Below are 111,390 nucleotides of genomic sequence, written 5' to 3' on the forward strand. Positions count from 1 at the left end.
AGCGCCAGGACAAGCACAGTGAGCCTGACTCTCTCCCCATATCAGGTTCTGACTGTGGTTCGGTTCTGTACAAAGTGAACACCAATGACAGAAGTACCAGGCCAGCCCTCACCAGCCTCGGTAGAAGGATGTGCTCTAAGAAATATGTTGGTGATCGATAGATTGCCGTGACTTCCCTGTGTCAGTAAACATTACTGAAGTTCTACCTGACACGGGCCCTGCAGCACGTGGAGAGATTGACACTTGGTCCCAAAACGGAGTGGGGAGCTAGTTAAACCCAGAGTTGGAAAGAAGGCAGAAGATGCGCCTCCTGTGGTCCCTGGCAGAGAAAGGCATCCTCCTTTTAGACTCTGGAGCGGCGTCACTTCAGACAAGAGGGCTGGGGGCGGTGGCATAAACCGTGTCACTGCCTCCTATTCTGTGAGCAGATATTATCTGACAGCCTGGAGAAAAGGTACTTAAGAAGGGGAAGGGGGAAGGCACACATGGAGCTGCTGCTGTACCCAGAAGCAGGAAAGCCATCCTGCATCCTGGTCTCAAGCTTGAGTGAGCATGAGAATCACCTGGAACAGACAGGCACATCCCTTCGTTAAGTCCGGGGTGGAGACTAACAATCCCCAGACGACGCTGACGCAGATGCTGCCCATCTCGCAGCCAGATATTATGAACCAGCGCCCTGGATAAACTATCTCACCTGTTTTCTCAGGTCATCTGAGCAGACGGGTCATGAGAAGAAACACACACAAGTCTACAGGGAAAGGTCCAGCGCCACACAAGCTGGCTAGGGAGAAACAGGGGGAGAGATTCCACTGAAAAACACAAGTAGTGGAATAATAACAGCAGCTAACATGGATTTATTGTGCCCTTAGCATGTGGGGAGGACACTCTAAGTGCTCTATGATTTATCTCATTTAAACCATAGGACAAGCCTATAACGGTGGTGCTGTTCGTATCCCCGTATCCCCTGTTTACTTGGAAAGGGAAACCCAAGAACAAGGGTGATAAGCAGCTGGCCGGTGCCAAGATTCAGGTCCAGGTCAAGTGGACCCACATCCTTAACCATTGTGCCCTGCTGTTGGCAGAGGAAACACAAATGGCACTGGAAACAGAGATGCTAGAATCTTCTTTCCCTCATGAATCCTCCTGCTAGGCCTTTAGGAAGGCACCTCAACTTTGCAAGCTAGTCTCTTTTAGGAGAGAAGGAGGTGGAAAGGGAAGTGTATTCATTTGGTAGGGCTGCCCAGCCAAAGTACCATAAACTGAGTGCCTTAAACAACAGAAACGTACTGTTTCCCAGTTCTGGAGGCTGACAGTCCAAGAGAAAGGTGCCGGCAGGTTTCCATCCTTCTGCCGGCTGCAAGGGAGAATCTGGTCCACACCTCTTGCTTAGTTTCTGGTGGTTTGCCGGCCATCTTTGGCATTCCTCGGTGGATGAACATATCACCCCATCTTTGCCTTCATGTTCTCACGATGTGTGTGTCTGTCTCCAAATTTCCCCTTTTTGTAAGGACACATTCATACAGGATTAGGGGCCTCCCCACATAACTAATTACACCTGCAATGACCTAAATTCCAAATAAGGCCATATTCTGAGGTGCTAAGGGTTAGGACTTCAACATTTAATTTGAGGGGGACATAATTCAACCCATAACAGGAAGCAAAAATCTTCCTGGTATGAACTCCAAATGCCTAGATCCTAAAGATATCAAAAATACTTTGGGAATTCCCTGGCAGTCCAGTGGTTAGGACTCTGTGCTTTCACTGCCGAGGGCCCAGGTTCAATCCCTGGTCGGGGAACTAAGATCCCACAAGCCACAGAGCACGGCCAAAACAAAAATAATTCCCTGGGCAGGGCCAACCCACCACATGTATACACTAAATAAGAGCCCCACTTTTATCCAAGACTTTAGAAATCATCGCCTACGATGTAGAACCAAGTAGGAAAAAAAGAGGAGTACATTAAGGGAATTTTATAATGAGAATTCTTTTTTTCCTAACACTTTTCTTCAACTTTAATGCTTCTCTTTCAGCTATATCTACCATCCAATTATAAAGTAGGAATGCAGCAAGTCAGGTGAAAGTGGTCTTTTGGTACCTGCCACTAACCACTGTGGGAACCTCTCCTCTTTGAACAGCATTTGAATAAAAGCTGTGCTCATTTGAGGAGAGCAAGGTTGAATCAGAGAAGATGGATGTGAAGATTTCTCGGAACAAAGGTCTAAGAAGTAAAGCAAAGAGAACTGATGTTCTGTATCAAACCGCCTGGGAAAGACAGCAGTCTAGTGATTTCATTATTTGACATTTTCCCACTCCCTTCCACCACTCAGGGTGGGGTGTGCCAAAGGCAGAAAAACGCAGTGTCTGAATCTCACAAGAAGTTCCTGTGACTAGGGATGGGCAGAACAACTTTTCTTTGGGGACAGAATACAGCATCCTAATTAATTGGAGAGAGAACAGCAAGGGCATTCTTGAGAATGCCAATTTACATCCAACACAGAATTCAATTTGCCTTCATGTATATCATGATTGTTTAGAGAGGGGATGATGAAGAGACTTGGGGTCCAGCCTTTGCTATAAATACCTCATTCACTCTCTCCTTTATTCACTGTTTGTTGGACTCCGATGATGTGCCAGGTGTTGTGAAAACAATGAGTTAGTTAGAAAGTGAGATTGAACCAGCCCTTCCTCTCGTGGGGCTCTTCGACCTTCAACAGTACTTTTCTTCATGTGTTAGTTCCTCAATCCGAAATCTGAAAATTGAATTTCCCTAAAGAATTCAACTCAATTCAACAAACGTCTACCCAGCCCTTAACTTAGTGCCAGATAGTGTATTCAGGGCCAGAAGTCTAGAGAGCAAGGAAAGGGGATGGGATCTAGGGTGAGTTAGATGGGACCCGCCTTAAAGAAATGGAAATAAGGCAGGGAAGGCAGACCCGGAAAGGACAGATCAGGGCTCAACTGTGGCACAGGCACCAGGCAAAGGAGGGCTAACTCTGAATGCTGAGGGAGAGCAGGAGAAGGCCCCAGTGGGGCGACGTGTGTCCTTTACGCTGGGCCTTGAAGGAGGAGATGCCTTCTCTGGTAAAGAACTGGGAGAGAGCAGCCCAGGCTGAAGGTACAGCATGAGCGAAAGTCCTGGCATGAAAACGCGACGCTGGTGAGAAAGGCACTTAACACACGCAGCGCTCCTCGGTCATGTGGCTCCTGTCTGCCGTCCTTTCCTCTCGTTCCCGGGAATTCACAAATGCAGTTCAGAAGGGGAGTCAGGAAACAGCTGGGCTCCAAGAACCATCAGAGCAATTCAGGTAAGTCAGTACTGGAATCCGAAATACTGACTTACGGCAGGGTGGTGACAGAGAGCTTGTCATCTAAAGGAGACAGCCACTGCTCAGCTCGTCCCAGGAGGAAAGTTAGAGCAGTCAGATTTGCGGACTTTTCAGGACAGCTAGACATATATATATATAGACACATCTCTATGAAAAATATAAAGTATATGTATAAAATGTGTGTATACACTCACATATATACATGTATGTATACACATACACACACATATGTACATACATTCTACATATTTATATTTACATTTTTCCCCTTAATGTTAAATATCCTTAACAAATGCAGGGCAAATAAAACACATGAGCATCTGTGGGCCAAATTCGGACCCACGGTCCACCTTGCTGTAAGTAGAGAGGAAACTGAAGTCCTGAGAGGATAAGAAACTTGCAGGGGCCAAGACTAGTAGGTGCAGCGACTGGGGTTCATATCTTGGGCTGTTGGACCCCAAAGCTGAGCTTGCGGGAGCCCTGGGCGAGGACCAGGCAATCACTCCCATTATGGAGCTGGATGTTCTGGAAGGAAGAAGAAAGGAAGCTGTGAAGGCACGCACCGGGAACAGGGCTGGTGATCTAGGAATGCGACAATCTAGCAGAAGAAGTTTGTTTTGTTTTGTTTTTTTGTATTTTCGGAGGGACGTTATCTTTACTACTTTATTATTATTTTTTGTCATTTTCTTTATTGGAGTATAGTTGCTTTACAATATTGTGTTAGTTTATACTGTACAGCAAAGTGAATCAGCTATACGTATACATATACCCTCTCTTTTATGGATTTCCTTCTCATTTAGGTCAGCGCAGAGCTTTGATGGAGTTCCCTGTGCTATACAGTAGGTACTCATGAGTTATCTATTTTATACATAGTATCAATAGTATATATAGGTCAATCCCAATCCCTCAATTCATCTCACACACCACCTTTCCCCCTTGGTATCCATACGTTTGTTCTCTACGTCTGTGTCTCTATTAAGCAGAAGAAGTATGTTTTAGATGATTAGGAAAATCAAAACTCACATGCACTCACACGTGAAGAGTAGTGAGAGGAACTGGCCAGACTGAAAAAGCTTTGGTACCAAAAGAGAGAGACCAAGGACCAGCAAAAGGAGAAAATACTGGGAGTCATCACAACTGCCGATATTAGACTCTAATGAGTTAGTACTCAACAGTGGCTTCAAACACTACAATGAAAATGTATTACCAATTAAAGGAAAACACCAACCTGTCCAAAATCAACCCAAAAAGAGAAACGGAATCCTGCACCCTCCATCCCCAGCCCTTCCTTCAAGCCTCAATCTCGTTTGATCAATAATTGTAATAGCATCCTCCAGGCCTATTAAAGACCACAGAAGTGAGCTCTGCCCTACAGGGTGCCACAGGTGAACATTTGCATATGTCAGCGTAAAGAGCATTTCCACCAGCCTTCCCTGTTCTCCAGAGACAACCCTGGGGCCTCGCAGTATTGGCAGAATTTTAGCAGACGGTGAAATGACACACACATGTACACTCCCACTGCATGTGTGTGTGTGGTGGATGTGTGTGTGTGTGTGTACATGTGAACACAGATATCTATGATCTGTTGGGTTGATGATGCTGGCAGTGAAGCAAGGTGGGGAGGAGAGAAAAAAAAAAGTGTTGAGAGAGAGGAAAATGGAGAGATATTTAATCTAAATGTACCCTTTCAATGACATTTCTTTCTGCAGTAACCATCCAGCTAGTGAATGATGCAGCTATTCCTGGGTTAACACCTTAAGAGAACTTTTTGATTGAAAATGTGGATTCTTTTCAAGAAAATAGGGAAAGCTACATATTTAGATGCATGGTATCAAGCCATTCAGGCCGAAGGCACAGCAGGATAGGCATTATTGGGTATGAATGTGCCAATGACAGCCTTGTCCTGTCAAGCCTTTGCTGTAATTAATTATACACGCCCTTCGAGATTTCAACAGAAATGAAGCTCTGAGGGGGTTCTTGGGGAAGATCCACAAAAGCCACAAAGCAGATCTCTTTGACACAGACTGAAAACGTCAGGTAGCAAGGGGTTCCCTCGGCTTGATTCACGGGAAATAAAAGGAAAAATAACTTAATTTTGGTGTTTGTGACAGGCAAGGCCTAAAAATCTGCAAAGGCTCCACAGGCGACAATCTGGTTTCCTCCTTTTCCATGAATGATGCCCTGGGAAGGCCGAGCCGGACGAAATAAAAAAGCAACAGCCCTTCATTCAAAGTAGTTCCTTGGAGGAGCAAGGTCAGAGGGGTGAGAAGGGTGGGACCATGTGACCCAGAGGACACACAAAAGCCAGGGTGGGGGCAGGGTGGGAGGGCGGTCACTGCCCCCCCCCCAGCTCTCCCCACCAAAGCCAGGGTCACAGTGTCAAGTTCTCCCCTAAGATCTCCTTTTGCTCTCAGGAAAAAATTTTTTTTTCTGCTTGACATCTATTTTTAAAGCTTTTTTCCCCCTATAGTGTACACGCTCAGGTCAAAAAGTTCACTCAGGGACTTCCCTGGCGGTCCAGTGGTTGAGATTTCACCTTCCAATGCAGGGGGTGCAGCTTCAATCCACTGTCAGGGAGCTAAGATCCCACATGGCTCGGGGCCAAAAATCCAAAACATAAAACAGAAGCAATATTGTAACAAATTCAATGAAGACTTTAAAAATGGTCCACATCAAAAAGAAAAAAAGTCTTAAAAAAATAAAAGTTCACTCAGTCCACTTTCAAAATGCCTCTGTGGCGCCCCTGTCTGAGCAGCTGACACAGGCGCTGAGGGCTGCAAACCTGCCCAAACTTACTTTGCAATAGTACAGAGTAAGAAAGGGCCAAGCGAGGCATGGGGCTGGGGAGGGAAAAGCACTGAGTCCCCGGGCAGAGAGAGGCGGGAGTGTCCGAGGCCAGCTGCTACCTCAAGCATTTCAGCAGCAAAAGCTGATCCAGCTGGAGTCACGGGAGCTCCATGCAACTAACTTGCGTTTTCTCTTTTCTTCCTGGCTAATGGCGTGTGTGTGTGTGTTTGTGTGTGTGTGTGTGTGTGTGTGTGTGTGTGTGTGTGTGAGAGAGAGAGAGAGAGAGAGAGAGAGAGAAGATCCACTCAAAGTCCTGTCAAGAAACAACCGAGGGACTTCCCTAGCGGTCCAGTGGTTAGAACTCCGTGCTTCCACTACAGGGGGCACAGACAGGTTAACTGAGGGGTGAAACAAGACGTTTTCTAGCCAAGAGGAGAATACACATAGATGTGTGTGTGTGTGTGTGTTTGTGTGTGTGTGTGTGTGTGTGTGTGTGTGTATGAAATGGGTATTTGTATCCCTCAAACATATATTTCTCAATTATTTTGTGAAGAAATTGAGAGCAGGAGATAAAACAGAGCGTTAATATTCACGTCTCGTTTTCAGCCCGAGGAGCTCATTGGGCCTGAGCAGGCCTGAGTCTATTACTTAGATTGGGCTTGTTATTCGTTTCTCCATTTATATCTCTGGGTTTTATGGCATGTATATTTATTTTCTTTTTGAAAATCGTCATTTCTATGTACAGCAGAATATCCATGTTTAGTTCTCCCTCAGCTCTCCTCATTCTTTTTTCTGAATATTGAAAAATCTCCTTTTCAGAAAAAAGTTGATTAGACTTGTTTACTGGGTGAAAAAAATCCATTCTCCAAGTGTAAAATGAATTAGTAGGAAAGGAGCTTTTTGGAAAAAATAGAATTATTGAATCTAGATTGGCATAACATATATTATACTGCAGTTTACTCTGAAGAGAGAGATGAGATATGGATGACATCATTCTAACAGAGAATCTCTCTGGAAAAATACTTTCTTGCTTTGAAAGAATTTTAACAAACAGTATTTTAGATGTAAGATTGAATCACCTTGTAGGTCAAAAACAAACATCCACAATTTCAATGACTGATTCAAATACAAGAGGACTGAGGAAAGTGTCATTATTTTTTTACTTAAATATAATAAAAGTTCTGCTTGAAGTGTACATTTAAAATGGGTGAATCTTATGGCATATAAATTATATCTCAATGTTGTAAATTAAATGTTTGTGTATCCCCCAAAACTCATGTCGAAACCCTACGCTTCAGTGTGGCCTTTGGGAGATAATTAGGATTAGACGAGGCCATGAGGATGAAATCTTCACGAGTGGGATTAGTGCCCTAATAAGAGTGGGGAGAGAGCTTGCTTCCTTCTGTGCTCCCTGCCATGTGAAAATACAAGAAGGTAACCATCACAACCCGGAAGAATTCAACCATGCTGGCACCCTGATCTCGGACTTCCAACCTGGGAGAAATAAATTTCTATGGTTCACAGGCCATCCAGTTTATGGTACTTTGTTATAGCAGCCCAAATGGACTAAGACATGCAATAAAGCTGTTACAAATACTATTGAGTTATTTATTCATAACTATTTGCAAAGCACTAACTCATTATTTATAGGTAGGAGATCTACTGAGGGTCCATGAAGCTCTATGAGTTATCTAACTTATCCAGAGAAGCAGAGAAAAACAAGCCACAATGAAAAGCCCAGACCTTGCTCCTCTTGGCTCAGTCCCCTACCTCACAAGACTTGGGTGTAAAAGGGCCCAATCTATTGCCAGCATTTGCAGTTCTCCAGGACAGGAGGATAATTAAACCAAGGCCACAGAAGTTTGTAGAAAAAGAGCCAGAAACTAAAGTCCACGGTCTCAACTGCTTCTTTCTCCATGGTAAGTTAACCATTAACTTGAGACCAAACAAGGACTTCGTCTTTTTCTCTGAGGCTTCCCTCTTCTACTGTGACACACCTGCTTCTCCCCACCCCACCTCCCAGCCCACCCTGGAAAGTGTTATCAGACAACAGCCTCCCTGTGGAAGTTCACCTCAACCCAAAGGGTCCATGCTGGGACATAGGAAAAAAAACAGAATTGGCAGTAACACTCTGAAAGTCTCTTGGGTGCTGTTCAGCATGCCACCACGCTAGCATGCTTTCCTGGTAGCAGATGGATCCACTAAACCTATAGGAAGCCCTCTGAGAGGTGCTTCTCAAACTTGAATCCCCAGTGGATCTAAAATGCAGATTCTGATTCTTTAGGTCTGGGCTGAGCTCTGAGAGTCTGTATTTCTCACAAGATCTCGGGAAACGCTGATGCTGCTTGAGCAGGGGCCACACTATGCAGTGAGTTTTTGAACAGCACTGTTCAAAAGAAATGTAAGGCAAGGCGAAAACGTGAGCCCCGCCCATAATTTTAAATTTTCTGGTAGCTACATTAAAAAAGTAAAAAGAGGGACTTCCCTGGCCGTCCAGTGGTTAAGACTGCATGCTTCCACTGCAGGGGGCCCGGGTTCGATCCCTGGTTGGGGAACTAAGATCCCACATGCCAGCGCGGCACGACCAAAAGAAAAAAAAAGTAAGAAGAAGCAGATGAAGTTAATTTTAATACTACATTTTTAATACATTTAATACATATGAACTTATTTTCAAAAGAGAAACAGACTCACAGACTTAGAGAACGAACTTATGGTTACCGGGGGAAGGGTGGGGGGGATAGTTAGGGAGTGTGGGGTCGACATGTACACACTGCTATATTTAAAATGGATAACCAACAAGGACCTACTGCATAGCACAGGGATCTCTGCTCAATGAAACGACCTAAATGGGAAACATTTAAGTTTCCCACTGAAACTACCTAAGTGGGAAACAATCTAAATGGGAAAAGAATTTGAAAAAGAATAGATACATGAATATGTATAACTGAATCACTTTGCTGTACACCTGAAACTAACACAACATTGTTAATCAACTGTACTCCAATATAAAATAAAAAGTTAAAAAAAATTTTAATACTACATTTTAATTTAACCCAATAGTTCAGAATGTCATCATAACTAATGTAAGAATTTATTTTTGAGGTGTTTTACCTTCTTCTTTTCATATTAAGTATTTGAAATCTGGTATGTATTTTACACTTACAGCACATCTCAATTCCAACAAGCTGTTTTAAGGGCTCGGTAGCCACATATGACCAGTGGCCACTGTTACAGGACAGCTCTAGGGACCTCCTCACGTGGCCCTGTAATGCCCAGCCAGGCACCCCACAAGCAGCAAATGCTAAGGGGAATTATTCCCATTCTACTCTATTCTTTCCTGGTGAGAGGTCTGCTAAGAGTTCCTGGAGACTCAGAAAAGGAGGCAAGAAATGTCTTGTCTTTTAGGGGGGGGCATGATTCCAAGAGAGGAAGGAGAGCATTTGCATTTGGGAGCCTAGCAAGGACGATAGGAAGTTCAGGGTGGCCAAGTGTGGTGGGTGAGAGGCAAGGAAGAGGCCCCAGAGCTCCTGAGCTGCTTGCCGGTCCCTGAATCTTCGCCACCCATCACTGACCTGGTGCTGCTTGGGTCCCTGCCCCAGACTCTGAGGTCACGGCCAAACTCACCAACCCTATGACTTGAATTTAGTGCCAAAATCAAAGAGGGCAAGAAAGAAATTAAAGAAGTATAAAATAAAGAGAAAAAGGAAAGTGAGACAAGTGGGAGATAAAAGAATCCCAAGGAAAATAAAAACTCCTCTAAACACTTAACCTCTATTTACTTTCTCACTTCCTCACTCTTAGTTCCCAGGCTATACACAAGAAGATAAATTTTGGAGACTTTTTTTCCTGCCTTAGCCTAGAAACAGGAGGAGGCTTGAAGCTACAGCATTCAGCTTTTACAAAACCAGCATGAGAGTATCCCTCGTGACTCTTCTACAGAATTGGCTTCTGGAAGTAGCCAATTTCCGGAGGACCATCGACTTCAAACTCCCTTCAAGGCAGGAATTCTTTCAGAAACAAGGACCGCCAGCCAGCCCTTCCATGAGAACTTCCAGAAAGAGTTCACTACCTCCATAAGACATCCTTTTCCATTTTTAAGAAATGTTACAAAATTGTTTCTATCAAGTGGAAACTTACCTCCATTTAATGTTCATCCACTCATCCAAGTCCTATTTTCTGGAACTACGCAAAATATATGTCATCCTCATCCTTTAAATAATTGAAGACAGATGTTCTGGCGTGCTTGTCCTAGATCTCTTCCTGTTCAAGTCTGCCAACACTTTTATATCAATCTGAGACCAATATATATAATATTATAATTGTCCAGAAAGAGGATTAGTTAAGTAAATTGTAGTACTTCCATACAATGGATTATTATGCAGCCATTTAAAAATGATGATGGAGATGTAGATTTATTGACATTGAAAGATTTTTACCATATGTTAAATGATTAAGAGGCAGGCTAGAAAACCATATGTATAGTAGGATCCCATTTTTAAAATACATATATAAATATAGATAAACAGAGAGAAAAGTCTAGGAGAGTACACACTAAAATATCACAGAGGTTATTTATGGATGAAGGCATTATAGATATTTTCATCTTTTTGCTTAACAGCATTTTCTAATTCTTTTACAGGAACATGTGGTGCTTGTATAGTACAGTTAAATAATGTTTTCTGTAAATAAATTGTAACCAGTCTTCATAGCAGATAAGGATCAATGACAAATCATTCATCATTCATTTATTCATTCAATGAATGAATGTCTACTATATGTCAGACACTGTTCTAGGTGCTGGGAGACAACAGTGAACAAGACAGTCAGAAATCCCTGCACTTCTGGAACCTACATTCTAATGAAGAAGACAGATATCAAAAAAGAAATAAGAAAAATATATAGCATATTAGTAGTGACAAGTGGTCTGGAGAAAAAATAAAGCAGGCAAAGGGTAACAAGTGATGGGGAAGTTGAAATTTGAGATAAGATTGTCAGGGAAAGCCTCACAGAGAAGGCGCTAATTGAGTTGAAGACCAGAAGTAGGTACAAGGATGTGCCACGTTCAGGTGTGTGTGGAAAGAGAGTCAAGGGAGATTAAGTACAAAGACCCTGAGGCAGGAGCATGGCCCACATTCAGAAACTATCAAAGAGCCCAGCAGGGCTGGAGTGGAGGGAGCTGGGGAGAAGGAGACAAGGTCAGAGAGGAAACAAAGGCCAGATCAGTAGGGCTTCGCATCACTCTGAGATGGGCAGCCCATGGAGGTTTCTGAGCAGAGGCCTCACGTGATCTGACTTATGTTTCAACAGAATCACTCTGGCTGCTGCTGTTGAGAATAGACTGAAGCGGGCAAGACCAAAAGCAGGGTGACCAGGTGGCCACTGGAACCATCCAAGCAAGAGATGACAGTGGCTTTGGACCACCATGGTAACTGGGTGGTTAATCAGATTAACCAATTGTTAGTGACCAGAGTATATTTTGAGAGTAGAATCCTCAAGATTTGCTGATGGGCTAGACGTGGGGTATAAAAGAAAGAAAGGAGCGAAGAATGACGCGGAGGTTTGGAGCAGGAACGATTGCAGTGATTGTATTCGAGATGGGGAAGACTGGGGAAGGGGCAGACAGGGTTAGAAGTCAGGAGCTCAGCTTTGAACATTCAATTTGAAAACCTCTTGGACAACCAAGTGGAGGTATCAAGAAGATAAATGTTTCTGGAGACAAAAGGAAAGACACTGGATAGAGATATGTTAACAAAACAAAATTCAACTGAGGCCATTTTAAAGATCTTACTGGCTTTAGGCACTGATTCATGAATCAGGCAGTATCTAGTCTAGCAGACAGAAAGGAACCCCAAGGAGCTGTACAAAATGAAAAACTTTTATAGGCAGAAGGGTGCAAGAACAAGAAAGTTATCATAGGCAAAAACCGGATCGATTATCACAAGGTCACTTTCCCTATTGGCAGGGGCCTATCAGGTAGATTATCTAACTGGTGTTGATCAGGGGATTCCCGATTGACTGGTTCCAGGTTCCATTTCTGGGACAATGAAAACCTTAATTAAGCTAAATCTCGGGTTTGGTGACATGGGGCTTCGCATAAGCGACTCCCTTTGGGGTCTGTTGTTCTTAATAGACGTAAATCAGGAGCTGTCAAGAGATGGAACTTAAAGGTATGAGACTGCAGGAGATGACAAGACTGTGAGTGTAGGGAGAAGAGCTGCAAGGTCTGAGCCCTGGTGCACCCAACGTTATAAGGTCAGGGAGAAGAGGAAGATCCAGAGAGAGACTGAGAAGCAGTTGAGTGGAGAAGGAAAAAAGACGGAGAAACTCTAGCATCCTAAAAGATAACTGAAAAAAGAGATTTAAGATGGAGGGAGTGGTCAACTGTGTCAAGGGCTGCTGCTAGGATAAGTGAAGTGAGGAGCAAGGGTGACCTTGGGATTCAGCAACACAGAGGTGTAAGTGACCTTGGCCAGAGCAGTTCTGGTGGAGCAGCCGGGGCTGGAAGCAGTGGTGAAAATCTCATAGGATCAAGAGAGACTGGGGAGAGGGCAGACAACAGAAGCAAGAAAAACTACAATCCTGCAGCCTGTGGACCAAAAACCATAGTTACAGAAAGATAGAGAAGATGAAAAGGCAGAGGGCTATGTACCAGATGAAGGAACAAGAAAAAAACCCAGAAAAACAACTAAATGAAGTGGAGATAGGCAACCTTCCAGAAAAAGAATTCAGAATAATGATAGTGAAGATGATCCAGGACCTTGGAATAAGAATGGAGGCAAAGATTGAGAAGATGCAAGAAATGATTAACAAAGACCTAGAAGAATTAAAGAACAAACAAACAGAGATGACCAATACAATAACTGAAATGAAAACTACACTAGAAGGAATCAATAGCAGAAAAACTGAGGCAGAAGAACGGATAAGTGACCTGGAAGACAGAATGGTGGAATTCACTGCTGCGGAACAGACTAAAGAAAAAAGAATGAAAAGAAATGAAGACAGCTTAAGAGACCTCTGGGACAACATTAAACGCAACAACATTCGCATTATAGGGGTCCCAGAAGGAGGAGAGAGAGAGAAAGGACCAGAGAAAATATTTGAAGAGATTATAGTCGAAAACTTCCCTAACATGGGAAAGGAAATAGCCACCCAAGTCCAGGAAGCGCAGAGAGTCCCATACAGAATAAACCCAAGGAGAAACACACCGAGACACATAGTAATCAAAGTGGCAAAAATTAAAGACAAAGAAAAATTATTGAAAGCAGCAAGGGAAAAACGACAAATAACATACAAGGGAACTCCCATAAGGTTAACAGCTGATTTCTCAGCAGAAACTCTGCAAGCCAGAAGGGAGTGGCATGATATATTTAAAGTGATGAAAGGGAAGAACCTACAACCAAGATTACTCTACCCGGCAAGGATCTCATTTAGATTTGATGGAGAAATCAAAAGCTTTAGAGACAAGCAAAAGCTAAGAGAATTCAGCACCACCAAACCAGCTCTACAACAAATGCTAAAGGAACTTCTCTAAGTGGGAAACACAAGAGAAGAAAAGGACCTACAAAAACAAACCCAAAACAATTAAGAAAATGGTCATAGGAACATCCATATCAATAATTACCTTAAACGTGAATGGATTAAATGCCCCAACCAAAAGACATAGACTGGCTGAATGGATACAAAAACAAGACCCATATATATGCTGTCTACAAGAGACCCACTTTAGACCTAGGGACACATACAGACTGAAAGTGAGGGGATGGAAAAAGATATTCCATGCAAATGGAAATCAAAAGAAAGCTGGAGTAGCTATACTCATATCAGATAAAATAGACTTTAAAATAAAGAATGTTAAAAGAGACAAGGAAGGACACTACATAATGATCGAGGGATCAATCCATGAAGAAGATATAACAATTATAAATATATATGCACCCAACATAGGAGCACCTCAATACATAAGGCAACTGCTAACAGCTATAAAAGAGGAAATCGACAGTAACACAATAATAGTGGGGGACTTTAACACTTCACTTACACCAATGGACAGATCATCCAAAATGAAAATAAATAAGGAAACAGAAGCTTTAAATGACACAATAGACCAGATAGATTTAATTGATATATATAGGACATTCCATCCAAAAACAGCAGATTACACGTTCTTCCCAAGTGCGCACGGAACATTCTCTAGGATAGATCACATCTTGGGTCACAAATCAAGCCTCAGTAAATTTAAGAAAATTGAAATCATATCAAGCATCTTTTCTGACCACAACGCTATGAGATTAGAAATGAATTACAGGGAAAAAAACGTAAAAAAGACAAACACATGGAGGCTAAACAATACGTTACTAAATAACCAAGAGATCACTGAAGAAATCAAAGAGGAAATAAAAAAATACCTAGAGACAAATGACAATGAAAACACGACAACCCAAAACCTATGGGATGCAGCAAAAGCGGTTCTAAGAGGGAAGTTTATAGCTATACAAGCCTACCTAAAGAAACAAGAAAAATCTCAAGTAAACAATCTAACCTTACACCTAAAGAAACTAGAGAAAGAAGAACAAACAAAACCCAAAGTTAGCAGAAGGAAAGAAATCATAAAGATCAGAGCAGAAATAAATGAAATAGAAACAAAGAAAACAATAGCAAAGATCAATAAAACTAAAAGTTGGTTCTTTGATAAGATAAACAAAATTGATAAGCCATTAGCCAGACTCATCAAGAAAAAGAGGGAGAGGACTCAAATCAATAAAATCAGAAATGAAAAAGGAGAAGTTACAACAGACACCACAGAAATACAAAGCATCCTAAGAGACTACTACAAGCAACTTTATGCCAATAAAATGGACAACCTGGAAGAAATGGACAAATTCTTAGAAAGGTATAACCTTCCAAGACTGAATCAGGAAGAAACAGAAAATATGAACAGACCAATCGCAAGTAATGAAATTGAAACTGTGATTAAAAATCTTGCAAGAAACAAAAGTCCAGGACCAGATGGCTTCACAGGTGAATTCTATCAAACATTTAGAGAAGAGCTAACACCCATCCTTCTCAAACTCTTCCAAAAAATTGCAGAGGAAGGAACACTCCCAAACTCGTTCTATGAGGCCACCATCACCCTGATACCAAAACCAGACAAAGACACTACAAAAAAAGAAAATTACAGACCAATATCACTGATGAATATAGATGCAAAAATCCTCAACAAAATACTAGCAAACAGAATCCAACAACACATTAAAAGGATCATACACCACGATCAAGTGGGATTTATCCCAGGGATGCAAGGATTCTTCAAAAAAAAAAAATAATAAAGAAAAAAAAAAAAAAAAAAGAGAGACTGGGAGGAGAGAAACTGGAAACAGCTTTCTGGGAGCTTTGCTCTAACGTGAAGAAAAATAGAATCATAACTAGAGATGAGGAATCAAGAGTGGGTTTTTTGTTTTGTTTTTTCTGAGATGTGAAACGTAACAGCACGTTTGTCTGTAAGTGGAAATGATCCAGTAGAAACAATAGGGAAGAGAAGGGAAAATTACCGGCGCAGTGTTTTGGGTAGATGAATAGGTATGGGATCCAAGCACCAGTGGAAAGCGAAGCCCTTGCTAGAGGCAAAGGCTCATCTTCCACGGTACCAAGACAAAAGGAGGAAATGGGAACAGATGCATCTACCAATAAGTAGATATTTTGTAGGAGCGTGTAGGGCTGGTCTCTGATTGCTTTAATTTTCTTAGTGAAACAGGAGGCAAGGATATCTGCTCAAGGTGAGGATGAGGTGTGAGGTGAGGTTGGAGGAAAGAGGAGAAAGTGTGAACCTATCATCTAGGAGAGGGAGAAGAGTAAAGGGATTATGGTACTTGTTTGCTAAGCAGCGTTAAAGGTAGGCACACTTGAATTCAGTGACCATAACATCATGTTTGAGGCCTCCGATTTATAATTCCTTTTTAAAGAATAACTAGGAATCAATCAATGGAAATATTGATTTCACTACTAAAATCACAGAACCCTAGACTTTTTGAATTGGAGGATACTGTAAATACTATCATTCAACTTCTTTCTTTCATTGACAAAAACATAGGAGACCAGGGAAGTTAAGATGTTTACTAAACGAGGTCCCTAAACAAGTTAGTGGCAGAACTCAGATCTTTGTGGAGGGGAAGAGAATAAATACTTGAGTGGTGTGTCCCCCAAATACAGACTACACATTAATAGCTGGAATGTATATAACACTTTCTTGCTAGAGATGTACAATAACGGCATGGGCTACCTGAGAGGGAGTGAAGGTTAAAAGACATCTTTTAAGTCTTTTAAAGGATGGTTCATGCATTACAGAGTTAGTCTAAATTACCCTTCCAATTCCAATGTTCTACCCTTCAGATGAAGTGTTCAAGAGTACTGTGCACGAAAAAAAGCATACCAGGGGCAGCGTTAGGACTACTAGGATAACTAAGGCCCACAGCTCACTTAAAAAGCCTCTAAAGTCTTCAATTACAACTTTTGAAATGGCAGAACTGACTGAAGTTCCTTGTTTCCCCTGCCTGTGCTACGGTACCTGTGCTTATCCAGCAGGAAATGTCTATAAAACAAGTAGCCAGAGGAAGAGGTAGGAGACCTAAGATGCTTGAATATTAACAGGACAGATAATTAGTCCTTGAATAATTGATGCACTTAGGCTCCAAGGCTATTATTCTGACAAACATTCCTAATGGTGCTAAAATTAATCCAAAGATTTCCCAGTGCCAGCCAATGAATGGACCACAAGTTTGCTCCAAAGGAAGTGTACAGAAATGACGATTATGTTGCTATTCTAATAAATAGGAATTGCCACAGGAGAGAAGTTACCTTTAAACAAAATCTGGGAAAGTTTCCTTCAATCTAGTTGTAGTTGTAGCATGTTTGCAGTTTTTAAGTTTTTCTACAGCATATTGGAAAAGAATTGGCGGAATGATAAGGACAGATACAACATGTCCACTGATAATTGCCGTGTGTCAAGCGGGGCTGGCAGATTCGGCCGGAGCCCTGTTAGATTCAGTTTATTATTTACATAGCAAAAGAGCAAGGAGCAAAGGGGCCAGCTCCTGTGTCCTCTGTCCCACAGAGGGGGCCAGGTGACTACAACATGGACGATAGGAAGCTCTATAGCAGAGGAGCCATCACCAAGCTCAGCTAAAGAGTTTAAAGCCTGCAGTTGTGCGCTCACAGTAGGGACAAGGCCTCAAACCTCATCAGAGGCTGGGAAGCAGCGAGGAACTGTCTCATGTTGACTTTCCAGGGAGACTGGGAGGCAAGTGGGAAATGCCTGATAGCATCTTCTCACAAGGCTCTCATGTTCTGAGACAATCACAGGGCCTGCGTGGAGACATGCACAGATCGCCATGGCAGACATGCACAACACCAGGGCAGAGCCGTCCCCTGTACCATGGTGGGCTTAGTGTCTCTTGGGAAGGATGGTGAAAGAGAGGGAGGAATGACATGCAGAAATCAGTAAAAATAGTCAAAAGAGCTCTGATTAGGAAGCTGAGTCACTGACTAGTTGGCTAGAGAAAGAGGACCTACAGGCAGCACTGGCTCATTGAGGTGGGACCCACTAGGGGCAAGGAGCTGACAAACAGCCCATGGGACACAACATAACGGGAGAGCCCAGGGCAACCCCAGCACATGGATCTGAAAACACTACTTCACATCAACAAAATCAAAAGCTATTCAGAACAAAGAATTTTTAAAGGCTAAAGAACTGTTCTGAGAAACATATTATGTTATGTTACATGAATATGCATCTGAAGAGTTTCTGTCATAGATGGTGCTCCCTAATTATTGCGCTCAACAGACTTTGTTAGAATCTGGATCTTCCTAATCCTTCAGACCCTACACAGCTAGAACCTGGTGGAATAAGCAGGGGAAAGTATAATTTAAAAAGAGAGAGAGAGAGATCCAAACAGTTGTTTACTTAGCACTCTATACTTCAGAGTAAAGACACTATTTTCAAAACTAAAATGACAGTTGTTAGAACTTTAGTTTTGGAAGGAATCTTGGAGATGATATAATCCGAAGATTTCCAAACATTTAAAACTTTTAGCTCCAGAAGTCACTTTTCAAACAAAAGCCCATGAAAAGGGAAGCGGGACAGTCCATCCCACTCCACCGTTTTCTAATCCCACCCACTGTTCTGAGGGGCCTTGAGGACACTCCCAGAGCAAAGTTGAGAAACCACTAATTTAGCTGAATTGTCCTAGTTTACAGGTAAGAAAACTAAGGTCCAGAAGTGTGAGGTTATTTTTCCAAGGTTAAACTTCTAGTTTAGAGAAACAGCTTGCACATCTGAGCATTTCTTCACACTACAGTGCTGTTTCTAGTCAACTACTCATTTCTAAATTGCTGCACAGTTTGATTTACTAATACAAATTTGCACTAGTAAGGATGTGTTCCAAAGCAAAACTGACTTTTAGAATTCTATTGTTCTGAGACTGAAATTATGCTTTTAAAAATCACTTTTGTTCCCCTACTGGACTAGTTCTATGGCATCAAGAATAGCTTCCATTCTTAGTAATTTAAGCATTATTTTATCAGAAATTTAAGAATATGTGACTTTAATGTTTCATTGCATTATCTACCAATATTTTAATTTAGTCTTAGACCCAAAACACTTTCCAAAAGAGAGCATCTCCAATCTGGTAATTTATGTCAACAAGAAAATATGATGAATTAATATAAATCAGATTTACTGCCAACTTTTCATGAATAAATTTGTTAAGTAGCTTATTAATTAAATAGGAGTATGTAAGATAAATAAATGATAATAATACAAATAAATTATAGCCCCAAGTTTCTTGCTATTTCCAGAGAGAAATGTTGTAGGTAATAGCCATGAACAGGAAAACATGTTATACTTTCAATACCAAAATTCAAAAATAATTTTGGCATAGCTGCTCCATCAGTATATGAAAATTAAATAAATAAAAAAAGACACTGGAACACATTCTTTTTTTTTAAATTTATTTATCTTATTTATTTTTGGCTGCATTGGGTCTTCATTGCTGCGCACGGGCTTTCTCAAGTTGTGGCGAGCGGGGGCTACCCTTCGTTGCGGAGCACAGGCTCTAGGCACGCAGGCTTCAGTAGTTGTGGCACACAGCCTCAGATATCCTTGATTGTGGCGCACGGGCTTAGTTGTTCCATGGCATGTGGGATCTTCCTGGACCAGGGCTCGAACCAGTGTCCCCTTCATTGGCAGGCAGATTCTTAACCACTGCACCACCAGGGAAGCCCCTGGCACACATTCTTAATGATTAATATTCCACACATATTTTGAGTGAGACGACATGGATAAATGCATGCTGACAATCTAGCATATGCTGTGACAAATGAGTGTCATAGGCAAGATCAGCAACTTTGAATATCAAGATATATTTGAAGATTCCTTGTCTTCTCCCTACCCAAAGAAACCAGATGTATTATTTGGCTTTTGCTAAGCGTCACAATGAGCAACAATTTATTGAGGTTCTGCTGTATGCACTGGGCCACCATCCCAAAACAATAAGGATTTTTAAAAGACAGCTATCTTAATGTAGCTTGTTCTTCTTGAGCAGACATAGGACATAGAAAGATAAATAAGTCAAGGAAACATATTTTGCATCAAATTATTACTACAGGTAATGAGTGCTGCCGAGGAAAAGTAACTATGGATTTCTCTGGAGGGGGAAGTCTTCTTGAGGGTAGGATGGCTTGAAGGAAGGTAGCTCTTAGATAAGCAAAGGGCAGGTCTTCACAGTATGCACTATCACAGGTCTAGACAGGACTATGGGTATATGCACTCAAGTGTGTATGGATAAGTTTGGCTGGAAGAGAGGAGCTGTGAAGGGAAGCACATTTGTTGTTGATGATCACGCAATGAAATGTGGTTCATACAGGTTAGAAGAGACAAGATGTGGAGCCTTGAAAACCAAAGTATGTTGGGACCTTCCAACGGGGGAATGGAAGGAGATTGAATGAAGGACGTTCCCACTGGAAATCATGAATTGTTCTTGGCCAATTTGGGAGCGTCGTGGGAAGGTCAATCTGGCAGGAGCATATGTAAAGGATGGGTTTGAAGAAGGAGAGATTAGAAGCAGGGACACCAGTCAGAAAACTAATGTGCTGGTTTAGTCACCAAGTGATGAAAAGCTGGGAGGCTGGGAGAAATCAAGATGACTGAAGATTCTAGTGTGGGTGACTAGGAGTCTTTATACTTGCTGAATGAATGATTGAACAAGGGAGCAAGGGCAGAAATTCAGAGTGAAAGCTGGTTTAAAAGGGATAGGTGGTAAGTTTGGATTTTGACAAACCAAATTTATTGTGATGACTGAATACGGAGGTGGAGGTCCTCAGGAAGCAGCAGGAGATGTGAGACTAATCGGAGCAATCAGAGCTGTAGACATAGGTTTGGAATTAATCTCCAGGAAGGTCAACGTTTAAGCCATGGCAGTAGAAGGATCCTACACTGGGAGCTCACGTACAGAGAAGAACAACAGAGAAGGCTGAAGAATGAGGTTGAGACATGTTCAAACTTAGGGAGAAGAAAGAGGAGTTGGAACTAACAAAGAACCCAGAAAAGACATAATCTGAGAATTAAGTGGAGAAACAGGACAATGAAACGTCGTCAATGCTGACTGGATCAGAGAAGTTAAGAATGACAGCAAAGATCATCGATAGCCTTGGAAAGAATAGCTTCAGGAAAATAACAATGTGAAAGCTAAATTGCAATGGATTTAGGAGTAAAGGTGGCAAAAGCAAGTATGATGCTTAGCAGTAAAAAGAAATGACAGCAGTTGAAGGGAAAAGAAAGTAAGGGAAAGATCTTAGTCTTAAAGAAATATCTGTGGTACAGAGCGTAAGTACTGCAGGGCACCATGCTTGACCTCTGTGGACTGCGGAGGTGATATATGGTTTGGCTCTTTAAATTTGACTTCTACTTTTTAGTTTAGCAGTTGACATGCACATCTTTTGATAAAGGACCCTCTACTAATTCTTTATATTTATATTTTATTTTCTTAAATACTTTTTAACCCAAAGTATATTCTACAAGTAAGGATACAATGATATATTTTGTTCCACTACATGATGCTTTGCACTATATAAGGTTAAATGTAGAATTTATAAAAGTTATAAAGCAAAAGACAAGTATATTTTAGTTTACAGGGTTTCAGTAACTGAATACATCCTAGAATATTTTGGAACTTGAGTAAAAGTAACCCTATTTGTTGGTTACCCATGTCCTCTTGTATTACAAAAATCAGCACTCCTCTATCAGACCCTTTATCTTCAGACACTTCTTGCCCAAGCTTCGTGCCTATCCTCATCCTCCTTCTCCAAAGCTAACTTTTGTTCTTTTGCTCATTTTCTTTCCAATTCCCCTAGACGCCTATGTTGTTTGTATCGTCAGTCTTTTCCTCTAGTCATAAAATGAGCATAACTAAAATAAATAACAAAGTGCTTACTTAGTATGTGCGTGCCAGGGACTACTGTACATGCTCTCCATGGGTTGTATCATGTAATCCTCCCAATGCATTTTATGGATGACGAAACTGAAGCAGGGAGAGGTTAAATGACTTACCCAAGATCACACAGTTTGTAAAAAAACGAAGCCAAGATTAGAAAACAAAGGAAGTCTTACTCCAAAGTCCATAGCCTTAACCAACTGCTACATTGCCTCTCACCAGATCCTGTAAGTCTCTTCAAATCTGCATTCCTTCCTATCATGAACTTCTTCAGAGTCCTAACTTCATTCAGTAATATTTTCCTGTGATTATGGGCAACCCACATCGTGCCAGGGGCTGGGGGTTCAGGCGCTAAGAGTATGGACACTGGAGCGCCCTGTCCAGGTGAGGTGAACAAGAAGTCATTAGAATGGAGTGTGAGGGGTGAATGCACGTTCACAGGCCCTCATAGGCCAGTGGCAGGGGAGGGGCTGACTTTCCTCAACACCATCACCCCTAGGCAAGTCAGCCTGCTAAGCCTTTACTAGATAAGAGACTCTGGAAAAATTATTGAAGCTCTTTTCAGGTCTGTAAGTAAAATATAACAGATTACGTAGTGTTCTCCAAAATCTGTCCTTATCTTTCTTCTCCATCACTTATAGCTGGCTTCAACAATCAACTGTATGTCCATAGCTGCTGCAGCTGCAACTTCGGCTTGGGCCTCTCTTCTGAGCCCTAACTACAATCAGTTGTCCATGCCAGTGGGATGCCCCTGCTTCCAAGTCAAACCTTAAGTATTTAAAACCCACTGAGAACCAAACCAAACCAACCCACTGACTCTCTGAAACCATTGTGTGTTGAGAGTGGTGCTGTCCACACCTGCCACCAGCACCACCATTCTTCCAGAAATCCAGGGAAGAAGCCCCTTTCTATTCTTCCTCCTCCTCCCTTGGTCCTGACATCTAGTCAGCATGTTTCCAAGTTTTTTTTTTTTTTAATTCCTCCTTCCTTTCCATTTCTTTTACTGCCACACCAGTTTCAACTTCATTCGCAAGCCTAACCATTGCAGTAGCAGCATCCTAACTCACCTCTCTGCCATGAACCCCTGTCTCTTAAATGAGGCCAGATTAGTCTTCCTGAATCACAGCTGACCATCTCTCCCTGTCCCACTGCCTAGTCTATCCTTGCATTCTCATTATGCTCTCACCCCCATTAACTTCTCCTCACCACTCTCCTTCATGCATCGTATACATGTCAAGTTAAACCGCTCCCTATTTTCAAACAAACCATGAGGCATCCTGACTGTGTATGCAGCTTCCTCCATCTGGAATACTTTCTCCATTTTTGGATGTCCCAATACTGCTCATCCTTGAATGCTCTGTTCAGATGCAAAATTTTCTCTCCCCTTTGGTTGCAAATGATCTCTTTCTGACATGAACTTACACAGCATTCTATCGCACTTCTAAGCACTTGACGATTTATACCTTGTTTGTGTAGTTGTGCATCTTCTCTCTTCTACGTGGCAGTCTTGGAGTGCAGAATCCCGTTGTGATTCATTCTCATATGTTCCACTGTCCTTAACACAAGGTGCTCAAAAATATAAACAAGTGGATTAAAAAAAATGAATGGAAGGGCAAAAAAGACAAAAGATGGAATGACAGAAGATTGGAAAGATGGAAGAATAGAGGCAGTAATATAGCATACTACCATGGGCTAGAATGACATTTCAGAATTCTAAGCAGTAGGCATCTTTCCATCACAGGAATTTAAAGTAGGAAAAATAACTGACCATAGTCACATGTTAGAGAAGAATTTTCCAAGAAGCCAGTTATGTGAAAGAAACAAAGTAGTACCACCTTAATGTTCAGATCCACACATTGCTGAAAGCTAGAAATTAATGCAAATAAGTAGGCTTTTAAACAATACAGGTTTTTTTTTTTTTTAATAATCATTGTTTTGGGGGTTTTTTTTAAATTAATTTTTATTGGAGTATAGTTGCTTTACAATGTTGTGTTAGTTTCTGCTGTACAGCAAAGTAAATCAGCTATATTTATACATATATCCCCTCTTTTTTGGATTTCCTTCCCATTAGGTCACCAAAGAGCACCGAGTTCCCCGTGCTATACAGTAGGTTCTCATTAGTTATCTGTTTTATACATATTAGTGTATATATGTCAATCCCAATCTCCCAGTTCATCCCACCCCTCCTTCCCCCCTTGGTATCCTTATGTTTGTTCTCTACGTCTGTGTCTCTATTTCTGCTTTGCAAGTAAGTTCATCTGTATCGTTTTTCTAGATTCCACATATTAGCAATATTATATATTTGTTTTTCTCTTTCTGACTTACTCTGACTTACTTACTTTCTGACAGTACTTACTTACTTACTTTCTGACAGTCTCTAGGTCCATCCACATCTCTGCAGATGGCACAATTTCGTTCCTTTTTATGGCTGAGTAATATTCCATTGTATATATGTACATCTTCACCCATTCGTCTGTTGATGGACATTTAGGTTGCTTCCATGTCCTGGCTATTGTAAATAGTGCTGCAATGAACATTGGGGTGCATGTATCTTTTTGAATTATGGTTTTCTCCAGGTATATGCCCAGCAGTGGGATTGCTGGGTCATATGGTAGTTCTATTTTTAGTTTTTTAAGGAACCTCCATACTGTTCTCCATAGTGGCTGTATCAATTTACATTCCCACCAACAGTACAAGAGGGTTCCCTTTTCTCCACACCCTCTCCCGCATTGATTGTTTGTAGATTTTTTGATGATGGCCATTCTGACTGGCGTGAGGTGATACCTCATTGTAGTTAATAAAGGAGATGAAAGAGCAAGGAGCTAGAGATACGCTAATGAAGGAGTTAAGGAAACATTCTCTTCTAAACTTGAATTTTTGCTTGTACCTGGCAATCCACAGGCTCTCAGCACCATCCCTTTAAACACTGCCTAACTCAAACATTTCACTAATAAGCTTATCTCCTTAAGGCTATTTTTAAAAAAATCAAATCAAGAACTCAGCACAATCTCAAAAGTTTCTGCATTTACACAGATATTTAGAAAAGTATCCTTAAGTAGAAAAGGAGTTTAAAATCAACTACTATATAACTGAAGAAATGGACAGATCAATTTCAAGCATTCTTCTTCATACCCTGTCAATTTCAAAGGCAGAGAAACGGATGAATGAACCTCTGTCAGTGCTGGCCATTTCACTAGCACTGTGGTCATCTGCTTCTAGTTGCAGAACGTTAATTTCTTTTAGAGAAGCAAAGTACAATTTTGGAATGTATCTTAAACATGCCTGGATTAGACAGAAATCAAGGAAAAAGTCCAAATGTCCCACAAAAATTAAAAATCATAAATCTCTACACGAGGAATGTGTGATTAGAAGATTACTAATTTTTCTTTGTGAATTTTTTCCTAGCCTCTATTTGTATCACAAAATTCCTCAGCACAGGAAATGAAAAGTTCCAATCTACATATTAAAAAAAAATAATTCAATTCCAAGGAGATACAGGGCACTTGGCAATGCCTTAAAGCAGCAGTCCCCAACCTTTTTGGCACCAGGGACCAGTACCCGTCTGTGGCCCAGGGGTTGGGGACCCCTGCCTTAAAGGAAGAGTGTTTCTTCCAGTTTTTTGTTTGTTCTTATACTTGTGAAACTATGAAAATGCATAGAGAAAGGGCTCCTGATTAAATGAAATAGAAATTGGCTTGTAAGACCTCCATTATAGCATATAGCAATTTCCAATGCAACTTCCAGTTGGATTTCAAGGTTGGATACCACATTAAAGTCATCTTGAGTAGCATTTAATTGATCCACGGTTATTACACAAATATTAATCATTGTTAACCATAAAGTACCATGAATATAGCCCCCTGGGGTTCTTGACAAAATATAAGGTATAATATATATATATATATATATATATATATATATATATATATATATATATATACACACATACACACACATACATATACACTCTATTTAAATAACAAAGGGGAAAAATACCTACCCTGGATTAGCAGCTTCCATCAATATCCAGGCAAAAGAAATTAAACCAAAAGCAAGGCTACTTCACAGCAAGATTTATTAATACATCCAAAAGAAAGAAAGAAAAATCATTTTGTCACACTATATACAGATAATACATACAGTGTTTTATACACATATTACATCAGTTTTTACACAAGAAAAATATACATAAAAATGTAAACTTTTGTATACAAAAACCCTTAAACAAATTAAACAAGGACCAGATAACAAAAGGAGACCAATCCATTATTATTTCATCAAATTTTTAAAACGGTAATACAGTACATTCATTGAGATATATATGGAAAACGTGAGCCATCTCTTCTTGTTTAAAGGGAAATTACAAACCAAAAGCCCATCATCTCCCAAAATGTTGTCTCCCCCAGCAACAGCACACCCAATGCTGTAGATATGCCTTTCCTCAGAACTGGGGGCCTCTTCCCAAAATCTGCCCATCTCCTCATCTTGCTCCTACAGTCTGTGCAGAAACAAGTGGCTCCTAGCTTTTGTGCATATAACTAAGCTTCCAGCCACTATTTACACAAATACAGAGAAGATTCTCAGTTTGTAAGTTCCCTTTAAGCAGCTTTTTTTTTTTTTTTTTGTATATATTTTTAATGTATGGCCTTAAAACATACTTGTGTGCCAAGGTGAAGGAGAACACTGAAAAAGAAGGGCTTTGAGAACGGCTAGTCCTTGCTACCGTGCAGTTACTTTGTTAGAAGAGATTTCAAAACTGTGCAACCTGTCATTTTACTGGTTTCCAATAAGCTACCTCACCTTTGATTTCCCACTGCAACTTGGTTTCAATCTGTACTTCAGTACTCTGGTTAGTACCATACAATTGCCAAGAGACTTGTTAAAGGCTGCTTCTGATATCAAGTTTCAGCTAAGCTACTCTGTGAAATCCCTCAAACCCCAACCTCTATTTGAGTCTTCAAGGGTACTCTTATTCCACCTGTTTTTTGTTAACATCTGAAGATTTAGGATTGTCCATCTACACTCCTCTCTCTATAAGGTCTTGAAATGGAATCTGCTGCCAACTCATCACAAAATAAAATATGTAACAGTTTTCTCTTAATATTCTTTCATTCAGGGTATCAAATTGATATACTAATGAAAAATACCTGAAGCTGTGGGGAGTAAGAATCAAATCTAGGTCGAGTGCATGCAGACTTGGAGTTCTTAAAAAAAAAAAAAAGTCTGGGAAGACCTCAAACTAAATAAATGCAAAACCTACTTAAGACAACTGCATGAGAGAGCTGCCTTCTCTCAAAGCTGAATTTTGAACAAGGCTGAAAAACAATTAGGTGATATATTTCCCTGCAGCTAGAGAGTAGTTAACTTCCCCCAGGCAAAATGATCTTAATGATCATTATTTATTAATGAAAGGAAGAGGCAAATTGGTGAATTAAGTTGATCTAGGAGATGGTGGATGACATACAGTAATGGAAATGTTAGGATTGCTTTATGACTGAAATAAACAGGCTACTTTGTGGTACATCTCCATTTCAGAGAGAGGAAAATGCACAAGGTTCCCCAAGTGAATCTCCAGCTCTCTTCCTCTCACGGGACAGATGGCATTTTTAAAATGACAGTCTCCCTTTCAGTTAAAAAAAATAAAAATAACAATAAAAGGAAAAGGAAGATAAATAAATAATGTGTGGACGTCTTTAGATGAGACTTTTAAATGTTCTTTAAATAACTTTTGATAATGTATTTTAAATCATTACATACAACTGCCATAGCAGTGACAATATTCCAGTAGGGGCAGCATTTTGCTAAATGTAAAAGATTGCCATTTAAAACTCATACATATACATATGTATATACAGTATATCAACACTATTTATATACATATATATCTAGAGAGCAACATTTCATTGCCTTTGAACATCTATATATCCACTCCCACAATATATACTAGAGACATACTGTGTGAGTATATACGAAAGTATATGTACACATGCTCCGACATGTATATATACACTTTTGTCTGTGTGTGCATAAAAGCTTTAAAGGCACAATATATAGGGATGCAAGTTTTCTAGAGAGCTGCAGCAAAGTTAAAACAGAATGTCACCAATGTGAGAAAAGTCAAAAGGAAATATAGCAGAACTCATTACACAAGAATTCATTAAAGCAGTTTCACCATGAATAAAATGAATTATAGAATTTAAGAGGCTTAGGTTATAGAATTCAAGAGGCTTTCCATTAAAATGAAAATGGTAAATTTATGATTAAATCACAAAGTAAACCAAACTTTTGAAAGGACAAATTAATGACAATAAATGACAAAATAAACCTAACACTAATGTCAATCATAAAATCATAATTATGTTCTTTTTCAATTTAAGTAAAACGTCCCAAAATTATCTAGGTAAAACTTTCAAAGTAGTCTTGTTTGAATGTTGGTTTTTGGGTTTATTGGTTGTTTGTTTTGAGACAAAGATGACGCCCAATTCTCAAAATTACTATAAAAAGTATTATATACAAAATTTGTTATCTTCTGGGAAATTTCAGAGACAAAGATATTTAAAAGAAACGAGTGAAATATTAATGAAATATGGCTAAGCCAAATGATTCTGGCTAGAAAGGACATAATAAAGGGAAAAAAACACAACAAAGTGTGATTTTTAAATGGTGAGAGATTGACTTAGAAGGTAATGAAGATGAAGAATAGTGAGACTGGCAAGTAAGTACAGTTCTAAGAGGAACTCATCAACAAGACTATAATCCTAAGGACTTCCATCTTTGTATGCTCTGACGATTACCCTAGACTGTCACCTCTTCTTGCTTATAGAATAATCCAGAATTTTCCATAGACGTATAATCTTGCTTAACAAAGGCTGTTTATCTATTATACACACACTTTAGGGAAATATATGTATATATATATTTATCTATACACACACATATACATACGTGTATATATAGATTTATACAAATGTATAAATAAACATAATACTTCTCAATCTTTCCACTGACAAGGCAAGTTCACATTCAGCAAAGTGCCACCACATCCCATATACACATCTCTGTACAGATATACACAAAAGGGTCTATTTTCACCCTTCAATCAGGGGGAATTTATTCTAGCAAATCCCATAGTAAGTGAAGGGAGAAATGGCACCAATACAACCTCCCTTCTTTCATTTGCATGCATATGTACAAGAAATACGCAGATTTTAAAAACCTATAAAGCAAGAGTGAGTGAAACTGGGAGATGCTGCAAAAATACAACTGTAAAAAGAACAACATACAAAGCTTTCCTAGGTCTTGAGTTGTCTAAGGTGAATGAGGCTTCAAAGGTAACTACAAATTCAGATGGATTATTAGAAGTTGTTTTGACATGTTACAAAGTATATGATTTTTTAATATTAAAAATAAATGTGATTGGAGCATTTAATAACAACTCTAGCTTTGACTATTTTAGACCACCAGATACTTCAGTAATGAATGTATAGCAAAAAGACAAAACTCAAAATATAGGAATGTATTTTTTTTTTTAATTCCAGATAAATCAGGTAAAAAGTCAAGGGTAGCATAACTTTTTGTATAGCCAAAATATGGGGGTTGGGGGGCATGCTAACTTCATAAATAACAACACAACTGAGTAACTTTTTTTTTTTTTTTAGATTTTGGAAATAACTGAAATCAACCCAGCTTTGAAATGTGCATGGTGAAATGATCCCACCAACTCTTTAAACAAAGCAGCCCCTTAAAAAATGTCATTCTTTATAAAAGGCCTATACTTTTCTTAATTTCACCAAGACAAGGTGATCAATAATATCTTATAAATCAGAAGATGAAGAAATCTAGTATTAACATAAAAAAGGTTCAGCTGATCTCTGGTCCCATCACCCCAATAGATAAACACAGCTCATGTCCAGGTCTGTTTCTCTCTTATTTTTACTCTCAAAAGTGAGAGGCTGGTCTTAGAACCTGCTGTTTCTTCAGTCATTTTAAAAACATAGCAGAAGTTAATCAAAAGGTTAAAATAAAATGCACATGATATCAGAGCTAGCCTTTTAACACAACATAATCAAGAATTTGTTGTATTTATACAACAGAGACGATGAGAAAGTAACTCCAATACCCTCAACTAAATAAATCATACTTCTACCATACATTGTTACCTTTTTCTCTTTTTACCTAAGCACACATTCATCTCTCTCACACACGTGCCCCCAATGTATATTTTTGCATGTGTGTAAAAGCACAGACATATACATGCACACAAGTACTTTAATTCTATTTTTAAGTCACAGTGGGAATTCCTTAGTGAGGAGGGATAAAAAGTTCCTGAATAAGACACTGAGAACATCTAGATTTATTATTTTCTCTATTTTACTTCCCAACTTAACTGTAATTAAAGAATAAATCCATAGGAAATAAAAGAGGTTTTAAAAACTTACTTTACAAATTCCAGCTACAGTAGTTGGGAGCTTTACTTGATCTATGTATTTCTATTTACCCTGTAACTAAGCTTCTAGCCATCGTAAGTGTAAACCACAGATCATTTACTAAAGAGACATCATTCTCAACAGTTCTATGAGCAGTAATAAATGGTCTAAAGGTGTTCTATGTTTTGAGGCCCCAGGATATCCTTTTATTTTATATATCTGCAAGGTAGCAAAGGATAGCTATACACCTTGACACGGCAGAGATCCAGTGTAAAAAGGTGCTTCACTAGTTTGTTTTGTCAAAAAAAAAAAAAAAAAAAAAGCTCATATATAATTTTTTAGCTATTAAACACATAGGCAACATAATTCATTACACTCAATACAGCTTTAGTATAAAACTTATAATTTATGAGGTGATGTTAATAGTATAAATTAATATACCTTTTCTCTTAAAATCTACAATAAGTATTCTGAAAGCTCATTGGGGAAGGAAATTTTTAAATAAAAGTTTTAAAGCTGTGCGTGGTGGGAAAGGATTCTGTATGCTGAGGCTGAGATGAGAGCCTGAAGGAGAAGGAAAAGCGTCCCATGCAAGACACCGTGGGCTACGAAACCAAATGTTTTCTCTTTCTTGCGCTCTCGTCAATGATGAGTCACCTTTAGTTTCTTTTAAAACTATTTTCTTATTTTAAAAACTGCCCTAATTTCCACAAGGAATCCCTGAGACATACTCAACACTACACAGTGAAAAGAACTATCACTGTTGAGAGGAACTGATTCAACCCTTCAGAGCAGATGAAGACACCGTCACAAGCACCAAACCTCCCATCCCTTCCACACTCCTCGGCTGGAGCCAACTGTACCTCAACAACGCAGGGTGGAGTCATTTCAGGGCAAATCAGTCTATTCCCCAAGTAAAAGCAAGGGTGGCATTTAGCTGCATTACAGCCTTCTGCACGGCATGTTGAAAATTTTTCCAAGGGTAACTTTGGGTGCATATAGAGCTTACTTCAGTGGTCCCCAGCTTAAAAAAACAAACAAAAACAAAAACCAAGTGAAAGAAGGGGATTCTATTACTCTTAGGCCAGGAGCAGTACAGATCGTGCGTGTGTGCGTGCGTGTGTGTACTTCAGTGCCGGGTGTGGGCTGAGCAAGCAGGCAGAAGGGAAAACAGAAGGAAAGCTGTGCTGCCCTACATTGCTAAGAGTTAGACCGGTTTTCTCTAATAAGACTGTTTTTGGACTGAACTTCAGATCACCAAAACCCTGCCACTCAAAAGTAGCCAAACATCCCCAAGATTTGGGAACCTGGAGTAAAAAAAGTCATTCCAAGTTTGCTCTCTTCTTCTCTCTCTGAAATGCCACGTTTCTTTTTATTTGCTCTGTATCACAGTGCAGAGAGGAAAGCTAACAAAAAATAAGAGCTGGAGTGAAAAGAGAATTTTTGCTATTTAGAAATAAGGCTAAGTTTGACCCACAATTTTCGCATTAATGACACCGGTCATTAGGAGAGACATAATTATTCATTTATGTTTTATGTTTTCTTTCCTAACTCACTGGTTAGGAAAGAAGAAAATGCTTAACGGATATCCAACTATGTCCTTCACTGATATCTTATTACACATCTTTTGAAAGGTGGCATTTAAAAAACGCTACTTTAATCTACTGAACATGGATTTTGGATCCCTCCAGAATATGATATTGGAAAGCTTTATAAAGTTCAGAATATTAAGAAGTCATTACATTGTTTTACTTTTCTATAGAATGCCCATGAAAATTCAGTTGTTTTCAATGTATTGAGAGGAAAAAAAAAAAAAAAAATCTACGTTCTATCACATATATATTCCCACCCCCCCACCCCATCCTCAAGAAATATATTTCTTGTCAGGAAAAAATCCTTGGAGCGATGTAGGTGTCTGTGATGAAAGATCTGGTATGACTACATTTTCTTCCAGGGAATCCTTTAAATTGCCTCATTAAACTGCAGAGTTCTGTTGACCATTTAAAAGACCACTGTATTATTCTATATATACCAGATTAAAAACAGAATTTAATAGAATGTTAAAAGAAGGCTAAAAAGAAAAGGATGAAGAAACTGGAAACGAGACACCTAAACAAAATTTAAAGGAATTTCTAACGCTGTAACTTGAACTGGTTCGCCTGGTGCTGTTAACATCCTCGTCTTCTTGCGATACCATCCACAGCAATCTTATGAACTAACGTGAAGAAAAGGCAACGTGCCCCACACAAGCACTGCCGATGAAGCTACCACCCGTCACCGCCACTCCCACCATGCAGGGGCACAGGAAGGGCTTCGGGCAGGTATCAGTGAATTCACAGGATGGGCGTGACCTACAGAGGCTCAAATTCTAGTGCCCAATGATAAAAGCCCAACGGTAAAGGTCAACAGAAATATAAATTTCTTCATGTAAGAAGCAAATTGTACAGCTAGGGCATCTGCATGTATCACGGACACTGTTTCCTTCCAAATCGAAGAACTGTCTTTGCCTCTGTGGATTATGATCACTGACTGAGAATGAGCTCTGATAAGGAAAAGCTTTAGTGTTAGTCACAGAAAGTGATGATTCTTAACTTGCGGTTGAGAGGTTGGGCTTATTTAAGAAATAAATCTTATAAATAACTATTTGGCAAAGATAAAGTATTAGCTTTCGTTAGCCTTAAACCGCTCAAGACAATAACTACAATTTTAAGAAAAAGAAAAAAAATTTTTTCCAACTTTATCTCCATACCTACTATTTGCTTCTCATTAAATTATACTCTTTTCATGGAAGGACACTAGACATGCCATACTGCCTGCCAACATGAAATTGCTCAGGAAGTCATTTATGAAGCAGTTCTATCTCACATGGTAGGTTACTAGAGAAAAATAATCCTTTGCCATATAAGCTATGCGACGATAATTAGAAAATTTTTCCATTGCATAGTCTGTCACTTGGTGGGTTAAATGTAATTGCTATTTACTATTGCGAATTGTTTACTAACTACATAACCTACCCAGATGTGCAAATTGCTAAGCCATTTGTACAGAAGAAAAACAATGTCTTAAGTACTTTAATTAAAATAATACTAACAATTATGCAGAGGGTGTAAAGGAGAAAAACACATCTTTCCTTCGGATGCTACAGATCACAGCCAGTGAATATTATACATTAGAATGGAATTCAGATTCTCAGAGCACAGAATGTATCCATTAACTGCAGCAACTTTGTAAATTAAATCACATTAACACAATCTAACTGGCCTTTATAAATGGTCCCAAAGTACTGCAGAAACAGAGTGAACCTTCTTTGCCACTATTTCTCATGAGTTTAACACTAGAATGAAAGCTAGTATCCACCTAATTAGATAGAACCTTATATAAAATTTGTTTTTGATTCCAGTATTGCCTTATTATAGAATAAGTGCTATTTTAAAAGACACTGATTTTCATATTTCTGGAGTAAAAGACACTTCCTTCCTTTCTTTACATATTAATAGCAAACCTACTACTAATAGACTAGAATTGCTCCATTAGCTAAAAGAACAACATAACAGATATCTCTGGGTTCACAGATGTTCTTCTCTCTTCCAAAAAGGGACTCACAAGAAACAGCAAGAGCAAACAAATCGCAAGCTCGGATATTTGTTTTGAAGTAGACGAAACGAGAAGAAAAATTTGTTTTTTTGCTAACTCCTCAAACCTACACTGGTACTTTCTACGGGTGCCCTTTCTTCAGCTATCATCGTGGGCATCTACACAAAAATGAATTTACTCAAAGTTTTTGGTGTGAAGCTGTAACTGGCAACATTCCTGATCATTTCATGCCTCCTTACCAGAAAGCAGAAAAGGGCTTAAAAATGCACAGAAAACAGAAAATTGCAAACAATAAAATGTGCAACTTACTGCAAACTCAGTTTTGATAACTGAAGAATTTTAAGCAGCTACCACGAGGGACAAATAGCCAGAAAAATTCAGATCGACGTCCCATGACTTGCCCTTCACTGTCAAAGAAGGGCTGATGAGAAAGTCAATGTGTATGTACCACTTTTACCTCAATAAAAAAGAAAGTCAATGGGCTGCTCTGCTACAACCTTTAATTAGTACACAATGGAGACGGAATCGAATCACTGGGAATGGACAGTTATCTCGTGATGATTATAATGGGATGTGAAGAGTTCAGCAAACTAAATGACACTTTTGAGCAGAGGTAACTACTCATAATCATTTCATTACAGTACATTAAAATAAAAAAGCTTACTAACATAGGTTCACAGGTGAAAAATATTCAAATTATCTCTTCTCACCCTTCAGAATAGAAATTTACGGTGCTACCAAATATAATTTTGCTTTGTGACATAATTTTATAATTTAGAAATTTCTCAATCTGCAAAAAAGGCAAAGCTATTAAAAAATAAATCTTCCAATCAATTATCATGATTAAAAAAAAAAAAACTAAATATATTACAAACATATTTTTGGCCCACAAAAAGAAACTTCAATAAATACAAAATAGGGCATATAATGATTTCATACAGTCATGTGACATTTCCCCTCCATAATCTCAGGCACGTTTTATCTGCATAATGCCTGCTGATTACCATCATTCCTTTAAAAAGCAGAGAAAGAAAAGCTTTCAAAAGAAGGGACTGGTTAGAATTAGCATGGCATAAAGAGAATACATATAGGAAGTAGGAAAATACATCCAAATCTTTACCTATTGAAAAGGAATTAAGATCAAATATTCCCTGACAAATGAATTATTATATCACATCATTAATAGATATGTTCTCTCTACTCATCTTAAAATATATATATGTAAATTAGACTAGACTCAGGTATAAATAGCCAATGGTATCTCAAGGGACAGTGAAACTTCTCAGCAAAAGCAGAGTACAGATGCCTTTAAAATCTAGTTCCACCCTTGGGCGGGGGGATCGGGGGTCGGGGAGAAGGCAGGTAAAAAGAAACCTCACATATTCATTTCATAGTCACCAACTTACTAAACTATCCAATATGATTTTTAACCCTAAAGTTCTGGTACTTAAAAAAAAAAATTTCCCCAAACTTAAACCTAAATACTTAAATTATTTTAAAAGTACCAAAGGGTGGGTAAAATTTATGTCTAATTTCCATATTCTGCTTTGAAAGAAACTTTAAAATGTGTATCCTTCAGATATTACACATCACTTCACAACTGGTACATTGATTCTACAAGTGTCTTCAACATTTTACAAATCTTACCAAAGAATCACTACTGTAAACATGAAAAATTCAAAAGCAAAAGATGGATCAAGGAGTTCACAGATCCCATCTTTCCAAACCTATCTGACCTATCCTGCTTTTCACATCAAAATATTTTAATTACATCTTGCGAATATATTCCATGGAAGAGGGATTTAGAAACAAATGCATGTCTAAAAAGGCAATATAACCAACCACCAGACCTCAGAATCGCAGCAACCCCGCAGTCCCTCCAGGCAAGCTTTTCACGACATCTGCAGGGCACTGACATGAATTCAGCTTTTTGTGTTCTGGGCTAACTTAGCAGAAAAGGGTTGTGCTATTCACGCCACCAGACCACCACCCTTCTCCATTCAGGAAAGTCGGTTAACTCAGTGGGAAAGAATGACCAACCTTATCAGGGTTGTGAGATGTGGGAAAGGAGAAGAGCCTTCTACTCATTAGGAAAGAAAAAAAAAATAACAATGGGACAGCTGCTTCCTGCCCTGCACAAAAACACACGCGTGGGTGCACACATACACACAGGCAGTCAAAAGACTAATTTTTTTCTTTTTAATTAAACAGGATCACAATTAGGAATGGAATCCTGGCCTCATGTGATGTTTAGCAGTTGGTGCTAAGTCAGAGCCTTGATCTGCCTCTACACACCATTTGCCGTCTCTTAACACAGGAACTCGATGAATAGGCTCATTCTATTTAGAACCACCTATGTAAAGACCTGGTATTAGAATGGAAAGCATTGATCTGAATACTAGGAAATAGTAAAGGGCACTGGTAATCTGAGGTATCTTTCACTTCTAGGACTTGCTGCTAAAAGTCGATTCTATCCAGTCACTGTGCTGAGCCACTAAGGAAACCATTGGGGGAGAGTGGACCTGCCAGGAGGGAATGAGCACCAGTGCGAAGGAGCACATGTGAACACTGAAGCGAGGTCCACTGCGGGGTAACTTGCTTAACTGGAAAAGGGAGTTCTCCTCTAGTCCCCATCTGTTATTTTTAAAATCTTCTTTAGGAAAAGGGGAGAGGGGTGATAAAGAGGAAAACAAGATAGAAAACACCAGGTTCCCCACCTGCCTGCAAGCACACAGATACGCTCAGTTAGGGGAGGTAAAGGGAGAAGATGCATTATTGGTACTTGTAGCTGTGGCACCTGTCACTGTGAAGCCTGTGGGAGGCGCTATTGAGCTGTGGCTGGGCTGCAGGTCCTTGGGGATGCCACTGTGAGAACTCAGCTGGTGGCCGAAGGCTGCGCTGAACTGAGGGAGTTGCTGCTTGGGAGAGGTGGAGGCCAGCAGTTCAGCAGAAGGCCCCATGCCACTGAAGCTGGTCTGCGGTAACCCCGGAAGCACACTGGAGCTGCTGGGGGTCACGGTGGCGAAGGCAGGCTGTGTGGTCTCTGAGTTCGAAGTGGTGGGTGGTGTGGACAGGGAAGTGGAAAGAAGATGTCCATCTGCGCCGAGAAGGTTGCTAAATGGAGAGGGATCTCCGAGGCTGACAGGGAGATTGCCCCAGTGAGTCCTGGGGTTTACGACTCCTCCAAGTGGCACCTCAAGTTGGGTTGGGAGCAAGTGCTGCGCCATGATGGGCATCTCTGCTGAAAAGGTAGCTGCCATGTTATCACCAGAGTAAGATGTTGTGTGGGGAGAGGTGATATGGTCACTGTAGGGGGACGGCACGTGCTCGCTGTCATAATGGCTTCCATGGGGCGAGGAGTGTGAATGATCACTGCTGTATTGCTGTCGTGAGGTGATTAGGTCGTCTGCCTTGCTCAGCAGCTGGGCAGGGTGTGGCCTCTGGGAGGCATGGCTGCCATCATGAAGTCCATGAAACTGTCCTGGGAAGGCTCTCTCCCCAAGTGCACTCTGGCTGATCAGAGTGGCAGAAGTAAGGCCAACGTTGGCTGGGGCAGAGAACTGCCCCTGGATCTGCCCTGCCAGGGGTGTAGGTGGGTTAGACAAGGTAGCAGAACGGAGCAGGTTCTCATCCAGCTCTAGACTAGGAAAATTGTCGTGTACTATACGCCCATTCAGCAGCTCCCCCAGGTCCGTGTTTACCTCTCGGCTCAGGGACTGAATTCCTGAAGCTCCAGTCCCTGTGGAGAACACCCCTATTCCTCTGTCTGACAACTCCTGGACGGGTACACCGTCTGACTGGGTGAGCACCCCGATGGTACTCAGGCACTCGAGAGAAGTCACGGCCTGCAAGGCCCGTTCGAGCTCCTCGGCCTCTTCGGTGGTGGGGAGGAGATCCCCGTTCTTGCCTGAGTAAACGAGAGCCATCAACAGTCAGCAGAGCTTTCAGCGCCCCCGACCACAAAAATCGTACGGCGGAATCATTGGTAACAATATTCTATTAAGGATCGGATGGAAAGGAGAAAGTGAAACATTCGGCTGCAGGACAGGTGTGAGGGCTGAAGCTGTCCCGGCCTGAATCGCACCTTCAGTTCGTTTACAGCACCACCAGAAGCCATCTGAGCAAAGTGTGCGGTGCTTAGGAGTCTAAGCGTTACCAGTGTAAAACCCGGGGTGACTATCTGATTCCACGTATGTTTTTACCCGAAGTTATATTAACGTCATTAAAGCGGAAAACACGTCAATCAGTTCGGATCTGAGACAAAAGGCTGTGCGGGAGGAGCCGCCTTTGTGCCTCTATTCCTGGGCTCTTCCAGCTGGAAGGGCAGCTGTGAGGCCTAGAATACAGAACTCACGTGCGTATTTCAGCGCAACACCAAGCACTCAGCTCGCTTCATCTGCGTTACTCTCTACCCTTCCCCTCTCACCCTTCTCCCATTTCTAAGTGATCTTCACAAAATGGAAGTCACAGGCCTCGCTGATTTCATTTCCTATATAAAAAATCCATTGTTAGGAACTTGACTGATCACCCCCCAAATACCCAGTTTTTAATGGTGAAAGAAACCTTCTAAGAGTATAAAAGATTTCCCCTGAAAGCACTAGAGAATTGGCGGTATTAAGTCAACTTTGTTCTGGAAAAGTACACTTCAACTGAAGTACAGGGTGGCGTATTAAAATGACGACAAGTTCTGAAAGGTATCAATAAACTCAAATTTAAAATGTCTTTGTGCAAAAATAAACGGAAGTAGGTGCCTTCCAGGGCGGTCCAGTGGTTGGGACTTAGGGCTTTCACTGCCGCGGCCCCGCGTTCAATCCCTGGTCGGGGAACTAAGATCCCGCGTGCTGCGCGGTGCGGCCAAAGATAATAAACAAGTAAAGGAACAAAGTTATAAACCTAGCTCTCAAACGTACTGATCCACTAAGTCTAGGATATCAGTTTAAAAACTGTACATGCCTCACCTTCTAAAAAGAGTAAAACAGTCTTAGTGCTTTACCTTTCCCGTCTCTGGTGAAAGACGTTACACGTGAGGAGGGATACTCCAAACATATCTCAAAAAAGTTACCTCCCCCTTTAAAAAACTCATTTTAAAAACCAGTTTTCGCCAATCAAAACATTGACCATACCTTCAAAAAAATCAAAATCTTGTAAGTCATCAGGTAGCCGCGGCAGGACGTCTGAAAAGTCCTCCTGGTTCAATTCCAAGTCATGTGGAATGTCAGTGATCTCATTGGCAATGTCATCCGGCAGCTCATCAGCACTCAGCTCTGGCGTGGACGGGCTCCTGGGGAAGACGACACGATTGGCCCCGCCCCCTCCCTACTTGACCGCCACACCAGTGTCCCCGAGACAAGTCTGTCGATGCAAAAACGGAAAATCCTAACTCAAAATGTCTCCCTTCCTACTTTAAGAGAAGGAAATCGGAAACCAAAACGACAGACCTCGCCGTATGCAGTTACACACTTCTACAACGCTTACCCATGTATTAAGAGAAGACAACCATTTGGAGATAACTATTTTTACTGCAAATTAGTAGAATGAATGACAATTTGGTGCACTAGTAAAATGAATTACAAATTGGTATATCAGTGTGTCTTAGTACTTTCTAGTAGAATTTAAAATCTGGTCAAAATAATAATTAAAAAAAAAAAAAAAAAAAAAGAAGAAACGGCTTCCCTGGTGGCGCACTGGTTAAGAACCCGCCTGTGCCAATGCAGGGGACACGCGTTCGAGCCCTGGTCCGGGAAGATGCCACATGCCGCGGGGCAACTAAGCCCGGGCGCCACAGCTACTGAGCCTGCGCTCTAGAGCCCGTGCTCCGCAACAAGAGAAGCCACCGCAATGAGAAGCCCGCGCACCGGAACAAAGAGTAGCCCCCACTCCCCGCAACTAGAGAAAGCCCGCGCACAGCAATGAAGACCCAGTGCAGCCAAAATAAATAAATAAATAAATAATAAATGAATGAATGAATGAATAAATAAATAAATTTTAAAAAATGAAACAGATAAAACTGGCATGTTTAGCTGAAACAGAAGCCTCATTCATCTGGTCAAAATGCTTATTACCCCTGCCAAAATTAATAATGCATCAGATTTCTGATGGAATATTTCTGTTGGAACATATATGGAATTTCTGTTGAAACAGAAAAATCTGAGAGTAGTCAATTAAGTTCCCAATATCAGCATTTGCTCTCTTGGTTATCAAAAGCTTTACTTCAGATCTAACCCCATCAGATATTTTGTAAAAAATCATACTGAAAACTACAAAGTCTAGGCTTATACACCAAATGGTTCCTTTAGCCTACTTCCAACACTAGAAAAGTGAATGAAGCCAGATGTTCTGAGAACAATCAGAACACATAAAGGAGACGTAAACTCTGGCGCCATCACTGACCGGATGTGAGAGGCCTCCACTGGCAGTGAGACGCTGGTGGGCATGCTGAGGTTCCCCTGAGGCACTGCAGGGGGAATGGGTTTTTGGGGTCGACGAGGTCCACGCCTTCTCTTCTTCTTGTGTTTTTTGGTAAGTGCAGGAGGCTTGGTTTTTTTCCTGGGTTTCCTCTGCTGCTGGTGCTGAACTTTACGGGAGCTATCTCCTCTCAAGAAATTATCCTTTGGAATGAATAAATGGGTATTTTTAAACTGAGATTATTTGGGAAAAACCAAACAACTATCTGAAAAAAATACTTATATCTCTTAAAATTCTATACAGTGCCTAAAACTATGTATAACGATAATTAAATGAGGAAGAAATTCATTTTAAAATTTAATTCAAATCAATTCAATATATACATATAGCTCATCCCACATTTACAGGCATTGTCATAGGTGCTGTAGTATAAAAAATTGAATAAAATTTGATTTGTGCTCTCAAAGAACTTAGTCTCCCATGGGAAAAACATGACTACAAGGATACATAAATACAGGAGAAAAAACTGGGCAATAATGATATAAACACCTTCTAAGGGTACACAAAAGGAAAATCCTGAATTTGTAGTTACGTGAGATTAAAGGATAAACAGGATTTTAAGTTGTTGGGATAAGGGGGAAGATCATTCTAGGCTAAAGGAAATGGCACAGACAGACAGAAAGGACAGCAAATAATTGGGTATGACTATTGCTCGGGGTATAATGGAGGACAAAATATAAAAGTAAGCTCTAAAGAAGTCTGGAACCAGATTCTGTATGACTTTGAATACTCTGTTAAGGATTTTAAACTTTATTTTATAGGCAATGGGAAATGATTTTTGATGACAGGAGTACATGTTTTAAAAGGATTAACTATCCTGGTAGCAACGTAAAGGGATAAAGAGAAGAGGCAAGTGAGTGGAGGAAATAGTTCCAATCAGAGGGCTATTTCAACAAGTATTACGAGACTGATAAATAGCTGAGGGCAAAGTGAGCAGGAATGGAAAAGCGAGGGCCTGTTGAGAGAGAATTCTCAAGATGCGACAGCTCGTTGGATGTGGTGAGGATGAGGGGAATATAAAATTCTCCAATGTGTCCAGGATTTCTAGTTGAGGTGATTGTTAGGGGATAATGCCATTAGTTGGGATACAGAACAAAGCAGAATAAACAGAATCAGGAAAAAAGTTAAGGAATTCAGCTGGGCTCAGATAGAGTTTGAGGTGTGAAAACGTCCAGGGAGGCAGGAGAAAACCGTATCTGATGCACAGGAAGGAAGACAGGGATGGAGACGGAGACCTGGAAATCGTGACACAGTAAAAGTCCTTCAAATAATTTATAGGGACCAGGGAGACATGGTAAAGAGAGAAGACAATGGGCACACAGCTTTATAAAACTGCTGCAATTAAGTGAGGAGGCACAGGAAGAAGTACCAGGAAGGAATAAGAAACCTGCACTACAACTAGCTTTCTTCAGCTAGTACCCTTAAATCTGAAGACCCAGATGCACATTTTACTCTCTCTACAATCGGAAAGCATTTTACAATGACGGCATATTATTACTGCCGTCAGCCAGGTGATGGTCATTACAGTTGGTGCTGCCTACATGTTCAAAGTTGGTCATAGCTCTTTGTACTGTCGTTGTTTGAATGAAGGTATGTGCATTGTTGGTTTTACATGCAGACGAAAAACTGCTGTGTATGCAGAAAGGCACAAAAAGCGGCAGTGTATAAAACTGTTACTGGTGAAGCAAATATTCATTATTGAAGAACTGACCACAATCCCCCCCACCCACCTTTTTATTGCAAAGCAACAACCAAATGAAAAAGGAAAATAATCCACAAAGTGGACAAAGCTGTGTTATAGTAGATGTATGTAGAAAATACTGCCTTTCACATACCAAGAATTAGCTGAAACCAGGAGCACTACAGAAGATAAAAATATCTATGTCTATCTAAGACTAAAAACACTATTTTGGTAAGTATAAAATAAAAATTTTAAGCGATAAGAAATGCACTGTGCAACATCTTTTCCTTCTTGGTGGTATATAAAACAATCGTGGTTTTTACGATTGATGTCACCTTTGAGTTGATGAACTCAGTAATAACTCTTACAATCAAATACATAAAAAGATCTGAAGACTAATAATTATCACTAGCATCAAACAAATTCAAAGCAAGAAAGAATAAAATTAAGCATAAATTCAGGAAATCTAAAAGATGTTTAGTCCCAGACAAATACTTGAATCCAAACACAATTACAGACTCAAAAGTCACAAATTTAGAAAACAACAAAAAAGAGGCTGCTTCCCAGCCTCTGTAATTCCTTTTGGTTCAACACTTGACATCTCCTTTTTTTATTGCCCACTGTGTAACTGAATAAATAGTGAATAAGCAGCTACTAGTACCCACCAGGTGCTGGCATCCATTCCAGGATTTCCCTCTAGGGCCAGTGTGAACCTTGAGCAGGAGGGAGGAAGAGAGCTCTAGCCAAGAATATACAAGTCCTACTGGTTCTGCTTCTAGGCTTCTGTCTTACTCTCTTAGGCTTATGCTGTGTAGCCAGGCAACGTTTTTGGTAACGTGCCAGCTCCTCCACACAGAAGTGCCCATGACCGAGACCCTGCCTGGCTCTTGGTATTCCCTTACTTAGCTCCTCCAGAGAGCACCTGTGTCCTAGAGGCTTTCCTAATAAGGCCAACTGTTCATTTACCTACACTACTTACAAACACTGTTCACGCCCAGCATTCTCACTGTCCCATTCTACTTCTATGCAGGACAACGCATTTAGTAACTTACCATCTGTTGTATGGTCTCATACCTGTTGAATACCATGTTCTGTCTGCCAGCCTGGACCTCGGGCAGCTCTAGCCTCTTCTACCAATGGCTGTCCTATCAAGTGGCTGAGTCCAGTTCAGAACCTCACCCCTCTCCCCCACAAGCCATGTGCCTAACCGATAATTTATTTAACAATTACTTATGGAGCATCTTTGTTCCAAGCACTGGGGATATAGTAGCACTGAACAAAAAAATGTTCCTGCCTTTGTGAAGTTTACATTCTAGTAGGGGGATTCAGACAATAAACAAACTAATTAATACATAATTTAGGCAAATATAAATGTTAGGAAGAAAAATAAGGTAGAGTACGAGGATAAAAAGTAGCAGGGTAGGGCTTCCCTGGTGGCGCAGTGGTTGAGAATCTGCCTGCTAATGCAGGGGACACGGGTTCGAGCCCTGGTCTGGGAAGATCCCACATGCCGCGGAGCAGCTGGGCCCGTGAGCCACAATTACTGAGCCTGCGTGTCTGGAGCCTGTGCTCCGCAACAAGAGAGGCTGCGATAGTGAGAGGCCCGCGCACAGCGATGAAGAGTGGCCCCCACTTGCCACAACTAGAGAAAGCCCTCGCACAGAAACGAAGACCCAACATAGCCATAAATTAAAAAAAAAAAAAAAAAAAAAAAAAAGTAGCAGTGTAGAGGGGAGGCAGAAATGAACTGACACTTGATCAGAAACCTGAGTGAAATGAAGGAGTGAGACATGGAGAATCTGGGGAAAGAACACTCCAGGAAAAGAGAAAAACAAGCAGAAAGTCCCTGAGGTGGGAGCATACTTAGAGTGTTTAAGAAAGAGCAAGAAGGCCAATGTTGCTGGAGCTGTGGAAGTGAGGAGAGGGTATAAGACGAAGCTGGAGAGGCTGCCACGGCCAGATCAGGAAGTGCCTCATAGGCATGGTAAGAATTTCGGATTGGATTCTAGATGCGACGGGAAGCCACTGGAAAGTTTTGATCAGGGAACTAAAATGATCAGATGTATATTCTAAAAGGCCTGCTCTAAAGTCTACATACTGAATGATTCCATTTAGAAGACATTCTGGAAAATGTAAAATTATACGGACAGAAACAGATCAGTGGGGAGAGAAAAGGGCTGACTACCAAGGGCAGCACGAGACGGATGGAATACAAGTGTTTGCTCTACTCTTATGTAATTTTTAACTTAAAAATAGCTCAAACTAGTGTCAGATTCTACAACTGCCTTCAGAGAGAAAGCCATCTGTATCGTATTATAGAAACTTTGCATTGAAAATAACTTTTAAAAACCTGATTAATATTATTTTATACTGTATTTTTATTTTACATTATTATATAAAATATATATTATTTGATGACTACTTTTATTATACTAATTCAACCTTCTTTTTGCCTGGCTGAATCTACCTAAGTAGGAATGTTTAACCAGCTGAAAAGTATAAATTGCTTTCAATTTCTTTAGAAGCATTCACATAAAAACTGTTATACTAATCATCAACTCACTAAATCAATAAAGCAGATCCTAAAGTACAGCCTCCCTATTTAACAATATTTTCCTAGTCTTATTAGAAGTATGATGGAATGGTATAACTTTAAAACCAACATTTACAACCAGGATCATTTACTTCAGTGGTTTGAAAGCTACAGTGCCCGTATTACCAAGGGTCTGTGAAATCATCAATGAAGGTCCACAAAAGTGGTTCAAAAAACATATGGAAGTCATTCTTTAACCGTGATAAAACCTCAATAAGCTAACAAAAATGTCTATATTTTAAATGTTTTTAAATTAAAATGGGAAAGTAATTATTCAATATTTGTATACGTAGTTTAGTATACAACTTTTCAAAATATATGGTCCATAAAGGAAATCTAGAAAACAAAACAGCTTCTTAGAGAAGAAGCCGGTAAACTTCATACACGGCAACTGAGGTCTAGAAAGGATGACTCAATAGTCCATGTTATACATATAGCTAGTGGCAAAGCCAGGACCACAGTGTTACACTACTAAGTCCTGTCCAATGGCCACTTGGTTACCCTGATGCATCTGCATCTGCAAACTAAAATATGCTCATAGCAGGTAAGAGTTGTCTTATTCAACTTTTTAATACATAGGTACCTAGCACAATACCTTGCAAATAGCAGAACAACTCAGTTAAGTGTCTGATGGGTGAAATGCATTTATTTTAAGTGGTTATATAATTCAGGTAGTTCACTAATTCAGACTCTTCTCTCCAAATTATTCTGAATTAATTAGGGCTTACGCTACCAGCATTAACCAAAGCAATAATTAAGTCCAGTGGAATTATAATAAGGGTTGGCTTTTGGCTGAAATTTCATCAAATATCCAAGACATTCGCAGAATTATATATAAGAAAAGCAAAATCCTAGAGAAATGGAGCAAAGAAAGATCTTGGGAAATCTGCCTATGTATAAGAAAATGTATCTTGAGGAGAAGAGAAGTATAGACTAGGTATAGATAATAAACACAATGACCACATCTAACTAACTACTAAATACTTTCTAGAACGGTGTTTTTTTTCAGTGAGGGTATAAAATTAATTCAATAGGTTATGACCAGCATTTTTTTTTTTTTTTAGTGAAATAGAAGAGACTACAAAATATGAGGTACTAAAAGAGTACTGTTTCACAAAACTTGTTTCAGTGATTTACATACACATATAGTTTGTACTAAGTCATACAATATTTCCTACTCTGGACGGCTATCAAAACTTTGAAAGCCTCAAGCTATTACATATAGGATGGATAAACAAGTTCCTACTGTACAGCACAGGGAACTGCATTCAATATCCTGTGAAAACCATAATGAAAAAGAATATGAAAAAGAGTATGTATATACATATATGTATAACTGAGTCACTTTGCTGTACAGAAGAAATGAACACAACATTGTAAATCAACTATAGTTCAGTACAATTTAAAATATATATATATATATAAACTTTGAACGCCTCTGTTGCAGAAAATAAAATTTGAACTTACCATTTTTTTGGCATGTTCTTCACACAGAGGTGTCTGGTGTGTAATGTCAAACACGGGCACAGAGCACTGCTGTCCGTCTGCAAACTTGGCCGTGCAACTTGAGAAGAGTTGCTGAGAGCGGTTCAAGAGGATATCTGGGGTTTTTTTAAGTTAGGAATAAAATACACTGAAACCATTTAATTTTTCGAGTTCTACATAAAATTTGTTTCTTCCCTAACTTGTGCTTAGTAAGTATAAATTTTATTATGTATAAAAGCTAAAGAACCAACCCAACTACTAATAATAGAAAAATGATAATAGTTTGAGCTTATCATCTTTATTTCTCAGAATATACTTCTGAAGGAGTCTATTTTGCTCATGAGCTTCTAACATGAGTCTCCCATTGTGATTTATGGCCATTGTGATTTCTGTTATTTGGAGAAGCAGGGTCATTTCCTTCCTAACACACTGACTCCTAAAAGTTCCACTATGATGATTAAAAACAAACAAACAAAAAACTTTCTTTTAAGGAAAATTTCTGCCTAAGATACTCATCAAGAATAAATATTTAAAGATATAATAACAAAAAACTTGACTATCCAAATTTGAATTTTTCATTTCACACTTCCAACACCAAACAAACTCAAACTTATAACTTATGAAAAATTACTTTTAAATCAAAACTGTACCATTAAAATTGGAACATCAGCTTTTTATCATCATCATTTTTAAGCACCTATACTTTTAGCCAGCCACTAACTACATTTCCATAGATTTACTTTATATCTATTAAGGAAATACCTTTCATTTTTCCTTTATGATTTTACGGTTAAGGCTATTTATAAAGCCTTTACTGCATAGAAACTACTGCTGAAAAAGCTGTGAAAATACAACACCAAGAACAGAAAGGAAGGCAAAAATCAGAAAAGTAATTGCAACTATATAAGTTTTTAAAATGCTACTCAACTTCAAATGTTTAATAAAAGTGAAAGTAATAAGATTTCATAACCAGTCTGAAGCTCCTTAACATAGGTTTTCCTCAAGTATATCCTGTCTTAAGATATCTTCTTTCCTAGTCAGTGATGTTTGTTATCTTTCACTCATCTCAAATCAGCACCATATTCGATAAAAATAGCAAATTAATCCCATAGCAAAAAGTGTACTGTAAAACTGCATAACTTTCTTGGAAGACTAAAAACAGCTTTTGAATAATGGGATTTGACTTTCCCATCAATGAGTGTCATGGTTGCCTCATACAAACTACCTAGAACCACTGGAAGGACCAGAATCCTATTAACAAAATTTATGTAAGTGACAGCCACTGGAAAAACCTACTGCTTGCTGTCAGCTTTGCTCATTTTGACATGATTCTTGAATACAGAGTCACAGTGATATAAGCAGAAAAAAACTACTCAGAGGACACCAAGAAAATCAGAAGTAATATAAAAATTATTTTCAATATTACAGTTATGATTTCAAAAGTCATTCATCACTTGGCCTAAGAATGAAATATATCACCCCAATGAATTAGTACTTTTCAATGCACACTTGATTTAGTTAAGAGGATACGTTGGAAACAATGTCTGGTGAATGGAAGGGCTTTGTTGGTGCACTGTTCACCCTTCACGGTCCCACTGCATGCTGCTGACTCCACCTCCTTCAACTTGGTCCGGCTTATGCTAAGGAACAAAAACCACAGAACTGATTTTTAAAAACGGTTTAAGAATCCAGGGCAATTATTTAAATAATGTTACTACTCTGTAACACCCACATTTTTAACTACCTACATTCATTATTTAAATGCACATATGGGGGCTTCCCTGGTGGCGCAGTGGTTAAGAATCCGCCTGCCAATGCAGGGGACACGGGTTCAAGCCCTGGTCCGGGAAGATCCCACGTGCCGCGGAGCAACTAAGCCCGTGAGCCACAGCTACTGAGCCTGCGCTCTAGAGCCTGCGAGCCACACTACTGAGCCCGCGTGCCACAACTACTGAAGCCCGCGTGCCTAGAGCCCGTGCTCCACAAGAAGAGAAGCCACTGCAGTGAGAAGCCCGTGCACCGCAACAAAGAGTAGCCCCCACTTGACACAACTAGAGAAAGCCCACATGCAGCAACAAAGACCCAACACAGCCATAAATAAATAAATTTATTTTTTTTAAGAATGCAAATATGAATTACAATGACCAGTTCCAATACTTCTCCAACCTACTGACAAAACAAATATTACATTATAATTGGTCTTGGCTATGTCTATCTGTTTTTGTTTTTTGTTTGTTTGCTTTTTTAAGTGATATTTTGGTTCCTTTTACTTTACAAAGAGGCAGTAGAGAATAGTGATGAAGACCATGAGACTAGATCAGACAGACCTGGTTCTGAATCTCCGCTCTACCTCTTATTAGCTCTGTGACCTTGGGCAAGTTACTTAGCCTTGCTTAAGCCTCAACTTCCTCACCTGTAAAGTGGAGATGAGAGTACTTCTAGTCGACAGGCAAGCACCAAAAGACATAACACACCTAAAACACTTACCACATACAGTATACAGTATGGTACATAGACAGTAAAGAGTCAATGGTTGTTAGTCACCACTATCATCATCATCATCATCATCAGATTTTTTTTTCAGTTTTTTTTAAAAACATCTTTATTGGAGTATAATTGCTTTATAATGATGTGTTAGTTTCTGCTGTATAACAAAGTGAATCAGCTATATGTATACATATATCCCCATATCCCCTCCCTCTTGTGTCTCCCTCCTCCCCTCCCATTCCCACCCCTCTAGGTGGTCACAAAGCACCGAGCTGATCTCCCTGTGCTATGCAGCTGCTTTCCACTAGCCATCTATTTTACATTTGGTAGTGTATATATGTCAATGCTACTCTCTCACTTCGTCCTAGTTTACCCTTCCCCCTCCCCGTGTCCTCAAGTCCATTCTTTACGTCTGCGTCTTTATTCCTGTCCCGCCTCGTCAAGCTGCTAAACAATACATCTGCAGAAAACTTAACCTAATACATGAGGAATGGGATACAGAACAGAAAGCTATGCAGTGAAGAATCTCCTTTCCACCCTCGTCTTGACTTGCTAGTTCCCACTCGTTCTATAATAAGCATTCATTTTATTAGTTTGTGATCCTTCCATAGTTTTATACAAACATAAAAAAATTTTCAAAATAAACAATATTTAAATTCTTGAAAGTATCAACATAAAAACTATGCTATCTATGTAATTCTATAGAGTGTCACAAACTATTAGGCCTTTACACATGCCTGAGTATGGAAAAAGAATCTACTTAATGCACTGAGTCACAAGTCAGGCATCAAACATAAAGAAATATTCTGAATTGTTTCTAATATCTTTCTAAGGATTTAAGTGGAATGATTTACACTAATTAGAGGTCATATAGAATAAGTTACATATGAACTTATTACATAAAATCTAAATAAAAGAATATTTTCATTATAATTGTAACTTTCATATAAACAGTAAATGCAAATAGATGCTGCCAGGTGCTGCTACAGAAGTTGCTTTCATTAAAAGTTCTGCAAGATTTGTCAGATCACAAGAGTGAGGAACTAGGTCATTAAGCCCTGTAAAAAGAATACACATTTTCAAAAAAAAACGAAGCTTTACTATTTTGGCAGCTAAGCCTAATTTCTCTTGGTCTAGATTTAAATAGAAGGTACCTCTCTATTTTGAATGGATAATTTTCATTGAACAGTTTAATAATTTGCTCAGCCAGCTACCAGGCCTAGTGTTACAACACGACCCTCACTTTCTTTACCCTAAACTTCAAAGTAAACCATTGGTTTCATTTTTTAAAATCACCATTATGTTCCAATTCACCAATCTTTCTCTTAAAATAAACCCAAAGTCAGAATTTCAATATCCCCATGGATAATTAAGGTAAAAATGCCTGCTGTGATGTTAGATATATTTTATTATCCAAATAATCCCAACAAAACAAAGGTTTTGATGTCGTTAATATGAAAATATCTACGACAGGCTTCCCATTTGTATGCTATACTGGATCTCCCATTAAAAAGGAAGTTTTCACACAACCAACACTATCTCTCTGCAGGATTGTGGGTTACAAGATACTGAGATTTGGGTTTACATACTTTAAGTTATTTCAATGGCTTGTTCCACATATTCACCAATAAATATGACAAAGTTATTATATAAAGAACATTTTAATATTGTTCAGTTTATATCTAAACTATATTTAAAGAATACCTATTAGAGGGTAGTCCCTATAGTTTTAATTTCTAAAATATTTAGTGACTTCCCTGGTGGCGCAGTGGTTAAGAATCTGCCTGCCAATGCAGGGGACACGGGTTCGATCCCTGGTCCGGGAAGATCCCACATACCGCAGAACAACTAAGCCCGTGCGCCACAACTACTGAGCCTGCGCTCTAGAGCCCGCAGCCACAACTACTGAGCCAGCGTGCTGCAGCTACTGAAGCCCGCGTGCCTAGAGCCCGTGCTCCGCAACGAGAGAAGCCACAGCAATAAGAAGCCCACACACCACAACGAAGAGCAGCTCCCGCTCCCCGCAACTAGAGAAAGCCTGCGCACAGCAACGTAGCCTAACTTTATAAATAAATTAATAAATAAATAAAATATTTAACAGCGGGACTTCCTTGGCGGTCCAGTGGTTAAGACTCCGCGCTTCCACTGCAGGGGGCGCAGGTTCGATCCCTGGTCGGGGAACTAAGATCCTGCATGCCGTGCAGCACGGCCAAAAAATTTTTAAAGAAATAAAATTTTTAAAATTTTAAAATAAAATAAATAAAATAAAATATCTAACAGCAACCTTTTAAATGTCTTTTGTGGAACTAGGCCTTTGAGAACAAAAAATATTAAACACAGAGGACATTATTCAACTGACAGCTGATTCCTGCAAACCTAAAATATATGCAATGTAAAGCAGTCAGTTACTAATCACCAAGGAATGATTATGGCACAGTGTCATATGATTATCAGTGATGCACTGAGCAATAAACTTTTTACTAATCATGGGAGACATAACCAAATGACATCATATAAATCTGAGAACTGTAATCAAATTCATCTTGGTGTTTGATTTGTAATACTTAGTTATCATGAAATTTTCTTAAAAACATCACTAAGGGTGGTTTGGGAGATGTTCTGAAAAGGAAGCAGTCGATTCTGCCAGTTAAAAATCATAGGTAAATACCGTTTCCACACAAATAGCAAATTGTCCCAAGCTCACAGTATAGTCTCTTACATCTTTGACAGGGTCATAATAATATACGAGACCCGATATCTACAATGGTCTACATCTAGATTGTTTCATGCTGGACAAAACTCAAATTTCTACTGAAATTATACTCTTGAAAGCATATAAGTGTTAGATATCATTATTTTAAAACCTATGTCAAACTGAGTGAGTTCTTTCAATAAACAGAGAATAGACCTTCACTTGTTCAATTCTATTCATTCATTCATCCACACTGGAGATTAAAAACAAAATATACATTGTTCCTGCCCTCATAGAAACCACTGTCTAGCATGACAGACAGACATTAATGTAAGTATAAATTCTACAATGAAGCAGAGTACAGAGCACAACAGCATATATATCAGGGGGACCCAACACAGTCAGTGGAATCTGGGAATGTTCCTCTGAGAAAGGCAAGTCTCTGAGTAAGTAAGCAGTAAGCTAAGAACTAAAGATGTTCTAGGACAGACACTACCTCCATTACAGGGGACTGGGAGCTCTTAAGAGTGAGGGGAGCTTTTTTCGTCTCGGCCGCCGACATGCCATCCAGACTAAGGAAGACCCGGAAACTTAGGGGCCACGTGAGCCATGGCCACGGCCGCATCGGCAAACACGGGAAGCACCCGGGAGGCCGTGGTAATGCTGGTGGCATGCATCACCACAGGATCAACTTCGACAAACATCACCCAGGATACTTTGGGAAAGTTGGTATGAGGCATTACCACTTAAAGAGGAACCACAGCTTCTGCCCAACTGTCAACCCTGATAAACTGTGGACCTTGGTCAGTGAGCAGACACGGGTAAATGCCGCCAAGAACAAGACTGGAGCTGCTCCTATCCCTGATGTGGTGCGATCGGGTTACTACAGAGTTCTGGGGAAGGGGAAGCTCCCAAAGCAGCCTGTCATCGTGAGGCCAAATTCTTCAGCAGAAGAGCTGAGGAGAAGATTAAGGGTGTCGGTGGGGCTTGTGTCCTGGTAGCTTGAAGCCACGTGGTGGGAGATTCATTAAATGATAACAAGTGCTTTTCAAAAAAAAAAAAAAGAGTGAGGGGAAATACCGCAGGCTGCAGCCACTATGGAGGTATATTAGATACACATACACAGTTTCAAACAACTTAAATATGCCAAGAAGCAGAAAAATCTTAAGGGCATAGTATTTTTTGAGATACCCAACTGAAAAATAGGTTATTTTTTTTTTTACAGCAAATATAATGAAAACCGAAATATACAAAATGAAAATGAAATTTCAAAATTTATATGGATATGTAAGGAATATGATCAACAGCTACAAAGCAAAGGTTAATTTTTAGTTTTCTGCTTGTTTTAAACCCTTTTTTCCTCAAATGACTCATGCATGATCACTATAGAAAAATTAAAATACACAGACTACAAATTTTTTTTTAACTTTATCAATAATCCCACCATCTAGAGATAACCACTGGTAATATTTAGGTATATAAACCCCGAAATGTTTTATATATATAATGTTTATTCGCACGTGTGCGCACACACACACACACACAGAAAAAGACGAGAAGGAGACAGAATCAAAATGTTCACAGTGCTTGGTCTGTTTTGTGAATGGTGATATTATGGAGATTTTCTGCCTTTTTCTATATTTTTCAAATTTTCACAATAAGCAAGTATCTTCATTATAAACAGAAGGGACTTTCCCCCCCAAAGAAATCCAATGTAATAAAACATTTTGAATACATGATACATGGGATTATGTAGATATTAACAGAAAATACAATGGAAAGAAAATTTTAAAATAATATAAGTAAAAAACATACAATACCACTTCTGTGGTTTAAAAAAAAAACTAAATATTACTTTTAAATAATACAAAATTTCTAAGCACTGTATTTTTTTAAAGACAGGTAACATTCTCAAATCCTCTACTGAATAAATTCTAATCAAACTCCAGCAAAATTATAGTAATACTTTAATTTTACTGTCACCTCATGGCAGGATTATTTTGCCATCATAGAACTTTGAGCAACAAAACCAAAATACAATGCTTAAATATTTCAAGATAATATGCCCACCACTCATTGTGTCTCGACTATCCTCTCAAAAATTAGAGAAAACCGACTGAGGTGAGTTCTTAGAAAGAGGTGGTAGTGTGAGGCTCTGACCTGGTCCGACTGCATGCAGCTCTCTGTAGTTCCTGGATCAACTGGCCAGTACATTCTGGCTCTCTACTGGCCGCCTGCAGCAAAGCTTTCCTAAACGTGTGCCGGCATTTCTTTTGACGAGATTCTGCCCGCTCCAGGCGGCAGAGGTGCTTATATTTCTGCTGAAAGTAAGTGCAAAGTTGGGTCACCCTGGAGCTCCTACTCTCTGTATCATCATCATCCGACCTAGAAAGTGCAGGGAGAGAAGCAGAAAACTTGATTACACGTTAGGCTCATTTTTAAAAGGGGAAAAGCAGATGAGGAAGGGGGGCTGGGTGCACAGGGCTGAAACCTGTGGCCTGTGAGCACACATTTAACAAAATTAGAGGAAGAGAATTTCAGTAGAGCAGCTGAAAATAAGTACAGTGTTTTAACAATAAGTGAGCAGTAGAGACAATCCAATGCTCTAAGAAGCTTAACCTTCTTAGCTTGTCATAGTTAGACACTCAACGCATCAGTGTCTTCTAAATTTTAAGTGACTAGGGATTTTGGGGAAGAAAATAATTTCTTTACCTCTACTTACTAAAAAGTCTGAGTAAATGACACGACGGTTATGAGGAAACACTCAGCATAATTTCATAAAAGATAGGTCATACCAGAAATAGAGCAGTGAATTCTAATGGAGCAGTGAATACTATCTAAGAGCTGCTCTTTCAGATGTATTGGTTTTTAACTACCCTTTTTTTGCTAAGCACTTAAAAGAATTTTGATTATAGGGATCACAATCATTCTACAGTATTTTTTTAAACTACAGGAGATATCCTAAACAACATTTCATATAACAGGGAATTACATAGAGGCTTTTCTATCATTACGCTAATGTTGATTGATTGGTGGCCCCTGCTGGAGCACTACAGTGAAAAGGACGCTGAGGGCACATTTAGGCTCAACAAGGAAGAGAGCTGTGGTTAGTCAGCAATGTCTACCACCAGGGAGGTTAAAAAGGTCACCTCTCTATAGAATAAATGTGACCTCATTTTTTTTTACCGTTAGGAATAACGCATATAAGACTTGAAAACTGACCTGTGTTATTTTACCTTCCTTCTCTTATATCATAACATAAACAAACAGCACACATATGACACTACAGACGATGTATTATCTTACTAATATTCTGTAAATCCTTTCTTGGTTTCTCTTCTTGAGTGGTATTACCTGTTTTTTCTTCAGAATAGCCCGTAACAGGCTACTCTGTAAACTTCTGTTTAGTATATGTCATAAGAGTCATGTTCTCTTCAGTATAGTTTCTACTACAGATATACCAATTGAAGGATCTCACTTCAACCTTTTCACCTATTAGACATTCAACATTTACTCTATGTCTATCATGCTCTGTGAAAAAGCTAGGAGCTTTGTAAAATTTCAGTTTCCCAAGACCTACCCTAGATCTACTGAACCAGAATTTCCATGGGATGGGACGCAGGAATCTCTATTTTAATTGTTCCCCAAAGTCCCACAGCAGGTCTCCATTTGGGAATTGTAGTAGAGCCAGTACATGCTGTTAGTATCTTTAATGTGAGGTAGAGAACAAGAAACATAGGAGAGGTACAGATAAAATGCTTTTAAAGTTCCCTAGAAAGACTGCTGGATGAAAGGCTTTTTGTAGAGGAGGTGACAACAGAACTGAACCTTGAAGAAAGGGTAGAATTTGAAGATGAGCAAAGAAAGGTACCTCACAAGGATAAAGCAATATAAGCCAAGATACAGAGATGGACAGGATGGGGAAGAGCAAGGACTGAGTAGCCTGGTTTGGCTAAGGAGTGTGGAATGCAGGGGAGTGCTGGTGGGTTAGGTAGACTTTCTAAAGCTAAAGGCCACATTAAAGAGTTCAACCTTTATTCCATAGGCAGTGAAGAACCTTGTAGATTATTAAGAAAATAGCTAACAATAACAGAGCTAGGCATGAGAAAGATTACACTGTCAGCAGATATAAGTGGAGGAAGAGTCAGAAGAAGAGAACAGTGAGGAAATTATGATAAAACTCCAGGTAAGACATTACAAGGACCCTACACCAGGGGGGCAGCAGCAGCACTGGAGAATATGAGAGGTAATCTGCATGTATAAGAGACTCTGGGGACTTCCCTCGTGGTCCGGTGGTTAAGAATCTGCCTTCCAATGCAGGGGACACGGGTTCGATCCCTGGTCGGGGAACTAAGATCTCAGATGCTGTGGGGCAACTAAGCCCGTGCGCCACAACTACTGAGCCAGCGTGTTCTGGACCCCGCGTGCTCCGGACCCCACACGGTGCAACCAGAGAAGCCCACGCACTACAACAAAAGATCCCATGTGCCGCAACGAAGATCCCGCGTGCCACGATGAAGAACCGAAGCAACCAAATAATTAAAAAAAGAAAAAAGAGAGAGACAGACTTTGTCAGTTGGGCAAGGAAGATGGAAGGGACAATAATCACCCAGCTGTTTCCATTGGCAGAGAGCAGGAAACAGGAGCAAGAGCAGATTTGGGGTAGGAAATAAATTCCATTTTAGACCTAGGTAATTTAAAGTACAGATGAGGGGCTTCCCTAGTGGCGCAGAGGTTAAGAATCCACCTGCCAATGCGGGGGACATGCATTGTGGGTTCGAGCCCTGGTCCGGGAAGATCCCACATGCCGCGGAGCAACTAAGCCCATGCACCACAACTACTGAGCCTGCGCTCTAGAGACCGCAAGCCACAACTACTGAGCCCGCATGCCACAACTACTTAGCTGACAGGCCTAGAGCCCGTGCTCCGCAACGAGAAGCCACCGCAAGGAGAAACCCGCGCACTGCAATTAAGAGTATCCCCCACTTGCTGCAACTAGAGAAAGCCTGGGCAGAGCAACGAAGACCCAACAAAGCCATAAATAAATAAATAATTTAAAAAAAAAAAAATCTGTAGGATGCAGCTAAAACCAGTGTTTAGAGGGAAATGTATAGCACCAAGCATCTATGTTAGAAAACAAGAGGGACTTCCCTGGTGATGCAGTGGTTAAGAATCTGCCTGCCAATGCAGGGGACCTGGGTTCGATCCCTGGTCTGGGAAGATCCCACATGCCACGGAGCAACTAAGCCCATGAGCCAAAACTGAGCCCATGTGCTGCAACTACTGAAGCCTGCATGCTGCAACTACTGAAGCCCATGCGCCCAGAGCCCATGCTCCGCTACAAGAGAAGCTACTATAATGAGAAGTCCATGCACTGCAACGAAGAGTAGCCCCCACTTGCCACAACTAGAGAAAACCCTCGCACAGCAACCAAGACCCAACGCAGCCAAAAATAAAATTAAAATTAAAAAAAAGAAAACAAGAAACATCTCAGATTTAACTGATTTAAGCTATTACCTTAAAAACGTCAAAAAAATTAAAGCCAAACAAAAGGAAACAAAGAGCAGAAAGCAATGAAATAAAAAACAAAAAATTAAAAAAAAAAAAAAATCAATGAAACCAAAAGCTTTCTTCAAAAAGATTAAAACCTATTTGAAGCTATTTTTTTATATTTATTAATTTATTTTTTGGCTGTGTTGGGTCTTTGTTGCTGTGCGTGGGTTTCCTCTAGCTGTGGCGAGCGGGGGCTAGTCTTTGTTGCGGTGCACGGGCTTCTCATTGCTGTGGCTTCTCTTGTTGCGGAGCACAGGCTCTAGGCGCCCGGCTTCAGTAGTTGTGGCTCGCGGGCTCTACAGCGCAGGCTCAGTAGTTATGGTGCACGGGCTTAGTTGCTCCGTGGCATGTGGGATCTTCGCAGACCAGGGTTCGAACCCGTGTCACCTGCATTGGCAGGCGGATTCTTAACCACTGCGCCACCAGGGAAGTCCCTATTTGAAGCTATTTTAATTAAAACTTTGAAGTTATTTGCACAAGGACAAACAGGCCAATGGAAGAGATTAGAAAATGCACAAACAGACATACACATATATGTCAAGGCTTCTAATGCAATGAAAAATAAGTGTTCAATAAACAGTGTTGCTTAAATAGAGAAGCCATATGGAAAAAAAAAAAGAAAAGATCCTTGGCCCTAACTCACATCATATATAAAATATACAAAAATAAATTCCAGAAAGATCGTCAGTGAAACAATAAAGCTTCTAGAAGATAATATAAGAAAATAGCTTCATGACCCTGGGGTAAGCAGTGATTTCTTAAACAGGTCACAAATTAACCATAAAGGAAAAAACTAATAAACTGTACCCATTGAAATTAAGAACTTTATTCTATCAAAGACATCATTAGGAATGTGAAAAGGGAAGCAGTTACTGGCAGTACTTACTGTTCCTTAATACTACATTTAAGATACCAACTTATTTCTGCTACTGAGAGACCTAAGTAAAATCCTAAGAGCTCCACTTTGGCATATGCATCTACAACTAAACTAAGTAACCAAGGAACCTCTGCCAAAACAAGGCCAAACTTTCTCCCCAAATTTAAGTATAATTTTGGTTTAGGAAGAAAGCTCATGAAAAGGTTCTTCGGGGGGAATGTACCATCACACCACTGTGCCTTTTTTTCCCCCAAAACACAGTGAACTCACTGAGGAATTTTAAGTGGCGAAACCTTGAGAAATTTCACATGGCAAAAACTTCTTGAAGATATAATGGACAGGCTAGGTAGGGCCAATTTTCTACAGCTCTCCATTCTCTATTACACTGAAGCACAACAACAAGCTGGAATAAAGTAGTTCTATAGGTAGTCTAAACAAAAAAGGACAGAGGCTCCTGTGAGAGAGCACAGTGGCAGATGCAGATGTGCAGTTGCAGGCATAGAAGGGATGGTAAACCAACGCAATCCCAGTTTCACCCAAGGAAAAGAATGTAGTGCCCCATGCCTGAAGCATAATACTAGTTCAACAAGAATATGCTGAACAAGTGAATAAACAAATGAGTGAAGAGGAAAAGATTAAAGGGACAGCTGGGCAGGAAGTAAGGAAAATTGCTTGTAAAAAGGAGAAATATATACTGAAGGAAAAGAAGAGCCAGGAAAGCAGAGTATCACGGTAAGTCAAAGAAGAAGCAAGTTAGCCAAACTGGCCAAGAAAGTAAAATGCTACAGAGATGAAGACAAAGATGATGGTCACAAGTCTATAACAGCAAAAGAAATATTCTGAGAATTGCACTAGAAGGCAGAAATGGAATATACATCGCTCCTAATCAAGGGCAAATACTCCCAATACTAATGTTCAGGTAATTTTCAGAATTAAAATAGGATTCTTAGCTATCATTTATCATTTCCCATGAACCAGGTATTGTGCCAAGCATTTACTTATGTTACCTATTTATAGCATTTGGAAAATTAACCCAAAATATCCCAAGTCAAGCTACGCTGATTTGAATATCAACCTTAGGAAGCACAGTTGATATTATCTATAACTTAGAAAGCTTAAGCTCAATTGTACTTCTATCTGAAAACAAGAAATGCTAATGGTGAGGAAACAGTTTTAAATGACATATAAAATGGAATCTCAGAGAGAGAAAGAAAATATATAGCCTTTTCCAATACTAACTAGGAGACAACTATACGGGATATAAAGCCCAAGAGTGGAAATGGAGGCATCAGGCTGTTATAGTTTAATGACACTGACCATTAATAAATCCAGCTAACTCTCCTTGCGCTAATTCCATGTCCAAATAAGCTTCTGACTATAATTTGCTTCCCATATAGTTTTGCTTAGTGAACATCTGTACCACTTAATGATGATACTTCTTACTAAAAACTGTCATTTTGGCTTATACATTAGTCTCTAGTGAATCAGCTCCCTAAGCCTAATCATTTCTGGGTGTACTAACAAATCACATTTTAAGCCTATAAATTCAGAAACCGGACCTTAGAATGTATATGCATACTATGATACTGTGAAATTCTAGGAGTCAGCCTGGGTGCAGATAGCTAGTCTCCCCTCTGTCTTGCTGAACACTTATTCAAACCACAGTACTTAAACAAAAATAATAATTAGCTGAGTCTGTGAGTCATCTTTTAGCCCCACAGACAAGGATGTATCTCAGTCCCGTCACACCGCACCAAGCATACACCTATGACGCTGAGGCAGTCCCCTGAAAGAGAACTAGTCTTCTTCTTACCACTGAAGGGGCTGGGCTTTAACCTACAGCTTTCTGATAAGGTAGATATCGAGAACCTCTAACGAGATTATTTCAAAAAACTATTTTAACACAGAAATATTCAGCGCATTAGAAATATCAGAGAATGGATAGGGATTTCCCTGGTGGCGCAGTGGTTAAGAGTCCGCCTGCCAATGCAGGGGACACAGGTTCGAGCCCTGGTCCGGGAAGATCCCACATGCCGCAGAGCAACTAAGCCCGTGCGCCACAAATACTGAGCCTGTGCTCTAGAGCCCACGAGCCACAACTACTGAAGCCCTCACGCCACAACTACTGAAGCCCGTGCTCTGCAACAAGAGAAGCCACCGCAATGAGAAGCCCGCACACCGCAACGAAGAGTAGCCCTCACTCGCCGCAACTAGAGAAAGTCCATGCGCAGCAAAGAAGACCCAATGCAGCCATAAGTAAATAAATTTATCTTTAAAAAATAAAATGAAATTAGCATATATAGGAAAAATCAATCTACTACAGTGGAAATTTAAGAATAAAAAGAAAAAGGAAGACTCACATGTGTCTTTCATATCTGAGGGTCTCTCGGATGGACCAGGCAACCTGGTATGGCGAGGCCTGCTCTGAGTCCTCCAGTTCTTCTCCACTCTCTTCAGACCAGTCCAACCCTAGGACGGAGGAGAGGATGTTGCAAGTTAGAAAAAATTAACATTTATTTAAAATTTAGATAAAAAGCTACCTGAAATACATAACCCGACACCTACAGCAAGTACTATCATAGTGTGAATAAATCCCTCCTGATGAGTTTCAGCCCTGTTCTGGCAAAGGTATTAATAATGAATGTATGACATGCACTCGCATTTAAAATAATGACATTACAACAAAAAGGCTATATTCCACGGATGAACTTCTTTCGTCAGATGCTTCACAAATGGAGTAGAAACAACACAAAGCAAAGAGAGAGTTCAAGTCAAAAAGAGGGGTAGAATTTCTTAAGTATCAAAACGTTATACACTAAAATAATGTCGAAAAATATAAAACATATTCAAGACGACAGGAAAAGAAGCCTAATGCATGTTCAGGCAAGAAAAAGTCAAAAGGTGCCAGTGGACTCATGCTATACCTCAACAAAGAAGGGGCCTAGAATATACTGTGAAAGGCAGGCACACTCCATCCCCTTTTCCCAGCAACATCTCTGGAGGAAAGGACACCATCCACTAGGCAGGGCCATTCCCAGGCTCTTGCCCCCTGCGGGAAGAGGGAAGGGTAGGATGGCAATGTTCCCTTTCTAGTATCGCTTGGGGTTTCTTTCGGTTCTTTTAAACAAGAGCTGTCACATTTTGAGTTCCATTTGGAAAACAAGGTTAGAGGGAAGAGTAGAGAAATACAGTATAATAATGCTTATTTATTTTGTTAAATGCTATTATTTTTAATGACTGGATAATTGTTAGCTTCCAACATACAGGTTTTGCCTTTTTTTCTTTTTTTTTTTTTGGCCACACTGCAGAGTATGCGCCATCCTAGTTCCCCGACCAGGGATCGAACCCTTGCCCCCTGCAGTGGAAGCACAGCATCTTAACCACCTGACCGCTAGGGAAGTCCCAAAGGTTTTGTCTTTTTAATTTTGTATCTTGAAGAGGTCTTAAATACTGATGTTGCATAGCCTAAAATACAACAGTGTGTGGACTACATAACCTTAATAAACTCATACCACTATGAAACTTTAATCAGATACCTTGATGACTAGTATTCTATGTCTTCCTTCTTGAGACCCTCAAAAATCAAAAGACCATCTTCATTAGGCACAGTTAGTTAAAAAGGACCTCACAGATTTCTTCCATAATTCAAATGAGTTTACATGTGCCAAATTGGGAAATTAAGAAAAGGTTAATTGAAATGCAAATTATAAATGCTTAAAAGTAAATATTGCCATTGGCATAAAGAAACGCCAAATCTAGTTCCAAGATGACTATTCAAAATGTCAGGTCATCTTAAAAAGTAAGTTACTTTCTCTAACTAAAATAATTAGTAGTTTGTTAAAGAGTAAATCAAAAAAACAAAAAACAAGTAAGTGACCACATCATCACCTTCAGGATGTTGAAAGGTGAGATCTTTCAAACACAAAGTGACACTCAAGGCACCTTTAAAAATTAGAACATGAGTTGTTATCTTTTATATTTTCTGTAGAAGTCATAATACTGTCTACTAAGATACCCATGCTTTCTCTGAAAAAGTCAAGATCTAAGTCATAAGAAGTAAGATGGAAGTGTTTCTCCTGTTGTAAAATTAACTGTCCAATAAAGCAAACCTTTGATCTTGGCTTCATTATCACTAGTTTCAATGTAACTAATTGAGATAACCAGCCCAAACAGGACTGTAGAAGCCAATTAAATACCGCGTTTTTAAGTATTCTTTGCTGACATGAATGCAGAGTACACTTGGTTATAACAGTGCACTGTAATTTCTGGTTTCTCCAAAATAAACTGTTTTAAAAATTTGGGTCCCTCATATGCCTGAATTTTTTAAAAATAAAAAGACAAAACTTTTCTATTAGTTTTAGTTCTGTTCAAAATGATTGAAAGTCAGCCCTCAACACAACATAAAATTTCATAGTTTCAAAAGCTAAAATATTATCAGCATCTAGAAGTAAACAGAAATATAAATAAAAATTTAGCAGATGGGCTTCCCTGGTGGCGCAGTGGTTGAGAATCTGCCTGCTAATGCAGGGGACACGGGTTCGAGCCCTGGTCTGGGAAGATCCCACATGCCGCGGAGCAACTGGGCCCGTGAGCCACAACTACTGAGCCTGCGCGTCTGGAGCCTGTGCTCCGCAACAAGAGAGGCCGCGATAGTGAGAGGCCCGCGCACCGCGATGAACAGTGGCCCCCGCTTGCCATAACTAGAGAAAGCCTTCGCACAGAAACGAAGACCCAACACAGCCATAAAAAAAAAAAAAAAAAAAAAAATTTAGCAGATGATATGGGTAAAAGGTAGAATAAAAGGCAAACATTTGGAAAGAAAAGTTAGATCTCTGCCTCAAAACTAACACCTAATGAGTTCCAAACAGATGACTAAAATAATAAAAGGGCTAAAAGAAAATATAGGTGAACATATTTATATACTCTTGGAATGAAGAGAGCCTAAACAAGAGGAGAAAAAAAACCTGATTCAAAAGGAAGAAATCTTTAAAAAGAGAGAGAGAATACATAAAAAAATTTAACCTCTAAATTCCAAAATCTTTATAATAGATACTAAAAGCAAGTAACAAATGGGAGTGAGGAGAGGTTTTGCAACAAACATTAAATATGTATAAAAAGCTCTTACACCTATCAATAAAAAAGAGAAATGCTTAAATAAAAATGGATGAAAAAACTGACAAGATAAAATAGGAAATACATATGTCCAAAAAAAGCAGTATGAACCAATATTCAAAACTACATTATTAATCTAAAAGAGCAGTTCTTACTCAAAGTATGGCCCACAGATCCCCAGGGGTCCCTGAAACCCTTTTTAGGGAGATGCTTAGGTCAACACTATCTTCAAAACAATACTAAAATGTTATTTGCCTTTTTTACTGTGTTGATATTTGCACTGACGGAAAAAACAACAACAAAAAACCCATGGTGGGTGAAACTGCTGACACCTTAGCGTGAATCAAGGCAGGGGCACAAAACTGTACTAGTTGTCAATATATATTCCATACCATGACTTGCAATTAAATGAAAACAAGTATACAAAAAACAATTTAAGACCATCCTTGATAAAGCACTCATTTATTAAAGATTGTTTATTTGATTAAATCTTGATTCTTGTGTATATGTCTTTATGATGCTGTGTGTGATGAAATATGAGGTATATATAAAGCACCCCTACTGCATCCGAAGAAAGTACAGCAGCTGTCTTGAGGAAAAGCACTTTGTAGGACTCTTAGTTGTGACCTGAACTAGCTGCTTTTCCCTCATTCAACGCCAATTTTATTTGAAAGAGTGACTGACAGACAAACTATTGGCTATCTGGCAGTCATTTTTTCTAAAATGAACACAGTGAAACCATCACCCCAAGGAAAACAATGAACAGTATTTGTTGCCAATGACAACATTCAAATGTTCACTTGAAAGCTCAGTTTTGGGGGAAAACTTGAATTTATCACTGACAGTATGACAAATACCTAAGAGTTGGACTTCTCCGATAAGACTGGTGTTAATATTAATGAATACAATCTAAAATTTTTGAATAATGAAATGTGTCAACATTTGGGACATCTGTGTAACTCAGTAGAGCAATATCGTCCAAATGACCAACATACGATGTTACAACATCACGCATGGGTAACATATTCATTCAAAAATCAATGGATTTTAATGTAACAGTATGCAAAATTCCTAGATATGGTTTCAGATTCCACGTTGAAACTAATTTTTAAGAAACTACCACTTGTCAAGTTTTGGTGTAGAACCAAATACAAATATCTACAATTATTTGGAAAAATCTATTACAATATCCCTCCCTTTTCCAACTACAAATGTGTAAGGCCATATTTTTATCTCCTAACCAGAAAAAAAACCCACATATCAGGACACATTGAATGCAGAAGCACATATCTAGCACACCAGATATTAAGATTTGCTAAACAGTGTCAAACAATGCTGCTCTTCCCATTATATTTGTTTTTGTTTTGGAAAACAGTTATTTTTCATAAAAAGAACATGTTAACATGCAGTAAATTTATTGTTATTTTTAAATGAATTAGTATTTTTTTTAATTTCTCAGTTTTAACTTCTAATTCAGTAAATATCAGTAAATATAACTCACATATACAAAATCTCTACCGTGTCCTCGATAATTTTTGAGAGTGCAAATAAAGTGATTCTCAGGCCAAACACTTGAGAAACACTGATCTAAGGTATGCAAATTAAAGCAAACGTTCTATCAAATTTGCAAAGGCAAAATAATAATAATAATATCTAATATCCAGGGCTATAAAGATGTAGAGAGACTGTCATTCTCATACACTGCTGAAAGAAAAGTAAACTGACAAAATAATTCTGAAGGAAAATTTGGCAATACATATCAAAAACCTTTTTAAAAAGTGCAAAAGCTTGGGATCAGCAATTCTGCTTCCAGGAATCTATTTGAAGGAAAAATTAAAAATGTGACGGTAATTATTTTACTGAGAGGGCTATATAGCTACAACACTTTATACTTCAACAAATTGGAAATGATTTAAATTCAAGAAAGAATTCAGCTGTGACAAACTATGAAAAATTACTAACGTCATAATACATTACAAAACATTTTTAAATAGGTTACAATACTGTACATATAGCAGGAACTTAATTTTATATATCTGAAAGAATATGCCAAGATATTAACAAATAGGTATTAATAAGGCTTGGGGTGTTTTAATTTATTACTTTTGCTTATCTATATTTTTTCTTTAAGTTTTATTAGGTTTTTTAATTACCAAAAGTCATACATGGTTTAGTAACAAATGAAATAATATGAAGCTATAGAAGAAGAAATATCACTCCCATCTCCCCAAAACACATCCTGTCCAATTCCATCCCCCGCCATGGTAGCCAATGTTAACAGACTGATAGTGTACATCCATTCACACTTTAACTATGCTCATACCAGAGAGGCAAACATCTATCCATATGATTGATCAATAGATATACTGGTGTCCCTTGTTTGTTCACTTTGCTTATTTTTACAAAAATGGGACAGTACAATACCTCTTGATATTTTTCTACTTGTTAATGTATCATGAGCACATCCAGGTAAAACATGGAGATTTCATTCATTCTTTTTAATAGCTGCATAATACTTCATAAAATGTATATGTACCAGAATTTACTCAATTCTGAATTTCCTATACGTTATAAAGGTCGTTTGCAGATTTTGAATACTGCAAGCAATACTGTAAGCAATGCTGTAGTAAACATCCCGGAACACATATCCTTACTTTCTGATATTTTTTTTATCCATAGATAGAGTCCCAGAAGTGAGCTTGCTGGCTCTACGTATACTTTTAATTAGTATATATTGTTGCATTACTCACCAGCAACGTATGAGATCCCATATCCTCATCAACAACAGGTATACTTTTTGCCAATATGATGGTAACTCATTGTTACTTTAATTTGTGTTTCCTCGTCTGTTACGAGGATTGAGGCTTTCATTTGTTTATTGACCATTTATATTTCTTCTTCCTCTATTCCCATCCTTTTCCCATTTTTCTATTGCTGTCATATGTCATGCAAATAATTTTTCCTTAAGTTAGAATCACAACTCACAACACATTCAAGAATAAATTCCAAGTGAATCAAAGGCTTAAATGATCAAAAATAAAACAAAACAAACTATTAATAGAAAATACAGAATAACTGTATAAACTTGCTATCAGAGAGATTTTCTTGAGTGAGACAGAAAACTCAGAAGCAACAAAGAAAAGACAGACATTTGACTACATTAAAGTTTTATCTGTAATTTTTTGCTTTTCAATCGTGAACAGGTATTACTTTAAGAATTTTTTTTTTTTTTTTTTTTCAGAAAACTGTCAGCAGATATTTACAGTGCTATCTTATTCCAAAGTCCTGTGATAAGACATGTGGAGAACTTCATTAGACACACAGGGACTGAGCTCAGAGGCACAAAACCAAACACAACTGCTTTTAATATTGCTACTACTACTGCTAGAAGCTGTAACTGGAATTCTAAATTCCCAGCTCCTATTTCTTCTGTATCCTGTTCACCAATCACTGTCCTCTCCAGTAGCATACTTACTTTAAGCGGTCTACCTAAATACGAATCTTTAACTGACCACTCTGTCCAAGTATTCTTTTACTCCTATTACACATGAGAAGGTTATGAAAATAAAGCCTTGTGCAACAGGCACATTTTGTTACATTACACACATGGGATATGGTAAAATAGACGGTAACTCACCTAAATGGGGAAACAGATCAGTGTCCAGCTGATGTTTCTGGGTGCACAGTTTCACCAGTCTCTGCAGTCGACTTATACAAGAGAAGTGTGGAGAGAAGGCTGTGGCTTTCATAAGGACCCGGTCAGTCCTGGGCGGGTCCACGACGGGAGCCCTACTAGATGGCAGGAGGGGCAGAGGCCTCTTGTGAGACAACTGCCTGTCTTGTGCTATAGTGTGTGGAGTGGGGGCCACTCCCTGCATTGGTAGGCTGGTGTTCTGAGGTTGAGGTGACTTGCAGACTAGACCCTGCGGTGGCGCTGGAGGTTTTAAAGTGGATAAAGGTGACAGGTGGGAGTGCTGCTGCGGAGGCTGCTGCTGAGAAGGTGCAGGAGGGGGACTAAAGTGCTCTTGTCGAACTTTTAAAATCTCTGTCTCTCTCTGGCGCTGCCGATTCTGGGCCAACTTGCTCTGCAACTTCTTTCTCACAGTTGCCCCTTTCTTTAGGTCATCATCTTCCTCGTTGAAAGCAAATGGGTCTTCCAACTCAGTTTCCAGGTAGTGGAGCGGGACCCTTGCCCCCGGTGGAGAGAGGGACATTCCATCCAGTCCATTGGGCATCTTCAAGGCCAACGTGGGCACCGTCAGGCTAAAGGCCATGGTATCCATCTGGTGCCTGACCTTTACCTCATCTATAGGATCATTCTTTTTCTTCCTCTCTTTTTTCGGGATAAAGCCAAGTACCTGCAAGTGGCTGTTGCAGTACCTTTAAAAATACACACATATACAGGAAAACGTTCATGATACATATTAAGAAAAGGAGACTATAAAACGACGTATCATAAAATGTGAATCCTAATATGTTCAAAATGCATGACTATAATAACTCTTTGGCATTCGTGGATGTGATTTATACAACTTCCACTACCCTCAAGCGATCCTCAAAGTCTGTGCAATTTTGCTAAAGCAAATATATGAACTGCACACGTGAAGAGGCTGCCAGACAGAAGCAAGTCATTCAAATAGTGAGTGGCCCTGGATAACCAACCACCCAGCTATTGCTTCTCACACCGCTTTGTTATTCTCTATTCATAGCATACAAAGTAGCTCATCAGGAGTCTAAAGGATCACTTAAAATTCTCTTGTGGAGAAAAAAATATATGTCCCAATGCCATTCAAGTATTGGAGATTCACAAAGATCTTATGACATAACACTTCAGAATGTTAAATGTCAAAGAAATGATACAAATGAACGTATTTACAAAACAGAAACCGACTCACAGACTTAGAGAATGAACTTATGGTTATGGGGGGAGGGGGGGAAGGATGGAGGGAAGGGATAGTCAGGGAGTGTGGGATCGACATGTACACACTGCTATGTTTAAAAAGGATAACCAACAAGGACCTACTGTATAGCACAGGGCACTCTGCTCAGTGTTATGCGGCAGCCTGGATGGGAGGGGAGTCTGGGGGAGAATGGATACCTGTATATGTATGGCTGAGTCGCTTTGCTGTGCACCTGAAACTATCACAACATTGTTAATCGGCTATACTCCAGTATAAAATAAAAAGTTAAAAAAAAAAAAAAAAGAATGTCAAATGTCTACTGTGTGTGTTCTACACACACACACACACACACACACACACACACACACAAAGAGGGAGAAGGAAGAGAAGGAGAAAATAAAATAATAAAACTAGAGTGATAATCGATTAAATGAGTTTCTCAATAGCCAGCCACGTGTTAAGTACATGGATTATCTCCTCTAGCTAGTTTCTACCTGCAGTAGGTACCAAAATAATGCCCTTTATACAGATGAGGAAACTAAATTTTATACAAATTAAATAACTTGCCCAAAACCACCTATCTGGAAAGTGACAGAGCTGAGACAAACTAAAAATCAAAGCTCGTGTAGCACAGGAAACAATATTTAATATCCTGTGATAAACTACAATGGAAAAGAATATGAAAAAGAATGTGTATATATGTATAACTGAATCACTGTGCTATACAGCAGAAATTAACACAACATTGTAAATCAACTATACTTCAATTAAAAAAATAGGAAAAAATAAAAGTCAAAGCTCATGAAGACTCAATAAGTCTTCAACAATGAGCAGGTTACTTCTGTAATATAAATGCTATTTTAAAAATACTATGAAAAGACAGAATCCTTCTACATAATGAGAAAGTAGAATGCATGTTATTCCAATAAATTTCACTGAAATCCTGTGGAGGCTTCTAACCAGTAGAAAAGCAGTATTTCCTGAACTGGTATACTTCGTGCAGTTCCAAGGTATGTTAACTAGTATGTCATAAAAGCAGTATTCCATGCTTAAATAAATTTGGGAAATGCTGGCTTAAACAGAATTAGATAACAATTTCATCATTTGTTTCTGCTAAACAACCTCTCAGAGCATTTTGTATGATAATGTGCATTATACACCAAGGGTAGAAATCTACCCATATAGCATTGCTTCCCAAACGTACTTAAAATGGCACCTATTTTATTGCAGCATATTTATGATATCTCCATAGAACACAGTTTGGGGAAAAAGGCAATAAAGTAAATAATGTCAATCCCCAAACTCAACGGGCTGCAACAAAAAACTGTTTTAATGACTCTTAAAAACACAGATTCACCAAAAATCAGGACACATGGTTTTGTTGGTTTGTCTTAAAAATAAATCTATCAGAGGCACTCTTTAATTTTAAAGAGAACTATTAAAAAAAAGCTTTCTGGACAGTAAAGAGACGTTACACTGTGTGTGTGCGCGTGCACGCGCGTGTGCCTAGCAGGTTTGAGCTAGGTCCCTTACACACCTTAAACAGAATAGATTCATAAAGCTGCAGCCAACAAGGAAAAGGGTTTCAGGGATAACTGTACTAAGCTTCCCAACAAAAAGTTAATGGTTTTTGTTGTTTTCTATTCATTTTCAAATTAACAAAAGGATTAGTACTATTAGTGGAGAGAAGTGAAGTGGGTTTTTTAAATTTAGAAATCAAACTTTCCTGCTCATTTACATGGGCAGCCTGGACTGGTAAATGAGGCTACTAGGTGCTACATTACCTAACCCAGCAGAGGCGAATCCGCATATACAGTCCTCCTTCAACCCCACCCTCAACTCCCACTCCAGCCACTGTCACACTATCGCAACATTTAGCCTGAACCCTTAAAAACTCTGCCTCTTCTAAAAGGGAAAATTCTTCATAACTAGAATTAGAACAGCTTACTTAGTTATGAACAGCATTTAAAATAATGCAAATATGAATTTCCAGTCTAAAAGAATACAGGGGACTGACTGCAAATGGGTTCTTTCGGGGGGAATGAAAATGTAAAATTAGACTGTGTTGATAGTTGCACACTCCTGTAAATACACTAACAAATACTGAACTGTACACTTCAAATGGGCGACTTGTATGGTATGTGAATTATATCTTAAGTTGTTTTAGAAAAGAATAAATATAGGAAACAAGAAAATTTCTTGGTAAATACGTACCATTAAATAAATATATATATAAAATTATACCAAACTTAAATTTAAAATACCATATAAAATAACCAACTTAATATACCCATTTATCTCTAAGCTATCAAGGCTACAGTAATGGGCCTTAGCTTCCCACTGTATATTAGAAAATGGACTTTTCAATTATACTAGTAGTTCTACCAAACATAACACTATTCTATCCAAAAGACGGAATCCCATAAGTTAGCATTTATAATACACACCAGGTAAGTTACACACCAGATATTATTAAGAAGCTTCCTCTAGCTGACTACCAACCAGATAATTCTGTCAATTAAAAGTCCTTGGGAATTTGTTTTCTAAAATTATACATAAAACCATGTCAAATCCCTAAATGTCCAAGGAGTAACTGCCTTAACAATGATAAAAGCTTATTTTCAAAAGAATATTAATCTTTTCTACATTGTATCATATAGTACAGTTATAACTATTATATTTATACACAGGTTTAAACATATTATTACATGAATTCAACCTGGGTTTCTTGAGGTAAAATAAGAATATTACCTCCTACTAATGTCTACTTTAATCTGTTTTCAAACAACCCTACAACAAGAAAAGTATTCATAGCATTTGTGTTCATATGATCTTGGACCAATTCTGAAAAAAAAAAAATATATAACTTAGCATTTATTAAGCCTAGCTTCTCTTGACACAGCAACACAAAAGTCCTTTCCCTTCTTTTTCTAAAAAAAGAAAATTACTTCAAATATAAAGGTGAAGACGTATGCTTCAGAGAATTAATATTTTGGAGAAATTCAGAGTGACTCTCACTTTACTTCTTGCTGTTAGCTATTAAGATAACACTTGCTTCGACTGAAATGAAAAAAATCCAAGGCTGACAAAAATTGCAACTGTGGGGGCTTCCCTGGTGGCGCAGTGGTTGAGAATCTGCCTGCCAATGCAGGGGACACGGGTTCGAGCCCTGGTCTGGGAAGATCCCACATGCCGCGGAGCAACTAGGCCCGTGAGCCACAATTACTGAGCCTGCGCGTCTGGAGCCTGTGCTCCACAACAAGAGAGGCCGCGATAGTGAGAGGTCCGCGCACCGCGATGAAGAGTGGCCCCCACTTGCCGCAACTAGAGAAAGCCCTCGCACAGAAACGAAGACCCAACGCAGCCATAAATAAATAAATAAAATTTAAAAAAAAAAAAAAAAAAATTGCAACTGTGTGTGATAAACTAAATTTAAGACAAAATTATAGAAATGTGATTATAATGGATCTTGAAGTAAAAAAGTTAATCCAAGTCCATCCATTCTTCAGGTTAGAAAAGGGCAACACTTGCTTCGACTGAAATGAAAAAAATCCAAGGCTGACAAAAATTGCAACTGTGTGTGATAAACTAAATTTAAGACAAAATTATAGAAATGTGATAATAGTGGATCTTGAAGTAAAAAAGTTAATCCAAGTCCATCCATTCTTCAAGTTAGAAAAGGGCAGCAGTAAGAAATTATTTTCAGTCAACTAAAAGCAAATGGACAGACATGCTTAGCCTAATAAATACGTTGGTACCTTTCTCACCTGAGATTAAAATTTTATTCCTTTCCTCACTAAACAGCTGTTTCTAACTTTCAGGTATTGTAATCTGAAGCCTGAAGTGCTCATTAGAAATTCTACGACAGTATTCCCCAACCACCACATTATACTGTACTCATTTTGGTGGGATATATTTATCAACACAAATTATTTATTTCACCCTAAAAGTTTAAAAGTTGCTCACCATGACATATAAAATACATGATTCCTTTTCAACCAATTTATGTAGGTGACATTCGCTTATATATAGGAACAAAAATAAAGGTTGTATATGTATTTTTTAAAGACAGAAGTAAAAAGTTCAAATTTCTACCTAAAGATAACAAGTATTTGAAACTTTTAGGAAAATAAGCATGCATCTCTCTGTAATATCCTACAATGATCAGCATGGTTTCTGGAGAACTGAGAAAAAAGAGACATGAAAAAAAGAGATTACATGTGAAATCATATAAATTTTCCTAAGAATATGAAAGATGAATAATCAGCATAAGACTCCTTTAAAAACACCTCCACATTTCTTTTAACTCAGAAAAATATAAATTCATAATCCTAGTCAAAAAGCCTACTTAACTATGAAAATACAGGTTCTAAATTATAGTAAACATAGTCTATATGGAACCCTTTTTAACCAAAAGAAGTTTGAGAGGAAGTAAATCTGAATGATTCAAGTAATCATTCTTTTGAATAATTCTTTTTCAATAAGTACATACCATTTGCTACCTTTCAAACAAAGATTTAAAAACTCCAAAATTATTATCATTAATTATAACACCTAAGTAGTTCCTATAATTTCTCTCATTTAGGCTGATGAAATTCTAAGTAGAGAAATCACGAAATACTTTCTAAGGCTGCAAACCAAACACATCAGTGCCAAGACTTGAAGCAAAAAAAAATTTTTTTTAAATAATCCTAAAAAGTAAAAAAGAAGAAAACAAACATACTTTTCAAATAATTCCCCAAAGTTACTACTCCATTTCTTAAAAATTGCCATCACTCATCTTTAGAACCATTCTAAAGTTTACTTAGTTAGATTACCCCCAGAACTCAACATTTAAGTTCATCATATCAAAACACAAACAAACAAAAAAACCCAACTTCCAAGCCTACTAATTAATAATCAAAGATTGCTTCCCGCTGTCAGCGCTTACCTGCGGTCCTCTGATTTAGGGATGGGGTTGGTGCAGCGCTGGCTATTATACTTGGCCACATATTCACATTGCTTGAAGGGGGCAGTCTTGTCCTCCAGAACGTGTCTGATACAGAAAGCGTAGCCGTTGAGTCGCCGCTGCTTGCACAGTTTGGGGCTATATGAGCACAAGGGCTTATTGTCAACCTCAGAGAAGTGTATATGTTTCCCTTCATACATCACGTGACTCTATTCCTTGTGAACATCAGCTAAAAGACCACCACAAAAAAAGAAACCCAAATGATAAATCAGAGAGTATAATGCAGATTTAAGTTGAGAATTTCACTGAGGGACTTCTGCCCCACAGCCATACCTGATTTTAAATCTTCTGCACCATAGCAATGATAAGAGAACCCCAAGGATACCACAGTTTGGAATGCTGCAGAATCAAGATGAAGCAGATTGTCTACAAAAATATCAAAAGGCCTAGTTAACAAAGAGAAATAAGCAAAGCTTGCTCATCTGGGAAGGAGAATACTAGGATATCGCCCTTCCTAACAGGATGGATTCTTCATTGTAATCCAACATCCCAATATTGAATTCAAATAATAAGACATATTATAAAATATCCAGTTGCCCTGCCACTCCAAATTGAACTAAATAATTTCTGCTTTGGTTAAGTCTTGTAAATAACTCAAAGCAGCAGGGCTCTTCCACCAAACTAATGTCATAAGGTGGCAAGTCATTTTTTTCACTATTGATGGTTGCATGCTATGCCTATTTTCAGAACCCAGATCTCTTTAAAATGACAATGGAATGAGCTCATAGACCCAAAACTTCCCCCAGAACTTCTACATTTTTTGACATGTTGGCAAAATATTTAGCAGTTTATAACAAATGTTTCTATAAACTACAAAAAAAGAACAAATTCCTGTTTTAAAAAGTCATTTTCTCTCTAATATTCCCCCCTACCTATCCCATCCAGACTGTAAATTTCTTGAGTCCAAAGACTATTCACCACATTTCTACCATTCAGTTGAGTGCTCTGCAGCACACTGTGCTGTAATATAATTATCATGGCTTATAAGTCTTTGGAGGTTTAAGAAGAAAATGGAAGGAAGCAATCACACGATAGTCACTATCTCTCTACACACAAAAGGTCCAGCAGTAACATTTATGTACCATAACACCATATAGTCTGCAATGAAACTGAAACAACTAATCTGTCACATCAGGACATAGGGGGCTGCTGTGGTCTAACCCAGGGATCCCCAACCCCCAGGCCGTGGACCCGTGACGGAACCTGCGGCCCAGCAGGTGGGCAGCCGGGGAGCGAGCGAAGCTGCATCTGCCACTCCCCATCGCTCCCCATCGCCCACACTACCACCTGAACCATCACCCCACCACCCCGCCGGCCGGCAGAAAAACTGTCTTCCACGAAACTGGTCCCTGGTGCCAAACAGGTTGGGGACCACTGGTCTAACCCACTTTCTCCACACTCCAGAAGTCACCCAGACAGCTGATGAACAGCTTAGATACCAGCTGCAGAGAAACTCAAGAAACACTCTCTCATTTCCAAAACTAAATATGAAACTCCTTATACCAGTGAATGACAAGATATATAAACCCTTGAAGAGTCAGAAGATATGTCTGCTCAAGTCTGATTATCTGCCAAGGTAACTACAGTATTCACCTTGAACAAATCATTTAACCTCAGTTTTCTCATCTGTAAAATAGGGATAATATTAGTAGCTATGTTATCAGGTTGCTCTAAGGATCCGATGATACAAAGCACGCAACACACGAAGTACCATGCCTTGTATAAGTTAAGCACTGAACAAATAGAAGTTATTACTCATAAATGTTCTTATTATTACTACATTTTACCTGCTGATGATAAAGGTAGAGAATCTGTATTACCTTTGAGAAGCATTACACTTACTTTAGCAGAAAAAAAAAAAAAATCTGAAACATTAGCCTGGTTAATAAAAATCACATTTATTACTGAGTAAACCTAATCATACATCAATGTAAAACAAAAATAACAGCTTTCCCTTTTCACTTTATCAAGAGGCAAGGAAGAAAAGTTGGACTAAAAATTTTAATTTAGCTGCCCCGAAGGTCTGGATGTTCAGGACAGGAAATTATTTCAAAGCAAACCCATGCAGTTTCATTTTTACACCCTGTCTTTGGCCTGCTCATTCACCTGGCAAACATAAATCTTTCATGAATTAGTCCAAGTAAATCTATATGAACTTCAGGAAATAAATAGGCTGGAAATAAGTGACTGAAAAAAGTAACTGCCATTATGAAAAAAGTAGCCTATATATGTATGAGAATATTTTATAAATCATACGAAGGGTTAACGTTCATTTTTTACTGACATATTCTATCTAGGTGGCATCATATCTATCAAGATTGATGATTCCCCCTTTCTTTCCAATGTTTATGCACCTTTTTTTTTTTCCTATTTGCATTGGCTAGAACTACTGGAACAATGTTAATAATAGCAACCACGGGTACTCCTAACTTTAAATGAGAACTGCTTTGAGTCAATAGCAGCAATAATGCTGACTTCTGTGTCATGTTAAGGAAGTATAAAGAAATTCCTACTTTATTAAGAGTTGTTTCTTTTTTCAAAAAAACTCAGAATTGATGGTTAATTTTTACTGAATTCTTTCCCAGCTTCTAGGGAAATGATCATTTTTCTCTTTTGTACTTATAAAAATACGTACTAAAAATATTTAGTATTTAGTATTTCCTGATACTGTACTCTTCTTACACTCCTGGGATGAAAGCAACTTGGTCATCATGCATTATTCTTCTAATATATGGCTGAGTTACATTTGCTAATATTGAGGATTTCTGATTTTTTTATTTTGAGAATGTCTAGAGTTTTTTTGTGTGCTTTGGCAGAATTAGGTGTTAATATAATATTTTAAAAAACAATTTATAAAAATCTATGTTCCTGAACAGTTAAAAAGCATTGTAGTTATAATGTTACTTAGAAAGTTGCCTGGGCCTACTAGTGTTTTGTGCAGATCAGGTTTTCAAATTTATCTGCATACAATTTAGCAATGTGACCTCTTACATTTAATTTTCTAAATACCTGTGACTCATTCTCGTATTCTGTGTATGTACATACACATACGTGATATTTGTGCTTTCTCCTTTTGTTCATGATTGGGTTCAACAGGAGTTTATCTGTTTAATATTTTTACCAATATCCTCCCCCAAAAAACAAAAAACAAAACAAAAACCTCTTGGATTTATCAGCACCTCCATGTATTTTCTAATTCATCAATTTCTGCTTTTATATTTGTTCATTCTTTCTGCTTACTTTCCCTTTATTTTATTATTTTGTTAACTTCTTGGGCTGAATTCTTTTATTTTCATTCTTTTCTTGCTTAGTAATTTGTTTACATCTATGAATTTTCCTGAGTACTGTTTTAATCATATCCCATAGGTACTAATACACAGAATTCTGATTATCAATACTTTCTATTTGATTTGGATTTTATTTTTTTATTTCTCCTTTGACCCAAGAGTTATTTAATTTTTTCAGATGGTAGAGTTTTATGCTTCCCTTTGTTTTAGTTCTAGTTAAGAATAAGAAGCATTGGGAATTCCCTGGCGGTCCAGTGGTTAGGACTCCGTGTTTCCACTGCCGGGAGCCCAGGTCCAATCCCTGGTCAGGGAATTAAGATCCCACACACACAAAAAAAGAATAAGGAGCATACTGGTATCTGAGTGGTTCTCTGGGCCCAGCAAAGGAACCAAGTTTCCAGAGCTCAGAAGACAAGGGGTAACACCCCAAAATATGGACTTATTTTCCACTCCACCTTCATTGGCCTAGCAGCTGCCAAGAACAAAGGCTGCATCTCCAGATACCTAGCAAACAAACGCAGTACTGCTTCATGAATTGATTGCTTCTCTGAGGTGCCCACAAGTGTATTTGGGGAGAAGCTTCACGAGTAAGTCGAGGAACGGCTGTCTTATGAGACTGGAGAGATTCCACAAAAGAATAGATGTCATGAAGGAGGCAATGGTTCAGGCAGAGAACAGCTGCTGAGATTACAAGGAAGTTGGAGAAACAGAAGAAACACTTGAAGAAGGAAAAGAAACAGCTGGCTGCAACTGCCCTCACATCTTTAGAAAACAGCAGCAGTGTAGAGGAGGAGTGTGAGGAAGGACAAAGGTGTTGAGACCTTGCTGAGAGCCCAGAGAGCTGACTGCAGCACACACCCATCCCCTGGGCAAGTGTGTTCTGTCCTCGGCTGCCTCCCAGGAGTGTAAGACCCCGAATGAAGAAAAAGTAAAAGCCCCAGTAGGCTCCTCAGGAGAATGGAATGGAAGACCCATCTCTTTCTCCAAACCCAAGAAAAAGAAATCAAGGAGAAGCTGGTTAGCAGTGATCTTGAAGAGACAGCTAGCAGTGGAAGCCTTCCCAAGAGGAAGAAATCGTTCCCCAAAGAGGAACCAGTTAGTGACCCTGAAGTCAGAAACGAGAGTGCCCCCAAGAAAAAGAGGAAATTCTCTTCCAAGGAGCAGCCACTCAGCAGTGGACCTTTAGAGTCTGCTGGCAGCAAGAACAGCAGCTCTAAGGAAAAGTTCTAAAAGCTATCCCAGGAAGATCAGAATGGACACTTCACTGGTGGGGCATAACCCACGGAGTATTTCTCAACCCATCCCCTATATCCTAATAAAAACAAATTCACAAGGAAAAAAGAAAAAGAAGGAGCATTATCTGCATATATCTCTATTTTGGATTTGACTGAGTTTTTATTTGGGGACTAACAGATATTCCTGGGAAAGAGTATTCATTGTTTCCAGGGTATGCTGTTAGTTGTATCATATATCATGCTATTAACATTCACTATGATATTACTTATTTCGTTTGCTTTCTCTATCTACCAAGAGCTGGAAGAGATGAATCAAAATCTCCTACTATCATCTTATTTGTTTCTCCTTGTATTTATTTTACAAATTTTAAAGCTGTATTATTTGATACAGAGATTCATGACCACTAGACTGTCACTCTTTATCCATTAGGAAATGCAACTCAATTGATGCTTTTTGTCTTGAATTCAACCTTGTCTGACACTAATACCTGGACTCCATATTTTGGATTTGAACTTGCTGGTTAAGTCTTTGCCCATCATTTTACTCTCAGGTTTTCTGAGGCACTGTTTTAGATCACAGGTTAGCAAACACTGGCTTATAAGACAAATTTGGCCCATTGCCTGTTTTTGTAAATAAAGTTGTATTGGAAGGCTGTTCTGTTCATTCATTTACATGTTGTATATGACTGCTTTCACGCTGTAACAGTAGAACTAGTAGTTGTACCACAAAGCCTAAAATATTTACTAAATTATTATTTGTTGGTCCCTTTTTTAGATGCATCTCTTAACAGGTTTGATTTTTTTGCACCAATCTGAGTCATTTTCTTTTAGTAAATGGGTTCATCCAATTAATAATTTTGTATTTACTTACATGACAAATGTTTCATCTTAATTTTATTACCTCATTTTTTGTATTGTTTTTAGCTTTCAATTCTATCTTATTACATATTTCATTATATAGTCTATTTTCTTGGAAGATTTATAGTCTGCGTCCTTTAAATAACATTTCTTTACTCCAAACTAAGAAAATTAGTATATTTAGCATTATTGTGATTAATCTCATGTTATGAATGAGAAAAATTTCCGTTTTTGTTAACTACCTACCCATTCCAACTCAGTATTTCTTCCTTAGATTATTATTTTTACATTGCTATAGCTTATGACATTTGAACGTTTGTCCTACATTTAAAATTATTCGATGCTAATCATTAATCTTTTAACTTTGTTTTCAATTCATCTCTTGATTCAATAGTTCATAAAATAGTTACCTCCCTTTTCCACATTCCCCACCAAGGACTGACTTATGGAAAATAAGCCATGGCTTTTGTTTAAAAATATATGTCAACTGAAATTATACTTAAACTATAGCTTGCCTGGACGTAAGTCTTGGATCATATATTTTTTTTGTCTATTGACTTTGTATAATTTTTTTCCATGTCTCCTAGAATGTAAAAGCCTGAGGCCAGCCTCTTTTATAGGAGGTTTGATTTTTTTTCCCCCCACTTTAACCTAACAATAAAAGTCTTTATGGGAATTCCCTGGCGATCCAGTGGTTAGGACTCAGCACTCTCACTGCCAGGGCCAGGGTTCAATCCCTGGTCGGGGAATTAAGATCCCATAAGCCACGTGGTGTGGCCAAAAATTTTAAAAATTAAAAAAAAAAAAGTCTCTATATTTAAATACTAGAAACCATTCTAGAATTTCAATTCGTCTTTTATTGTGGGAAACTCTTCCTTAGTATCTTGAATTTTTTTTTCTACTTCATTTATTCTATTGTATTCTTCAGGGGTACCAATTATTGGTATGCTAGATTTACTGTCTTCCATATCTGTCTCCGTCTCTAGTCTTTATTTTTACTTTCTCCATTTTGGATTGCTCAAATTTCTCAAGCTCACCTCCATTATCATCAGCTATAGTGTATATGTGCTGCTTTGAAAGTGACCTTCATTTCTACAATGACTATATTTTCCTCTTTTATTTCATACCCTGGTTCCATGAGCTCACTCTTATATCTTATTTATTTCTTGAGCTTTTGTATCTCATCTTTAAACTCCTGTTTCAGAGGAGCCATGTCTCACCCCCAACTCTGCACACCACCTCCCAGCATAAGGAACTATTTATTCATAATTTTCACTTTCTCTGTTCTTTCTGAAAATGATCAACTCCAACACTCTTCCCTTAAGGCTTGACTCAATGTTGGATTAGTCTCCCCAACTCACAGTGGCCCACATGGCATAGATTAGGGGATGATAATTTAGGCTTTATTTCTCTTCAGTTGACCAGATCAGCAGCTATATGCTGCATGCTTCCAGTTTCTCCTCTACTCTCAACTTCTTGCAAAAATAGTACGACTCTACGGTTTGTTATTCAACCCCACCTCTCCTGACACTCAGGGAGCACAATGTATATACCAACTTTGACATTCCTAGTAGGGGGATCACTAGTTTCGTCCTCATGGTGTGTCACCTACTTGGGAGGAAGCTGCTCCCCCCACTTTGCCTGAGTTCTACAGAGGAAATCATCCTCTCCTTGCATCCTCTCTTGCCCTGGTTCCATTCCCACTGCACTTAAATAGCACTAATTCATATATTCTGATTATAAGGTTTTTTTAGCTATCAAAGGTTGAGTTTTTCTTCTGTTTCTCATTCTCCTTATTCTTTTCAGTTGGTTTAGAGAACAGAGATGTCAGTATTCTGACATCATTAACCAGAAGTATCTTTTAAAATTCTGTACAGTAAAATGTACCAAAATAAAATCAAAATCATAAAACAAATTATCTAATTTTTACAACAAACATATTCCTTATGTTATTTTCTGTTTATTTTAAAGAATCAACATGTTATTAAAGAAGTTACTAAACTTGATTCATTTTCACTATGTCAGATCCATGTGATTCTAGCTTTAATGACAAGTATTTATTTATTAAACACTGATGGCAAGTCCATCATTTTTGGAGAAGCTATAGAGGATACTAATAGTAAAAGACATAATTTTTTCCCTGAAAAGATTATAATCTATGCAATGAGATGCACTCAAAAGAAAGGAAGTGAATAACTGGAGGACTTCACCCAGAGCTCTGAGCACCCAGGCGCCTCTGGTCTCACTAAGCCCAAGGACAGGTCCTCTGTCCAGAGCAATGGATGTCTTCCTCTTTGTGCCCCCTCCTCCGGCCAGCCCTAGCCTCAGAACACAGCTCAGTTGTCACCACATGCAGATTCCCAAAGGCTGAGTTAGTTACATGCTCCTCTGAGGTACTCTGTGCATTTCCCTGTTTTAACCCTTATCACATTCTACTTTAATTGCCTGTTCTTCCGTTGTCTTCCCTCTTAGGAAATAAGCTCCTAGAGGGATAAACAGTTTTCTGTTCATTATATCCCAGAGCTTAGCATAGTATCCAGAAGTTAATAGCTGCTCAATAAGTACATGCTGCCTACATAAATAGCTTCTGTGTAGTACCTCAATTCTAGGTTGTCTACCCAAAACAGGTTACTAGATTCACCCACCAATCATCAAGTAATTTTAAAAAAATCACTAAGTTGGTATTTCAGACAGTCTACACAATAATTTCTAATAGTCATAGCCATATACCAAGAGAAAGTATAATTTAGAAGCTTTAAATTTTTTGAATATTGCAGTGCATCTGAGGTAACACCAAACATTTCATCAAATAGATTTACATAACTTGCTACCCAATGTCTATTTGGCAAATAATGTTTTTTAAAACAATGTAAGAATGAATTAAAATCTACCTATTCAACTTCCTCCTAACTCTAAGAATTCATTAATCTATCCAACTGCCCTCTTTCAGCATTTGCCACAAGGTGCCAAAGCTCTTGCTAACGATCTCTATGCCATTACAAATAGATGTTTAATTGCAACATCTTATAAACAACTTCTCTTCAACCTTAGTTTTTTTTACATCTACCTGTGATTATTTTTTTCTATTAATATTTCTTTGATTTTTAACGTTTTAAAGTCCTACTAAAAGCCAACCTTCCATCTCCTTTTTGAACAATCACCTACCTGTTCTCCATTTTCAAATCCCTCTTTTAAAAGGCCAATTCAGGGACTTCGCTGGTGGCGCAGTGATCAAGAATCGGCCTGCCAAAGCAGGGGACACAGGTTCGATCCCTGGTCCAGGAAGATCCCACATGCCGCGGAGCAACTAAGCCCGTGTCCCACAACTACTGAGCCTGTGCTCTGGAGCCCGAGCGCCACAACTACTAAAGCCCGCACGCCCTAGAGCAACTACTGAGCCCGAGTGCCTAGAGCCTGTGCTCGGCAACAAGGGAAGCCACCGCAGTGAGAAGCCTGTGCACAACAAAGAGTATCGCTGCTCGGCGCAACTAGAGAAAGCTTGCGCATAGCAACAAAGACCCAATGCAGCCAAAAATAAATTAATAAAAAAAATTTTTTAAGCCCAATTTAATCTTTATACTTATATTTTCAATTCCCTAATGTATTCAAACTCACTTTATATACCATAAAAGGAAAGAATGTTGGGGGACAATGGCCCTCTGCTTTGAAATCTAACTTCCTTCTTAATGGGTATTATTTAATATCAAAACCACTTTGTCTATAGGGACTTCCCTGGCAGTCCAGTGGTTAAGACTCTGCACTCCCAATGCAGGGGGCACTGGTTCGACCCCTGGCCGGAGAACTAAGATCCTGCATGTTGCACGGCACGGCCAAAAAAAAAAAAAAAATCACTTTGTCTATAAACTGGAAACAACTATTCATCTGGTCTTCTCTACATTAACAGGTTTTTCCTTTTAAATTAAAGAAGAAATCATCACAAAAGCGCTAAGGTAGATCTCAGGGGAAGAAAAAATAACTATATATTTTTCATCTTTTACATCTAGCCTTCCACCACTGAAGTTCTTTACCCCTACTTCACCAAAGGTGAAGTTCACATGGCCTTCACTCATTGACATTCATTGTAAGATAAAATAAGAGAGGAAACATATAATGTATAAAGTCCACATGATCTTGGTCAAATGTTTTATAGACCCTAATATTTAAATACAATCCCAATGACTAATCCATTTAGAACTATACCTAAGCTCTACCTTTTAATACACAATGAATATCACTAAAAAAAAAATCCTAACCAGACTAAATTTATCACAGCTATAGTACATCCTATATTCAGCTGTGGAAATAGCTTCTTTAGAATTAGAATACAAACAGATCTATGCTCCCTTAAAGAACAGAATTAAGGTAATTAAGCACTTAAAAGCAGCAGTAGAATATACACCCTTATTAATTATTACCAAAAATAACTATTACTGAGAATAGACTCACAGAAAGAATATTTTCACAGCAAACATATCCATATACTGAAATTCAAGAGAAGGAAATACGGGTAGGTGTAAAAAAAAAAAAAATCCTCCTTGATATTACATGCTGAGTTTAATGAAAAATAAATTCCTTTCCATAGTTTCTTTCTTCTTGCAAATACGGAGGAATAAGACATTAGCAGGGAGAAAAGTAAGAAAGGTAAGCTTTTAACAAAAGCAACCTACAGCCCTTTCGGTCTTCCAAGAGCAACCATAAACCAATTTGCAAAACTTTGAACATTATTCTCTTTGGGACTGCTACTGTATCACCTCCATGTGGAATCTCTGCATGTCATTACTGTTCTTTTGAGTCTCGAGTTTCAGAAGCACGTTCATTTCACTGCCACAGCATTTTCCCCTAATTGCCATCTGTAATTTTATATTCTACCCCCTTTTTAGAGTCTGGACCTACAACATACCTTACAATTTTTTCTAATCCAACATGAACCTAAATTCTCAGAATGTTAGTTTTCTAATATATTTAATACAAACGAAAAGAAGTTTTACTTATCCCAGATCATATAAAGTCTTAAAAAGCGTGTCCCCCCTACTTTAAGCTTTTTTTGAAATGAATTTTAATTCAACTTCATGGAGCATAAAAATGTGATACTAAACAGATTATTATTATTATTGATTTTTTAAAAAACCAGCAATATCCCACATATCAATTTGAAAAGTAGTAAAATTAGACTCAGAAATGATAAAAATCTATCAACTGATGTGATTCAAAGAGAAAGATCGTGAGAAAAAACTGCCTATCACCCCAAAATATAAACAATATTCAACATAAAGTTCAAACTAGAATATTTAAAAATAAATTGCTTATTGAATGTCTATTATGTGCCAAACACTGTGCTCAAACAGCACTGTACAAATAAGTTTGCATTGTGAATTTTAATTAAAATGGCCTTTAGGCTAGTCGAGTTCTTTACCTAATTTATTAGAAAGGTAAGGCTAGCTCATGCAGCAGTTGAGAGCACTTACTGGCTTTAGTGGGTATCAGAGATGGTGCTTCAATCTGGCTCTGCTAATTACTGGGTGTTTGACCTTGGGCAAGTTATTTAGGTTTCAGTTTTCTCAGTTGTAAAGAAAGGATTACAATAGTATGTACCTCATCCAGTCACTTAGGAGAATTAAATTAGGTATTTCATGTGCATGGTACCTAGCACATACTAATCACTTAATGCTAAGTACTATTAGAAACAGTAAGTAGTAGTTTATTGGTATTATTTTACTCAAAGATCTGCAGGGCTGAAATGCAGTCTCCAGCTGCTGCTCGTTTTCTGAATGGTACAACGTAATTCTCGGTTAAGTCAGGCCCTCCCACCTTCTTGAGGCTAGGGTAACAGAATCCACTGAGAACTGTTTTCTATAATCCATATTAAAAATCTAATATTAAAAATATCTTCTCCATTCTACAGAACATCTATATTCCTGGTGTTCTGGTGTTCTTAGGATGACAATACTAGCAGAATGAGCAGTGTTTCATTGGGTTACAGCATTTATTAGCTCCGGTTAACAATCCTTTACAACAAATGCTTTCTGAGTTTCTATCCATGCCACAGTCACTCTCAATTGTTACAGAAACCCTATACTGCAGGACAAGACGAAAGAAAAATCAAGCTGTAGTTCTAGTCCTCAAAGTTCTTTTGTTCTAAGAATCTGAAACCAATGGCCTCTTTGTTGCTAAATTCCAGGTACACCTTTCCATCCTTATCTCACTTGACCTCTCTGCTGGCACCTGACACTTTCTCTTTCTTGAAAACTCTCTTTCTGGCCGCTCAGTTAAAGCTTCTCTTGAACCCACACTTAAATGTCAATGTTCCCCAAGATTCTCTTAATCTTGTTTTATAGGGATCCAAGATGAAATGCCTACATGGGCCACAGGGGTGGGCCATGGCCAGACTTTGGCAAACTTTGCTTATCTAAAGGCAGCAGACTCAAACCAGTTCCAACAAGTTGTTGCGATTAAAACACACGGGCGAGCGTGGACCCAAGGTTTCCAGATCTTCCAATTTTTCAAAGAAGACAAAAATCCAAATTTTCCCACAAAATCTTTTCCATGTCAGCAGCTCATTTAAACTGTTGAAATACAAGATGCGTGACCTTGAGCAAGTTATTTTACAAATCTGTTTCCTCATCTATAAAGTGTCAGTGATAAAGTCACACACAAACAAAGAGTGAATGTCAAACAAAACATTTTTACAGGCTTTCATTTTAATGTCTGCTCTACATCTACCCCAAGACTAGACTATCCCAGGTTTCAAGCAAATGTATAAAACTGTGAATATGCATAAATGCATTTTACTGGATAAGGGGCCAGAAAGTTCATCAGATTCCCAAAAAAGACTAAGAACCACTGACTAAACCAAATTTTTCTAATTCTACAACTTCAGCTGTTACCTATACGAGGATGGTTCCCAAATCTACATCCGGTCAACCTATGAAGACCACTTTTACCTCCGTAACAGCCTCTCCACTGACCTCTCCATCTCCACTGCCACCTCGTGAGTCCAAACCTTCAATCTCTTCTCAGCAGCTGTCTCACTTGCCCTCCTTTGTTCCACTTTTTGTACGATTCAAATCTTCTAAAATGCAAATAATTTATTTAGCCAAAGGCCTACATAAATGTAAAATGAATCCAAATCCCTTGGCCTAAGTACAAACTCCTTAGGACCTGGTCAGGCTGACCACTCCCTCTCCCATTATAGATTCCTACTCCCCCAATTCCTACAATTTGCAATACAGAATACTCCTTTGTCCTTAGGCATTTATTAGTACTTGCAGGTCCCACCTCCTGGAATGCCTTTCTAACTCCTCCCATTCGCTCAGGGCAGAAATCCCCCCCTGGAAAATGCTAACTGCTTGCCCCTAGGCCAGAATAAGTAGGTTTCCTTCCTGCAGGCTAAACTATCCCTCACCATTCAAAGATGTAAATGTCAGCTTTATTTTTCTTCTGCACTAGACTGAAAACTCCTCAAGGGCAGACAATGTGTCTTTTTATTACAAGGCCCAGGGCTACCACTAAAGAAGCTAATCTGTTAAATGAATGAAACAGCACTGGCTTCAGCAAATCCTACCATCACCTCAGATAAACATCCTACCCTCCCAAGGTGAGCCTACCAAGCCACAGACTACTCAGCCCTTCAAAGCCACGCAACACACACAGCTGCAGGCAGATAACTTCAAGAGTTTAAAAGGAGCTAGAAGTAAACCCACCTTCTTTGCCCACTGGTGTACTTACCACTCCTTTACATTTACCAACTCACAGAGTTCAACGACAGAGACTAGGCTAACATCAAGCTACTGAAACTTTCTGTGAATATACTGCTGATTTTTTACTGGCACAAAAATATTTATTTGCCCCATGAAAGTAATTATTATATTGTATCTGTACTCAAATACTTATTAGTATTAATATATGCTGAGTCAAGCACTCATTCACGTTGAAAAATTCGCATCGAGAATATTAAAAAATCTTTAAAGGAAAATATTGTATAAAGGTCACACACCAGGCACCACTCTAAAGGCTTTATGTGCAATTCCTCATTTAATCATCACAGCAACCCTATGAAAAAGGTGTTATTATCACCCCCTTTCACAGATGAATAAACTGAGACTTAATGAGAGTAAGTAATTTATCCAAGTTACATAGGTAGGATTCAAAGCCAATTTGTCTCCACAGCCCAAGCTTTTAAGCAATACAAAACTATACAACATTGTTAAATGGAAGATCCTGAAATTATGCGGTACGTACATACAACCACAAAATAGGGAAAAACACACACACACAACAAAATGTTAACAATGGTTATCTCCTGAATGGGATGAATATGAGCAAATATTACCTTTAGTCAGAAAAAAAGCAAACAAACAAGAGAAATAGTACAGACGGTGCTAATAGAAAAGTAGAGTGGGCTAGGGGAATTAAGAGCCAAGCACATGGGCTATCTCATCTAATCTTTACATCATTACATCAAAAAAAAGTTATTTCCATTTTATAGATAAAGACTGAGGAACCTGCCCAGTGGAAGAACTGGGATCAGAACCCAAGGCCCAGCCCAAATACGGCTGACTGCAGGATACTATGCTACAAATAAAATGCAACCAAAAAGCTGTCTTAAAACCAAGTCACATTCTGGGAGAGAATCAGAACCAAGTAGTCTGGCATCTTAAGTGCAAGGAGGGGAAAAAAGAAAGACCTAAGGTTTTCATTTTAAGCTGATCAAAAGTAACTCTGCAAGTGTCCCCAAAAAGCCAGGACCAGCCATTACAGTTGGGGTTCTGGAACAATCTCATACCTAAAGGAAGTGGGGAGGAGACTCCACTGCTGTTTGTTTTGCAAAGGACAGAGTCACATTAGCATAAGTTAAATGGACTTGGATGGGACACCATTGTATATGCAGTGGAGTATCTCCTTTGGGGACAATTTGCTGCCTCCACCCCAGTCTCACCAATTCATCCATTGTTTACAAGTTACCAGGTGTGTGTGGGGAGACACGGAGTGCTACCCGTCTCAGAATATTGCTGTTAACTGTATTCACATACAAATACCTCTCATTATCAATAACTACTGTTCCAAAGCTGGATAGTGAGAGCTACTAACGCTGGGGAAACATTTCAGGTAAGAATGAATGGATCAGCAATTTTTTTTGAAATGACATGTTTAATTTTGGGTGCTCTGACTTGGAAATTTTTAAAGCCATCTAAACTATAATTTCATTTCTCTAAAAATAGTACTAACATTACTCACTGAGAAAAATGGTTGGGGTAGGGTATACAAATTTCCTTACACAATCTTGGAGGAAAGAAAACTATTACTTCAGACTTATAAATGAAAATTAAACATCTGTTTTTGAAACTAAATATTCAATAGTGAAAAAGTATATTACCTTAGCAACTTAAAATTCATTCAATATTTGCCTTGAAAGTCTTTTCTTAGTTTCAAATACAATGTATTTGAAACACACCATTCCTTTAAAAATAAAGTAGCCCATGGGGTGATTAGTTTAGGAAAGATGTGGAGGCCGGGGGAGTTCAAAACTTTTGGGATTTGTTCATATACAGATTTTGAAAGTCTGGGAATATGACGCCAACAATATACCTTAAAAATATCAAATTATGAGGCAAAGAGAATTTTTAAACCTTAAAATGTCCTAAGAGACTCATAGACTGATTTCTTCCATCCAATATGCTCCAAAAATAAGGACAAGCTATAACAGAAGTAATAATTTTGGGTACACAGTATACGAAAACATCGAAATCAATAAGCAATTTCAATTAATCAATAAAGTTAAACAACCATTAAATGTAATTTGCATTTTTGTAAGAAATCCATACAATCTCAAATATCAAGCCTTTCTTAAGTAAAATACTAAATGGCTGGATGGCTGTCATTGTGGAGAAACAGAAGTTTTATTTTAGGCAGACAAAAGGAAAAGAAGACACACTTAGTAAGAATCACAGAAGGAATCTCACTTCCACGCCTAACTGAAGTCAGCGCTGACCAAGTCCTGGGTTACCCCTTGCCCTCTGCAAGTACCACCTTGTCCCTGGGTAACAGTGCTATGGGGGGTGGGGGGGGTTGAGCGGTCAGAATGTGGAACACCTCTGCCAGCCACCTCCAGCCTGCTACCAGGCAGGACACACATACCTACACACAACCTCCTGTCCTAGGTCTGCTAAAAAAAAAGCTGGGAAGAAAAGAGCGAATGAAAGAGGAAAAAATCACCTCTCCAAACATGCCCACGCCGGGGGCTGGGAGTGGGGGGCAGGGCACATTAACATTTCGACTTCCACACTAAAGAACACCAGGAGGTTAAGTGTAGCCACAGGAAACATCCCATCCCCGAAAACCAGGAAATCTAGATTTGGAAATCTAAGTTTTCGATTTTTTTTTTTTTTAACTTTCAAAACTCACGGCACCAAAATATAGCTAAAATTGGATCCGTTTAAACATAGAAAAAAAAAAAAAAAACAACCCATACCCAAACCACACCGTGTCAGCTATGTTCAGTTCCCCGAGGACTCTTCCACAGACCCTTTTGAGTTGTGGCAATAACAAGTTTCCCTAAAATGCCCATTTTTCTAGTTCTAGGGTCGAACCTAAGAGTATCACAGAAATCCAAATAGTTGTTATCAGAATAAATAAACGACTGATCCTTAAACTGCAGACTTTGTTTCAAGAGCTGCCCTGCCCACCTCCACTCCCTCCTCATTCTTAATGCTTCCCAGCAGGGTCCGTCCTGAGAACCTGGGTCTCCCTCTTGGGTCCCGTCCCCGCGCTTGTTTTCCCGGACATTGACCAAATAGGACAGGAAACTCCTCCATCTGGGGGCTGCTCGAGACATCCAGCCCCCTCGCACTGACAGGCTCCTCACCGCTCCCTACCTCTTTCCCTCAGCAAGGCTGTCCAGAAAAGGGGGCTCGAGACCCAAAGGAGCCCGGGATGGGAGGAGGGTGGGTGCTCAATCTGAACCTAACACCCCTGGTTTCCGGGGTGAGGGCTAAAAAAGCGATTAGGAAAGCCTGCCCCGTAGAAATACCACCTGAATTTACCTCCTCCCTTCCCACTGCAACAAGCCCAGTCACTAACTAATAAGCTAAGACAAATCCCTGGAAAACTTTTGCAAACGGGCCGAGAGGGCCCTCTCCCCAGCCGGGGGGCTCCCGGGGAAGGGGCTGGAGTCTACAGCCCTGGAAGGGCTCGCCGGGGAGCGGGCGAGGGGTGCAGGGGCGGAGTACCTTCCACGGACAGGAACTGGCAAAGAGTTTCAAAATAGCCGAGTGCTCTCCCCCACGCCCTCGGGGGTCGCGAGCGCTAGGACCGGGGCTCCCCGAAAGGAGACCAGCCCCCAATTCGGGCCTAAAAGGAAACTTTCCGGGCCGCGGCTGCACCTGACTCCTCACCACCCCTCCACCCCACCCCACGCCCGCCAGGCCGCCCGCCCCGCCCCGGCCTGGCCGCCCGGAGCGCAGAGGAGGGGGAGAAATAAATTCAACTATTACCGGAATCGGGGGTGGGGGGCGTCGGCGAGAGACCGGGGGAGGGGGCGGCTGGGCGGCCATTCCCCGCTCCTAGGCCCTGACGCCCCGGTCCCGGCCGCCCGGGCCTGCCGCCCCGCGGGGGAGCCTTCCGGGGCCCCGCGCAAGATTCGGCCCAGCAGCGCCGCCGTCCCGCCCGGAGGCCCCGGGGGACCCGAAGGGGCGCGGGGAGGCCCAGGGTGCGGGGGCAGGGCGCGGCTGCCTCGGCGCCCGCCGGCCCGAGGCCTAACCGGCGCCCCCCCCACCCCACCCCGGCCCGCGCAGGCCGCGCCGCTCGCCCCGCTCCGGCCCCGGCTGCACCCCCGCCCGGCGGCCCGCCGTCGTCAACCGTGGGCGCCCCCCAGGCCCCCGAGTCCCCAGCCCCCGCCACCCCGGCGCCGGCCCCTCTCACCCTTTCATTCTCTGCCCGGGGCCTGGCGCGGGCCGGCGAATCCCCGGCCTCACGTAAGCGCGCTCGCCGCCCGCCCTGCCTGCGCGGCCCAGCCCGCCGCCCTACGGGAGCCCGGGGATGTGGGCCGGGCCTGGGGCCGCCTCTGCTTACCTTTCAGCTGGTTTTTTTTTTTTCTCCTTCCCCCCTTTTCCCTCGGCTGGTCTGACAGATCAGAGTGAGAGGCGCTGGCAATGGACTAGGAAGCTCGGCCGCCGCTGCTACTGCTCCCCCCTGGGCTCCGGCGAGAGCCTTTCCCTGTCAAGCAAGAGGGGTGAGGATCATATTTTTATTTTGGAAACTAAAAAGTGCTCCCAGGGTCGGTGATTATTAAGGGGAAATCCCTGAATATACTCTCCAGCCAAGAAGGCAGGGCTGCCGGAGCTGCACAAGAAGAGGCAGCAGCCTCCTACAGCACCACTACAGGCACTGCGAGGACATAACACCAGAGAGCCGCTCCTCTGCCCTCCGAAACGACAACTTTCCTACCATCTTGGAGGCAGAGGAAAGGGGGGCCGGGGGGAAAAGTGCACCCGCTCCCGATAAAGTACAAATTTCGACTTCTCATCTCTGGAAAAAAGTCCACACCGGCCGTCTACACCGGCGCCTGGGGGAAAAAGCGGGGAAGAAACTGGGGGTGCTTGAGAAACGTTTGCATTTGCACCAGGGGGAAAAATGTTTCTGCATCTTCTGATGGCAAGAAATCTTTACAAGACACAGGTTTTCCGGTGATTATTGTTTTCTGTTTTCTGTTTAATTTTTTCCATGTTCGTGAGAGTGGTGTTTGAATTTTTTTTCAGGCTAATAATTTTTTTTTCCGTTACAGATCTAAGTTCTGGGTCTGGTGGTCAGTTTATAAATTTGGACTTCAAGAGACTTCCTAGCCACTTTACTTGTCTACTTATTTATACGTTTTTGTATTGATATACAGAGAGATTTATATGTTTCCTTATAGATAAAAATTTGTGTTATATAGTCCCCTCCAAACTGAGATTGCTGGAAGACAGTTGTAAAGGGATGTCTTTTGTCTCCTTTTCTCAAAGCAATGTAAATAAAACGTATTGATTGTCCAGAAGGGTAAGATACAGTTGTTTATTTTTCACAGTGCAAATTAAGGCAGAGATCACTGGGGGCATAAATACAACATAAGTATAACTGACCACCTTTATAGAAATAATCCTAATGCTGTTATGGTCTGCCCATGAAGAAATGTTACTGTACCACTGAAAACAGATTTTAAAGACAGCTTTAGATTTTCTCTGAGTACAATTGCTTATTTAGAAGTATGTACAGGCATTTAATTTTTATTTTAATTTAGATCCTTTAAGGTTTAGATCTTTGGTGCGTTACACATGTTGCTGTCCACTTTCTGTGTCACAGAATTGAGAAATGTGTCTATTGTTGTTAGAGTTGAAATGTTCAGAATTTCTAATGTGCTGCCAAACTGTGTGAAGTGCTTTTAATATACTGCAATGGATGTCATGAATCTACTTTTTTCCAATAAGCAAAGCTTAGTAGATAGATGGGAACAAAGTCACACAGTGCAGAGCTAACACAGAGGTGAGGGAGAGAAGGGTGCTACCCACTTGCAACAATTCCCATAGAACTCTTACTGGAGAAGAACAAATTGCAGAGAGATTTTTGCTGTTTTTATGAAGAAAAAGAAGAATACTAGAAAATGAACAAAAGGTCTTTATGTATGTTCTACAGGGAATGATGAATCTTGTACGAAGAGTTATTTTTCTGACGCAGGTTGGCTGACATAGTGGGAATGAATTTGTAATAGTAGTGCCTTGCATCAGTAGAATATTTTTAATTGGGGTATAGTTACTTTACATTGTTGTGTTTCTGCTGTACAGTGAAGTGAATCAGCTATGTGTATACATATATCCCCTCTTTTTTGGCTTTCCTTCCCATTTAGGTCACCACAGAGCATTGAGTAGAGTTCCCTGTGCTATACAGCAGGTTCTCATTAGTTATCTATTTTATACATATTAGTGTATATATGTCAATCCCAATCTTCCAGTTCATCCCACCCACCCACCCCCCTTACCCCTTTGGTGTCCATACGTTTGTTCTCTATGTCTTTGTCTCTATTTCTGCCTTGCAAACAGGTTCGTCTGTACCATTTTTCTAGATTCCACATGTATGCGTTAATATACGATATTTGTTTTCCTCTTTCGACTTACTTCACTCTGTATGACAGTCTCTAGGTCCATCCAGGTCTCTACAAATGACCCAATTTAGTTCCTTTTTATGGCTGAGTAATATTCCATTGTATGTATATACTACATCTTCTTTATCCATTCATCTGTCAATGGACTCAGTAGAATATTTAATTTGTTTCATTTAAAATTTATTACAAAGCATTTAGAAATAACTGATGACTCACTTTAAAGTGTTTATTTTTTGAGCTTCCAAATTTAGAAATTCCCATAATGTTAAAATGAGTTCAGATATTGCATGTAACAGATATTTATTATTTTCATGCTGACCCCCATCTTTATCATCTATATTTGAATACAGTACCTGAATAGTCTTGGTTTTCTTTTGCAGTTTTTTTCCCTTACTCTTTGCTAGAAAAATCTAAAGTAATTAAAGTAAAATTAACTGATTCTTATCATCTCAGAAACCTCAGTTATGAAGTTGTGTTCTATTTACAGTTGTTTTTTTAATGTTTGGAAATCAAACACTTCGGTCATAACAAGGAAATCCGTTCCCTTAATGAAGAAATCTAGTGGACTTGAAAAACGTGTTTTTGAGCAACTTGTTTCTTATATGTGACATGACATGACTCTGTAGATCTGCTTTGAATTTTTAGAGAAATTAAGATGTGTTTGCTTTAAGCTGACTGGACCCTTTTATGCAATCCCTCTTGTGACCAACAAGCTTGTTTGCGTGATGTCCATCTGGGATAGGGATATGGCGCATAATCTTAGCATTTCAATGTCTTTCTCTTTATAAAGCTTGACTTGTACAGGGCTGTGATCCATGATGTTTATCCACCAGCTGAGCTAAATAGCCCAGACTTGGGGAATTAACAGCCCCAACAAGAAGAAATCCTGCTATGTTTGTAACATTGGTGAATTTGATTGGTCAGTGTTTATTTCGGTTGATAATTGAACTCATTTCAGGTGTTATTATCTCTAATTCCTAGAAACTACAGGTGCTGACAAAACTACTGACATAATTAACCTTAAATAAACATATTTTGCCCAATAAAATTCCCAATACTGTACTCAAATTTGGCTAACATTGAGCCCCTAATACATCTTGGTAACCTTGCTGGACACTTTTATGTATGTGCTCTGGTTTAATTCCCCCAAGGGCTCCAAAAAGTATTTTTCTTTCCCTTCTCCCCTCCTCCTCCTCCTTTCCACTTCTTTCTTCTTTTAAATACAGTTGGGATAATCGTCTTCAATTTCAAGGAATGTAGACGTTCTTGGCCCTAAGGCTTTCAATAAGACTCCAAATCCTTTCGCTCTATAGTTTTTGAGGTGCCTTCCACAGCTCTATACGCTATATCTGGAAATGCTAAGTTTCTGCCATTTACTCTTTGCCAAAAACAAACTGAGTAGCCAGCAGCTGGAGCCCCTTCATTCACTAGTGGCAACCAGCGGCTTATTTCACCTTCATGAAGTCTAGTACCTAAGTCTATCCATTGTTTTGAGACAAATATATATTTGTCAATTGAAATGCACTGTGTTTAAGAGAGATTTCCTTCCTGGTCCTGAAAGTGAACAGTACATGTAATGCACTAGCATAATTAGAAATCTTACCTATGTTGTAAAGTTATGGTAGTTTCTAAAAGATCTAGTCAGTGGATGAAGTGACCTGGAGCCATGAATGCCAGAGTGTTACCTATGTGATACTTAGAGCAGTAGTGTCTTTTATTTATTCTGTTATTATGCCTTAATTTCACAAGTAGCTTGATTTGGCCTTTAGTTGAAATAGGAGATACTTGCCTTAATATTTTTACTATTATAAACTTTAATTGATCTGCCTTTTGGTATTAATGATTTTAATTTTGTAAAAATTAACCACCTTATTGTGAACACTATGGTGAAGAAAATGCCACCTAGGGAATTCCCTGGTGGTCCACTGGTTAGGACTCCGCACTCTCACTGTCAAGGGCCCACGTTCAATCCCTGCTCCGGGAACTAAGATCCCACAAGCCACGGGGTGTGGCCAAAAGAAAAGAAAAGAAAATACAACCTATATTCTTAAAAGAGCTCATTCACAGATTGTGTGGATTTAAAGTGAAAGATTTATGCATGTTTATTATATTAGATGTTTTTAAGCAATAAAGCCATGCCTTTATTGGCGAATGTTTTGCTGACAGAATCACCAAGTGTTTAAAAAGACACTGACAGCAGACATGGTTGTACAAATTTAGTGGGGGGGTTTGGGAGAGTAGGGGTGTGATTATAAACCTTCCCTAATCACAGAAATGTTTTTTCTAACATTTCTAAAGGCAAACTGAAGTCGTACCAAGAGGTCCCTAGTAGTTTGAAAACTTCCAAGGAGGTGAAAAGAAGTGTGTGTACAGAGCCTAAAAGTTTTCAAAAATCATACTATTATGATGGCCATAAGTGTAAATTTTTTTCACTTTAAGCATTTCTGTTTTGGAAACATTTGTTGGTAATGTTTCTATCTAAAACAAAGATTTTAGTTGTATTGTGGGTACTGTGCCCCGAAGAAAATGTTTCTGAGACAAGCATTGTATTTGGGAGACATCCACATCATAGCTTTAGGTTATTCGAATATGACATTTCTATAATATAGATGCAGCTATAGTCAAAACACACATGATCAGGTAATCTCCAAGTTCTGACACCTACCCAGGGGCACTGAGACCTGGGGACTACTACCTAATGCCAAGCCAGAAACCAAGAAAGTCTTTTTTTTTTTTTTAATCCCCATAAGGGACAAAAGATATCCTCCAAAAACCAGATGGTCACTGGCAACAGCAGGGGCAAGACATGTCCCTGGTGCCATTTCACTGCCTTCTCGTCATGCTGCAAGCAGAGGATGTGCCATCGCCTTGGCCATAGCATTCTTGGGCCGTTTTATTGACTCCTTACCTTACACTGAGGAAAACACCTCTCCAACTGAAGTCGTTTTCTAAGTAATGGTTAGTAAAAACACCCCAAAGCAGTATTAAAGATTGGATTTGGGCAGAATTATAAGTGTTAGTCAACTTTTTCTATAATTCATAATGAGAAAACTGTGTCCCAGAGGTGGTGGTTAGCTAAAACATTGCAGTAAGAAGAGAAATCCATAGAGTCCTGGGAATAATAGGCAGAGATCAGCATAAAGGTGACTGTTCATTTCTGCTACATTCCTGGTTAAGCAAGCTTTGTAGACCTGCTGGGAACTTAACCACTATTTCCATGGGAAAATAAATCCCAGGTTCCAAATAACTAATTCACAGCGATATTCTGGAACACAGCCCATTAATAAGTTTGGACTTCCTGTACTATAATAACTTTGCCATATATTTGTTACAGGCTGCCAGAATTCAATAGTAAGGGTGGGGAAAAGGGGGAAATCCTCTCATTCAGTTAAAGTAAGGAATAACTATTTAACACAATTTAAGCAGCTTGATTTAAATTCAGGTAAGGAAGATTATCAAAGATATAATATGGTGAGGCCAGTTGCAGTACACCAGGAAGAGGAAAAGACCTCAGTCAAAAATAAAAATTGTACTGTTTACCTTAACTGTACACACTGGTGGTTCTGTTTTATACATACCTGGGTGCTGTATGGTCTTACAGTAGGTATTTGCATTTTGTGTTATTCTTAAGGAAAACCAGAAGGAGAAAGAAATGAGGGCACAGAAGTAGATAAGATTCTACTAAAAATTACCCAACCTAGCCTCCTCCTATTAGGCTGATGCTGCTTTTGCCCCCGCAGAGCAAGCCACGGCCATTCTCGTCGTGATGCCTCTGTTGTTCTCAGCTCGGCCAGGTAAATCCCACTCTGCTCTGAGGACTGGTTCAAAATCTTGTTCCTGAAGCCTTCTGGTGCCAACCTGAGTGTACAGCGACCTTATTCTTCCTTTAATGCCTTGAGTTGTTTTCTAGGATTTCTCTTTTCCCCACATGCGTTCCTTTGGTGCAGGAGGAGCTCTAATGGTTTAAGAGCTTAATCTCCAGGCCAGGCCATCTGATTTAGAAACTTGGCTCTACCATTTTCCTTGGTAGTGTGACCCTGGGCAAGCTACTTAACCTCTAAGGAATAAGAACAGTACCTACCTCATTGCATTGTTTGAGGATTACAGGGCATAGTGCACGTAAGGCGCAAGGCGGGTCTTAGTGCCGTGTGAAGGTCAGCTGCTCTCTCTGGTTGCTTGCCAGTAAACACCTTACAGGCAGCACATCCCAAGGTCAGGGAGTACTGCTTTGTTTGTGTTGTGTTTTGTTTTTAAACACTACCAAGACAGTGGCCTTAGCAGCACTAGTCACAAGTTGAATTAACTCAATACAGAAAAAGAAGACTATGATTATGCCATACCAAATACCTACAAAAACAATCCATTATTTTTTTTTTCCAGATATTTTTGAATACCCAGATAGTTGACAGTCAGTAGCAAAGATTTTTAAGTTTAGCTGAGATTTGGGTGTCCTTCAGACTCAATCAAGGTCTTAAAGAATATAAAATGAGGACTTCCCTGGTGGCGCAGTGGTTAAGAATCCACCTGCCAATGCAGGGGACACGGGTTCGAGCCCTGGTCCAGGAAGATACCACATGCCAAGGAGCAACTAAGCCTGTGCGCTGCAACTACTGAGCTTGCGCTCTAGAGCCTGTGAGGCACAACTACTGAGCCGTGTGCCACAACTACAGAAGCCCACACGCCTAGAGCCTGTGCTCCACAACAAGAGAAGCCACCGCAATGAGAAGCCCACGCACTGCAACGAAGAGTAGCCCCTGCTCACAGCAACTAGAGAAAAGCCTGTGTGCAACAACGAAGACCCAACGCAGCCAAAAATAAAATGTAAATAAATACATTAATTAAAAAAAATATATATATATAAAATGAGATACAGGAAGAGTACATACAGAACATATAGCAAGAGAAATATTGTGACCAGTTAATGCCTCTTCATTAGCCGTTCTAAAGAGAGAGATGCATTTAAATTTCAATATGAGATATTGGAGAAGACGTTTCTGACAACAAGGCATAAAAAGGTTTACGAAATATCTTCAAAGCAAGTCATCCTGGGACTTCCCTGGTGGTGCTGTGGTTAAGAATCTGCCTGCCAATGCAGGGGACACGGGTTTGAGCCCTGGTCCGGGAAGATCCCACGTGCCGCGGAGCAACTAAGCCTGTGCGCCACAACTACTGAGCCTGCGCTCTAGAGCCCGTGAGCCACAACTACTGAGCCCATGTGCCACAACTACTGAAGCCCACACGCCTAGAGCTGTGCTCCGCAACAAAGAAAAGCCACTGCAAGGAGAAGCCCACACACCGAAACAAAGAGTAGCCCCTGCTCACCACAACTAGAGAAAGCCCATGTGCATCAAGACCCAATGCAGCCATAAATAAATAAATACATAATTTTTTTAAAAAAAAAGTCATCCCACAAAGGGAATAGTAGGTGTTTGACACATTTAATGTTTCCAGTGAACTGTTTGATAGGGCAGGTACTAGTTTATTGTTTTAAAATGCACAGTGTTAAGGAGTAGACAAAGTGTGGGGTTTAGATCAGAAAACCATGTGTGAATTCCAGAGGTAATATTTATTTACTAACCGTACAAACTAAGGCAGTTTCCCGAGACCCTCAAACCTCAGTGCCCTCATTCTCAACACAATTGCTTGAATAAGATGATTTATAGAACCATATGTAGTATACTATATGACATATATCAGCCACTCCACAACTGTCCATTTCCATTTTTTGTTGCTGAATTCATAGAAAGTGCCTAGAATTAAGGCAGGACTTTAATTAGAAAACTATAAAAAGGGGTCTTGCTCTAGAAGCAATTTCTCAAGTACTGAAGAACAAATATCAAATTAATTAGAACCCTATTTACTACTTTTTTGCATGATTTGTGTGAGATTTCTCTTTTTGGTTAGTTACTAGTGCTCTTGAGAAAATGATTAATTATTTTTAAAAAATATGATCAAACTGTATATTTTCACAGTAAGAACAGGCTCAGCCAACACAAAACCACAAGCGTTTATTCACTCAGCCATGTGCCAGACAGCTATGCATTTCCCTGGCACTTGGCTCTAACAGAGAATGATTATGGGGTCTTCTTATTCAGGGTACGGGGTGATACAGTGGTGAGAGACCCCATCTCAACTCTGTGGCATAGAGTCTTTACAAGAGGGAACTTAAGAAATCAGTTTGGCAGCTTATGACCTACTAAAAAGAATAGAGTGAGATAGAATAGAAAATATCCAAAGTCATCGCAGTCGAAGTATTATTTCACAAAAAATTTCAGTTATAGATACATATATATATTTTTTTACGGTGGGTTAAGGACAAAAAGTTGAAGAGATACTGCTATATCTTATGAGGCTGACGTTCGTAGCATCCTGCAGTGGTTTAGTGAGCAAGACAGGCGGTCCCTATCCTCATTGGCTTTACAGTCTAGGTACAGGATAAGGGTCTGAATTGCCCTGGTTGAACACTATAGGGAAGGTGAGGCCTGAGAGGAACTTGGAGACCACTGCGCTTAAAAATATTTTAAGTTTTTTTTTTTCCGACTCCTGGCCAAGCTGGACACATCTGTGGTAAATCTGCTGGCTGATGAGAACATTTGACCCTGGATAGGTTATCTCATCAAAATACAGCTTGTCCATGCAGTTTAGCTTGCCGTACCTCAAAGATACGAAGGAGCGGTTGTATGGTCAGAAGAATGAAAGAGAACCTGGAAACACTGGGTCTTCTTTGCTGGTAAAAACAAACTGAACAGGCTTGTGATTCAAGTCAATGAAGGAAGTAGATCAGCTGAACATTATATTGTTTACCTACAAGTCAAAGATAACTTGCATCTCCAATGAAGTATTTATGACTAAAAGGAAGTATTTTTTCACACAGCAGGTTCTGACCATATAGAACTTAATTCAAAAGATAGAATTTGTTGCAAAGGTTAACTTTCTAACAGGTGAAAGTAGGACACTCAACCCGAGTTGGCTAACCTTCTCAGTTAGCAGGGTATTTATTGAGTGCTCAATGGGCATGGTACTCGGTTAGGCTCTGCAGGGAAGTAAAAGAAAATATAATACACAGTTGTGCACAGGGAGTTTACGATCTACTTGCAAGGTAAATGACATCTGGGAAGCCCTTGGAGAACAATCAAGGGCTCAGTAGGGAACAAAATGGGCAGAGTAAGAGAAGCCTGCCTTGGGTTACTGTGGGAGATCCGGCCCTGACTCAGTAGCCGAGGGACCCCTGGCTGCTCTCAGAACTCTGCGCCTCTCCCACTCCTAAAACCAATGAGAGTACGTGTATAGATTCAAGAAGATCTGTGGACGTCTCTAGCACAGTCCTGGCACATAGGAAATACTGGATCAGTGTTTGTTGAATTTAAATGGAGAGAATTTTTATTTACCTGGACAGAGAAAATGGCATTTGGTAAACCAGGAGTGAGCATGTCTCAACAGAAGGTGTGTGAGGAAAAATGGAGGAAAAGACAGCAGTAGGGTAGGGCCCAGTTAAGAGGACTTTGAGAGCCAAGCTGAAAAGTTCAAACAGATGTTAACAGGCAAGATCTTCTGGACTTCTCTGGTGGTCCAGTAGTTAAGACTCCACTCTCCCAATGCAGGGGGCCCGGGTTTGATCCCTGGTCAGGGAACTGGATCCCACATGCTGCAACTAATTTCCCGCATGCCGCAACTAAAGATCCCGCATGCTGCAACTAAAAAAGATCCCGCGTGCCGCAACTAAGACCCAGTGCAGCCAAACAAATAAATAAATGTTTTTTTTTTAAAAGATCTGCTATTTAATTATTCAAGGAGTACCTGTGAATCATTTATAGTGTGCTAGGCACTGTGGTTAGGATATTAGGGAAACAGCAGTCCCTGCCCTCAAGTGTCTTACGTCTGGCAAGAAAGGAGAGAATTATTGTTTGGGGGATGTTTTATTTTTATACAGATCCTACTTTTAAAAATATAAACTGTGAAGGCTAGGGGGTTTTTTGTTTTGTTTTTATTTATTTATTTGGCTGTGTGGGTCTTAGTTGCGGCATGCAGTCTCTAGTTCCTTGACCAGGGATCAAACCCAGGCCCCCTGCATTGGGAGCGTGGAGTCTTAACCACTGGACAGCCAGGGAAGTCCCAAGGCTAAGGGTTTTGTCCTTTTTTTTTTTTTTTTTTCCTCTTGAGCTATTTTGTTGATTTAGCATCTAGAAGAGTGCCTAGCACAAAATATGCACCATAAATATTTGAATTAATGAATATTTGAGATTTTGAACTTTTAAGCAGTACAATCTCTTTGAGACTGTTAGATAATTAAGATATGGCTTCTGGATAGGTTAAATGAGAAAGGTTCTAAGGAAGCAAGTATGGACTTTCTGTTGTCAATCTCAGTACAGGTCCAAGATGATTAATAAAATATCTGTACAATTTTAATTATGTCAATAACCTTTGAGCATTATATTCCATTTGACCATGTTATAGTCCAGCTAAAAAAAATCTGGGGGTGGTGTTAAGTATTCTTGGCATATTTCTGTTGTACATTCTTTTTTTTTTTTTTTTTTGACCACACCGTGCGGCTTGCAGGATCTTAGTTCCCTGACCAGGCATCAAACCCACGCCCTTGGCAGTGAAAGCTCAGAGTCCTAACCACTGGACCGCCAGGAATTCCCCAAGTGTTGTACATTCTTTATTGGTAAAAACACTTAAAATGTATGCTCTATTTTTGTTTATGTATTTATTTTCTGTATACTCTACTTTTAAATGACATTTAATGTCACTTAATATTGAACACTTGACAGGTTAACAAATACAATATAAGAGAATCACCCGAAGTAAAAGGCAACCATACAAGAGGGAAAAAGTATGGCTTTCATTAAAGCCTTTTGCGTGGAAACGCTCAAGCATATTTGAGCAAATGTCTTGGAGTATTCCCTTCCCCCATTTTGTAGGACGTGATCAATTACACCATCTGCTCCTCCAGGTAACTTGGCAGCTGTTAATTAACTAACATTGTTCCCTGAGTTTTGCTGTCACCATAGATGGTTCCAGAACATAAGAACCAAAGATTTGTCAGAATAGCTTTCATACTACAAGTTTCCTTTAAATTATAGACGGGAAAAAAAAAAATCAATATTGACCAACTGGGAAGAATTAAATAAATATTTACATAGTCATAAATCATTTCAGTTTTCTCAGAGCTTATTACCATGATGTTTTATATATCTAAGTGTTTTAGGTGTGCACAGCAAGAGCAGTTAAGTAATTTAATACCAACAGAATTTATACTTCAAATGGGGAAAGAGTGGATCATCTCAGTTTGTGGTAAGATACACAGATGCTTCCTGTTGCTCCCTCCAGAATGATGTTAACATTAACCTCAGAGGAGGCCGTTAAGCCAGCCTTGAGCTAGATGGTAGACACTATGTTTCTCTCTATGGAGGAAGGAGGGAAGAATTACATTACCTAAAATGTATGAGCAGCAAAGTCAGAGTACTTCATGCAATAATCACTGATGCAGTGATAAATTATCACTCAGTCTCTATAGCATGTGTCCAGTTCTCTGAAATGAAGCTAAGAAAAAGATTATAGGGAAAGGAGACACATGATACCATTCTTAGAAAACTGATGTAAATACTCCATGCAGGTCATTTGCCCTTTTTTTCTCTACTGAAAGGGCATTTCTATCTTGTCTGAATCAAACTGTTCAAACAGTGTTTTTTACTTCCCTCCTCTGTCTTGACTCGAATTCAGGAAACTTCTGAAATGTTCATTTTTTTAAGCTGTTGAAAGGATTTTGTGTATTTATAGTTTTACATGCCAACTCCTTAATTTGAAATAATAGTAAAAAGCAAACAACAAAGCAACAACCACAAAAGCCTCCACAATATACTAATTGTCTGATTTTTCATTTTTGGATTGCATCCATTAATAGTATTTGTTTTCATTAATCTATACTGTTGCATCAAAGCCATCACAATGTTGAAGCATACTGAGTCTTCCAAAACACAATAACTCTTCCAAAATTTAGCCATCTTAAAGGAAAATAGAAAAGACAAACAGTAAGCAACACAACTGTTACTATTTCAGCTAAGAATCTTAAAGCACACTACAAATGCTTTTCGTGTTACCTAATAACTGGAAAAACATTCCAGAAGTGAATTGCTTAAGATTACATAGAGTCGCCTGATTCTACAGAGGAATAACTTTGGGTATGTTCTGTTGTAATTTTTGTTGTTGTGAACTACAGACTTTATTCTGATTTTGCAGGTCTACCACTAATGTCCTTTTTCTGCTTCAGATACTCAGTCTGTTCTTGTCTTTCATGACCTCCACCCTTTTGAAGAGTACCAGTCAGTTATTTATTTATTTATTTTTTAAAACATCTTTATTAGAGTATAACTGCTTTACAATGGTGTGGCAGTCAGTTATTTTGTAGAATGTCTCTCAGTCTGGGTTTCTCTGATATTTCCTCATGATTAGATGAGGGAATGTATTTTTGGCAAGGAAAGCTCAGACGTCATATGTCCTTTTCAGAGCATCCTATCAGGGAGGACATGATGTTGACCTGTGTTACGACTGGTTGTATAGTTTTGTGCTGCTGCTGTGACACGTCCCCACAGACCTGGTACCATAGAACAACACCCAGCTTTTTATCTCACAGTTTCTGCAGCTTAGAGGGCCAAGCTGAGTGTGGCTGGGCTCCCCGCTCAGGGTCTCCCAAGGCCACCATCGAGGTGTCAGCTGGGCTGTGTTCTCAGCTGGAGCTTGTGGTCCTCTTCCAGCTCATTCATGTTGTTGGCAGAATTCAGGATGGACTGTTTTCTTGCAGGTTGGCAGCAGGACTCACTCTCAGTTCCTAGAAGCTATTCTCAAATTCTCACTGGTGGCTTCTCCATTTACAAGGGCAGCAGGAGAATTTCCCTCCCCTAAAGTCCCTCTCACACTTTGAATCTCTGACTTCTAGACCCAGATTTAAAAGGCTCATATGATTAGGTCAGGCCCAAACCCATACTCCCTTTTTTAAAGTCAACTGTGTCACATAATATAACCTAGTCACGGATTAAAATCCATCGTATTCACAGCCTGGATGGTTATGAAAGGCATGTATCCCGAAGGTGGGGAGGAAAGGGAGGGAGTGGACATCTTAGAATTATGCCTACCACGCTAGTGCTATTAGCCCGATTACTTGGTTTGGCTGGTGGTCTTCTGGTTTCTCCGCTGTAACGTTACTATTTTGCCATTTGTAATTAAAAGATAGCTTGGGGGAGATACTTTGAACTATGCAAATATTTTATTTCTCCTCAAACCTTCCTACGCTAATTTTAACATTCATCAGTGGAACTGTCCATTCTCCTCCATTTATTTATTTATTTATTTATTTCATTGTGGATGCGTGGACATATATTTTATTTGGGGAATTAGAATCCAACACTATCATTATTTTGTTGTTCTAATTGTTCCAGCTTTGGCCATTGGGAGCTCTTTCAGGTTAGCTACTATGCCCTTTCCACATGCTCTCATCCTTTTTCAGCACTTCTTTACTTTCTAACGCCATAAGACACTCTAGATTCACCTTGTATTTTTTCCTGCTCCAGCCCCAGAATAAATCACTTTTCCACGGATAACTCCAGTTTTAATCCAAGAGAACTAGAAGTACATTTCAGTTTGTACGGGGTACAAATTGGTGTCTCCACAGGTTAGGTGCAGATTAATGAATGTATTCGTTTTGACTTGCTGTCCTAACAAAGTACCACAAATTTAGTGGCTTAAAACAACACAGGTTTATTATCTTACAGTCCTGCAGGTCAGAAATCCGAAATGGTTCTACTGGGCTAATATCAAGGTGTCAGCAGGGCTACGTTCCTTCTGGAGGCTGTAGGGGAGAATCTGTTTCCTTGCCTTTTCCAGCTTCTAGAAGCTACCTGCTTTCGTTGACTCCTGATTCCTTCTTATGTCTTTGTTTATTTTTTGGCTGCACCTCGTGGCCTGTGGGATCTTAGCTCCCTGATCAGGGACTGAACCCAGGCCCTAGGCACCAAGAGTGTGGAGCCCTAACCACTGGACCGCCAAGGAATTCCCCTATGTCTTTAAAGCCAGCAACATAGTGTCTTTCAACCTCCTCTGACTCTTGTCCTGCCTTGCTCTTATTAGGATCTTTCTGCTTACATTGTGCCCACCCAGATAATCCAGAATAATCTCCCTATCTCAAGACCCTTAATTCAGTCACATCTACAAAATCCCTTTTGCATGTAAGGTAACATTCACAGTTTAGGGGATTAGAACATGGACATATTTGGGGGCCATTATTCTGCCAACCACATGAATATATTTGGACTAATGGGACCATCAGTCCACATAAATCAGGCAAAAGGAAAATATCCCTTTAATAACAGGTCCCTTTTTACTTTTTCTTCTTAGCCCAGTAGGTCACTTTTTAAAAAATTGCAATATATTTGCGCATTTGTCTAAATCCTTTGTAAAAGTAATGTCATTAATCCTCCATTGGTAGGACATTGGTTTTGATTTGTCCTCCAGGAGCAGTGAAGAACTCCTGTTCATCCATCTGTCTCTCCTCCTCCTTCACTGGTTGTCACCAACAGCACAGATTTTACAGGATCACACCCAGTTGTAAAAGCAATTATTATAGTTTACCATGATACATTACTCTGCTGTCCAAAGGGCTCGGTTTCTATAACCTGTGTGCACATTATTGGTTGGAAATTACATTGCCAGAGATAAATGAAAAAAATTAAATGTTCTCTTCATACTCCTGCCTATAACTGTACATTTACTTTTTATTCATTTCTGACTGTGCAAGACACTAGATAGATATTAGTGATGACCAGTAAGATGTAATAAATCATGGTTCAAAATATGGGGATATTGCTTTTAGAAGCTTAACCTCAGGGAATAATTCAAATATCTAATTCTTATATACTTATTCTCTGTCTGGGAGTTGGTTTCTAAAACCAAGGTTTTCCCATTCTTACTACTTTTAACAAATTAGAAATACAATTTTTGATGTAAAGTATTATGTGTGAAAAGCCATTTAGGGGCTTCCCTGGTGGCACAGTGGTTAAGAATCCGCCTGCCAATGCAAGGGACATGAGTTCGAGCCCTGGCCCGGGAAGATCCCACATGCCGCGGAGCAACTAAACCCATGCACCACAACTACTGAGCCCACGCGCCACAACTACTGAAGCCCGCGCGCCTAGAGTCCGTGCTCTGCAACAAAAGAAGCCAACGCAGTGAGAAGCCCGCGCACCACAACAAAGAGTAGTCCCCGGGGGCTTCCCTGGTGGCGCAGTGGTTGAGAATCTGCCTGCCAATGCAGGAGACACGGGTTCGTGCCCTGGTCTGGGAAGATCCCACATGCCGCAGAGCAACTGGGCCCGTGAGCCACAACTACTGAGCCTGCGCGTCTGGAGCCTGTGCTCCGCAACAAGAGAGGCCGCGATAGTGAGAGGCCCGCGCACCGCGATGAAGAGTGGCCCCCGCTTGCCACAGCTAGAGAAAGCCCTCGCACAGAAACGAAGACCCAACACAGCCATAAATAAATAAAAATAAAAATTATTAAATATCTTCTTTGAAATCTTAAAAAAAAAAAAAAAAAAAGAGTAGTCCCCGCTTGCCGCAACTAAAGAAAGCCCGCACAGCAACAAAGACCCAACACAGCCAAAAATAAAAACAAATAAATTAATTAATTTTTTAAAAAACAACAAAAAAAAGGAAAGCCATTTAATGCTTTCTATTCTAGTACTAAACTATAGATTGGTTGCATACTAAATCACAGGCTTCTAGGTATACTTTTTCATTCTTTCTTTTTAAAGGATGAAATATCAACAACTTATTAAGCATTTATTCCTGCCCAGTGCTTTCTTTACACATAATACATTATTTAGTCAACTCTATGAGGCAGGTGTTACTATCATCATCACCCCCATATCAATAGGTAACAGTAATAGAGATGACATGGCTGTTAAGCAGTAGAACCAGGACTTAAATCTAGGGAACCGATTCCAGAGCTTTCTCCTCTAACACACAAATCCGTGTGTACAGTATCACATAGTGCTGCCACCCAGTTTAAAAAAAAAAAATTTTGGATATAATGATTGTTCCAAATCCTGCTCGTAACTGGATCATTTTCCCCAACTTTGGCATACAGCTGAAAAACTATAATCTCAATAGATTGTGATACATACAGTGAATAGAAACTTTAGAAACAGCCTAAATGCTGCACAGACTTAGTAAATCTAAGTCCTATTGAATGTACATACAATAACTAGAGCCCAGGACATTTCAGACTCAAGTTCATCATTACCGCTGTTGAAATCATCTCTTTAATTTGATGGCATGACTCAGGAAGAATGTAGCTCCCAGCACAGTTATTCAGAATAAGGTAAAACTATACACTAGTATCTATTTTGCCATTGGCAGTTACTTTCCCATATTTAAGTTGGACTGCTATCAATTTAGGTATTTTCTATGATTTGAATGTTTGTGTCTCCTTAAAATTCATATGTTGAAATCCTAAATGCCTAAGGTGACAGTATTAGGAGGTGGCGCCTTTTGGAGGTGCTTAAGTCATGAGGATGGAACTTTCATGAATGGGATTAGTCCCTTCCATGTTGAGGACACAGCGAGAGATGGTAGTCTGCTACCATCTCTTCCAGACCATGGAAGAGGGTCTTCACCAGAACTTGACCCCAGCCTCCAGAACTGTGAGAAATAAATTTCTGTTGTTTATAAGCTACCCAGTCTGTGGTATTTTGTTATAGCAGCCCAAACAGATTAAAACAGTATTATTTCTCCAGTTCTTGGAAAAATCCTGGACGGATACTTGGGGAAATAAATTTTTGCTGCCTCATGATAGATTTTTTTTTTTTTTTTTGGCACACGGGCTTAGTTGCTTCGGGGCATGTGGGATCTTCCCGGACCAGGGCTCGAGCCCGTGTTCAATGCATTGGCAGGCAGACACTTAACCACTGTGCCACCAGGGAAGCCCTTGTGATAGACTCTTAACAATATATTTTGTTCACATCTAGTCAGAAAGAATGCTTTTCATGTTTACTTTATACATTTGAGTACTTACATATTTCATTCATAGAAACGTGTAAATTTTTCTATTCCAGAACACCTGAATCAAAAATATTTTCATGTTGAAGTTTGTAGATATTTCCCAACCTAGTTTTAAAAATGTATAAGTCTAGATAAATTGGAAAGGGGGAAAATGAATTCAATTTATATCCACATTTGTACAAGTATTTGAAAGATGGATACACTCAACAAGAAGGAACATTATTCAAGTCAATTGAAAGTTTTGGAGTAAAATAGATAAAGTATATGAAGTGTGATTTATATAGTCCAATAAAATACACATAATCTAAAATATATTCAAAGTAAATTTAGATTATAATCTGAAAGTAAGTTTTGTCAGCATATATATGACTACACATGACTAATTTCTACTGAATTGCTAATCACTTGGAAGTGATTTTCATAAATAGGGTTGTCTATCAATAACTTTAAAGAAATAGAAGATAGTGTCCTAAAGGACGAACAAAAATTACACAGCATGAAGAAAGGGCTACTAGTCAATAAATGGATTATTTATCTACATTTCTGTATTTTCCAAATTTATAGAGAGGCAGTTACTCAACATTTGACAAACTAGCTAATTTCAGACTTTTTGCTCTGGATCTTTTGATTTATTAGTTTGCCTGAGATCAAATTTCAACACCCTTATAAACTATATTATAAACATAAATATAAACTATATTATGAACAGCGTTCTCCTAAAGAAGATACAAATATTTATTACTTAGGAGTAAGACAAAGTTTTGGTTTTTTAAGAGAGGACCTTAGTTTTAGCTTTGGAAAATTTATGCATGGCCTTGAAAACTTTATTAATTTATTCATAAAATATTTACAGTGAGCCTACTTAAGGAAACTGTACTAGGACTTATACAGATGGTCACATACTATGAGGGGTTGAGAAATTATTGTCTCTGCTAGTTTCTGGTGCAATAAAGCACGTGTATGCTTTTAGTGACCAAAAAGATACCAGATCTCAATTTCCTATCGGGCCCATAGTTCTTTCCCTGGTCCCTGGATGGGTTAACCCTCCATTATGTGTTCTCAATGATACATATGAAAAATGTATACATTCATATTTGTGCCTCTAAATCCACAGGTGGTAGATAAAGTAGGTGGTACCTAATATCCCCATTTTACAGATGAAAAAATATATATCAAAGACTCAGTCATTTAAATCAATAACTGAACTGCTATGACCCAGGGCCTATTTGCTTTAGTTTCCCTGTCTCTACTCCTAGTTAAAAAACAGAAATGATATGAGAAAAGAACCACCTAGATGGTAAAGGACTAAGATGACTTTCTAGTACTTTTGCAAGCAAAATTTTAAATGTATAAAGAGGATGGCTTACTGCTCTAGTAAAATGCTCCCTCCTCCAAACAAATGACAAATTTGGAGGAGAAACTTTTTCTCTTCAAATAAAAATGTGCTGCTCTTTGATCCATGATGTCATTTCAAGGAATGTGTCCTAACGGATGTATTTAGAAAAGTATGCAAATGTTTACGTATAAGGATATTTATTATTACATTATCTGTAATAGAAAAAAAAAATCTAGGAAAGCCCTAAGTATCCCATCAATAGGGAAGCAGTATAGCATAGTGGTTAAGAATCACCTGGATTCAAATCCCCATCTCCACAATTTACTATGTGATCGTGGACAAATTATCTCACTGTGCTGTTATTTTACCCATCTGTAAAGTGAAGCAAGTAACAAAATTTACTCCACTGGGTTGTGACAGTATTTAGAACAGTGCCTAATCCATAGTATATGCTCAATACATTTTAGTTATCATTATTGATAGGGAATTGGGATACATTTTTGTAGAGGCACACGATGGAATACTAGGCAGCTTTTTTAAAAAGACAGCTTTATGCACTACTTAACCAGAAGGCAGTCTGTTGCTGACTCATTCTGTCTCCCTCCCTCCAATGCCCCCAAAAATATGTAGCTAGAGAGGGGCTAAATTTGGTGCATATATGTTGAAAAACAGAGAGTAAATTTTGGGGGGCTCTGGTGGAAAAGACTAAATTTCGAGGGTTTGCGGGGGAAGGAAGGTGAGAGGCTTTGGGGCAACATGGAGGGTGAAGGGAGAAAAGACCAGCCAACTTTTCTTTTTTTTAAAGCAAAGAAAACTTATGTTTATTAAAATGTTTGTTAGGTGACACACACTTTGCTGCCAATTTGACATGAGTAAATAATTCCATTTAGTCCTCAGAGTAACCCTAAGGGGTGGGTGTTCTTGCTGGTTGACCACAAAATCATAGAGGTGAAGTGGGTTGGTTAAGTCACACATGGGGCTTGACCAGGATCTGTGAAACTCCAAACCTGTATTAGTTCATGACTTCGAGATATTTTTCTCAATTCGATGCTCTTCACTTAAATGTCCTCTCTAGGTGAGGAGGCACATCCATCAGTGCCTCCAAATAAAGCATAAGTTCTTTCATGAAGCAAACCACATTGTCTGGCATCTACAAACCTTTATGGCACCATTTTGTCAGAGCCGCTGTTTTCCCAAAAGGGCATGCTTTCTCAGATCTCTGCGTCCTTTCTTGCTGTGCTCCTTCTGTCCACTTGGCTTACTCCTACTCAACCCACAAGACTCCTCACAGTAAGCACTTCCTCTTGGAAGCCTTCCCTGATAGCTCTTGACACCCTCCCAGTCAGGGCTGTCATGAAGGTGCCTTCTCTGCTGCTCCCAGAGCACCTTGTTCTTGTTCTGTCACAGCACTTGCATATAGATGCAATCATCAGTGACTTGTCTGTCTTTGCCACTGATGACCAGGTCTATCTTCAGCACCTGTACAGTCCTCAACCCATAATAGTTGCTCAATTAACATACAGGAACTGGGGATGGATATTATCCCTAGTTATCACTCTTCTTGAGCTTTTTTTTTTTTTTCAAGTATAGTTGATTTACAATATTGTGTTAGTTTCAGGTGTACAACAAAGTGATTTGGTTATACATATATATTATGTACATATCTATATTTTTTATTCTTTTCCATTATAGTTTATTACAAGATATTGAATATAGTTCCCTGTGCTATACAGTAAGTCTTTGCTGTTTATCTGTTGTATATATGGTAGTGTGCATCTGTTAATCCCCTACTCCCAATTTATCCGTTCCCTCCCCATTCCCCTTTGGTAACTATAAGTTTGTTTTCTTTGTCTGTGAGTCTGTTTCTGTTTTGTAAATAAGTTCATTTGTACTATTTTTTAGATTCTACGTATCAGTGATATCATATGATATTTGTCTTTCTCTGTCTCACTTACTTCACTTAGTATGATAATCTCTAGGTCCATCCATGTTGCTGCAAATGACCAGCTAACACTTTTGATGTATTAGTTTGGTGGGTGGGTTCAGGGGAGAAAAGGGACCAGGGAAAGAATTATGGGCCCCATAGGAAACTGAGATCTGGTGGTCTTTTTGGTCATTAAATGCATACATATGTTCTACTGCAACAAGAACTCTAGCAGAGACAATAATTTCTCAACCGTTTATTGTGTGGTAAGCATGCTAAGACAGAAGTGAGTCAACCCTGCTCCCTGGGAGGGAGGTGCTTGCCAGGGAAAAGGAATGACTTCCTGGGCTGCAGGGCCCATTTAGGAAAATTCCTTGCCCCGAGCCCTAATCAGTATCTTGGTGCCTGGGAAAAATTAACTTATTCCCAAGGGTGAGCAGTTGACTCGCTCCACTCAAGCTTGAGGATTAGGCATTATAATTCGAGTTAACATCACAATGTTCAAATTTAAAAACTGAGCAGGCACAGTCCTTGCCTAGTAGCCTTAGTTGTAAAGCTATTAAAGATAATAGCAGGTTGGTGTATTAGGAGCATAGAAGCTCCTAATAATCTCTTTGGTAGTTTGCCTAGCAGAAATGTCTCTGCCCCCTTTTAGGGTGGTTTTTGTTTTCCTTCTGAAAACTGCTTTTCTTGCACAGGGACTTAATGAATTAACCCACAAAACATGAAATGGAAGAACCAATTCCAATCAAAAAGATCTTAGTGGAATAAGATGTGGACTCTCAAAGAATCAAACAAGTTATTTAAAAAGATTAGGTATCTCTTTTCTGGCAATCAATAGATTTATACAGGGTACCACACTTTCCTGAAACCACTCCCTTACAAAATATTTATCCTAATATTCCAGTTTTGGATGAGAATCATGCTGGTTTAACCAAAGGGCAATATATTTTGTATGCTGAGTCACAATGAAGGAAAGGTACAGATTACATGAGATGACAATGACAAATGTGAACCTGTAGAAAATGAGCCTCATATATGACTGGAAACAACGTGAGAGGAAAGCATTAGGTAAGAACATTAGAGACAAACCACTAGAGAT

At 39.4% G+C, this 111,390-nt stretch overlaps 2 protein-coding genes and 1 pseudogene across 7 annotated transcripts; 2 read left to right on the forward strand and 1 right to left on the reverse strand.

The window, feature by feature from the left end:
- Window positions 1-35,074: 35,074 nt before the first annotated feature.
- INO80D (INO80 complex subunit D) lies at window positions 35,075-90,305 on the reverse strand. Of its 6 annotated transcripts, none has more exons than XM_059928525.1 (11): window positions 89,916-90,305; window positions 72,743-72,835; window positions 72,392-72,638; window positions 66,198-66,940; window positions 59,809-59,917; window positions 53,179-53,403; window positions 47,370-47,479; window positions 45,822-45,955; window positions 40,006-40,223; window positions 38,739-38,896; window positions 35,075-37,522 (listed from the first exon to the last, which is right to left on the reverse strand). In XM_059928525.1, exons 3-11 carry the CDS (start codon window positions 72,607-72,609, stop codon window positions 36,357-36,359), a joined length of 3,081 nt encoding a protein of 1,026 aa, XP_059784508.1. In that variant the 5' UTR covers window positions 72,610-72,638; window positions 72,743-72,835; window positions 89,916-90,305; the 3' UTR covers window positions 35,075-36,356. The 6 variants fall into 6 exon arrangements, with proteins under 6 accessions (XP_059784508.1, XP_059784510.1, XP_059784509.1 ...); XM_059928527.1 differs by lacking the exon at window positions 89,916-90,305 and adding an exon at window positions 89,766-89,850; XM_059928526.1 differs by lacking the exon at window positions 89,916-90,305 and adding an exon at window positions 89,075-89,202.
- On the forward strand, window positions 51,573-52,051 carry LOC132368643 (large ribosomal subunit protein uL15-like). Its single transcript, XM_059927366.1, has one exon. It carries the CDS (start codon window positions 51,579-51,581, stop codon window positions 52,017-52,019), a length of 441 nt encoding a protein of 146 aa, XP_059783349.1. The 5' UTR covers window positions 51,573-51,578; the 3' UTR covers window positions 52,020-52,051.
- LOC132368809 (serine/arginine repetitive matrix protein 1-like) lies at window positions 76,403-92,176 on the forward strand (annotated as a pseudogene).
- Window positions 92,177-111,390: the final 19,214 nt, after the last annotated feature.

Source organism: Balaenoptera ricei, chromosome 7, assembly GCF_028023285.1.
Source record: "Balaenoptera ricei isolate mBalRic1 chromosome 7, mBalRic1.hap2, whole genome shotgun sequence".
NCBI classification, from domain to species: Eukaryota; Metazoa; Chordata; class Mammalia; order Artiodactyla; family Balaenopteridae; genus Balaenoptera; species Balaenoptera ricei.

What these genes read in the sequence shown, in the direction of transcription:
- LOC132368643 (XM_059927366.1), top strand. Translation starts at nt 51,579, where the DNA reads ATGCCATCCAGACTAAGGAAGACCCGGAAACTTAGGGGCCACGTGAGC.
- INO80D (XM_059928529.1), bottom strand. Translation starts at nt 72,609, where the DNA reads ATGTATGAAGGGAAACATATACACTTCTCTGAGGTTGACAATAAGCCC. An exon ending in TGATCTGTTTCCCCATTTAG is followed by an intron (nt 59,918 to 66,197) that starts GTGAGTTACCGT and finishes CCTCCGTCCTAG; the next exon opens with GGTTGGACTGGTCTGAAGAG. An exon ending in CACCAGACATTGTTTCCAAC is followed by an intron (nt 45,956 to 47,369) that starts GTATCCTCTTAA and finishes AAAAAACCCCAG; the next exon opens with ATATCCTCTTGAACCGCTCT.